Source organism: Micropterus salmoides, unplaced genomic scaffold (genome assembly GCF_014851395.1).
Source record: "Micropterus salmoides isolate LMB-PRFRI ecotype aquatic unplaced genomic scaffold, ASM1485139v1 Ms_hic_scaffold_15, whole genome shotgun sequence".
NCBI classification, from domain to species: Eukaryota; Metazoa; Chordata; class Actinopteri; order Centrarchiformes; family Centrarchidae; genus Micropterus; species Micropterus salmoides.
Window position 1 is genome coordinate 25,199,522 of NW_024040596.1, and position 144,179 is coordinate 25,343,700.

General features: G+C 40.2%; 4 protein-coding genes and 2 long non-coding RNA genes across 43 annotated transcripts; 3 read left to right on the plus strand and 3 right to left on the minus strand.

The window, feature by feature from the left end:
* Positions 1-10,487: 10,487 nt before the first annotated feature.
* Positions 10,488-15,599, minus strand: LOC119903709. The gene is made up of 3 exons (XR_005444552.1): positions 15,364-15,599; positions 15,152-15,276; positions 10,488-10,955 (listed from the first exon to the last, which is right to left on the minus strand). It is a non-coding gene; the product is annotated as an uncharacterized LOC119903709 (long non-coding RNA).
* Positions 15,600-48,930: 33,331 nt separating this feature from the next.
* LOC119904615 lies at positions 48,931-59,956 on the minus strand. Of its 2 annotated transcripts, XM_038721428.1 has the most exons (8): positions 59,811-59,956; positions 57,340-57,377; positions 55,911-55,964; positions 55,751-55,810; positions 55,574-55,663; positions 55,259-55,474; positions 53,479-53,535; positions 48,931-51,279 (listed from the first exon to the last, which is right to left on the minus strand). In XM_038721428.1, exons 3-8 carry the CDS (start codon positions 55,911-55,913, stop codon positions 50,041-50,043), a joined length of 1,665 nt encoding a protein of 554 aa, XP_038577356.1. In that variant the 5' UTR covers positions 55,914-55,964; positions 57,340-57,377; positions 59,811-59,956; the 3' UTR covers positions 48,931-50,040. The 2 variants fall into 2 exon arrangements, with proteins under 2 accessions (XP_038577356.1, XP_038577357.1); XM_038721429.1 differs by lacking the exon at positions 53,479-53,535.
* A 5,057-nt stretch (positions 59,957-65,013) lies between these two features.
* Positions 65,014-77,715, plus strand: LOC119904521 (C-type lectin domain family 4 member E-like). Its single transcript, XM_038721242.1, has 6 exons — positions 65,014-65,143; positions 65,240-65,341; positions 65,690-65,869; positions 74,659-74,801; positions 75,956-76,059; positions 76,270-77,715. The coding sequence occupies exons 1-6, from the start codon at positions 65,074-65,076 to the stop codon at positions 76,424-76,426; spliced, it is 756 nt and encodes a 251-aa protein (XP_038577170.1). The 5' UTR covers positions 65,014-65,073; the 3' UTR covers positions 76,427-77,715.
* LOC119904522 lies at positions 70,343-72,078 on the plus strand. The gene is made up of 3 exons (XR_005444717.1): positions 70,343-70,477; positions 70,878-70,937; positions 71,610-72,078. It is a non-coding gene; the product is annotated as an uncharacterized LOC119904522 (long non-coding RNA).
* Positions 77,716-81,316: 3,601 nt separating the features above from the next.
* LOC119904523 (CD209 antigen-like protein E) lies at positions 81,317-87,384 on the plus strand. The gene is made up of 6 exons (XM_038721243.1): positions 81,317-81,447; positions 81,541-81,642; positions 81,920-82,057; positions 85,944-86,086; positions 86,635-86,738; positions 86,948-87,384. The coding sequence occupies exons 1-6, from the start codon at positions 81,387-81,389 to the stop codon at positions 87,102-87,104; spliced, it is 705 nt and encodes a 234-aa protein (XP_038577171.1). The 5' UTR covers positions 81,317-81,386; the 3' UTR covers positions 87,105-87,384.
* A 4,001-nt stretch (positions 87,385-91,385) lies between these two features.
* Positions 91,386-119,590, minus strand: parp4 (poly (ADP-ribose) polymerase family, member 4). Of its 37 annotated transcripts, none has more exons than XM_038721245.1 (44): positions 119,526-119,590; positions 118,788-118,915; positions 118,319-118,544; positions 116,650-116,758; positions 116,100-116,178; positions 115,900-116,004; positions 115,131-115,283; positions 114,474-114,611; positions 114,131-114,298; positions 113,881-114,032; positions 113,320-113,451; positions 112,109-112,207; positions 111,636-111,819; positions 110,771-110,912; positions 109,265-109,407; positions 108,986-109,117; positions 108,465-108,551; positions 107,827-107,991; positions 106,121-106,167; positions 105,749-105,830; positions 104,884-105,021; positions 104,589-104,778; positions 104,171-104,241; positions 103,215-103,402; positions 102,655-102,754; positions 101,447-101,617; positions 100,962-101,042; positions 100,633-100,713; positions 100,433-100,528; positions 100,131-100,283; positions 99,939-100,019; positions 99,394-99,477; positions 98,849-98,932; positions 98,304-98,387; positions 97,874-97,936; positions 97,683-97,763; positions 97,253-97,315; positions 97,062-97,142; positions 96,502-96,601; positions 95,085-95,961; positions 94,680-94,746; positions 94,173-94,275; positions 93,524-93,656; positions 91,386-92,981 (listed from the first exon to the last, which is right to left on the minus strand). In XM_038721245.1, exons 1-44 carry the CDS (start codon positions 119,545-119,547, stop codon positions 92,774-92,776), a joined length of 5,871 nt encoding a protein of 1,956 aa, XP_038577173.1. In that variant the 5' UTR covers positions 119,548-119,590; the 3' UTR covers positions 91,386-92,773. The 37 variants fall into 37 exon arrangements, with proteins under 37 accessions (XP_038577173.1, XP_038577172.1, XP_038577175.1 ...); XM_038721244.1 differs by having other exon boundaries at positions 95,085-95,959; positions 96,500-96,601; positions 103,215-103,426; XM_038721247.1 differs by having other exon boundaries at positions 103,215-103,426; positions 119,427-119,577.
* Positions 119,591-144,179: the final 24,589 nt, after the last annotated feature.

Genomic DNA, 144,179 nt, shown 5'->3' on the forward strand with positions numbered 1-144,179 from the left:
GTCTTTGTTATGAGTTGTAGTTTTTTCCCTGTGAGTTTGAGTTTTTGCCATTGTTTCATATGTCTATTTGCCTGTTTCTCTCGTTCCTTGTCCTTAGTAGTTTATGTCTCGTCTTTTATCTTAGCTCTTGGTCCTGTATTTTAGTTCTTTGTCTTTGTTCCCAGTCCTGTGCCTCAGTTATGTTTTAGCATTTACTTCTTGTTCTTCGTCTGCATTATTTTAGTTTAGTCTGCTCTGTATTCTGTGTCTTAGCTCCTCGTTCTGTGTCTCGGTTCATGTCTTATTGTTTTGGGTTCTGTCCTGTGTCCAGTATCAGTTATATAGTCTGTTGTGTTTTGGGGTTCACTCATGTCCGTCTCTGTCTGTCACTCATGTCTGTCTTCTTGATGCCTTAGCTCCCAGTTCAGTGTTTTACTTAGCTTTGTTTGTGTTCCTTGTTGGTGTTAGTTCAGTGGGGATGTGTCTGCTTGTGTCTTGATTCGTTTATATTTATTCCTATACTCTGATTTATTCCCGTTCCTCGTCTGCTGACTCCGCCTCCTCTCTTCCCACGTTTGGGAGTCCGTTTCTCGGCCTTCTCCCGCCTGAGGTATGAGTTTGGGGAGGCTGAGGAGCTAGATGTGCTTAGCATCTTGTAGGATGACTTCCGGGAGCCGGGCAGACGTCATCAGACCGCGCCCAGATATGAGAGGCGGGGAGTAACCTCTATGAGCTTTTCTGCAGCCTGAGCGCCACCCCCGCGTTCTCTCCTGATTTGCACAATGAGTTATGTAAATTATGGAACAGACCAAAAAAAAAAAAAAGCTGCTCTGCACGGCTGACTGTGTCCCCTCTGCTGGACTACAGCAGCGTGACAGAAACACGGCTAAAGAGAACGGAACGATGCCTTGGGGGGAGGAAGCGCTCGTGAGCTATCTTTCTCCCACTCTCGCTTCGTTCCTTCAGATGTCGGCACTCCCCACCAAGCTGTGTCAGAAGAAACATCCGCTTTGGTGGGCAAGGCCTACATGGCAGTGGGTCGAGCTGGTGCAAGCCTGCACACCATGGCCATCTTGCAGGCGTACCATGCCGATCTTCTCAAGACTATGACCTAGGGGGAGGTCCCTCTGAGGAGGACCTGACTGAGCTCCGTAGAGCTACAAACTTAAACGGTCTGTGTTACTAAGCTTTGGCTGCTCCATGGCAGCATTGGTGGCTACGGAGCGCCATCTGTGGCTCAACCTCTCGGGCATCCAGGGGAAGGAGAAGGCTTTTCTCCTGGATGTGCCCCTCTCTCCTACTGGCCTGTTTGGTGAGGCGGTGGATGCTGTCATCAGCAGGTTTCAGCACGCTGAAACGCAGGGAGAGGCGTTTGAGCAATATCTCCCCCGCCGGTCTGGATCCAGGACGGCTGAAGAGAGACAAGCTCAGCCCTCGTCTAGCTCCTACCGCCGGAGCCAGAAGCGAAGCGTCGCTTCCCGTAGTCGCCCTCAACAAACCCTGACGCCCCCCGAGAGGCTGACCGAGGTCCCCTCCCTTGTGGCGGCTCAGGCAACAGGCGCTGTTTTCCCGCCGTCTTGGCGCTCGGGATACGCTAACCGCCAGCGAGCTCTCACCAGTCTGCCCGCCTCGAGGGGTTGCAGCTGGAAAACGATCAGGCTCACACACCGTGGGTCGCCGGCGAGTTTTCCCTGGCGGTCTTCCGCTTCAGGGTGCCACTGGGGACCTATGCATAACACCGGCCACCAGCCCCGAGGGGCTACTGGCCTGTTTGGTGAGGCAGTGGATGCTGTCGTCAGCAGGTTTCAGCACGCAGAAACGCAGGGAACAGCCCCCCGGGAGGCTGACCGAGGTCCCCTCCCTCGTGGCGGCTCAGGCAACAGGTGCTGTTTTTCCCGCCGTCTGGGCTCACACACCGTGGGTCGCTGGCGAGTTTTCCCTGGCGGTCCTCCGCTTCAAGGTGCCACCGGGGACCTACGCATAACACCGGCCACCAGCCCCGAGGGGAAGTTCGCTCTCTGCTGGAAAACGGGGCCAGAGAGCTTATTTCCCAGCCAGGGAGTCCGGGTTCTACAGCCGGTACTTCATAGTTCCGAAGAAGGATGGATGGGTTGCGTCCGATTTTGGATCTGCGGTTCCTGAACCAATCTCTGAGGAGATTCAGGTTCAGGATGCTTACCATCCCCGCCATCAGTCACATCCAATTGGTTTGTCATGACAGATCTACGAGAAGCATATTTCCACATCTCCATCCGTCCCTCTCACAGGAAGTTCCTTAGGTTCACCTTCGGGGGCGCGGCGTACCAGTATCGGGTTCTTCCGTTCGGCCTAGCACTCTCTCCTCGCACGTTCACCAAATGCATGGATGCAGCTCTGGCCCCGCTGAGGCTCCGCATATTAAACTACATTGATGACTGGCTCATCTTGGCTCAGTCTCGGCAGTTAGCGGTTCGGCATCGAGATGTCATCCTCGCCCACCTTCAGCGTTTGGGGCTGCGGCTCAATGCGAAGAAGAGCGTGCTGACGCCACCCTGACTAAGGCCCCGGTTTCAGCTGAAGAAACAGCCCCAAAGCATGATGCTGCCACCACCATGCTTCACTGTGAGTATGGTGCTCCTTGGGTGATGTGAAGTGTTGTTTTTGCGCTAAACATACCTTTTGGAATTATAGCCAGAAAGTTCTACCTTGGTTTTATCAGACCATAACACATTTTCCCACATGCTTTTGGAGGACTTAATGTTTGCTTTTGCAAACTTCAGCCGTGCTTGGATGTTTTTCTTTGTAAGAAAAGGCTTCCGTCTTGCCACCCTACCCCATAGCCCATTCATATGAAGAATAAGGGAGATAGTTGTCACATGTACCACACAGCCAGTACTTGCCAGAAATTCCTGCAGTTCCTTTAATGTTGCTGTAGGCCTCTTGGAAGCCTCCTTGAACACTTTTCTTTTCGTCTTTTCATCAATTTTGGAGGGACGTCCAGTTCTTGGTAAAGTCACAGTCACAGTGCCATATTTTCTCCACTTGATGATGACTGTCTTCACTGTGTTCCATGGTATATCTCATGCTTTGGAAATTCTTTTGTACCCGTTTCCCAACTTGTGTCTTTCAACAATGAGGTCACTCTGATGCTTTGAAAGCTCTCTGCGGACCATGGCTTTTGCTCGGAGATGCAACTAAGAAAATATCAGGAAAATCCTACTAGAACAGCTGAACTTTATTTGTGATTAATCAGAGTCACTTCAAATGATGGCATGTGTGTAATGACTTCTAGTTAACCTGAGTTTGAATGTGATTGGTTAATTCTGAACACAGCCACATCCCCAGTTATAAGAGGGTGTGCACACTTATGCAACCAGGTTATTGTAAGGTTTTTATTTTTCATTTTTCCCCCTCGAAGATTTCCCTTTGTTTTTCTTTTGAATTGTTCACATTATCGGTCACATTAAAGGTGGAAAGAGTTCTGACATGATTTATCTTTGTCTCATTATTTTACATCATAAGAACCTGGCATTTTAACAAGGATGTTTAGACTTTTTATATCCACTGTACATATGCACGAGAAGATCAGTAGTAAATAATCCATTCTTTAATTCTAAAAACACACTGCCCCTGTACCTGTCACTGTTTTGTCTGGTTCTGTTTACCTTCTCCTCCTGCTGCTTCTCTTCCCTGTCCTCCTCCTTCTCCTCCTGCCCCTTCTCTCTCTTAATGTCTTCCAATTGTTTTTTGTTGTCTTTTCTGAAATCCCGGTATCTCTCTGAGGATTAGTGTCAGGTTCACTGGGTCTTCATCGCTCTCCATTCTGTCGCTGCCCTGGCCAGCAAGTGTGGAGTTAGCATCCTCTTCTTGCTTCACTTCTTTAGTTTTATCAATATACAGAATCGACTTTTTACTCTTGTTTAGACGTCATTCTCACCCCCTTTCTAAATAAACAAATTGTAGAGAAATATGAAACGTGAGTTATTTCGCCTACAGGGGCATATTCCTTTTACTTTTGTCAGAGCCCTTTTCCTACGCTGCCATCCTTCAGATGAACTGGAAGTCTATAGCAATTTTCTGATGTAAACTATGGCTAGGGTTTTGATGACAATGATTGAAAATGCACAATGCTGCACGTTGTTAATATGGCATATATTCATTTCATCACTACAATTGATATAAACAGTATACATAGCAAGAGACTTCCCAGGGTTCACATTTACGCGTATACTGTATATGCAATGGTGGATGTGTGACAAATGGGAATTGAACACAGGTCTCCCATACCAAAGACATGTACCTTAAATACTGCACCATTGCCACCCCTCAACATTTGCATTTGTAACTTAACAGTTACAAACAGAAAAACACAGTGGATTACCTGCAAAAGCCTGTAACTAAAAATCCTTAATCTCTCAAAAGTAAATATTTAATTCAGTGAACTTGTCAGTGCCATCAGAATGACAAGTCTTTGTGTCATTGTTTATGAACAAGATAGTCAAAATGTTGAGCCATGTTGACATTACAGTGTAGTGTCTGAAGTATTTTCTGATGTATGCTTTGGCTAAGGTTTCTGTGAAATGTACCAAAGTGACTAAGAAAAACTGTAAGATGATATTAGACACCGTGTTTTTTCTGTGTTCAATAAGTAAAAAAACAGTGTCATGATTTACTTGTTTACTGAACTGCTAGGTACTGGGCGATAAATCAGCCTGATAATGGTGGTGGGAGCCCACGGTGGGGTGAAGAGGACTGTGTACAAATCAATGCTGATGACACTCATTGGAACGACCTGTCATGTCAAACTTCTCTGCAATGGATCTGTGAAAAAATTGCATAACTCTGATGGATAACTTTTTTCAAGATCATATATTTGTAAATGCTTTTATGTAAGTGTTATGCAAAGCTTTAGTAATAAGTGCTCTTGTATGTTTGTAAAATATGTATGTCGGTGTTTGTGTTTGATTGTGCTGAAGACTAACACCTTCACCAAATTGTAGCTGTAGCTAAAAACCTGCAACCTTGTTTATGCACCTATAAATGCCAAACCTTTCACTTTTCTACAAAAAGGATCACAATTTTCAGATTAATGATACACAGTTATGTTTTTAATAAATAAATAAAATATGTTCTCCCAAGGAAAGAGTGATTCATTCTCAAAAGTAAATATTCTACAAATACAGTTTCTGTTCTAATGTGGGATCTATTTTTGTTGGGGATAAATAGCCAAAGACATAACAATTAATTGGTGTGAATGGTGGAAGCATCAATTCTTCTTTATTCATACTTTTAGTTTTAAACTACATTCAGACCTTAAAATATTCCACACTGTTCATACAATGTGAGCCCTACTTTTAAACCCCATTAATACTTATGTTACTAAGTGCATTTACTTACAGTATGATATCCCAGCTCTTAAATCGTGTACCTTTAAATCATACAGCATAGGAGAAACACATGAATGTGCCTCGGCAGGCATTTGTGCACATGCACACACACAACAGTTTAATTTCCAATTTTCAAAATGGACTTATCACAACAGGAAAGACAGGATGAGAATGGGTTCTCAAAATAAAATAAAATAATTATTTGTAGAGCACTTTTCAAAAACAGTGCTTCAACAAGTGCAAAGACAACAATTCAATACCCAAAAGACAATACAAGCAAGAAAACATTGAAAAGACCAAACTACACGTTTAAGATAAATATAAAATAAGTAAAATAAAATAAAAGGGATAAAATAAAGTCAAATAAGATCGGGAAAGGCTCTCCTATAAAAGTATGTTTTAAGAAGGGACTTAAGAGTTCACTGACTCAGCTGACCTGATTTCCTCAGGCAGGCTGTTCCAGAGCCTCAGGGCCCTGACAGCAAACGCTCTGTCCCCTTTAGTTTTCAGTCGAGACTCTGGAACAGACAACAGACCTCTGCCCGACGATCTCAAGGTAAGTGCTGGTGCGTATGGGACTAAAAGGTCAGAAATATAACAAGACGAGAGGCCATGAAGAGCTTTAAAAGTGATCAATAGAATTTTAAAGTCAATTCTAAAACATACTGGGAGCCAGTGTAATGAAGCTAAAATAGGAGTAATGTGGTCATATTTCTTTGTTCTGGTTAAAAGCCTGGCAGCTGAGTTCTGGACAGTCTGGAGTTGATCAGTAGATTTTTGGGTTCAACAGGTGAAAAGGCTGTTGCAATAATCCAGGCGTGATGAGATGAAGGCGTGTAAAATGTTCTTGGTGTCCTTAAAAGTTAACATAGATCGAATTTTTGCTATATTTCTAAGTTGATAAAAACATGATTGAACAAGCTTTGCGGTGTGCTGCTCGAAATTTAAATTACTATCCAGACAACAAGGTTCTTTGCCACAGGCTTAATGTGATTTACTAGGGAACCAGCAAATGGCAAAACAAATACTGCCATCTGCTGGACCGGATGACCAGGAGTTCAGCTGGAGGAAATTATTTGACATCCATTTTTTAACTTCACAAAGGCAGTTGTTAAGTGAACTCAGCATTCCAGGGTCTGTGGATCTGACGGGCAAGTATATTTGTGTGTCATCAGCATAAATATGAAAAGAAATGCCATGTTTATGGATAATATGTCCAAGGGGAAGCAGATACAAGGAAAACAAAATGGGTCCTAAGACCGACCCCTTAGGCACACCATATTTAACTGGACAGAACGAAGAGACATAGTTGTTTAGAGACACACAAAACTTCCTATTTGACAGGTAGGATGAAAACCATTTTAGGGCAGTACCAGAGATCCCCACCCAGTGCCTCAGTCTGTCTAACATGATGTTGTGATCAATGGTGTCAAAGGCAGCGCTAAGGTCCAGGAGTACCAGGACTGAGCACATGCCTTCATCTGCAGACATTAAAAGGTCATTGGTGACTTTAAGCAGGGCAGTCTCAGTACTGTGGTACTTCCTGAAACACGATTGAAACTTTTCAAATATTTTGTTATTTTCCAGTACAGTGAGCAGCTGTTTGGACACAATTCTTTCTAGAATCTTTGCAATAAAAGGCAGTTTTGAAATTGGTCTTTGTGTGAGGGAGGGATCTAAACCAGGTTTCTTTAAAAGTGGGTTCACGCAAGCCATTTTAAAATAATCAGGGACACAACCAGTAGATAGGGAGCTGTTGAAAACAGATCAAATGGGGCCCAACAGAATCCATTACTTTCAGTAAAAACTTTGTAGGTATTACATCAAGTGGGCTGGAGGACACTCATTTGTGATACTGTTTTTAAAAGCTCAGACAAGTTGATGAGATAAAACTGATAAAACTCTTTTGTTGCTGGTGAGGGACCTCTGAGTAAAAAATACCCCAATATTCACTGTATATCAACAGAAAAATGAGGCCCATCCTGGTTATGTAAATGTGAAGGGGCTGCATCCGAAGGGGTCAACTTCTTGCCTCTGACTAGGCACTAAATCTACACATCAACAAGCCTTGCTCCCCACACAGTCACAAGAGATGGCTTCCTTTAGTGAACTGAAGTGAATGGCAACTCTATTTGATGACAATTCTACCAGTTATGTCTTCCTTCTTGTTCGTGTGGACGCTCTAACAGCTCTGCACGGACACAAAACTGCGGTAAAGGGAGCTATACTGTAGTGAATAGTGAGCTTTTTTTAAATATTAAAACCGTTTAGATCTGCCCTGTTTAGAATAAACAACTGCCAGATGTAATACATTTTCTATAGGCCTAGTTACATCTGAAACATGTGCAGAAACAATATTAAAGAAGGACTAACAGTACAATCCACATGATTGAGGATGTGTGAACCTGCAACCAGCTCAGCTGCTGCTGACAGTTGAAAACACAAAACAAATACTGCAAACTAAATGTTCATGGGCTGAATACCATTTACTTTGTGGTGTTTTATTCAACACTAACTTATTAAACCATTTTTTATTATACCAAATTAATTAGCGACTGCAGATGTAAATTAGCCTAAGGCTAACTCTGGTGTAATGCATCAAATGTTTACATTTATGTTATTAATTGCACATGGTCCCTTCTAAATAAAAATCAATCAATCAATCAATCAATCAACCATTGTTTTATTAATTTGTCTGTTTGAGTTGGATTTCTTCTCTGTCACAAGATACTGAAAACAAAACTGCTTTAAAGGAAAAAAATGTAAATGGGAAAATTGAGAATCAAACAAACACAGATCATAACAAATCCTGGATAAAAATAGGAAATGGTGATCATCTTTAGAGTAGAATGATGCTCCCAACAGGAAAACACTCTGCAGTACTGGCTACCTTACATGAAATGACTGAACAGACTCTTGTTGGTTTCAATATTGCTCTAATGTCACGATCCTGTCCTGAGTGCTGTGTTTTTGGGTTTTGATTCTGAGGGTTTGGTTTTGTATCTGAATGTTTGTGCTGTCATCTGTTCCGTTTAGTTCTGAGTTTATTCATTTATCAGTTTGGTATGTGTTTTGGTTCCATGTCTTAGTTCCTAGTCCAGTGTTAATGTCTTTGTATTTAGTTATTTTGATCTGTTCAGTATCTGTCTTAGAGATGTTGAGTTTTGTGTTCAGTTCTATCTGTCGTCCTTTGTCCAGTATCTGTTTTGTCTTTTGTGTTTGGGTATTTCCCTTATTTTCTATTCTGTTCCATGTTTATGGTTGTCCTATTCCCAGTTGGTTCCGTCTCTGTTCCCTACTCCAGTCTGTTAGTCTGTTATCATGTTTCCTGTTTTGAGGTTCGGTTCCTGGTCTTGTGTTCTCGGTTAGCTCTGCATCTTAGCTCCTAGTTCTGTCTCAGTTTTTTTGTCTTAGCGTTTACTTTTGGTCTGTGTACCTCTGTGTAATGTTGCCCTTGTCTGCTCTGTGTTCTCTTTAATCTTAGCTTCAGTCTGTTTTTCATTGTTGGTTGTAGTTCTTGGTGATCTGTCTGCTTATGTCTTTATTAGTTTATATTTATTCCTCTGATCTGTTATGTGTTCATTAACCTGTGTCATGTGTGTTCCCTCCAGTATCCCTCTGCCTGGCTGTCTCTCTGTTCTCCCCTCTGTTCTCTCCCTGCCTGCCTGTGTCTCATTAGTCTCATGTCTGTCACCTGTGTTGCTCCCTCCCTGCTTGTTTGTGTGTATATATATATATATATACACACCTGGTGTTTCTGTCTAGTCTTCATTTGGTCATTGCGGTGTTTTGCGGTGTGTTCCAGTGTTCTGCAGTATGTTGTCCTGTTTGCTTGCCTTGCTTGTCTTGTCACCCTGGTGTTTTCGATTTTGGCTTGTTTTGGACTGTCAGCCACTCTGCCCGTAAGTGTGCTTGCCTTCTATTTGTCTGAATAAACATTTGAAACTGTACCTGCACTATCTGTGTCCAGCACTTGGGTCCTCCTACCTGCTTCACCACCACACTTGTGACATCTAATGAACGTCACTTAAGAGAGCAACTTAATGCTTTGTTAAATGATCAAGTACACAATTCTAAAGTCCTTTTCAATCACATAGAAATACATGTACAAATATTATTTATTATGAAATTGTCCAGAATGGACTATGTAATGACACAGTAATTATAGGAACATTCACAAAGAGTTTATACTATTTAGGTGAATTTGTGACTTTGAATTGACCAAAGCACTGAATGTGAGTGTAAATGTCTGTAGGTGAGAACAGCTAGGCTGCAGGGCTGTATAAGGCACCAGTTGTATTTATCACCGCTCTCCACCTGGAGTGTGAACACTACTTAAGGCCAGGACGTACTTCTGGAGTATCAGGACAGGAATTCTTACGGGAATTGAGAGTCGAGATGAAAGGATGGATCAATGTTATTGTTTTCAGGACACAAATGTGTGTGGGTGTGGATTCTGTCAATAAACAAAGAAATCAAAACAATGAGTATCTATTTCACTGTTTGTTACATATACTGCACATCATACAACACTATCATTATCTGAACAGGAATATGCGAGAATATACTAACGTTATATGTACTACTATACTGTCTAATGTACAACAAAAATGAGAGCAATATACCCCAAACCTGTTGAAATGAATTAATGCCCTCATAACAGCATAGCTGACATTTAGCGATCCATTTAACAGTAGCCACCCTACTCTTTAACACAGACATTCCTTTAAACATATCAAACAATGTCTGTTAACTAAATAGAAAGGGTTCTTAGGTCAACTTAATACAAAGGAACACAGTCATTTAACTCTGTAACGGAATTTAACAGCCATAAAATGAAATTAACAATACAAAGTGCATTTACAATTACTTCTGTCATCGACGCACACCTCTTAGCAGTACAACACGTTATGGTAGTAATAACACGACCCACTAACTAGCTTGACACGATGCGGTCCTCTCACCCGAAGTTCCACTACGATGAGGTTACACATTTACCCGACTTGATTGCTCTCTCACTTTCTCAACTAAATACACAGAATGGATATTACACAATGTAAGAGAAGGTTTAGAGTCTTTTGTACAATGTCTTTTTCCAACAAGTCCTCTAAATGAAATGACAAAAACAGTTTGAAGAACCAATTGGAGGAAACAGCTCAAGTCAGATTTATTATCCTACTAAGTAGGCCTACATTTCAGGGTCAAACTGTGGTATAGTACATATTCAGTAGGATGTTAGCTACAACTGCTCTGGTAAATTTTAGGGAGATTTGTTTCACTAAATATGGTAGTCATCAGGACAAGACAGCTTCATTTCCTCAGTAAAAGGTATAGTACATTTAGGCAACAAATCATGCTGAGATCGCAATTCCTGGCGTGAAATCCAAACAATTATATTACGAAAGGTCTTTTGTATAATTGTGAAATCATATCATATCAAAACTCATTAAATTCTAAGCTATTTTTTCACAGATCCATTTCAGAGAGTCATCACACCGCCGATCATTCCAGTTTCCTCCAGTTTTTGTGTCAGCCCGGATATGTGCACAGTCCTCTTCACCCCACTGAGGATCTCCATCACCATTATCAGTCTGGCGTGGGGACCAGTACCTAGGAGGTTAATAAGAAAGGGAATTTTCACAGGATTTTTCATGAGGTGGGTTTAGAGCAGCTATGTCTGTAAGAAATGTTGGAAATTCACTTCAGCTTAATAAATAATATTTAGACATTCATATAAATATAAACCTGGTAATGCACAGCAGTAGTTGTCGCGGGTCGCAATCAACTTGTTCAGGTACATACCGCCACCTACTGTACCGGAGTGTGTAATATCAAGGTTTTAGTACTTCAGAGCCCTGTTTCAGGAAGCGGGTTTTTGTGAAAACCCTGAGTAAGTTGAGCCCGAGATGAGGGAAACCCTGGATTTTCCGTTTCAGAGAGCGAGATCAGATAAACTCTAGGTCTGTAACCCCGGCAACTTACGCTGTGAACCTGACCTGCTCGGGAGGAGGTTTACTTCAAATAACGCTGAGTTTCTCTCTGACTCCTCCTCTCCTGCGAAGCTTGAAATGACTGTCTGACATTTCCTCATTCAGACTGTCGATATCAAAGCACATACTGGAACACAATTACGTCTTTAGAAACATTGAAATTACGGTTAAATAGGCTGTTAGTTTTTTTTTTACCCAAACATGATCTTGAACATGACGCTTTTATGATCAATCTGTCATCGAGACGTATGGACAGAAAGTTATCATTGGACATCGTAAATTTATCCTCAGCACAGAATAAAATCTATAAGCTACACTGTCCTTTATAACACAGTGACTCTGTGGACATTAAGGCAGTCAGGTTGGCAACAGTTGCACAAAAACACTTAGACCTACTGTGCGCTACAGCGCTGCAGTATTCACTGTTTAAAGTAGGTAATCTGTATAAAACTGATCAATGAACAGTAGGCCTAACCTTTCATATTGTAGTCGCACTGATTGGACAATCCTATCGTAGTGATCAACTGGATATGATGTGAATATTTCTGTGTGAGGATGACTGTGGTGCAGCTGAAACAAATAAATGTAGTTTAAAGGTGAGTTTTTCATTATCTGCTGATAGTCTGAATGTGATTTTACAGCATTTCATAAAATACGAAATGAGCAAGATTTTATTAATGTAACAGACGTCTAAAACTTCACAGTCAGTTCACAGGCATTTAGTCCCGTCAGGTTACAGCTGAATAAACAGGCTTATTTAAAATGAATAACAGGCTGTAGGAGAATTCCAGCACTTTATCATTCATTAAGGAAATTCCAGTCTGGTAAATAATGAATGAGCAACGCTGTATAAAATGTAGCCTGATATTGTTAACGTATCGATCCTGCGTTTTAGAGCCTATCATGGTCCGTGTTGGCAGCATTCATATTGCTAACGCCACCCGATTAAAATGGAGGCTCTGGCTTTATTTACCCGTTGCCATGGTGAATCGTAGTATCAGACCTCCCATTGATGATGGCTTTTTTCATTGACATTTGACATTATTATAGTAGTGTCTCCCTTTAGTGTCTGTGTCCCACTTCTTCTGCCATACTCACTCACTGCTTTTCTAATTAATGATTTGGCCTCTCCTTTTCCAAAGGGAACTTTCATTATTTCATCATCTTTTAATTTCAATGCTGTCTTTGCAATCTCGTCTGCTTTCTCATTCCCCTCAACTCCAACATGAGCAGGGACCCAAACAAATTACACATGAACTCCAGCTCTTTGTATTCTCAGTATTATTGTACATATTTCAATCACTAGATCATCTCTTACTGTCCTTTTGGAATTCAGACTATACAGGGCTGCAGTGGAGCCTGAACAAATGACAACTCTCTCTGGCCTCACCTCTTCTATCCACTGTAACCCTAAAATGATAGCAACAATTTCTGCTGTATAAACAGATAATTTATCATTAATTCTTTTACATATAACTACATCAGACTCAGGTATGTATGCTCCTGATCCTACATGTTCACTCCCTGGATCTTTCGATCTGTCAGTAAATAACAGCATATAATTATAATAATTCCTCTTCATATAATCTTGAACCAAATATCCAATATTATCCACATTACTTTCGCTCCATTCTTTCTTCTTCTCTAGAAGCTTCAAGTCCACATTGGGCACAGGAAATATCCATGGAGGAACATTACCCCATACAGTAGTTGGTTCATAGTCTATGCTATTTAATCCGTATTCCTCTGCTACTGCATTAATATTCCAACCAAATCCTTTACCTTTCCATTGTTGTGTATATTCCCACAGTCACACAGAACTTTTGTTGCAGGTTGTTCCTCTCCAGATCCTTTTAACTTGACCCAATATGCTAAAGAGAACTTAGAACGTCTTAAATTTAATGGCAATTCATCAGCTTCTACCAGCAGTGTATTAGTAGGGGTTGTTTTCACTGCACCTATACTGAGTCTTAGAGCTCTGAACTGTATTCTGTCTAGTTTTTCTAAAACTCTATTGACTTTGTAAACAAAGTTCGAGGACAAAAATTGGATCCAGATGAAACCATGGTATTCTATGACGTGACTTCTTTGTTCACCTGCATCCCCACCATAGAGGCAGTAGAAACTGTTAGGAAACGGCTAACACAAGACAACACCCTGGACAACAGAACTAGACTCAGCCCTGACCAAATCTGCAAATTATTCGACCTCTGTCTAAACACCACCTACTTCCAGTACAACGGTGGATTCTACAGACAGAAGCATGGCTGTGCCATGGGCTCACCGGTATCCCCGATTGTGGCAAACATCTACATGGAAGAAGTGGAGAACAAAGCCCTCAACTCCTTCAGAGGAATAGCACCGAGCCACTGGTACAGATATGTGGACGACACCTGGGTCAAAATTAAAAGCCAGGAAGTGCAAGCCTTCACAGAACACATCAACCCTGTGGACAGTAACCTCAAGTTCACACGAGAAGATGTTCACAACAACAGTTTGGCCTTCCTGGACTGCGCTGTACACATTGAAGAGGACAGGAGCCTGCAGATTGGTGTTTACAGAAAACCCACACACACAGACCAATACCTACTCTTCGATTCACACCACCCACTGGAGCACAAGCTAGGGGTCATGAGAACACTGCACCACAGAGTGGAAAACATACCAACAAGCGCCCAAGCCAGAGAGAAGGAACAGAACCACCTGAAGGGGGAACTTATAGTCTGTGGATACCCTAAATGGACCTTTGTGAAAACAGCCACAAGATCCAAGAAGAACAAAACTACAGGGGAGGAGGAAAAGAAGGTCAAACGCAACAACATTGTGATTCCATATGTGTCTGGAGTATCAGAGAAACTCAGGAGGATTTTCAACAAACACAACATCAAGAACACACTACAACAGATGCTGGTACACCCCAAAGACCGCACACCCAAACACAAGAAAAGCAATCTAGTGTATGCGGTCCAATGCAGTGAGGAATGCACAGACCTGTATATTGGGGAGACTAAACAACCACTACACAAACGCATGGCTCAACACAGAAGGGCCAACTCCTCAGGTCAAGACTCTGCAGTCTACTTACATCTGAAGGACAGAGGACACTCGTTTGAGGACCACCAGGTGCACATTTTAGACAGAGAAGATGGATGGTTTGAAAGAGGTGTCAAGGAAGCATCTACACCAGGGTTGAGAAGCCGTCATTGAACAGGGGAGGGGGTCTACGCCACCACTTATCCCCCACTTACAATGCTGTCCTTTCATCACTTCCCAGGAAACTCAACAAACGTAACCTATTGGCCTCAGGTGAAGATACCAACGATGGTCGTTCAGTCTTGGCCACAGGTAGTCTTAACGACTGTAACGACTGTCGTCACAGCAACAAGGAACACTAACAAACCAGCGGTATCGATGACCCGGGATAACGACCCCACTGAGGTTAAATAGCTGAGTTTCCCTGCCAGTCAGTCAGAACTGAAGAAGTCCTTTGGATGAGGGACAAAACATCTTCTAGTATCTTCAACCAAGTCCAGTTGCCCTTGATTTTAACCTTCTTTGGATAACTATGATCTGAATGACTGAGAATCTTCATAGACATAACTAGAAACTATTTGTCAGATAATGTTATGGACTATATTAAGAAATTAGTAAAGTAGTAGTAAAGTAGAAGTAAATGTATATTCAAGCAGCTCAATGACAATGAATCACAATAACTGATGGTTCAGTGAAGGTTGTAGATTTAAAGTCACAAATTTATCTCAGAGGGATTTATAATCTATAAACATAGACAAAAAGGGATAAAGTCGAACACACAACCTGTTCTTCATAACTGTCTATCACCACCAGATCTGCTCCACGGCCTTTGCAGTCTTCTCTGCCTTTTCCCCAAGTTTCAGACTTAGTGGAGAGGAGATAACAGGTACAACTGAACATCCTCCATCCTGTAGGACAAGTTTAATGCTGTAAAATGCATCAAACAAAATACATTAAAGAACCTTCTATTTGAGAGGTTGAAGATTCAAGCATACTCTTTGCATTGATTTTGTTAGGAGTGTGGTTTTTGTGTTCATGTCTTTCCTGTTGAAGTCTGTTTTAGGTTCTGTGTTTCAGTTAGTTCCTAGTCCTGTACGTTAGTTAATATCTTTTGTGTTTACTCCTGGTCTTGTGTTCCCTGTTTAGTCTTGTGTATTCCCTTGTTCTTTTACTGGTTCTGTTTAGCTCTGTCGCATTCTTGGTTATTCACTCTGCCCCATGTCTGCTTGTCTAAGTGCTCTCTCTGTTGTCTCTGCCTGCCTCTCTGTTTTTCTGCTGTCTCTCTGCCTCGTTAGCCTCATGTCTGTCACCTGTGTTGCTCCCGCCCTGCTGGTTATCCCTGGTATATATGTGTTGGTCTTTCTGTTCAGCCCTTGTCCGGTCATTGTTCATGTTACCCCCCCAGTCTGTCGTGTGTATACTCTGCCTTCCTGTAACCAGCCTTGCTTGTCTTGTCACCCTGTACCTCTGGTTTTTGGATTTCTGTTTGAATAACCTGTTTTTGGACTCTGTTGATCAGCCACTCTGCTTGTAAGTGTGCTCGCCTTTAGTTTGTATTAAACTCCATTCAACTGTTCCTTCTCTGCCTTGCGTCCTGCGTTTGGGTCCTCCAACCTGCCTCCACCCCACCCACAGTAACAGATTTATTATACAGTCAGTGGACAATGAATCAACCAATAACAACCCTGACCCAGAATTACAAAACACTATCCTTAAAAAATGGATTATATAATTTTGTTGACTCCCGTCACTCTAAATTAGTTGAAGGAGCTGTGACACTCTAAACCCTGCTGCTTCTTCTAATGACTCCTCACTAGTGGCAGAGGAAGTTTCCTAAAGAAGCAATACTGCAGTATAGAAATATTCTGATTCAAGTCCTGAATTTGAAATTTTACTTAGTAACAATAATTATGGATATCTTAGATGCTCAAAGCGTTTCGGAGTGAAGGTGAGAAACTCCTCCTGCTGACCGAAAACAACAGCCATTCTTGAATAACTATTTCTGAAACCATTAACACTTGTAGCAAAATCATTTACCAAGTGTGCCAAACTGAATGCGTTACACTCACTTTGTAATTTTATTAGGAGAGGACCAGGAAGAGAATAAGAAAGGGGAGTCAGGAACATAATAACCATTGAACATCTTGTCAACCAAGGGATGAGCTTGAGGGAGGCTGGCAACAGGTTCCACCAAATCTCAGCCTCTATATTGTTACAGGTATTATCTGGTTAGTTTCAAATGAGAAGCAGTAATATGCAAGTAATGACAAGGATCTGTAATAACAAGGATCTGTCACCACTGTAAAAAATCCAATAGTTCTCACTGAATTGCAAGAAAACCAGTATCTGGTGGAACAGGTCGACTGCTCCCCCGCTCAAGAGACCCACATTGTAAATATGGTCATTGTAAATAACTGCATCACACTCAAAGAACTACAGGACCGCATACTTGCAGATAGCACAATGTTCCACAAAAAAGTGAGTGTCTCTGCATGGCGTTACATCACAGTTTATTGACTTCCTTAAGTCAATAAACTGGTCCTTGGACTTATTTCACGCCCTACAAAGTACCTTTCAAAATAAACTCAATTTGTGTAAACAAGTGAGGAACACACATCCGTATTTTACACATTTGGGCACCTGTGCGTATGTGAGTTTTACTATACTAATTGCACGGCAAAACTTTATTGCACACTGCTGAGACACATTACACACACTACACATAGAAAACGCAAAAGCCACTAGTGTTTTTCACTATCAGTGCATTGTTGCTGCTTCTTGTTCTTATTAAAAGACATTTGTTTGTACTGTACTGATTTAAAAACACAACTTTTAAAAGAGTTTGAAGGGAGTTTGCAAGAATTGTTTGCTTTTGCAAGAGATGTATAATGTTTTGGGGTTTTTTGGTGTAAGGTTTTGTGGTTAGTGTGTGGAGTTTTGCAAAAATAGCCCATGGTTTCAAAAATTGTGCCTAACCAATCAGAAATAAGTGAAAGTCAGTAAGTGTTAGCATAAAAATATACTCAAAGGACCAAAGCAAAAGTACTTTTAATGTAGAATGACCAATTTGATTATATATATTAGTAAATCTAGCTATGGATGCACTCAAGTGTAAATGTCACTTCAATGTTGCAGCTGCTAAAAATGCTAGAAGGTAATTGTAATTACTTTATATACTGCGGGGTAGCTTAATCTATAATACATGATCACTCATTAGCTGATCGTATATTGTATTAATGTTTAAATCATTAAATGATTAAATGCACTTTCAACACCTGCTCCTGACACGCTAATAAGTCAAATTACTAATATCAAAGGAATGATTACTATTAGAATTATAATAATAATAATAATAATAATAACAAGTTTTATTTATGTCTCACACCAGAAAAGGGCAGGGCAATGTAAAAAAAAAAAAACAGAATCCTTGGAAGCAAAAATAGTAATAAATAATAAAGTAAAGTAAATAAATCACCAAATAAGGAAGTTGTTTGCAATTTTTCAGTTTTTTTATTTGTTAAAAAAGTTTGAAATATCCAATAAATTTCGTTCCACTTCATAATTGTGTCCCACTTGTTGTTGTTTCTTCACAAAAAATTACAGTTTTATATCTTCATGTTTGAAGCCTGAAATGTGGCAAAAGGTCAAAGTTCAAGGGGGCCGAATACTTTCGCAAGGCACTGTATTTCGTGCCTGTGGTCATCAAACCTTGTCAGCATAAGTCCTTGGACTTATTTCACCATTGTCAGCAGCTACAACCAACATTTATTTATAATTTCTATAATATCTATGGCTGACTTAACAGTACAATAATTTTCTGCAATAATTCAACCGTGCAATACTTGTTTCACTCTGGCATTAATGCTGCATTTATACTGTAAATTTAATCTAATATTCTTCTTTCTACTATTTTTGCATTTTAACACTCTTATTTATACACTTTTTATTTATTTAGACTATTATATATTGTAGTAGTACACCACACATGTTTTTCTAATATGTTTTTATGTTCAAACATTTCTGTTTCTGCAATGTATGTTTAAATAGATTGAGAGGTTGAAACTGAGCTAAAAGGATAAAGCAGATCAGAAGATGTTCTATACATGAAGCTGTGGTCGGTCCTGGCCTTCATGTTAAGAGACAGCTGTGCAGAACCCACACAGGCAAGCACTCACTCTGTTTGGACAAACTCTGAAGCCTGTCTAACTCTTTAGTCGTGTTACTGAGGCTGGCATTCAGCCGGTCTCTCTCTTCAGTCACGGAGGACAGCTTGTTTTCACTGTTCTGGAGACGCTTCGTCAGGTTGGCTTTGACAGTGGAGAGTTCTGCAGATGAATCACGTACTGAGTCACAGTCTGGAATAAATCAAGATACATACAAGATACATTTTTGCTGCTCTAGCTGCTTGGATATGAATTTTTACCATGGGTGGATAAAGTAATATTCATAATAAATATATTTACAAAACAAATATTTCATGAGGTCAGTGTTCACTTTTAATTTGTTGTGCAGATGTGAAACGTGCTTAAGGCCAACAAGTAAAGAAAAAGACAAAAGTCAAGAACATTTTGGTGAAACCAAACTTTCAGAGCAGAATAATGCTCCTGAAAATCCCAAGTTCAAACTGATGTTAATGGATGAAAGCGAGACTCACGGTAAACACCGAGGCCGATGAGCCCAGCCAGCAGGAAAACACTCAGCAGCCCCAGACAGAGAACAACAGCTCCATGAAATATCCTCTCTGAGCTCCTAGGACCTGAACAGAGAGAAGACCAGTGAATACAGTCAATGACACAACAACAATATGACAGATAGTTTGCAGAGCTCAGTCTATCAGACTTATTATTCTTACCTGTCTGATTTTGTGATGGTTTGGAGTCAACATGATTGTCATATTCAGTATTTGCATAGATTTCTTCCATCGCTCAATAGGATCCCAATATTTTGTGGAGGGTTGACTCTGTAGCACAAGTTACACATAAAAAAGTTAAACTCCTGTTGGTTGTTTTTTTTTACTTTAGTTAAAGAGGAAGTCATGTCTCACAGATGGTAAAAGTAGTATGATACACGCCTGTAATCTTCCTTGAAACAGGACAGTTAAGAAGCTAGATTAGCTTGATGTTCAATCACAAGAAAAAGAATAAAGAAGTTGTTAAGATTTATTTTTTATTTTTTAACTCCTTTACAGGATCCTAAATATATTTTTTTTATATCTAGGCAGAATCTTATCTTTTACTAGTGCATAACTTAATTTAAAAGTGTTTCACAAAAGCAGAATTCAGAAATACAGGGTAACAGAAAAAGTGAGGCTTGACCTAGTGTGATCAGTGCATCCTGGCTTTATCTGTTTCACAAAGGCCAAACCAGGCTGAGGAGGAGTGACTATGTCAGGTGTAAGTAGTTCAGTTAAATGCGCATCAACAGCTTTCTTCAAGAGACCACATGGTCGATCACAGATTTATTGATGCTGAAATGGAAAAGACGTGTGCAGCATACTTTAAAAACAGTAACAGTAGCTGAAAATGTCACTTCTCTTAACTGAAACTCTCATAACGTTACTATTGAAAGAGTTAGGCTACTTTTTCACAATTTCACAAATTAACAGATGTACACTTTGCCTTCCTTTAAAGTGAGCAGTGGACGTTAATATGTTACTCAGGAAATTATTCATTATTAATAACAACCACCAATCGACATACATTATATAGGCTGTATATGTTATTGGCCCAGGCAGAGGGACAGAGAGAGGCAGGAGGTATGTCAATCTTGTGGAAATAGTCTTATTTATATCGATAATAGATAAGAAGTCAGTGATGTGGTTCTCATAGAAAATACTGTATCATATATTTGTAACAGGACCGTGACGCTGTGCAAGCTGACAGCCAGTCTGCCAATGTAGTATCAGTATTACTTGAAGAACATCCACAGGTGCACAATTCCTGCTGTGCTAATTGATACGTGTTTTACAAACTGTCAGATATCTGTACAGTACACACTTAAAATATCACCCAAAACCCCTGGGAGGACTTGGACCTAGATATGATAAAAAGAGATTCTAAGGAAATTGACTTGGAAATCTAGAAACTAGAAAGAGAAGAAGCTCCACAACAGAAGCTCTCCCAAGCTCCCAGCAGATGAGTGATCCCAGGAAAAAATAAAAGGCCAAAAAACATTGTAGTGTCCTCTCCCTGTTGTTTCATGAATGAACAGTACACTATATACTTGGTCCAGTGAACTGGGACTATAATATGGAAGGATTATACAATTATGAAACCTAATAACCACAAACTTTGTGCCACCAATGCCAAATAAAAAACATACATCAAAAAGTAACAAAAGTAGCTCCTTTATTTTTAAAGAATACTGTACATCAAAAAGCAATAAATCCACCTAAATAATAATGACATATGGCCTCTGACCAGTCATTGATGTTATCAGGAAATATTGGAGCATTGTCCCTCTGCAAAGCCACTCTAGGAGTGCCAGAGAATTTGCTTGAGAACACAAAATGTAGTCTAATTGCTTTTGTAATGTAATCCATGTTAGCTGCAATTTGGTAGAATGATTTGTAACTGATATGTTAAGCAATACTCGAGCGGTGAATGGCAGGCGAGCAGAGCAGAGTTTAGCTGTAATTGTACAGTGTAAGTTTCAGTGCCTAATGAATACATACTGCAGCTCTGCTGCTTCTCACGATTAAAGCGGAGCTACGCTTGGTTCGTTATTGCGGCAGCCACTGGTCAGTTACGGTGGGACTGAAGGTGAAGCTTATATTCTCAGCCTGAAGGCCGTCTGCAGATTTGATAGTTAGAGGGGTGGCTGATAAAAGCCGGAACAGACAACAACAGAAATATGATTCATTGTTAGACTAAATATGATTTATTTTACATTGATAATAGAAATACATAAACACCATCACATTTATTCTTTGGAACAGATTTCTTTAAATTCTTCCCACCTGTAACACGAGTTACTGTTGACAGATAACTGGTTCTTACTGTATACTGACCACTCATTAGGCTGAAGGCTTCAATCTGTTGCATTAATGCGGAACTGATTTCAGTACATGGCTTTGCAAAGAGCCTAGATGAAAAGAGCATAACACCGTTTGGACATTTTCATGTTTAAAATAAAATATGTCAAGCTTTCACTGTATGTTTTATTCTGTGTTCCTGACAAAGTTATCTCTAAACACATTCAGATACAAAAACCTGAAATCCAAACCAGATCAGTGAGTTCCCCTTCGAGGGAACTCGAACTGCGTCAGTGACGACACTATGGGAACGCCCCTGGGCGTGGCAGGGCCTCGCTATGAATGAAACTACTCCAATCCTATTGGTGTTACTAGAACGGTAGTGTGTGACGGCGTAACCGGAGGGGGTATATAAGCACGCCGGCACATAGGACACATTAGCTTCTTTCTATTCAGCACTCTGGCTATGTTTGGAAACTCCATCATCCTACCTGAAGTCGAGACGAAGCAGCAGATCATGTCGAAGCGATTCCGACAGTGTGTCTTTCCATGTGAGCGTTTCATCACAGAAGGTGATACCCATGGGATGTGCGTCTCATGCCTGGGGATGTCGCATGCTCAGGCGGCTCTCGAGGGGGCTACCTGCGACCATTGCGAGGCCCTGCCCCTGAGGGTGCTGAGGTCTCGAGCGGCTCTCTTCCTAGAGGATGGTCGGATGCGCTCCCCTCGTGGCACAGGCCCCGCAGTCGCTGAGGCGTCGCGGCGGCTCTGATCCTGGGGATCACAACGCGAGATCGCTGAGGGTGCCAGAACGGCTGAGGCTTTTTTCCGGTCCTCGTCCACGGAATCCTCCTCCCCTCGTCCCCGATCGGGAGCCCGTTTCACGGTTTCTCCCACTCGAGGGGCGAGTCCGGAAAGGCTGACACGATCTGGCTCTGAGGAGCTAGATGTGCTTAGCATAGAGTAAACGGAATGTCATCAGCCCTCGCCAGGATACGAGGAGTTGTTGGAAGTGGTGACACGGGCCGTGGCCAAGCTGCACATTGATTTGCCACAGGCGGTGCAGCAGCCATCGGCAGGCAGCAAACTAGATGAGCGGTTTCCACCGGGGATTCCCGTGGGACACCGACTACCAGCCCCGAGGGACTGGTCCCCTTGGCGAAGTTCGTGGAAGCTTGGCGAAGCCTCGCAAACATTTCCCCGTTGGTCCTCCGCACAGTAGTAGATGGCTACAGGCTGCAGTTCCGGGTTCGCCCCCCCAGATTCTGCGGGATGGTCGGGACTACAGTACACGCAGAACAGAGCCAGGTGTTGGGACAGGAAGTCCGCTCTCTTCTGAAGAAAGGGGCCATAGAATTAATTTCCCTGCCAGTAAGAGAAGCCGGCTTTTACAGCCGATACTTCCTGGTCCCCAAGAAGGATGGAGGATTGCGTCCGATTTTGGATTTGCGGTCCCTGAACCAATCTCTGAGGAGATTCAGGTTCAGGATGCTTACCATCCCAGCCATCATCAGTCACATCCAATCCGAGGATTGGTTTGTCACGATAGATCTACAAGACGCTTATTTCCACATCTCCATCCGTCCCTCTCACAGGAAGTTCCTGAGGTTCGCCTTCGGGGGCATGGCTTACCAGTATCGGGTTCTTCCGTTCGGCCTAGCACTATCTCCCCGCACGTTCACCAAATGCATGGATGCAGCTCTGGCTCCGTTGAGGCTCCAGGGCATCCGCATACTGAACTACATCGACGACTGGCTCGTCCTGGCCCAGTCTCGAGAGTTAGCGGTTCGGCATCGAGATGTCGTCCTCGCCCACCTTCAGCGTTTGGGGCTGCGGCTCAACGCGAAGAAGAGCGTGCTGACACCCGCCCAACGGACTGCGTTCCTAGGGGTGGAGTGGGACTCAACGACGATGCGGGCCCACCTGTCTCCCGCACAGTCCATTTTATCCTCAGTGACCAAAGTGCAGTTAGGCCGCGCCATCACTGTGAAACACTTTCAGAGGGTGTTGGGTCTTCTGGCAGCAGCGTCCAGTATAATACCTTCCGGACTACTGCACATGAGAGCCCTGCAGTGGTGGCTAAAATCCAAGGGATTCTCCCCGAGGGGAAATCCGCTCCGTCTGATACGGGTTACGAGCGGATGCCTTCGTTCCCTATCCGTATAGAGGAAGCCTTGGTTCCTGTCCCAAGGTCCTGTGTTGGGAGCAATCTGTCGCCGAATAATTATTTCAACAGACGCCTCACTCACGGGATGGGGCGCGGTCATGGACGACCGCTTCGCGAGAGGCTCCTGGGAGGAGCATCATTTCTCTTGGCACATAAATTGCCTGGAAATGTTGGCGGCTTTCAGAGCTCTGAGGAGTTTTCTGCCCGCTCTCCGCAGTCGCCACGTCCTTGTCAGGACCGACAATACGGCGGTGGTGGCCTATTTGAATCACCAGGGGGGTCTGCGCTCGCGCCCATTATGCAACCTGGCACATCGGATCCTCCTGTGGTCCCAGGAGAGACTGCTGTCCCTCAGAGCGATGTACATCCCTGGGACCCAGAATCAAGGAGCAGACCTGCTGTCGAGACAGGGGTTGAGGCCCGGGGAATGGAGACTCCACCCCGAGGTGTTGGAGTTATTATGCGAAGAGTTCGGCCCCATAGACGTGGACTTGTTTGCGTCCCGAGAGACGGCACACTGTCCCCTGTGGTTCTCCCTATCCCGTACCATGGCTCTGCTCCCGGGGGTTCTGGAGCAAGTCCGCCAGGACGGCGTCAGCCTACTACTAGCAGCCCCGTTTTGCCCGGCACGAGTGTGGTTCTCGGATTTAATATCGCTCCTCGAGGGCCCGCCCTGGCAGGTCCCTCTGAGGAAAGACCTGCTGTCCCAGGCGGAGGGCCAGATCCTTCACCCGCACCCCGCCCTGTGGCAGCTATGGGTCTGGCCCCTGAGGGGGCGCAGTTCTTAGAGGCGGGTCTGACGACAGGAGCAGTCGAAACGCTACTCAGCTCCAGAGCCCCATCCACGAGAAGGATGTACGGCCTGAAGTGGAATGTGTTCACCACCTGGTGCAGAGAACGGGCGGTGGACCCAGTTACCTGCTCGGTAATTGTGATACTGGAGTTCCTCCAGCACCGTTTCTCCGCTGGCCTCTCCCCGTCCAGGCTCAAAGTATATGTGGCTGCCATTGCAGCATTCCACGCTCCTCTGAGTGATGGGCCCTTGGGGAGGCTTCCGCTGGTCGTGCGCTTCCTGAGACCCGTCACTCGTTCCAGGGTTCCCACCTAGGACCTGGCAGTGTTTCTCGAAGCGCTGGCTGAGGCCCCCTTCGAACCCCTGGAGTCGGCTGAGGCCAAGCACCTGACCCTTAAAATGACCTTTTTCTTCGCTATCACCTCTCTGAGGAGGGTGGGGGATCTCCAGGCACTGTCGGTGTCTCCCCCATGCCTGGAGTTTGCCCCGGGGAGGGTCAGTGCCATCCTGCACCCTTGTCCAGGTTTTGTCCCTAAGTTTCCGGCCAGACTGGCAGGGTCCACGGTGCTGCAGGCGTTTCATCCCCCACCTCATGTGACGGCGGAGGACGGGAGACTTCATCTGCTCTGCCCTGTCAGAGCACTGAGTATTTACACTCTGAGGTCTTCCCAGTGGAGGAAAGCAGACTAGTTGCTGGTGTGTTTCGGGCCCCCCAAGGCTGGGCTCCCCGCTTCTAAACACACCATCAGCAACTGGATCGTTCAGACTATTTCCCTGGCCTATCAGGTGCGCAGTTTGCCTTCACCTATGGTCGTAAGGGCGCACTCTACTCGGGGCATGGCGGCTTCTAGGGCCCTCCTCGCAGGGGCGTCACTCCAGGATTTGTGTGATGCGGCTGGCTGGGCCACCCCTCACACTTTTATCCGGTTTTACAGTCTGGACCTGCCTTCTGCATCCGGCACCCGTGCGCTCTCCTCCTAGTCGTGCCGTCAGGTTCTGCACACTGGGGGCAGGCGGGGTTTCGGTGCGGCCTAAGTGGGTATCTCGTTCCCATAGTGTCGTCACCGACGCAGTTCGAGTTCCCTCGAAGGGTACGTCTCGGGTTACGTATGTAACCCTTGTTCCCCGAGAAGGGGAACGAGACACTGCGTCGGTCCACCACACCTCACCCCGCCTGGAGTGCCTTGCTTCATAGAAAGGGGCTAATGTGTCCTATGTGCCGGCGTGCTTATATACCCCCTCCGGTTACGCCGTCACACTCTACCGTTCTAGTAACACCAATAGGATTGAACCAAACTTCTCGGGGAACAAGGGTTACATACGTATCCCGAGACGCTTTGCTTCCCAGAGTGAACTGCAGAACGCATGGTAAGGAACGAGGATGGCAGATAAAGAGCCAAACAGCCCAGTAATGAGAGCAGAGGCCAGCAGCAGAGTCCTCATGGTCATGAAGCAGGTTTCTTCCTCCTGTAGAGCAGTACTGGTAAGAGTAGGTGGGTTTGAACTGCTGGTACTGGATGTGAGTCTAGGACAGATACAGGATTGTCATGAGGGTCTGTAAAGATGCTTGAAATTGATTTGGTCAAGGGTATGACTTCTCTGTCTTGTGCTGCTGATCTGTTGGTTTTGTGGTTTGTCTTTACACAATAAAAAGTCTTATTTTAAACTGTGGACAAGAAAATCACCTTTTGCTTCATTGTTAATATCCTCTACAGAATGTCAAAATAAAAATCTGCTTCTGGAAATACATTTGAAGAACCCTTCATCAAACATTTCACAGGACTGAGAAAAACAGCAAATTGTAGAGGTCTAGTTTGCTTTTTTAGGTGTTTCTTTCATATAAATTGAGGTTGCTTCTCTTCTCTCTAGTCTGACCTCCTGAATCTGTGATGTCATGTCAACATCCTCATCAAAAAAAGACTAACTGGCCACCTGAGTTGGAAATCAGCAAATTGATGAACTGATGTGTGAAAGTTATTTCATGCATCAGTTCTGATGACTTCACCATATATGGATCTCTATACAAGACACAGCAGGGGTGCAGTCGCCTAAATATATACTCAGGCTTAGTGGAAGAACAGCAGACTTGCTGTTAGGCCGTTGTGCTGAGCATGTCTCCAGATATATCTGTTTGCATTTCTATAATAAATATTTGGTATTGAACGGACTTCTCAGACTCCTCTCAGTTCTTCCCTCATCAACCAACACGGGGAAGTCGTTGGACTTCAACAGCTGTCAGCTGCCACTGAAGCAAGTGACATCATGTCCTTCGTTTCTTTTTCTAGGGATGTAGGGGGATTTAATAACTTTTTGGGCGATTCAAACTTCAGTAAAAACTTTCGATTGGCTGAACCGACTCAGTTTATTTAAATTTGCTGAAGCTGGTCTGCTTCAGACCAACAAAATCAGTAAAGATTCAAGGGCTTTGAAACTAAACAAACAAAAGAAAAAATAAAACAGTAACCTGTATAGACCTTGGACTATTCTGCTATTTATTATACCTACTTTTAGCATTCAAAAATGACATTATAGGACTTCCCCCAGTGCAATAACTATGACGCTGAAGGGCTTCCCTACTGTGTTACAAACTGATGACAAGGGGTCTTGACCATGCGTTCATACAGTAACTTTGGAGTGAGCATGGGTTAATTTAGTTGTTACTGACTGCCACATTAATGTAGAAGCATCACTACTCAGGTGGATCACAGACTTCCTGACAGACAGGAAGGTTGCATTCTTTCCCCCCTTCTCTTCTCCCTGTACACCAACAGCTGCACCTCCAGTCACCAGTCTGTCAAGCTCCTGAAGTCTGCGGATGACACCACCCTCATTGGGCTCATCTCTGGTGGGGACGAGTCTGCCTACAGGTGGGAGATCGACCATCTGGGGACCTGGTGCAGCCAGAACAGTCTGGAGCTCAACGCTCTGAAGACAGTGGAGATGGTCTTGGATTTTAGAAAGAGCACACAGCCCCACCGTCCCCCATCATCCTGTGTGACTCCCCAGTCACCACTGTGGACTCCATCCGCTTCCCGGGCACCATCATCTCCCATGACCTCAAGTGGGAGCTGAACATCACCTCCCTTACCAAAAAGATCCAGCAGAGGATGTACTTCCTGCGGCAGCTGAAGGAGTCAGCCTGCCAAAGACAATGATGGTGCACTTCTACACCGCCATGATTGAGTCCATCCTCACCTCCTCCATCACCATCTGGTACGCTGCTGCCACTGCCAGGGATAAGGGCAGGCTGCAGCGTATCATTCGCTCTGCAGAGAAGGTGATTGGCTGCAGTCTTCCTTCTCTTCAGGACCTGTACGCCTCCAGGACCCTGAGGTGAGCAGGAAAGATTGCAGCTGACTCCTTCCACCCTGGACACAAACTGTTTCAGACTCTCCCCTCTGGCAGGAGGCTGCGGTCCATCAGGACCAAAACCTCTTGCCACAAAAGCAGCTTGTTCCCATCTGCAGCTAGCCTCATTAACAAGGCCCGAGTCCCCCACTGACACTCCCCCCTTTTAAAATAATACAACTGTCTCTGCCCATGTAAATATTATTTCATATCACGCATAAACCTGGCACACTGCATATATTTGTTGTTAATTGTTAATCTTTGTTGTTGTATATGTTTATATTGTCAATTTACATTTATGTACACAAAACTCTCTTCTGTTGCAACACATCTTTTCTCTGCAAATAGTTGTATTATCTTTCTCTGTTCTTTTAATATTCTTATACAACTTGTATTGTCTAATCTATATTTCTACATTTATTTATGTTAACTACACGTTTGTCTACATGTAGTACCTTATCACCAAAGCAAATTCCTTGTATGTGTAAAACACTACTTGGCAATAAAACTCTTTGATTCTACTCACATAACTGAGTGAGTTGTTTATAATTTAACACATAGTTTTGTTGATCACATTTTGCATTAATCTTAAATGAGCAAAGTTACAAGAGACTAAATCGCCAGATAAATGTAGTGGAGTATAGTAACAAAACAGTATCTCAAAAAGAGCTTAATGATGATGAATCACAATGACTGTTGGTTCAGAGTCACAAGGGGGCTTTAAATTCTATCCAACACCTATACAAAAACAAAAAAGGAATAAATAAATGTTTTTTAGAGCTGTCTATCACCACCAAATCTGCTCCTTGGGCTCTGCAGTCTTCTCCGCCTTTTTCCCAAGATTCATATTTTAGTGGAGAGGAGATAACGCGTAGAACTGAACATACTCCATCCGGTAGGACAAGACTTATCTGTAAATTGCATCAGACAAAAGTGTTGGATTCAAAAGGATTCAAGTGCGGACACAAAATGGTATGAGAGCACAGGCAGAATTTATTAACGTGCACAGGGAAAGCCAAAGGGTGGGGGAGGTAGCGGGGAATTCCAGGCACGGAGAGAATCTGACGACAGTGTTTCTGGACTCTGTCAGGGCAGACAGACAGGCTTGCGGGCTAAGAGCAGACAGGCAGCGACTCCGCACACGGGGTAACTGTGAGACAGAAAAACAAGACGTTAGGTGAGATCGCAGGAAATACTCAACAAGATATGTAGAGTGGCCGGAGAAATATACCACTAGAGGTAAACTGAACTGAGTGGGAGCTGAACCAGAGCTTATAACTGCAGGAGTTGATGATGATGATGAGCCACAGGTGCGGAGCGCTGCAGGTGGAGATGAGCCAGGCCCGGACACGCCCACACACAGATAGGACTAGACAGACACAACTGACAGAGACAGCAGGGAAGGGAAAAACTGAGAACACAAGGAAGGGAGGAGAGGGCGAAGCCAAACCATATCAAAAAGACATTAAAGATCAGATCCATGCCCTAATCTAATACATTATAATTGAAGAGGTGATTGTATACAGTATTAAAAATGTGAATGAGCAAAGTAACTATAACTGATGCGATCAGATTAATGTAGAGTGAAATATATGCCTCATAAAATATTTGCCTCAATGTTGTGGAGTATAAGTAAAAAACAGCTTACATGAGTAAATATTAATGGCAGGCAAGATTTAAATTTTAAATCGTGATTAATCCCATGGGCCCTGCAATGGACTGGGTGTACCCCGCCTTGCCCCCGATGTCAGCTGGGATTGGCTCCAGCCCCCCCCCGCGACCCTGTATGCAGGATAAGCGGTTGACGATGGATGGATGGATTAATCCCATGATTTTCTGAGATTAATCGCATAGTTATGCGCAAAATTTAATTATGAAGTAAAGTAGTGTACTACGCACTTCTAATTTAAATGTACTGCTATATATGTACAAGTGCAATAACATGTGGTTTCAAACACTTCAAACAAATAAGGTGCTTTTTACCAGCAGTATTCCCTTTACACAGTAGCAATAAAATATTTCTTGTAAATCTCAATTTAAACATTAATGTAATCAAATCAATCAAAGCTATTTGCCACTGCCAGGGCATTACCTTTTATAGCATGTTAAAACAAGAGTCCAGAGCCACAATAATAACATCAAAACAGGCAACAGGTTAACATATATGAATCTGTTTTCTTGTTTGTTTTTTTCTGAACAGGTATCAGCAGAAACATTTTTCTTTTATCAGGGTAAACAGTCTATGTTCAGTAGCAATTGTCCCTGTTAGAGTGAGGTGAAGTGGTCAGCTCACGTGCACGCTTGCCAGCTGCTGAAGTTGAATTGTCTTGAAGTTTTTGTACTCAACGTGCAGCACAAATAATTGGAAGAGTGACTGATCCTCGCTGTTTGTGAGTTTCCAGAATATATTACTGTTTACTAATAGAACATCAACAGAAGGGAATTTGCATGGCAGAGCATTCCCACAAAACTAGATGAAGACCTCTCAGGTAAAGTTATGTAGTCTCTAATTTTAACTTAAATTAAATAGGCTACAGCTGTGTTGCGCACAGAAGTCGTTGCCATGGTTACTATCCATAGAGCATATGCCGTTGACTCACGGAGTGCTTGTCTGGTGTCTGGAATCGCTATTGGGTTTATCCTTTCCGCGCGCTTGCGCGACACTGAGAATTTTCATCTACGCCCACATCTTGGGCCTCTCCTACGTCCGCACCTTGTATATATACACAACGGTGAGACCCAGCCATCTGCTCCCACTTTTCTTCAGCACTGAGCAGTCTAAAGAGCAGAAGATTGTCTTCAGAGAAAAAGACTTTGCGGAAAACAAGAAGACATGTGCCCTTCTACCACCCGAAGAGTGGCAGTGCCGGGTGGATAGCTTGTGTGGCGGTCCACCCGCTCTCTGGACAAAGCCCTCGGTCTGCTGTTGATGGAAGAGCGGGAGTTAAATGGCTCAACTCCTCTCATTCATGGGTCTCCGAGTGGCTCTGAGCTTACCCCGTTCCAACCGATGACGCCGGCCTCGGCGCTACTAGGTTCCTGCGGCGAGGTAAGCTAACAGGGAGCTATTGTTGAGCTAATGGATAGCTAACGTGATGCTCACATGCGGTCTGCCTGGATCAGCCGTCACAGGGAGACCCCGTGTGCCCACGTTGCTCCACATTAGCTGTGGATGATGACATTTAGCAACTGGTTTTATTGCTGCTGGCCGTTTCTCGTTGGTGTCCTCTTTTCGTGGAAGTTGCTGAACAAATGCTGTCCAACCAGACACACCAAGCACACATTTCCCACACTGTGTGAGCCAGCTGCCATTAGCCAAGTGGCTAACCTAGAGGATGTGCAAAGCTGCATATCCTCTCTCCCCTTGCCCCTCTCTCTGACATGGTCAGGTGGCTGGCCTGATCCCACATGTACGTTGAGCGCGGCGATGAGCCCCTGCCTCCCTCCCCTCACCAGGGGAGTGGCGTAACATGGACAGGCTGCAGCTGGCTGGATGGCTTTCATGTAGTCTCGCTCCGATGCCAGAAGGGCAGCAGAGTGGCTTTCCTTCAGGGCCACCAGGGCGCCTCATCAGCAGGTTCGACGGCTTTCAGAGACGTTACTCAGAGTGGCTCGCTTCCTGCTCGATGCACAGATGGATGGACAGCCTGATCCGCTGGGATCACAGGCTGCAGTTTGCCTCCCACCCCTTCGCTGGGATTGTGGAGACTGTGATCTCTTCCTCGGTCCAGAACGCTGCCCCATGGGTGGAGCTTCAGGAATAAAGGGGTTCTAGAAGACAGGCGGTGAGAGGCCCATCCTGGACCTGTCACTGTTCAACAGGGCGATTATGGTGAGACCTTTTCGCATGTTAACCCTTGTGTTATCTTCGGGTCAAATTTGACCCGAAGATAACACAAGGGTTAACAGTGAAACAGGTGATGGAGTGTGTGCGCCAGGGAGACTGGCTCTCCTCCATCGACCTGAAGGACGGATAAGTTTCTGCGGTTTTTACTCCAGGGTACCCAGTACAAATACAACTACTCCTGAGAGAGACGCGAGTCCACTTTTCCACCGGTGCAGCTGATCCCGCGCCTTCTGGATCGACCTGCAGTTTTCAAACACGGCGGTGACTCTGGTGGACCCGGAGCGCACCAGCGCGTCCTGGTTTCCCTGTCACCAGCGGTTGCTGGCGGGGCAGCAATGGAAACTCCCCTGGAGGGGGGACGCTCTCTCTCAGGCGGGGGGTGCGATCAGGAGTTACCCGCTCCTCGGCCAGCCTCTCTGGCTCTGGCCGCTGACAGGTGACGCCCGTAGGGCTTAGGTCTCTCCCGTGAGGTGGTTCGCACCATCCAGGGGTCGAGAGGCGCCTCCACTCAGTCCTCCTACTCCTCTAAGTGGTCGGCTTTCCAATGCTGGTGTCTGGACCAGGAGACAGACCCAGTCGCCTGTCCGCTGCCAGAGGTGCTTTCATTCCTCCAGTTGCTCAAGGACAGGGGGCTGGCGTCCAGTACGGTTAAAACCTACACTGTCACCATTTCATTCTGGCACAAGGGCTTGGGGGACAGGACTGTGTTCTCCCATCCCCTGGTGAAACGTTTCCTTAGGGGGATGCAGAGGTGCAGGCCGGTGACGTGGCCTGTAGCCCCACAGTGGGATTTGGCACTGGTTTTCACGCCTTAACCCAAACCCCTTTTGAGCCTTTGGAGACGGCGGACCTGAGATTCCTTTCGGCTAATGTCGCCTTGCTCCTGGCTCTGACATCGGCCAAGAGGGTCAGCGATCTGGCTGCCTTCTCTGTGGCTCCGTTGTGTCTCAAGATTCAGGGCGATGGCCGCACAGCTGTTCTGCACCCTGACCTGGCGTTCAAGCCTAAAAGCATTACGTGCTGCTTTCGGTCGCGGGTCATTACCCTCTCTGGTTTTTTTCTTCCCTCCCAGGACAGTGGACGACATCTGCCCAGCGGCCTCCTGGTCGTCCCCATGCTCTTTCGTCCGTTTCTACCTGCGGGATGTCTCCCTTTTCCCTCTGACTGACTCAGTACTGAGTGTTTTGGCTGAGTGATTCTCCTTGTGAGGGTGCGATGCGCCCTCTCCCACAGGACGGTGCGGGGGGGCGGACCCTGCTTACATGGCCTTGCCTTGTGCACAGCTGATGCAGTTACTGTCGTGACCCCACCTCCCTCTGTACGGCTGCGAGGCCCCCCAACCAGTTTCCCGACTTACGCATGGGTCGGCCCTCAGCCTCCCATGCCGCGCCATCGGTGCTCACGCGCTCGCAGACACCACTGCCGCGGTCAGTGGGCGATTGGGTGGCTCATTATGGCTCTGGGCAGGTGAGTTGCGCTTGGTGGTACCATTTGGGCCAGTGAGGCATTGACTCATCCTGCTTCACCTCTAACCCAATAGCTATAGCCTTAGAGGGCGAAGCCTATACGAAATAAAATGGGGGTTACTTACTGTAACCCGGATTCTATGAGTATAGGCGCAGCCCTCTAAGTTGAAGGCCTCACTGGACCTTGATTGTCAGTGCTGAAGAAAAGGCATTTGGGAGCCGATGGCTGGGTCTCACCGTTGTGTATATATACAAGGTGCGGACGTAGGAGAGGCCCACGCTGTGGGTGGGCGTAGACTAATATTCTCAGTGCCGCGCAGGCGCGCACAAGGGGTAAACCCAATAACGATAGCCTTAGAGTGCTACGCCTATGCTCATAATCTGGGTGACAGTACGTAACCCCCGTTTCACACTGCCCAATTTTCCGGGATTATTACGCCAATACAGCAGCTCGCAGTGCTATGTGAAAGGTACCGCTGGAAAGGAGGGTCCGATTTGATCCGCCTCTGAGCCGGAGTAACAGTCACAGCCGGCATGCTGTTGTGTTACCAGTCGCGGTCTTTGTTATTGGTCTAAATCCACCGACTACCGCTGCGCCACGGCTTTGTTAGGTCCCCAGCCCGGTGTCAGTGTCCACTGGAAGTGTCTCAGCATTGACTTGTTGTTCATTTGTCATTTTTGTGCTTTTACTACATTCTCCACAGCTCTCTCTGCTCCCGTTTTGTTCTGCCAACTTCAGGCTGCATATCCACAGGGAGCATTTCAGAATAAGAGCATTTTGCCTACCCAATATTGCTGACATGTTTAGATTTCATTTATTTGGTAATCAGTGCTTTCTTTTGTGCTTCTACCATGATTAAGTAGGCTATGTAGTTAAATAGTTTCTTTTTTGTCTGTTTTGACAGTGTTTATTGTTGTTTTATGATCGGGAATCTGCACAGGGTATTTTATTTTGAAAATTGACCGGATGAGCTCCAGCAACCGCGGCTCAGTGGAGGTAACCCGAAAAGGCAGAATGCTACATGGAAGCACACATGGTTGCGGGAAAGAGGTGGAAATTAACTTTTTGGCTCACCTGCCAAGGTGGCTGGTAGATAAAAAAATCCACCGACCAAACATTTTTTTACCAGCCAAAATAATAAATTGCCTTTTCTGTCGCATATACATTTGTTTCTGTCCTTTAATTGAGATAATAAGGTATTATGTCAAATACAAACTTAAAAAAGAGGCCAGAGTGAAATTTGAATCAAAAATTAGATTATTGCTATTAAATGTACTTAAAACATAACAAATTGTTTTATAAACTTACAAAATCCTTATTTATCATTCACCTTAAATCTTATCACTGCTTACTCTTGTAAAGCTTTATCACTTTCTACAGTTACCCTCTTCTGGCCTCCTGGATCTGACAGATTCCTGGTGCTGCAGCATCACAGGTTTTTTATACAGCCTATAGATCATTCTCCTTGATCTCTGGGTAGGACAGCAGGATCATTAGACGATCTGACAGTGTTGCAGACACTGACTGGATCGCCAACTACCAGTTAAAAACACTACAACTTTTGTAATTAGCTCCTAACACTAGCAGCTTTCACGCTGCCTTATTTCACGGGAGTATTGCACCACTCTGCCCGCTGCATTTTATGATAGGTATGGAGTAGATTTTATCCGCCTCTGAGCAGGAAAAGTTGGTGACAGACAGACAGAAAGACGGAACAATCCACAAAAGCCACAGCCGACATCCCGCGGCGCGGGGGATCCCATGGTATGTGTAGCTCTCCTGAACATCTTCAATGTTGCCTTCTGGTAGTTCACCCCCCTTGATAATTTTCCCTGTTTTTGAGACCATCTGACTTCCAGTCCAAGCGTTTTGTAGATCATGGTAGTGTGGATAAGTGAGTCGATGTTTCACTCATTCCTGGCTAGCTTCATGTGATCCATCTAGAGGAGGTGACTTATGGTTGCTCCACTTCGGGACCGGTATTTGTAATCACACTTTATGATAAACTGGCTGAGAGGGCTCAGGCCTATGTAGAACAAAAGTTGCACAAACACTGTTGAAATACGTTGTGTTTTTGTCTTTGCTCTCCAAATTGTCAGTGTTATAAGGGATTTTGATGATGTAAATAAGTCACGCAAAAATGTGATATAACATTTTTGTGTCAATGTTGAGGACTGCCATTGTCAGTTTTAATTGTGTTAATAACTGATCTCGGATACACAGAAATTTGATTTGGATACAACACATGATCGACCGACCATAAAACACACTTTTTCACCTACTTATTCATATAAATTTGAAAAAACAAAGATTGATTATCTCAAAGGGTAATGACACATGCTTTAGATATTTTCAAATCTGGGAAAAATTTGTGATTATATGGGTTAGCGTTTGTTATGTTTTCCCCTCCCAGTGTTTCTGTCTTTCTGGTGTCAGTGTGTGGGCGTGGCAGTGCACCTTTCTGCATGGCCAGTCAGTGAAGGTCACGTTACTGACTAACTCTTGCAGATATAAAACCCAGTTCTTCACTTCACTCCTTGCCAGATTGTCTGTTCATTCTCAGTGGTACTTGAGCAATGGCGTCAGAGCTAAGTCTTTTGAAATATTTTGACTCCTGTGTCTTTCTGATCTCTTGTGTTTTGCTTGTGCCTCAGATTTTTGGTCCTCGTGTCTGGAGAGCTCTGCTCATTATTCTGTTTTAGGTTTTGTCCTGTTTCCACCTGCCTGCCTTGCTCACATTGCCTGTCTGCCCACTTACAGAAATTCAATCCCCTTGCAGTTTCCTTTTGCGCATTCAATATTGTTGTAACAATGAAACCACTGTATTCTCCTTCTTTGCAATGGCTTTTGTATCTGTATCTGGGTCTCCTGGTTCAAACCTTAACATATGCATAGGTTTAAATATTTAAAGAGGTGGTATTATGCTTTTTGGCTTTTCTCCTCTTCTTTATTGAGTTATATCTCTTTTTTTGTTCATGTAACAGGTTTGCAAAGTGAAAAAACCCAAAGGGAGTTCCCATCTCCCACAGAAAACTCTGCTCTGAACCACTTGAAAAAAGCTCGTTTGTAGTCCAACCGTTTCCTTTCCTTCACTGTGACGTCACTATGAAAACACATCATAAAGCTTGCCAAGTGGCTAGCGGGGGTCAGGCACGCCCCCTAAAACCAAGCTAGGCTGAGCGGAGGCCCTTTGATTTTAGTTAAGCTCCGCACAGTACCAGTACCATGACTCATGTCATGTATGTAATTTCATCACTAAATCCACTTCTGAGAAGATCTGAGGTGAGAAATCAGCTGTGTACATTTCGAATATATTTTACGAGAAGTGATGGCGTAACAAAAATGTGCTTGAATATTTTCGGAGTTGAGGAGCTCCGTAAGTGGTTGCGGAGAAGCATGCGAGGCCAGCCAGCCGCCCGCTCACAGAGCCCTCTGCTCCCGCCGTTACACAAACCGCTGCAGCAACAACGGCAGAGGAAAACACAACTGGAAGGTTTTCATGCTGCTTATCCGTCTTTTTCATGAAGAGCTTTAAAAGTAATCAATAGAATTTTAAAGTCAATTCTAAAACATACTGGGAGCCAGTGTAATGAAGCTAAAATATGGGTAATGTGGTCATATTTCTTTTTTCTGGTTAAAAGCCTGGCAGCTGAGTTCTGGACAGTCTGGAGTCGATCAATAGATTTTTGGGTTAAACAGGTGAAAAGGCTGTTGCAATAATCCAGGCGCGATGAGAAGGCGTGTAAAATGGTCTCGATGTCCTTAAAAGTTAACATAGATCGAATTTTTGCTATATTTCTAAGTTCATAAAAACATGATTGAACAAGCTTTGTGGTGTGCTGCTCAAAATTTAAATTACTATCAAACCAAACACCAAGGTTCTTTGCCACAGGCTTAATGTGATTTATTAGGGCCATCTGCAGGGACCCAATGACCAGGATTTCTGTTTTGTCTGAGTTCAGTTGGAGGAAATTATTTGACATCCATTTTAACTTCACAAAAGCAGTTGTTAAGTGAACTCAGCATTCCAGGGTCTGTGGATCTGACGGGCAAGTATATTTGTTTGTCATCAGCATAAATATGAAAAGAAATGCCATATTTATGGATAATATGTCCAAGGGGAAGCAGATACAAGGAAAACAAAATAGGTCCTAAGACCGACCCCTTAGGCACACCATATTTAACTGGACAGAACGAAGAGACATGCAAGACACGCAAAACTTCCTATTTGACAGGTAGGATGAAAACCATTCCAGGGCAGTACCAGAGATCCCCACCCAGTGCCTCAGTCTGTCTAACATAATGTTGTGATCGATGGTGTCAAAAGCAGCATTAAGGTCCAGGAGTACCAGGACTGAGCACATGCCATCATCAGCAGACATTAAAAGGTCATTGGTGACTTTAAGCAGGGCAGTCTCAGTGCTGTGGTACTTCCTGAAAACAGATTGAAACTTTTCAAATAATTTGTTATTTTCCAGCACAGTGAGCAGCTGTTTGGACACAATTCTTTCTAGAATCTTTGCAATAAAAGGCAGTTTTGAAATTGGTCTAAAATTATGATGGAGGGAGGGATCTAAACCAGGTTTCTTTAAAAGTGGGTTCACGCAACCCCTTTTAAAATAATCAGGGACACAACCAGTAGATAGGGAGCTGTTGAAAACAGATCAAATGGGGCCCAACAGAATCTATTACTTTCAGTAAAAACTTTGGCCGTGGGGGTAATAGAGGCCCTGACTGACACCACCTTATTGGTAAAATAAGACAAAAACAATTCACAGTCATCATTACTTCCAGCTGAGGCACAAGGAGGGGTTGGGTTTACCAGCTGATCCACAGTCTTAAACAGAAACCTGGGATTGTGTTTATGTGTAGTAATGAGTTCAGAAAAATAGTGTGTTCTCGCATCCTTAACCATGTTATTGTAGTTAATTAATAAATACTTCAGACTGAGGTAATGGACTCGGAGACTGGATTTTTTCCATCTGTGCTCTGCTTTCCTGCATTCCCTTTTTAGGCTGCCAATGCTATTTATCCAGGGTTGCTTACTAGCTTTAGACGTAGGCCTAACCTTTAGAGGAGCAGTAATATTTAGTGACGACAAGCAGATATGATTGAAGTGACCAGATTGTTGGTGTTGGAATCAGACAGGTGTTGGCTTTGGCTCTGAAATAATGCGCAAAACTTTGAAACACTTTGTTGATTAAAGATGCGAAAACACACGGAGCTTGGTGAGTAACAGGCGAATCGCAGCAAAAAACAATACATCTGTGGTCAGATATGGTCATGTCCACTAATTCCACCGAGGAAATGCTGACACCCAGGGTAAAAACCAAGTCCAGTGTATGACCACGGTTATGTGTTTGCCCTTTGACATGTTGTTTGAAGTTAAAAGAAGTGGCCATATTTAAAAAGTCAGTTGCATTAACATTGGTGGGGTCATCAACATGAATATTAAAATCGCCACAAAGAACAATTCTGTCATAATTTAAAACCAGAGTAGATAAAAATAAATAAATTATAACAAATATGATAGGTTGCAGCCCTCCAAGTTTAAGAGTGAGAACTTCAAAGGAGTTAAATTCACCACAGCGTACTTGATGACATTTAAAATATTTCCTATACACGCTCTCTAGCCCACCACCACGACCACTGACCCTCGGTTGACCCACATTTCGGTTTACTTGTCTATGCGTGATGATGACAGGAATAGAAGTCTTTGGAACTACGCTGGGAGCAGATAGTTTTACATGCCAGCAGGTGGAGACAGTTGTTTGTGGCAGTGAGGCAGAGATCTGTTCTGTGAGTGGTGGTGCGTCCAGGTGTGCTGCATGAATGATGAGTCATTCACGTAAGTCATGTGTGGACCGCAACACATGCTGTATGTGAGCAGCTAACATTTCTGAGCCCCGTTTGTTTGGGTGAAGTCCGTCTGTCTTAAAAAGAGACATTCTTTGCCAGAAAATATTAAAATTATCCACATAAAACACACGGTGAGCCCTGCAGGTGGACTGGAGCCAGTCGTGGAGGCCAAGGAGTCTACTGAAGCGGCCAGCACCGCGACCAACTGTGGGAATGGGATCAGAGATAAAAACGGACTTTCCACACTGCTTTAAGTTAAAAAGACGGTTAAAATCTGATTTTGTCAGCTCAGACTGCTGAAAAGCTGTGTCATTTGTTCCGACATGGACTATCACTCTTGTGACACCGGGGAAGCAGTGAATGGTAGCATTAAAGAAACAGATGTTTCTGGTTATGGAGTCACCAATTATTAGTGTGGTTGGGGAGAAAAGAGAACGAGGAGATGCTGGTTGTGGGGTTCCAGAGCAGGACGGAGCAGAATCTGCTTCAAGGGCTACCCGACGGTGCAGGGTAGAGACGGCCTCCGGAGCGTCTGAGCACAGCCTCCTTCAGGATTCTACGTCGGGAAGCGGCGAAAAGAGATAACATCAAAAGAGATCCGTATCAGGGAGACTCGAAGCCCCAGGTGCATCCGCTGGATGGACCGGAGTGTCGTCAGACAGGGCTGCATAGCGGTTGGAAAGGCCGATGTGCGGAGGAGAGGCAGCCCCATCCGAGCCTCTCTTGCAGCCACGGACCACCACTTCAGCCCAGGTTGACTGATGCTTCAGAGTCGAGCAGCAGGAAAACCGGGGAAGGCCAGAGGGGTCCCATAACACGGTGTCCTGGATGTTAGTGGTTGCGCTAAGAGAAACAATCTGTTTGGCTTGTACTGAAGCCACATCCATAAAGCCAGTCAGCAGGGAATCTTTCTCTTTGAGTTCCTCTGAAAGTCGTCGGATGTCTTCCATAAGCGTTGATCGCGTTTTTACGGTCATCTAGCTTAAAATCCATGTCGGATGACTAAAATCCTTAAGCAACGTAAAACTTAAGTTAAAAACTTAAGTTAAATAAAAAGGATATAAAAAACTGGATAAGAGTCCAGTCCAGTTTAAGACGGAGCTTCTGACAGGTAGCTACAGACGCCAACACATGCGCAGAGTGTAGATTATGTTAAACACTAGGTAAGACCAGGTGGAGGACATAAGGTAGTCAGAACGCAAGCAGTTGAAACCAATGAGGGAGAACAGAGGAACAGATTAAAATGCAGAAAGACACAGGAACTGATATCCAAAACACAGAACAGATCAATCAAATCACAATCAAATAAACAACAAAACAGACAGAAACCAGGCATGAATCAAGCACCCGAGAATAACCGAATAAAACAAGATGAAGACAGGCACAGATCAGGATAGTGACAATATTAGGAATAGGCAAACTGACATGAGACGATAGAACAAATCATATAAGCATGTTCTATTCAGCTGTGCAGAAACCATACAGGCAAGCACTCACTCTGTTTGGACTCCGAAGCCTGTCCAACTCTTTAGTTGTGTCACTTTGGCTGGCGTTCAGCCGGTCTCTCTCTTCAGTCACCGAGGACAGCTTGTTTTCACTGTTCAGGAGAGGCTTTGTCAAGTTGGCTTTGACAGTGGAGTTCTGCAGATGAATCACGTACTGAGTCACGGTCTGGAATAAATCAAGATACATGTTTCTATACTTGAGCAACAAGACAAGTGTACATTTTGCTGCTCTAGGTGCTTAAATTTTTACCATGGAAAACTTTAAATCCATCACAAATATATTTACAAAAACAAGTGCTTTATGAATTCAATGTGCTATTTACACCAGCTTTAACTTGAATCTTTACGGTGATTTGTTGAAACTGTCTATATACACCAATGCATATTAAAAAGTTAGGTGCACTGAAAAAGAGAGTATAAAAATCGGCTGTCTGTAGTCCTCTCAGGGCTGCAGTAAACGCAATGCAATGATCGGCTGGGTGACTGTCACTCTCCCTTACTGCCATGGCTACCAGCCCTGCTACTATGAAGTTCTCCTGAGACGTGATTATTGCTGGTTGAAAACTTAACCCTGCTGCTACAGGAGCTGCCCCCGTGCGCGCACCAGCTCGCTCAGACCTGACGAACGAAGCGGTTAGACCGGTGGGTGATATCTGCATGGCTTTTCGACAATAGTGACAACTGAAGAACACCAAGGGGCTAACACACCGTGGTGGCTTTATTTTGCTGCACAGTTAAGGTAATTTCATCGCTAGCAAATGTAGCTAACTACGCATACAGCTAACAGTAGCTACCTACTTTGCATACAGCTAACTGTTGCTACGAGTGCAGGCTGGTGTAACGTTAGGAGCGAGAGTAGAGACGATGAATTATATCGAGCTGTAGGTGAGCTGGAAAACAGCAGTGAGAGCTGTTTTTTACACCTAACTTTACGTTATCTTTACGTTGTATCTAATCTGTTTGTGTGATTATCTTGTGTCTGCAGTTGATGTTTGACTGTATGTTACTTTTTTTTGTATGTAGTTGTGTGTTTGTAGTTATGAGAAAGACATTTCAATGTTGGTATACATAAACAATGCTGGCTAAAGGATAGTTTGACATTGTTCATAGCTAAAACTTTTACTGTAACTGGTGTTATGCCATTACTTATTTTACCAGAAGTAAAAAATCCTGTATGTTTTATTTCTACTGCACCCTCAGGCCACCTGCAGTCTTCCAACACCCTGTGCTTCTCGCCAGTACACTGATTGGACCATGCTGGCTGGCCTGGATTACAACCAGCGTGTCCACAGACCACCAGGAGAAAAGCTGATGACACAGTTCAGTATGTTGCATTATGAGTACTCCTATACATTTTACTCAATACATTTATAAGTGATGAGTCAAAAAGTATTACAAACTTTTCACTAAGTTGAAACTCTTTTCTGTATTATCAGGTACAGCAAGGTGTACAACAAAAAGTCCAGGAAGTGGAGCTTGAACTCAGTGAAGGTGGAGAAGGACTACAGTTACATCACAGACCTCCAGAGTGCCATACTCCTCCTCCAACGATTGTCTACTGAGGAGATGCCTAGAAGCAGAACCAGGAGACCTGATGATCCCCGTCAACATGGGGTTCAGTCAGGTGTCCCTGCCCCAACTGTGTTGCTAGATACAGCAAAATATAAAACAAAAAGTAATATGGTTGGTTTTGAAATGTGGTAATCATGTCAGAGAGGTGACTGTGATATATTTAATCATCTCCACAGCAGCGATATGATGCTACATGCAAAGTCTGAACTGTCTTCATAATCAGTCAGGACACCTCTGGACACACCTTGTCTCTTCCTGTATATACTTATTTTTAATGATGTTTAAAATGATGTATTTCTGGAGTGTGTTATACCACATTTGGATGTGATTATTGAAGACATAAGACATAAATGTATTTGTTCGTTTATGCTGCAAGTGTAAAGAAAAGGCATTTATAATTTTCAATGTTTTATTTAAAGGATGAAAATATTATCCAGATAAGGGAAAAATATACTTTGTATTTTCTCTACCCTCCTGGGAATAAAACTAACAATGTACAGGTATTCATCCACACAGTGGATGGAATTATTTGTGTAGCAGTTGGTGACATTACATCTTACACCCTGCTAGGATTAAACCTCTGTATTGTCCTAGTAGATCAGGATGACAGTTGTATATCTTCCAGAAACAGCAACTCAGTATCACGACTCTGTGTCTAAGTGCTCCACATTGCCACACTACAAACTGTCTGTATGCTGCCTGACTGTACTGTCTGTTACTCTGTCCTGGGTCTGGAAGATCAGCCATGTGTGGTGCATGGAAGCACAGTAGTCTGGATTTTGTCCACAGTCCTCAGATTCTGGTCTGTAGTTGTTAGAACCCCAAATGGGAAAGATCAACATCATCAGATATTTGTATTAAACAGGGCTTTGTTGTCTAACAGGACTTCTGAGTCCACATTACACCAGGTCAATGTACATAACACAGATGAGCCGATGGCTGAAGCAGAGCAGTAGTTAGTTGTTGTAATCAGTAAACAATAATAAAAAAGTAATAACAATAGTGATGGATTACATAGCACTTTATTTTTGACACCCAATGGGCTTAGGGGGAAACACCAGAGAAACTTTGAGACAAGTACACTGGGAGACAATAGACTCATTTAAAATATATAAACCAGTTCATATGCCGTTGTTGGAGTGTGAAGCTCGATGCAGGTATGTGCTGCTCAGCTTGCACCTCGTCCTCCCTGTTCTGCCTCTTCTTCCACGGACACCAGCAGCCCTCCCTCCTCTGCTTCACCTCGACTCCGGGCCTGTCCCGGTCTGTGCTTGGCTCTGGAGTGCAGTCTTCATCAGAGACTATAATGCTGTCACCGTGGAAGCTCTAACATGCAAAACAACGTACAGGTTATGAGTCTAACACGAAATTCACGTTCGTGTAGTGGAAAATGTGTATTTTCTAAATAATTACTAAATGTTTTTAGCTTTGCCCAATGTTACCGCAGCTGTTAGCACAGCTACCTGTTGCCTGTCTTTTTAAACCTATCCAATATTAACATGCAAGCTTGATAGTGAGTACTAACAACCGAGTTGTTTATTTTCATAACGATAAAGTTAAGTGTTTTCTTACCCCTGTAGTGAGCTGCTGCATCGCGCAGCTCTCCGCTAGTCACACTGTGCTCGTTCTCCAGCAGAGTCGGCAACGTGCGTTCACATGTTTTGGGGGCGTGGCTTTGGAAGGAGCCCAGCAGGGAGGGGTGGGAGTTTCTCTGTTGGATACTTTCAAAAATCAAGCAGTTTCTTGCTAGTTTCTCAAACTTACCTACCCTGCCTTTAACGCATTAATTAATTGAGCGCAACAATTATTTTATCGCACATTAACGCAGTTTTTATTATTAGTATTTTGAAAGTCCGTTGCTCACTGGCTCTGAATACACATACAGTCAAATCATGGGTCACAGGAGGGGTGGGATGTTGACCAGCCTGCAAATCACCCACCCAAACAAGCAGTGGAGGGAGGCTTCGGCAGACTACGCTGGATGCAGCATGTGGGAGAATTAGAGAAACAAAAGCAAGACAAGTGATCAAATTCCATAGTGGATAGCTTCACAATGCATGCTGATTAGTTTGGAGAAGATGTCGGTCTTAGGAATGTTCTTAAAATCACAACGTCGTCACTTGGCCCCACGGGGTTGCTCTTGGCTCTGGTGATCAGACACCAGACAAGCGCTCTGTGAGTCAACGGCATGTGCTCTATGGATAGTAACCATGGCAACGACTTCTGTGTGCTACACAGCTGTAGCCTATTTAACTTAAATTAAAATTAGAGACTGCATAACTTTACCTGAGAGGTCTTCATCTAGTTTTGTGGGAATGCTCTGCCATGCAAATTCCCTACTGTTGATGTTCTATTTAGTAAACAGTAATAGATTCTGGAAACTCACAAACTTTGTGCTGCATGTTGAGTACAAAAACTTTGAAGACAATTCAACTTCAGCAGCTGGCGAGTGTGCACGTGAGCCGACCGCTTCACCTCACTCTAACAGGGACACTTGCTACTCAACATAGACTGTTTACGCTGCTCCCTGATGAAAGAAAAATGTTTCTGCTGATACCTGTTCAGAAAAAAACAAACAAGAAAACAGATTCATATATGTTAACCTGTTGCTCAGAAGGTGCCAGTTTAGATGTTATTATTGTGGCTCTGGACTCTTGTTTTAACATGCTATAAAAGGTAATGCCCTGGCAGTGGCAAATAGCTTTGGTTTTATATTTGATTTGATTACATTAATGTTTAAATTGAGATTTACAAGAAATATTTTATTGCTACTGTGTAAAGGGAATACTGCTGGTAAAAAGCACCTTATTTGTTTGAAGTGTTTGAAACCACGTTATTTCACTTGTAAATATATAGCAGTACATTTAAATTAGAAGTTCGTAATACACTACTTTAGAATTCATAATTCAATTTTGTGCATAACTATGCGATTAATTGCAGAAAATCATGGGATTAATCACGATTTAAAATTTTAATCTTGCCCGGCACTAATATTTACTCATGTAAGCTGTTTTTTACTTATAATCCACAACATTGAGGCAAATACTGTATACAATCACCTCTTCAATTATAATGTATTAGATTAAGTTATTCAGCAGTATGAAGTAACTACAGTTAGCTTCAGCTGCAACATTAGAGAAAGAGAGAGAGATCTTTTAAACTATTTAAAAAATCTGATTCTGGTTTTGATGTTTTGAGACTAGACTGTAAATAAGAAATGGACGTAGTCATTGTGACATCACCCATTGGTTTGTGGACTGCTGTTTTGAAGCCTCGAGTTTGGCCAATAGGTCGCCGCCATGTTGAGTTTTTGCAACCAGGAAGTGCCCAGAAGTGACCATATTTGGACGAGACGTTAAAGCTTAGCTGGGTGCATATGTACTCACCAGAGAAAGTGACAAGCCGACTCCTAATAAGCTTTTTCAACAACGCTGGTTAAATTTACAGTGCCGAGGGTATGAATCGCCTCTAGCCTGATTGACAGGTCGCCATGGTAACAACTTGTCAAACATAGATAATCCCGCCCTGAAACATACTCTGCTTTATGGCTATTTGACCATAATTTACTAAATGGACATAATTTGTATTGAAGAAGACATGAAACTAACGACTGAGACCATAAACTCATCAGGAAAGTGTTTACTGAGGTAATGAGAAGTAGGGTCATTTAGCCTTTATTTCTAATGGAGCCGGACTTCTTTTTGCAACCAGAATAGTCGCCCCCTGGTGGCCGTTCAATAGAATGCAGGTTTCAGGTACTTCCGCGTTCGCATCAGATCACTGACAGGAAGCTTCCCGCTTGGTTTTGACATTTTGGGTCAGGATTGTTGCATTGTCCACTGTATTCAGTCTATGTACACAATCATTTTCCTCCACAGAACATACATTGAATCCACAACCTCTCAAATAGGGCATGGATCTGATCTTTAATGTCCAACGAAGGTTAAAGTCAAGGGCAACTGGACTTGGTTGAAGATACTGGAAGATGTTTCGTCCCTCATCCAGAGGACTTATGTAGGGAAACGGCCCGGTTTGAGAAGCCATCATTGAACAGAGGAGGGGGTCTACACCACCACTTATCCCCCACTTGCAATGTGGTCCTTTCATCGCTTCCCAGGAAACTCAACAAACGTAACCCATTGGCCTCAGGTGAAGATACCAACGATGGTCATTCAGTCTTGGCCACGGGTAGTCCTAATGACTGTAACGACTGTCCTTACAGCAACCAGGAGCACTAACGAACCAGCAGTATCGACGATCCTGGCAAACGACCCCACTGAGGTTAAATAGCTGAGTTTTCCTACCAGTCAGTCAGAACTGAAGAAGTCCTTTGTAGAATGAATTTACCATGGTACATACTATAGTACCTCAGATATTACCATGGTACATACTATAGTACCTCAGATATTACCATGGTACATACTATAGTACCTCAGATATTACCATGGTACATTGCATGGTTCTGCAGATGTTACCACGGTACATAATATGGTACCTCAGATATAACCATGGTACATATCATAGAACCTCAGATATAATCATGGTACATACTATAGAACCTCAGATATGACCATGGTATATACTGCAGTACCTTGGATCTTACCACAGTACCTCAAATATAATGATGGAATCATGATAATTACTCCCATGCCCCATGGTACCGATATGTTAGTACCAGTGTAAATCATTTTGACAAACTGGGTGTCTTTTTGAGGGATGTTCCTTCTTTTTTAGTAATATTTTTATTTACCAAGCAGTATGCCGTCATTTTGTCTTTGTTATTCATTTTATTTCTTGTGCTCCATTCAATATGATTATGGTCCTGGGCAAATAAAAAAATAATTTAAAACAAACCACACTGAGTATTGAAAATGAATGTGAAAATTTAAAACTCACACAAGTACTATAGTAACTGGTTGAAGAGGGCTCACGCAACATCTAGCATGACCCACTGTGCTACTTAACAAGTAGTTTTACTTCAGATACTTTAACTATATTATTTTACTAACAAAGTTTATGCTCTTATACCTATGTAATTGTATGTATTGTCTTGTCATCTCATGTTCACCTGTTCCTACAATGGAACTGGTACCGTATCCGAGTAATGCAATAATCATATAAAAAGAACAATATTGCAATTGTAGTAGACCTAAATTTATTAGTTATGCATTTTAATAAATTTATGAGAATTGATACCCAATTATGAATTAAAATTCATAAAATCAAAATTTCCTCGTTAAGGGCACCACCGGAGTTGTTATAATCCTAGAGTCTCCGGACCTCTAGGTAGTTTTGAATAATTATACAATTATTACTAGTGATCAGTTAGTTAATAATCGCTCAATTATCTTAAATCAGTCAGTCAGTCTCATATCTAAAGGGTCAATTCTCTTGGCAGGAACTATAAATAGGCAACACACACAGCTCTTGATTATATTACAGTGAATTTATTCTCTAACTAAGGTGATAAAAAGATGGTTGGATACAGGGAACATAAACATTTGCTGAACAATGAGCCTGGAGGTTCGATTGTGGGAAGCATTTGACTCATACGGCATAGAAGAGCTAATGAAAGTGAACTAATGCTATAATTTAGGAGTTAAAATGGACATCTGATCACAGGATGTGTGTTAAGTCTTACTGCTTGTCGACAGCCTGCTTTTGGCCTGTTGCACGGGTCCCACGCTAGCTGCCCGATCCTGGCTTTCTGCTAGGGATTCTCCAGGGTTCTCCGTGTCTGATTGAAAACGCCTCCTCCGTCTGGCAATTCGGCTGTTTTCAGGTTTCCTTCGCTGTAGCTGGCGACACCACGTGGCTTGGTCTGACCTCTGTGAAGTTGGCTCGACGAAAAAGGCTTAAAATGGAAATTGGTCGTTCCTGAATTAGTCCAGTGTAATTTAACGGACTGATAACTTTAACAAACAAAAGAAATAAAGAAAATAAAACAAACTGAAGGCAGATCGATGTCGCGGCACTTCAGGTGTGTAGCTTCAGGCGAACAAAAGGAGCCTGTTTGTTTCGCTGGCCGAGTCTGGGTGTTGCCTGGCGAGGCACGCAAGCGTCCAGAGGGCCGAGCAGGGTGGAAGAGCCAACAGCGAAGAGAAGAGAGAGCAAGCAGGTCGTGTGTCGCTCTTTTGTTGCCAGGGGCGTGGTTCCCCAGGGGGCGTCTCAGGTTTCCCAAGGGACTGCCTTTCTAAACTTAATGTCTAAAGAAAAGAAATCTATTTGCACGTATTATAATCAAACATTTTCCACAATCAAACCTCAATGGTTGAATGGTTGTACTGTTCTAAGCATTTGGTAACAGGAAACAATTGTCACATTATTGGTCAGGATATTTATACATTTAACGGCATTTCCGACGAGGACATGTAATACTTATTTCGTCCATATGGGGGAGCTCAGGTTACATGAGGACAGCTTGGATTAAATCAAAGATCGTCTCTCCTTAGGAACCGGGGAATTTGTTGATTCATCCTTAAATTCAAGCTGGCGATTAAGAGTATAGTAAAACATTTCTTTGTTAACATAACTACTCAAATAGAGGCAAACGTATTCAGGCAACTAAAGATTTAATTAACTTAATTAAAGTATTTGGAGACTGCAGTCCTCTGTCATCCAAAGTTCAGTGTCTGGACCATGTCACACTTACGTGAGACAGGGGTTTTCCTTTTTGATGTGGTAATAAAACAAAGAATAAGGTCAGTTGCCACGGAAACGTGTGTGGGGGGGCCAGTTTTGATAGGCTGTTCAGGGAGATGCCAATGGCTGGTTCGTGTCCCTTTGTCAGTTTAACAGTCAGGCCCCGCGTTATCAGCTTCGGAATCAAAAAAAGTGCCAGTTTTATGGTCGGGATAGCACTTAGAGAAAGCAACTTTGACCCCTCCCCTTCTTCTCTGGGGAGGAGAAAGGAATTTAGGGTAGCTCCAAATGTATTCAATATAAAATGCACAAATCCACACCATTGTTCACTACACAATAAAGAAGTCCTGCTTATCGATTTATATACACACAAGAGATAGTCGCCAATAAACTGTTTAGCTGAATTTTAGTATAGACACATAAATACACAGACACATTTATATCCTTTATACATTGTCTTCCTCAACCCAACTGTGTGGATGAATTTTAGCCTGCATAAATTTAACTCTGCTCAAACACAGGCATTTTCATCACATATAACTGACCCTCATGTTCAACTGCAATACACTTAGCTACTATGTCCTCACATGTCATTACACACATTTCATTTGACATCCTTACTTTCACAAGAAATTTCGCAATGTTTGTGTTGATATCTGCATCATAGATTGCTGGTTGTCTGTGTTCCCGCTTCAGTTGCTTATAGAAAATACGAAGTTCTCTGCAAGAACAGTTAGACCCTCTTTCACAGTTGCAGTGTTTTGGTACAACAACCATGGATTCTACCATATCAAAGCAATCAGTTGTTTCTATTACAGAATTATTTCTTTTGAAATTGACACTGTAATCTCTGGTGGTGACTAACATACCATTGTACACGCAACGCTTATATACAGTTGAACTGTTCTCATTTTGGTACTCTGTGAGTGTAGAACTGTTTTGCAATGCAGCAATTTCTCTGGCAGTTAACTGTCTGTGAGAGCCACACCCCAAAGTCATTAAATGTTCTCTAATGTAACATGAAGACTTTGTAACAATGTTGCCACTTTTCATAAAAAAGAAAAAATCATGCATTTCTCTGCTTGAATCCTTAAGTACAGCAGTTCCTTTTCTTATAACCTTCTGATGTGAAAAGAAATGCTTAAAGATCTGTGACGAAACTAACTGTGTGCCAGAATACAGCTGCAAGAGTTTGCCATTCATGTCTTCAAAAACAAATGCTGAATTGGTCCATAGAAGACCCCAGTCCCTGGCACTTTGGGTAAGATGCGTCAACAAATGGCAGTTATGTGAACAATGCTCGAGACCATAAAGAGCTGGCACTTTGGCTACAAACTGAATGAGACATAACTCTGCACAATTGAGCTCATCCTGTGTGGCAAACTGGGAGAGGAGGATGTGAAGTGCGTATACAAGAAGCATCCAGTGTGTATAGTACAGCCCCGGTAAAACATTCCTAAGTATTACAGGAGAATAAATGCCCTCCACTCAGAAGCTTTCTAATATATTCGCTCACTTAAGCGCCTAGGATTTCTTCTAATTTCATTTGGTGGCTGAATTTTACACAAACCCTTGTCTAGCTCATTCAGCTGGCGGGGAGTCAAGTGGAAGTTCTTGTTGGCATAATGAGGGTCAAACCAAAGATTGACAAACTGACAGAGTACACCCAGACAAAAACAATGCATGTAATCTGGAATAAACCCCTTGATAATGTCAAATGATGGCAACAGGATCAGCGGACTTGGACCTTTAACAGCCCTTTGAGATTGGTCATTACCATTTTCCACCACTAACTCAGCAAGTTGCACTGTTTCAGCCATATGTCTCAGGTCGCAACCAACTATCTGTTCAGGATAAACTCTGGTAAAACCTCTGCCTTTTTGTACCATCTCCCCTTTGTGGTAGCAAAAACCACATCCAAATTCTCCATTGAACTGTTTAAAGTTCTGCACCATTGCCCTTGCAACTGCATCACAAATACATATTTTAGCTGTTACTTTGGTGTGATGTTCCGACCCAGTTTCATCTTTCCAACGGAATCCTGTGTCCCCTAGTTTTTGAAGTTCACGGATGAATGGGGTGAAGTAACTTTGAACCTGGGGTTTTCCTTTGCCAAACCATAATGTATGCAATAGAACATTTTTACATCGATCCACAAATGGAAGTTCATTGATAGTACACAGAATGGGCCAAATTGAAGTCTTTGAGGAGTTGAACACAGGGGAGCCGTCACCTTTGAAGGTTAGTGTAATACGGTCAGTGTGTACTCCCTGTGTCTCGCGTCTGTATTCTGTTCCAGTGTTGATATCAGAAACACAGGCATCTCTTGTGAAATGTTTCCGTAGCTTTGATTGTACATGGGCCAGGGTATTTCTTAGCTGAACCTTAAGTGGCATGACAAGGAAATAGTATGCCTTCTCAAGTAGACCTTTCTGCTGGCACACTCCACACTTATTAGCTGGTTCAACACCAAGGTAGTTTGAACAGCTGGGACAGTAAAAATGAAGTTCTGTCTTGTCATTGTAATCAAGAAAGTGTTGCTTTAAAAACCAAACTGACTTTGGCACACATCCAGGCACCACAAAGTTTAGGAGCTCCAGGAGGTCTTTGGTCGCTGCTTTTGACAGGCCATGCTTCAGGATGAATGCCAAGAGAAGAAGGAGGAGAGCCCCCATTGTAACTGAAGAACCAGCATAAATCTTCTTTTCATCATTGAAGTTTGGGTCTAAAACATGCTCCTAATAAAGGATTACAAAGGAAAATATATTTATTACAATCCAATCTTAATATATATCGATACCAAACAAAATAAATAATTAAGACAAAGGACTATAATTACTGCTGAATCACATACAGGTGCTCTTTGAACACTTGGTGTACGAATACGAATACGGGGAGCACAGGAAGAACGGGCGTATAGGGATGAAACGATTGCCGGTATGACGATAAACCATGGCAAAAATCCCGACAGTTATTACCATACACATTTTAATTACCAGGATAACTGGGTTCGGTTACTGCACTTTGATAAACTCAAGCAAATATCCAGCAGTCTGGTTGTATTTTGGTTTTTATGAGAGCGCTGAGGGAAACTTGATTGAAGAAAATGAACTTATAGTGAACTTTAAGTTTTGGTTTGTCTGTCTGACTTGCTAACAGCTTCTAAATTGAAGATATCAGTGTTAGCTGCTCTTGTAAAAATGCTACACGTTTTTCTGCAGCTCAGGGCTTAAAGCAAGCTAAAATTTTTCTCTGCCTGAAATGTGTTCAGGGTTTACAACAAAGATGGAGGGTAGGAGGCAAGAACGTAACGTTATGATAAATATCAAATCATTATAATGGCAGATTTTTGCTCCTGAGTGATAGTTGAAGAAACCAGATGGTTAATTGTGGTTTTAAACTATTTTTATGGTCAGAACACTTAATACTACCTTAACAGTGGATCTAGTGTTTCCCGTATATTCATTTATTTGTGGCGGCCCACCACAATATCAACGCCGAGTGCCACATATTGATTTTCATTAGGCCTATTTAAAATCATATCACTGCAACCGACATAGGGCCTACAGTTTGAGCCTTGGATTGTTTTTGAATTTGTATTTTGAGCGCAGATTTTATCCATGCAATGAGCCCTTCACATGATGGAAAAATAAACTGTTTACTTTCAATATTTACACAAAATAAGCTAATACACTCACCTAAAGGATTATTAGGAACACCATACTAATACTGTGTTTGACCCCCTTTCGCCTTCAGAACTGCCTTAATTCTACGTGGCATTGATTCAACAAGGTGCTGAAAGCATTCTTTAGAAATGTTGGCCCATATTGATGGATAGCATCTTGCAGTTGATGGAGATTTGTGGGATGCAAATCCAGGGCACGAAGCTCCAGTTCCACCACATCCCAAAGATGCTCTATTGGGTTGAGATCTGGTGACTGTGGGGGCCATTTTAGTACAGTGAACTCATTGTCATGTTCAAGAAACCAATTTGAAATGATTCGAGCTTTGTGACATGGTGCATTATCCTGCTGGAAGTAGCCATCAGAGGATGGGTACATGGTGGCCATAAAGGGATGGACATGGTCAGAAACAATGCTCAGGTAGGCCATGGCATTTAAATGATGCCCAATTGGCACTAAGGGGCCTAAAGTGTGCCAAGAAAACATCCCCCACACCATTACACCACCACCACCAGCAGCCTGCACAGTGGTAACAAGGCATGATGGATCCATGTTCTTTCTGTTGACGCCAAATTCTGACTCTACCATCTGAATGTCTCAACAGAAATCGAGACTCATCAGACCAGGCAACATTTTTCCAGTCTTCAACTGTCCAATTTTTCCAAATTCCAAAGTGTAGCCTCTTTTTCCTATTTGTAGTGGAGATGAGTGGTACCCGGCGGGGTCTTCTGCTGTTGTAGCCCATCCGCCTCAAGGTTGTGCATGTTGTGGCTTCACAAATGCTTTGCTGCATACCTCGGTTGTAACGAGTGGTTATTTCAGTCAAAGTTGCTCTTCTATCAGCTTGAATCAGTCAGCCCATTCTCCTCTGACCTCCAGCATCAACGAGGCATTTTCGCCCACAGGACTGCCGCATACTGGATGTTTTTCCCTTTTCACACCATTCTTTGTAAACCCTAGAAATGGTTGTGCGTGAAAATCCCAGTAACTGAGCAGATTGTGAAATACTCAGACCGGCCCGTCTGGCACCAACAACGATGCCACGCTCAAAATTGCTTAAATCACCTTTCTTTCCCATTCTGACATTCAGTTTGGAGTTCAGGAGATTGTCTTGACCAGGACCACACCCCTAAATGCATTGAAGCAACTGCCATGTGATTGGTTAATTAGATAATTGCATTAATGAGAAACTGAACAGGTGTTCCTAATAATCCTTTAGGTGAGTGTATATGGTAAAAAGAAAACATAACACACCGTTGGATCTTCTGGAGTATCGTTGTCAGATGGAACTGAGTTAGTCTGTTCTTCGTGCTATAATACAGAAGTTGCCCATGTGATATTTCAGTTTTTCTTTTTTTAATAAATTTGCAAAAATTTCTACATTTCTGTTTTTTTCTGTCAAGATGGGGTGCTGAGTGTACATTACTGAGAAATAAAATGAACTTTTTTGATTTTTGGAAAATGGCTGCAATGAAAAAAAGAGTGAAAAATTTAAAGGGGTCTGAATACTTTCCGTACCCACTGTATATGACTACTGAATCACAAAAACTATTGACCATGAAGCTGAAACATGTGCCTCAAGTGAATACTGATTCTACACTACATCTATTTAATGTCTACTATCTATAATTTAATTTCTACAAAATATGTAGGCAGGCTTTTTTGACAACACATTTATTGATAATTTTACTGTATTATATTTCATGATATTATTTGCAGTTACTGTGTTTTTCAACCAGAAAGAGAAAGCCCCAAAAGCTTGAAGTATAGTTTCAAAACTTTATACAGCTACTGCAGTGTTTCCCACAGGATCTAAAGAAACTATGGTGGGTGGGCCTCGGACCCTCTCTGGGTGTCCAGGGGTGTGGCCCCCCCGTAAGAAATTTTGGACATTTTAAAGTTAAATGCATTAATTTGGTGCGAAATGAAGACGCCCACTATGACAAACTTTGAACTCTTGTAAACAATGTTTTGCTCTAGTAAACTACTTCATCATGAACCCTTAGTATAGCTATAAATGGTGTTGAAACAGCAACAAAAGTCACCAAATTTATTTAATGTTTTTCCAGCCACCCTAAGTCAAAGATTAGAAAATAGAATAAGTAATTTCCTTAACATTTTATTGTTGTTTTTTAATGGACACATGTAATATGTTTTATACTTTCTGTGAATATAATCCAATTAATCTTATTTCCTGTACAGACGCCTTATTTTGAAAGCCGGACGTTGTCACATGTGTTTCCTCCTTGCTCTAAATTCATCCAGTCCGACCCAGTTTGATAAATAATGTTGTATGTGGCTCTCGTACGGCGTAACATGAAGACTTCACAGCCTCTCTTCAGGTAGGACTCTCATACTGCAAAACTTGTCTGACTGACGGGATAAAGTCGCTAACCTGCCTGTCAGCTTGCACTGTGCCGTTTACGCTTGAATATGTGTGCACTCCAAATTTAAGCGCAGCTAGCTTAATCGCCTTCTCACTCTTCTCTTTTGACAGAAACAGACTGTTAAAGTTACCATAGTCAAAAGAAGAGTGGTTGTCTCGAGTCAGATGCCAAAGTGTGTGAGCGTGCGAGCTCATAGCAGCACGGAGCAGCGTCCGCAAAGCAAAACGTTAGAGGTCTGAAATGTGATTATGAGATGTGTAAAAATATTTATGGTTCATACTGAAACTATGGCGGGCCGCCATGTTCTCGTTAATTAATGGGAAACACTGCTACTAAATTTGTGGCCTGTCCCACTCCTTTGACCTACTATGTGTTTTTTGACATTGTCTGTTTTTCTAAATTTGCTTGTTTGATGACAAGTAATTTTGTCCATATATAAACCTTGCCCTTTCTTATATTAACCACTTAGCTGTTGATGACAATGTAGGATCAAAACATCACCTACGTAGTCCTGAAAAAAATATTCTGTAGATATAATTGGTCGTGCAGTAAATTAGAACTATATTAATAACACCACTAGAAACACTACTGGAACTGTTTGACACATACATTTTTGCCAATCTAATAATGGAAGCAATCCTACATACCATTACATCTTCATCTGCACTCTCATCTGAAGCGTCTGTGCCTCCCTCAACATGCTGCAATAGAAGAGCACCAAAAGTCACAGTTAAGCCAAACACCAGTGAGTTCAGTTTGTCTGTCCTAAGTGGAACAATTACTGCATGACCAAAAAAAAAACGGTTCCATTTCATGCAGTGGATCCTCCCCTCATCCGATGGCCCACTTGACAGGTGTTCAGCCTGAGAGACGGGAAAAAGCTGAATGACATATCCTGGTAAGATTATTTTATTATTTGTAACGACTTCTTTGTCTCTGTAATACATGACAGGCTCACACACCATTAGATCTTCATCTGAGGCTTCTTCATCATCAGATGAGTCTGTATTCTCATCATTGTAGGAAATAGTGTTATTGTCCCCCACAGCAACCTGCAGCACATGTCATGGATTTTACAAGGAGAACAATGCAACTCATTTGTTCTATGTGAACAACAACAATCACTGTGCATATTGTACCGTTTCATGGTGTTGATCTATTCCTGTGTGGTCTGCTGGCCTCCCCAGTTGATAATCACCCTGGGAAACAGAAACGGTGGAATGCGATTCAACTTATGCTACAAAGATTTCTGTTTTTAATAATAATAATAATAATAATGATGACAACAATCATACACACCATTACATCTTTGCCTGCACTCTCATTTGAAGAGTTTGTGCCTCCATCAGCATGCTGTAATACAAGAGCAAAGAATTGAAATAAGGACATCTATTGTTTTACTAATGTTAACTAATGATTTATATGTAGGGGGGTGATGAGAACTTGGGCAACGATTAAGATTTAAACATGATGAGATTTCTTGTCCGGTTAAAAACTGCCAAGCGAGTAGGGATGGAGATCGATACCCGGCTTTATAAAAAGGACCCGGTTCCAACATTTCTCAAAACCTGAAAATCAGTAAGGTCCGAGCCTAGACTAGCATTATGTCTCGAGGGTCAAATCATGTGATTTAAATCAAATCTGATTTAACATGTAACGGGATGAATAAGAAAACTAATGTTACTTAATAATGGCACCGAAACGTGGTATAAAATGGGCTGGGGGTTACGGACCGTAGTTTTTACTTTCAGGCTGCATCCTCTGCATACTATCTCTATTGGTTCCTTTGCACACACACAGGCGTGCGCACACATGCAGTGGTGACGGTAATGTGAAGGTAGCATTAACTACAAACTACAAACGGCAGCTACGCTTGTAACTGTATGTGCAATAAAACATTAGCGAGTAAAAAGACAGTATTTTATCAAAGCATCATCAACCATAAACATGTGGAAAAGGTTACTTGAAACTGCTGTCCACAATCTCTCATCCTATATGTTTTATATAAACACAGCTAACGTTAGTTTGGAAATTAGTCAAATTAGCACAATGTTACAAACAAGTTAAATTGAAGGCTGCTGTCTGTAGAATAGACTGGTCTGTAATCTTTAAATTTTATAGGAATTTTGATTTCGATTAAGACTCGGACTGTTAAGCATTCTCAATAATGGTATTATTATCACTTAATAAATTAAATTAACAATCCCAATCCCTAATAATTGAGGTATATGGTGCCACAGTCACATTTAAAGAGGTTACTTCCCCAAACAAGGACACAAAGAGGAGGAAACACTAAATCATGAATCAACAGGGATGATATCAAATAAGCTGATCTACAGGAGGAACAGATCTGATAGCAGCACAGAATAACTGAAAGCTGCACTGCATTATATACTGTTATATTCTGAATCGTCACCTGCCAGTGAAGATTTGTGTTTCTTTTTACAAAAATATTAACATTTCCACCGTAAATTGGTGCAGATTCACCAGAAAGCAGGAAATTAACTGTTTAATCCTCAAAAGTTTCATATAATTTAGCGGTGAAGATTTCTTAAAATAGTGTTAAAATCTCATCTTGATCTTGTGAAACCAATAAACTGTTTCGTCTTGCAACCCAAGTCTCTCATCTCACCCCTATTTATAAGTCAAAATAATTATTTTGGCTACATTCCAAACATAAAATATCATTATACTATAATATTATACTATAAATACTATTTGTTCAAACCTTGAGGCGTCTTTTATCTTCACTGATGCCATACTGATCTGGGGGGAAGTAATCACAGCTGTTAGACATTTAAACAAATTGCTTGATTAATTACTTAATTGATTTTCGTGGACATTAGCAGTTTGGCATCAAAACTAAAGCCAGGTTTCGTTTATATGTGACAGCTTTTTAAGTCAAGCTTGAGTTTTCTTGGAAACAGCAATACATTCCATAACACTAATGTTACATAGGACAATAATAATAATAATAATAATAATAATAATAATAATCCTTATTTGTAGAGCACTTTTCAAAAACAAGTTACAAAGTGCTTTAACAAGTGAATAATACAAAAAAAAAATACAATAAAATAAAAGGGATAAAATAAAGTCAAATAAGATCGGGAAAACTCTCCTATAAAAGTATGTTTTAAGAAGGGACTTAAAAGAGTTCACTGACTCAGCTGACCTGATTTCCTCGGGCAGGCTGTTCCAGAGCCTCGGGGCCCTGACAGCAAACGCTCTGTCCCCTTTAGTTTTCAGTCGAGACTCTGGAACAGACAACAGACCTCTGCCTGAGGATCTCAAGGTACGTGCTGGTGCGTATGGGACTAAAAGGTCAGAAATATAACAAGGCGAGAGGCCATGAAGAGCTTTAAAAGTGATCAATAGAATTTTAAAGTCAATTCTAAAACTGCTCGAAATTTAAATTACTATCAAAACAAACACCAAGGTTGTTTGCCACAGGCTTAATGTGATTTACTAGGGAACCAGCAGATGGCAGTATTTGATTTGCCATCTGCTGGGACCCGATGACCAGGATTTCTGTTTTGTCTGAGTTCAGCTGGAGGAAATTATTTGACATCCATTTTTTAAACTTCACAAAGGCAGTTGGTAAGTGAACTCAGCATTCCAGGGTCTGTGGATCTGACGGGCAAGTACATTTGTGTGTCATCAGCATAAATATGAAAAGAAATGCCATGTTCATGGATAATATGTCCAAGGGGAAGCAGATACAAGGAAAACAAAATGGGTCCTAAGACCGACCCCTGAGGCACACCATATTTAACTGGACAATAAGACGTACCTCTAAAAAACATCTGTCATAAGATACTTGTCAGTTAGCTTCGCATTAGTCTTCTAATAGTCTCGTGTGAAATGACGCCATTCTTTGGACTCATCTTTATTTTTAATTTATCATGTTTACTTCTTTTGTATTATAGATTTTTTTACTGTTTTTTATAAAAATGATAAAACAGTAAAAAGGCAATAGAAAAAATGGATACTGGGATTACTGGTCATGTAGCCTGGACACTGCCTATTAAGCACATGTGAGTGATATTGAAATTTAGAAGCCAGAGGAGAAAAGCGTTACTCACATAGACTGTATTTCTCACAATTACATTATAGTAAAGTCATTTCAGTGTGCAGCAGGGATGGGGATCATTTATTTTTATTGATATCGATACCCTTATTGATACTGCTTAACGATCTGATTCTTTATCGATACTTCACTATTATTTAGTGATGGTTATTTGGTAAGACCAGAACCAACGGGCCTGAGGTAGGCCTGCACGGTATGAGGAAAATATTCAATGTGCGATTAACCTTATATATTGAGATGACATATCACTTGCAATAAATAAACATATATTGAAGTGTACAAGTGCCTGGTTGTTTTTAATTTAATATTTTACAGCTAAATGTTGTTTCTAGAGCAGCAACATTAATGTTTACAACAGCAAAGTAACTCAGTAACTTTATCTGACATCAGTTTAGAAAGAATACCATTAGTCTGGATCAGTCCCTCTTCCTCTTTCCTGGCTGCAGGTAACGTTACCAGGAAGGAGGAGGAGCAGCTGGTTTGTCTCAGCCAGCAGCTGAGTTTTTAAGACTACAGACCAGTCTGTGCTCCAGACAGACAGCTTTCTATTAGCTAGCGTCACCGTTAGCTGTGCTTGTATAGTAGGAGATACTGAGGACAGAGACCATTTCTACATGTTTAACGTTACCTTACAGACAGGTGCATTGATAAAGTATTGTGTTTTTACTTGCGAAGGTTTTATTGCACGTACTTAACAGTAACGAGCGTAGCTGTCATCAACCAACGTTACAGTAGTTTGGAGCTAACTTAAACCTCACCGAATTCCACCGCGACGGCGCCGCTGTCGTGCCAATATTTTGTCCATGTAATCCATATTTCTATGACATGGCCTTTGGATATTGCTGGAAATTCCGTCCGCCTTCACCTGGAACCGGGTCTCGATCCCCATTCCTTTCATCTAAATAAACTTGTCAGCATTGTTTAGCAGTCTCAAATTGCCATCACTTGATAAATAACCTTACAGATATGACACAAGAACGACCAATGAAACCTGGTTTTGAACCAATAGACGCATTCCTATTGTATTAGCTAATGTGAGCTAACATTAACGTTAAATTAGCACATTGTTAATGCTAACTGAAGAGAAAATCAAATAACATTAACGTTACCTGGCGCACGCTGTGCTTCATTATGGGTATTCCGGTATCGTTTTGTGGTCCTTGGAATATCTATATTTAAGTCTGACAAAAATCTTTTGTATATCTTTCTCAAGTTTTATCCCGTTTAGCTACAGTCTACCGCGGAGAACGGAGCGAAGGGCCGTAACTGAAGACGTTAGTGCGCATGTGTGTTGGCAACCTCCGCACTCGCGCTTCCCGCTTCTAGGATACTGGCCGCAGTGGGAATTTTACACAAACGGCCTTTTTGGAAAATTTACGCTCTTTATGAATTTAGTAACCGTTCAGTTGAAGTTGGCCGATTGAACCTTATTGAGGGAGATCATGAACCCGACTGTCAAGATATTGGCAACTGTTTTTTTATTTACTAAAAGCCTGCAAAGCCAAAGACATCTCTATCAGCCCTAGATATACAGACACCAAATGTTTTTTCTAAAGATGGTTAATATCACACTACTGCCAGCAAGGCTGTAAACTCTTTCTCTTGTTTTGTATAAGGAATTGCTAACAGACACTGTAAATCTAGGTCTTCCTGAGATGATTTCATCAATGCAGCAGCTTATCACTCAGCCAAACAAGCAAACTTTCCCAAGGACCATGGTATGCTATATATATATATATATATATATATATATATATATATATATATATATATATTTCATCTGCTACTGTATGTCTTTATGTCTGCTATATGTTACAATGTTTAAAAAATATTGTTTATTGTATAACTCAATTTAAAGGGATAGGTGTTTTACAAACAGTAGATGCTGTCGGCACACAACCAGTTTGGAGAAACAGCTGACTAAGCAATGTACTGCTGTGGACGGGGCCAGCAGCCGTATTTTAGACAGCAAAAATGTTTTATCAGTTTAAGTGTATGTTATATTTAGAATATTTTCACAGCTTCACCTTGCTGTCAGACAACCCTTCACGATGGTGAACTGAAGTCTCCCATCTATGCTCTAGTTAAAACCACCAGACTTTGACAAAAAGTAATTTTTCCTCTTTGTTATTGAGTGACTTTTGCATTTTAAAGGGTTAGGAACTAATAAAACTATCTGATCAAAGCATGCGGAAGACAAGCAACTCTCGTCTTCTGTGAGGTAAAGCTTTTTGTCAATGGAACCAAGTGACTTAAAGAGAGCAGAGAAAACGGTTTCGGAGAAAACAGCCTAAATATAGCATACACTTAAACTGATATTAAATTATCTAAAATACTTTAAGCAGCTGCCTCTGTCCACAGTAGCTCAGCTTCTGTGTTGGTAGTCCTGTTAGCTTTTCCAATCTGGGCCGTGTCATCTAAGTATCTCAATAAAACCCCACTTCTAAATTTCTGAACTGTCGCTTTAATGCATAGATACAGAACGACAACAATGATGTGGCAGAAGCACCATGTATGGCGCATACCTCAACTGCTGGACCCAGTTTTCAGGTACAGTACATGATTTTTATGTTGATGGTTGTTATTTAATGGTTCATTTGAATTGCAGTTTTCATATGTTGTTGGTGTTTTTCTTGGTTATAAATCAAATCTGTTCTGTCTGTCTGTCTTCTCCTTAGTTTCTTGTGAGTAACATACATTCTTCTGTGATTTTTAAATACTGTATGCAGTCTTCCAGAACACAGCTGCCTGTGGATGACTGTTCGATTGCCCCTGTGGCTGTCTGTCTGGTAAGTTTCATATTCATTAATAACAGAAGTATACTATAAAGTGGGACATGGGAACATTTTATAAAAATAAACTTCTGCAAATAGAAATTAAGATAAATAGGAACATTAACTAAATTATTTTAGTTGTCCCCTTATAACCCCAACGCTGCTATTTCTTAACAAGCTTTGGTAATATGACCCAATGTAATAATATTTTATGTTCTTAGGATATTCCACAGGCAATAAGGGACCGCTGCAACAAGGTTACAGCAGCAAAATACACCAATGATCTGATGCATGGTCTGGACACAACTGCATTCATGGCAGCTCATAGTGTGACTGGGCTTGGGTCATCAACCAAGGGGGAGACGTGACCATCACTCCCTCCTGAAGATGTTAAAAAGATTATTTGTAAGTATTTCTTCATCAGTGGCAGTCAGTAATGTGCTGTCCATAAAAGAGTGACACATGACTGCTGCGCTGTGTAGTGCTGTATCATTTCATAACATTAGAAAACACTGGGTGAGCCATATAGTCTTAAGAAATTGTTAAGGTAACCAGGTGTTTTGCAAAGCAGGCGCAGGTGTGAGTTGCCATTACTGTGGCTCTTTCACTCTCAATAGTTTGTCACTGTATTTGTAATATTTGTTTCTGGGTCTCTGTATGTACCTGTTTGTATGTCTATGTTTTTTTTCTGTAACCTGTCTGTTCTTCTTTCCTTTACTTCTTTTCTCTCTTTAGGGGAAGTTAAATCTGTCTTCCCAGAAAAGAATGATGCTGAAATAAAGGGATTCATCCGCCAAAAGTTATCAAATGCGGCCAAGATCGTGAAAAGAAAATCCTGCTAAATTTATGAAATAATAATAAAAAAAATTAAAAATTGTCACTGTGTTTTTATTTGCCTGAGCTAAATATTTTATTTCATGTACCATTGCACATTTGACAGTTGTAGGTATGGTACAAATGCCATGGTACATACATATGTATATATGTATGTTATACCATGGTACACATACCATTGTTATATTATAAATACCATGGTATTTGTACCATGGTATTTATTGACAGTACCATGGTGCATATCATACTGTGTACCATGGTATTCTGACTATGGTACCGTAATACTGTCAGAATACCATGGTACTGTCAAAAATACCGAGGTACTAGTACCATTGTATTACCATGGTACGAATACCATGGTAATACCCTGGTACAAATACCATGGTAAACTTTCTTAAGGGATGAATCATATTTCTGTTGTTGTCTGTTCCGGCTTTTATCAGCCACCCCTCTAACTATCAAATCTGCAGACGGCCATCAGGCTGAGAATATAAGCTTCACCTTCAGTCCCACCGTACTGACCAGTGGCTGCTGCGTGTCTGTAAATATCAGTGATGCTCATTTTATAACATTAAATTTCATTATTTAAGAAGGAAAATTAAAATATAAATTGACAGGTGGCAAGCTTCTTTTGTCCAATTGTGGCTTTAAAATCAAAACGGGTGTGTGGTGTTTGGTCTTTAGGGTGGACCAGTATCTGTCTTGGCGTGTTCTTGAGTTTAAAAAAACACAGGGCTGTGGCGTTTGTTGAAAATCCTTCTGCATTTACTCTTTCTTTCTCTCACCCAAAGTGTTGGTATTCTTCCTAGGTCTTGTGGCTTTTTTCACAAAGGTCAAATGAGGATAGGATTAGTTGGTGTTTAAACTCCTTTGCTTGGGCTTGGGCACCAACCCTACAACTCACAACAGCCAGGAGCAATAATGAACCAAGCTCCGCTTTAATCGTGAGAAGCAGCAGAGCTGCACTATGTATTCATTAGGCACTGTAACTTACACTGTACAATTACAGCTAAACTCTGCTCTGCTCGCCTGCCATTCACCGCTCGAGTATTGCTTAACATATCAGCTACGAATCATTCTACCAAATTGCAGGTAACATGGATTACATATTACAAAAGCAATTAGACTACATTTTGTGTTCTCAAGCAAATTCTCTGGCACTCCTAGAGTGGCTTTGCAGAGGGACAATGCTCCAATATTTCCTGATAACATCAATGACTGGTCAGAGGCCATATGTCATTATTTTTTAGGTGGATTTATTGCTTTTTGATGTACAGTATTCTTTAAAAATAAAGGAGCTACTTTTGTTACTTTTTGATGTGTATGTTTTTTATTTGGCATTGGTGGCACAAAGTTTGTGGTTATTAGGTTTCATAATTGTATAATCCTTCCATATTATAGTCCCAGTTCACTGGACCAAGTATATAGTGTACTGTTCATTCATGAAACAACAGGGAGAGGACACTACAATGTTTTTTGGCCTTTTATTTTTCCCTGGGATCACTCATCTGCTGGGAGCTTGGGAGAGCTTCTGTTGTGGAGCTTCTTCTCTTTCTAGTTTCTAGATTTCCAAGTCAATTTCCTTAGAATCTCTTTTTATCATATCTAGGTCCAAGTCCTCCCAGGGGTTTTGGGTGATATTTTAAGTGTGTACTGTACAGATATCTGACAGTTTGTAAAACACATATCAATTAGCACAGCAGGAATTGTGCACCTGTGGATGTTCTTCAAGTAATACTGATACTACATTGCCAGACTGGCTGTCAGCTTGCATGGCGTCACGGTCCTGTTACAAATATATGATACAGTATTTTCTATGAGAACCACATCACTGACTTCTTATCTATTATCGATATAAATAAGACTATTTCCACAAGATTGACATACCTCCTGCCTCTCTCTGTCCCTCTGCCTGGGCCAATAACATACAGTATACAGCCTATATAATGTATGTCGATTGGTTGTTGTTAATAATGAATAATTTCCTGAGTAACATATTAACGTCCACTGCTCACTTTAAAGGAAGGCAAAGTGTACATCTGTTAATTTGTGAAATTGTGAAAAAGTAGCCTAACTCTTTCAATAGTAACGTTATGACAGTTTCAGTTAAGAGAAGTGACATTTTCAGCTACTGTCACTGTTTTTAATGCATGCTGCACACGTCTTTTCCATTTCAGCATCAATAAATCTGTGATCGACCATGTGGTCTCTTGAAGAAAGCTGTTGATGTGCATTTAACTGAACTACTTACACCTGACATAGTCACTCCTCCTCTGCCTGGTTTGGCCTTTGTGAAACAAATAAAGCCAGGATGCACTGATCACACTAGGTCAAGCCTCACTTTTTCTGTTACCCTGTATTTCTGAATTCTGCTTTTGTGAAACAGCCCTCAGGCCAGTAAAAATGACAGGCGTCTATTTGGGACTATACTTTTAAATTAAGTTATGCACTAGTAAAAGATAAGATTCTGCCTAGATATAAAAAAAATTATTTAGGATCCTGTAAAGGAGTTAAAAAATAAAAAATAAATCTTAACAACTTCTTTATACTTTTTCTTGTGACTGAACATCAAGCTAATCTAGCTTCTTAACTGTCCTGTTTCAAAGAAGATGACAGGTGTGTATCATACTACTTTTACCATCTGTGAGACATGACTTCCTCTTTAACTAAAGTAAAAAAACCAACCAACAGGAGTTTCCACTTTTTATGTGTAACTTGTGCTACAGAGTCAACCCTCCACAAAATATTGGGATCCTATTGAGCGATGGAAGAAATCTATGCAAATATTGAATATGACAATCATGTTGACTCCAAACCATCACAAAATCAGACAGGTAAGAATAATAAGTCTGATAGACTGAGCTCTGCAAACTATCTGTCATATTATTGTTGTGTCATTGACTGTATTCACTGGTCTTCTCTCTGTTCAGGTCCTAGGAGCTCAGAGAGGATATTTCATGGAGCTGTTGTTCTCTGTCTGGGGCTGCTGAGTGTTTTCCTGCTGGCTGGGCTCATCGGCCTCTGTGTTTACCGTGAGTCTCGCTTTCATCCATTAACATCAGTTTGATCTTGGGATTTTCAGGAGCATTATTCTGCTCTGAAAGTTTGGTTTCACCAAAATGTTCTTTGTTGACTTTTGTCTTTTTCTTTACTTGTTGGCCTTAAGCACGTTTTACATCTGCACCACAAATTAAAAGTGAACATTGACCTCATGAAATATTTGTTTTGTAAATATATTTATTATGAATATTACTTTATCCACCCATGGTAAAAATTCATATCCAAGCAGCTAGAGCAGCAAAAATGTTTCCTAAAGCATAGAAACTCAAGTCAGTATCAGCATTTTATGTTTAAGAAACATGTATCTTGATTTATTCCAGACCGTGACTCAGTCCGTGATTCATCTGCAGAACTCTCCACTGTCAAAGCCAACCTGACGAAGCGTCTCCAGAACAGTGAAAACAAGCTGTCCTCCGTGACTGAAGAGAGAGACCGGCTGAATGCCAGCCTCAGTAACACGACTAAAGAGTTAGACAGGCTTCAGAGTTTGTCCAAACAGAGTGAGTGCTTGCCTGTGTGGGTTCTGCACAGCTGTCTCTTAACATGAAGGCCAGGACCGACCACATCTTCTATATCTATATATATATCTGCTACATCCTCTTAGCTCAGTTTCACTTTCAACCTCTCAATCTATTTAAACATACATTGCAGAAACAAAAATGAAACATATTAGAAAAATATGTGTGGTGTACTACTACAATAGTGTTTCTCGACGGGGGCGTTGCACCAAAGATTCAGAACAAAACGAGTTTAAACCTTAAACTTCTTGCAAAAACACGGTGGTCTTAGTCCACTGTGACTGGACGAGAAGGTGCATTTTTTTCTCCTTCAACTTCTTGTGGTGCAGCTCCGTGCTGCCTTCACGGGAACGGGAAGTCAGAGTAGGCTATCATCTGTAAGATTTTACCCACATGGCGTTTACTGTGTAGCCTAAACTCTGGAAGATTGACGCTCTCTTTCTTGGTGGAAAAGTGTTTATTTCTCTGAGGAATACACCGTGAATGTCTTGTTATCGCAGTAGTTACACATTTACAAGAGGGATATTCCGCTGTCGGACTTACCCTGAAAGCAACTTCGCTGCCGACACCAGCAAGTGAGGTGGACCCACCTCGCGCTGTGGGTTGCAAACAGTTTGTGCCAAAGCAGACATACAGGTCATATAATTAGAATAACATCAAAAAGTTGATTTATTTCAGTAATTCCATTCAAAAAGTGAAACTTGTATAATGTATACATTCATTCCACACAGACTGATATGACAGCTAATGAAAACCCCGAAATCAGTATCTCAGAAAATTAGAATATTGTGAAAAGGTTCAATATTGAAGACACCTGGTGCCACACTCTAATCAGCTAATTAACTCAAAACACCTGCAAAGGCCTTTAAATGGTCCCTCAGTCTAGTTCTGTATGCTACACAATCATGGGGAAGACTGCTGACTTGACAGATGTCCAAAAGAAGACCATTGACTCCTTGCACAAGGAGGGCAAGACACAAGAGGTCATTGCTAAAGAGGCTGGCTGTTCACAGAGCTCTGTGTCCAAGCACATTAATAGAGAGGTCAACGGAAGGAAAAGATGTGGTAGAAAAAAGTGTACAAGCAATAGGGATAACCGCACCTTGGAGAGGATTGTGAAACAAAACCCATTCAAAAATGTGGGGGAGATTCACAAAGAGTGGACTGCAGCTGGAGTCAGTGCTTCAAGAACCACCACGCACAGACGTATGCAAGCCATGGGTTTCAGCTGTCGCATTCCTTGTGTCAAGCCACTCTTGAACAAGACACAGCGTCAGAAGCGTCACACCTGGGCTAAAGACAAAAAGGACTGGACTGCTGCTGAGTGGTCCAAAGTTATGTTCTCTGATGAAAGTAAATTTTACATCTCCTTTGGAAATCAAGGTCTGGAGGAGTCTGGAGGAAGAGAGGAGAGGCACAGAATCCACGTTGCTTGAAGTCCAGTGTAAAGTTTCCACAGTCAGTGATGGTTTGGGGTGCCATGTCATCTGCTGGTGTTGGTCCACTGTGTTTTCTGAGGTCCAAGGTCAATGCAGCCATCTACCAGGAAGTTTTAGAGCACTTCATGCTTCCTGCTGCTGACCAACTTTATGGAGATTCAGATTTCATTTTCCAACAGGACTTGGCACCTGCACACAGTGCCAAAGCTACCAGTACCTGGTTTAAGGACCATGGTATCCCTGTTCTTAATTGGCCAGCAAACTCGCCTGACCTTAACCCTATAGAAAATCTATGGGGTGAAGAGGAAGATGCAATACGCCAGACCCAACAATGCAGAAGAGCTGAAGGCCACTATCAGAGCAACCTGGGCCCTCATAACACCTGAGCAGTGCCACAGACTGATCGACTCCGTGCCTCGCCGCATTGCTGCAGTAATTCAGGCAAAAGGAGCCCCAACTAAGTATTGAGTGCTGTGCATGCTCATACTTTTCATGTTCATACTTTTCAGTTGGCCAACATTTCTAAAAATCCTTTTTTTTTATTGGTCTTAAGTAATATTCTAATTTTCGGAGATACTGGATTGGGATTTTCTGGTTGTCAGTTTTAATCATCACAATTAAATGAAATAAACATTTGAAATATATCAGTTTGTGTGTAATGAATGTATACATTATACAAGTTTCATTTTTTGAATGGAATTACTGAAATAAATAAACTTTTTGATGATATTCTAATTATATGACCAGCACCTGTATACAGGAGTTTCAGTAGGCTATAAAAATGTAACGTTAAAAACTGAAGCCCTGACTTGCTCTGCTGGGGATTGTAAGCAGCAATTTATTAGAGGTGCTGAAGTTAACAGGTGTGATTTTGTTCATGAGATTTCTGCCTGATCACAGGTGTTGTCGGCCCTAGTTTCGTTTTCCCCCGGCACGAGCACCTTCTCGTCTCATCCAGTTCTTCCAGTGAATCAGTTAGGCCTGGGTAACGCAGCATGTAGTATAATGTAGTAAAATATTATGAATTCTCTTTAAATAGGCTAATGACATTAGTCTCATTATATTACTTTTTTTCTTTAGCCTACATGTCAGAGAACACAGATAGGCTACGTGGGAGAGATTCTGAATGTGCAGAAAGTTTTGAACATGAGCAGATAAGTTACAGCACAATCCGCCACAATATAAACGCTGACCGCCACATATTGATTAAATCGTATTTGATTGCAGAGTTGCAGGCACCTTCACCAGAATGCAGGAAATTAAGTGTTTAATGTTCAAAATCTTCTGGGGGAGGACCCCCATACCCCCTACTTATTAAGTGCCCCATCCAACAAAACACTCTCTGGCTTCACACAGTTTCTGGGAGGAACATTGACTTATTAGTTAAATATACTTACTTACTTTTTTGTTACCTGGGAAAGTAATTAATATGTTGTTTGTCACTGTGTGTTTTTTCCATGTTTTTAACAGTAACAACAACAATAAAAAAAAAAAATTAACAATATTCAGGGAAAATAACCAACATCTTTTTTGAGGGGGGGCGTTAAGGGACCTGAATAATGGATAGGGGGGCACTGGCCCAAAAATGGTTGAGAACCACTGTACTACAATATATAACAGTCTAAATAAATAATTCAGAAAAACTGTATCAATAAATAAAAGTGTTAAAATGCGAAAATAGTAGAAAGAAGAATATTAGATGAAATTTACAGTATAAATGCAGCATTAATGCCAGAGTGAAGCAAGTTTTGCACGGTTGAATTATTCCAGAAAATGATTGTACTGTTAAACTATTCAGAAAAAACTGTTTTCGGTCAGCAGGAGGAGTTTCTCACCTTCACTCCAAAGTATGAGGTGTTTTTATTTCTACTTATACTAGACAGATCTCAATTCAGCATATACATGTACTTTTCCTCTCACATACACATATGAAACCAAACTCATTCACATACTATACTGAAAAGCTCACACACATACAAGTAAAATGCTTTTACACACACAACTGAAACGCTCTCACACACACAACTGAAAATATTACATTCACACACACAACTGAAAATATTACATTCACACACACAACTGAAAAGCTCACACACATACAAGTGAAACGCTCTCACACACACAAGTGAAACGCTCTCACACACACAACTGAAACGTTCACACACACACAACTGAAACGATCTCACACACACAATTGAAATGCTCACACACACACAACTGAAACGCTCTCACACACACAACTGAAACGCTCTCACACACACAATTGAAACGCTCTCACACACACAAGTGAAACGCTCTCACACACACAACTGAAACGCTCTCACACACACAACTGAAACGCTCTCTCACACACAACTGAAACGCTCTCACACACAACTGAAACGCTCTCACACACACACAACTGAAACGCTCTCACACACACAACTGAAACACTCTCACACACACACAACTGAAATCCTCTCACACACACACAACTGAAACACTCTCACACACACACAACTGAAACGCTCTCGCATACTCAAGTAAAATGTATGTTGTATAAAAGCATTTCAGTACGTTGTATGAGAGGATTTCAGTTGAACAGGAAGTTGTTTAAATAAAAGCACACATCTCACAATACAGGCGAACAACTGTTGATCGTACAACGGCATTATGTTTATTGCCTCTGACAAGCATCGGCGCATAGTTTGATTTCTTCCAAAGTATATGCTCAATTTGAAACTAATTAGATGGGTCGGCTTTAGCCCACTGCTAGTTATCAAATGCAAGCACACCAGCGCTGGGAGGCGCCATAGAGAGGCGCAATCTGACCAGACAGACTCCTGGAAGAGCTACTTGTAAATGATTTTTGTTGTTTTCACAGTAGTATTACTGTATTTCCAACAGTTTCTTACTGTATAAGATTTGACTCAACAATATTTAGTTTAACATCAGATGTCATGAAACTTTTCTTGAAACTTTCACATCAGACTCTTCCGGACTGGACTGGATGCGTTAAGTTGGCGCTTTTGTGTGACGTTTTACACGGACTCTTCGGTTGTAGCTCTCAGTGCGGGGAGTGCAGCTGTACGAGAGAACAATTGCTAGAGCCTCTACTGGGGGATCATCTGTCTGTTTGCTGACCTGGAAGCTGCTTCATCATTAATATCTGGTGAGTGGTGAAAGAAACAAAAAGTGCATAACTTTTACGTTAGTCTAGAAGAACTTACCGTGGCTTTGATGTTCTGTAACGTATCTGGTAGCCACAGCTAACGTTAGCTTGGTGTAGCAAAGCTGTCCTGTTAGCCTGTCAGTAAGTTAGAAGCTGATTAAATTAACGTTAATAGCTTAAACAAAATGCTTGATTTGCACATTTTATTTTATAAAGAAGATAGTATATTTAGGCTGAAGGCCAAAATTACCAGAAGTTTCTATGTTATTTAATAGAGCTGTGAGTCTGACCTTGGGTGTTTGCATGTAACGTTAAGTTAACATTAAAGTGAATTTATGTTTGCAGGCAGTCTTCTTGATTTTTATTTTAACTGGCTTTTCTGTTCTCTTATTTCCACAAGGCCGGAGCTGAGCCATATTGTGGGACCAAGACCAACTTCAGGATTACAACCTGTAAAACTGTAAGTCCATTATTACTAACTAACATAACGTTACCATGGCCCACTAAGATTACTGGATATATTTACGTGCAGCCTTCAAAGGATGCGGTCCCTGAATTGAGACACAGCTTTAGTTAGTGATTTATTGGATTTAAGAGACTGTGAACTTGGATGGTTGCTTGTTGGTAATGCTTGAGTAAAACAGAACTGTATTATGAGTTTAAGTTATGATGGTCTAAGAACGTTTAATTTATTATCCATCTTCAGAAAGTCTTAGAGAATAATGTGCCTTGGTCCTCCTGTCACTAGAAGTGAGAGTAAAAGTGTCCAATTTTTCCATTGACTCCCATAGTAAAATAGGATAGGAAAAAGTCTCTGAAAATACTCCTACAGTATCTGTACTCTAACTTATAGATAGGAGGGTGATGATTACCTTTTTCCTTAAAATAAAAAGACTTGACAACACAGCACTAACAGAAGTCATGTACGTGTCCCATACTGTGTCTGAGTATTCTGATGGAGTCCACCGTCTCATTAAGTCACATTCAAAGGTATTGATTGTCTTGTGTAATCAGAGTGCAGAGCAGCCTTCATAGATTCACTCAAAGGTGTTTAGATAACGTGAGTTCAGCATTTTTGATGAATTTCTGTCCTAGTGATTGATTTGTTGTGTTGTTGTTAATTTTTTTGCAGGACAATCACAACTGCTGTCACCACTGCCACTGCCCACCACCACCCTCCTCACCTGGCTTCCCCCACCACCTCCACCCTTCACCAACATTACTTCTCCAATGCTGACATCCCCACCCAGAACACCTACAGTGAGAAATTGTTTTGAGAAGATTCTTTTGTGTATTGCAATGTGTCTTGACAGGATAACTGTGGCTTGGTTGAATGTTCGGCCAATTTTATGGAGTTTTGATTAGTTGTTACATGTTATTTATTCTGATGATTTTTATGGAGAATGTCATGTTTCAGCATGTGGTCAAGATGGTTAATGACCCATATGTTTTACTAGTTTCAGTATTTTCTTATCTTCAACCTGGCTTTTCTAGTCTCTGTGGCTAGTTATAAGGAAATATTTTCAGAGAACCCCATTTTATACATTGATTACAGACTGCCTATGACATTGTTAGACTATCAGTTTCAAAACAGATCTCTTTATTTATTATATATATATATATATATATATATATATATATATATATATATATATATATATATATAAATGTGTGTTATTATGACTGTTTTGTTCTACTTGTGGAATAAACAATCTTTTTGTGCAGTTAAGTCTTTGAATGTCCTTTTTCTTATTTTACATCAACAGCTAAATAGCCATATTTTATTTGTTATACAGTAGTACTGTAAAAAACAGTATATTACTGTACTTGATTAAACAGTATGCCAAGAAATAACAGCATAATACTGTACTTCATTATACAGTATGCCAAAAAAGTAACAGTATATTACTGTGCTTCAAAAAAACAGTACATATACTGTGCTTTATTTTACGGTATGCTAAACACTACTGTTGTTGGTTTAACAGTAATTTTACCGTAGAATGAAATACAGCAACTACTGGATAATTGTTGCCAGTAAGTTACTGTTAATTCGACAATAAACATCTTATAGTGTAGAGAAGGAGAAATTCTTTAAGAGACAAATGTGACATTTAAGTTACATAAAAAAAAGAATTATCTGTACACTGAATAGTTTTGAAGCTCTATAGATGGTGTCATTTATTGTGACCGTTGAGTAGGTCTTGTGGATATTACATGTTTATTGGCATAGTGTGTAGTGAGGCAAAAGGGTGAAAAACATTAACTGATAGAAAGCACATACTTGCTACAAGTGCATTCGATCAGCTGATTGTTTATTTTTGCTCTGTGTGGACTACTTGCCTGAGAATACCTCAAGAGTTTGCAACATTGCAATTAATGATACATCTAGTGGGGTTCATAATTTCTCAGTCAGCAGGTCATTCTTTGTTTAAGCACTTTACCCAGTTTTGTTTGGATTTGTGCTCATTCTCTTGTCTTTAAACTAGACGTACTGTACATGAGAGCAGCAAACAAGGCTTCTTCAAGTATAAGGTACAATGTTAAAAAAACTGCATAACTATTTCATCTTCGGACCTTTTCCGACCAAGGTCAGTAGACAAAACAGTATTTTCACTTTTCTACTTATACTAGACAGCTCTCCCTTAGCAAAAGAGTTAAGCTTTAATATTCAATGTTTTATCTGTGTTGCATGATGAGCTGGTTCTTTCAATTGACACTCACTGACTGAACATTTTCAGTCAGTAGTAAAGACAAAATAAGTCTAAAGTAAAAATATATTTAGAATTTATTGCAATGGGAACCATAAACCATTTTTTAATGGACTTAAAACACAGATGTTGAAAACCACAGTGGACGATGAGGAGATCCAGTGCTGCTCTTCCTAGCAGGGAGTGGGAATAGAAGTAGAGAAGGCCTTTTAATGCCTTAATAGGCTAAAAAGTGGAAATAATAACTATGGCTACCATTATGCAAGCAAAATAGCTCAGCTTACCATATTTAACTTAACATTAGCTTACCATTGACTTATTACAAGAAACACTATAATCAAGTGACATCCAAATTATTGACTCATAACTAAAGTTATGTGAAAATCTGAATTCAGGTTTAATTGATTTGCTTCAAATAGTTTGTTAGACATTTAACAGTTAGAACTTAGTTTAAAGCTGATTCACGTTTAGACAATTGTGGTGTTGCAAACCACAATTACAGTAAATACTTAGAATCATTTAAAATCTTATGTATAATGTCAATAACATATAAATCATTATTTAAAGTTTTGGTGTATAGCTTTAATGTTAACTTACCTGAAGTGCAAGCTGGGATCATTGGCTGGGACCAACCATAGAATTTCACTTGTACATGTGTCAGGTTTTCATTTGTGTGTGTGTGAGCGTTTCAGTTGTGCGTGTAAAAGCATTTCACTTGTATTTGTGTGAGCGTTTCAGTTGTGTGTGTAAAGGCATTTCAGTTGTGTGTGTGTGAGCATTTCAGTTGTGTGTGTGAGAGCATTTCAGTATTGTATGTAACAGCATTTCACTTGTATGTACGTGAGCGTTTCAGTTGTGTGTGTGAGAGCATTTCAGTTGTGTGTGTGAGCTTTTTAGTTGTGTGTGTGAATGTAATATTTTCAGTTGTGTGTGTGAGAGCGTTTCAGTTGTGTGTGTAAAAGCATTTTACTTGTATGTGTGAGCTTTTCAGTATAGTATGTGAATGAGTTTGGTTTCATATGTGTATGTGAGAGGTAAAGTACATGTATATGCATGGTAATTCTGAATAATGTCCCTAGGGGCACCTCATACCGAAGCGCTTTAAGCATCTAAGATATCAATTATTATTGTTATTAAGTAAAATTTCAAATTCAGGACTTGAATCAGAATATTTCTATACTGCAGTATTGCTACTTTAGGAAATTTCCTCTGCCACTAGTGAGGAGTCATTAGAAGAAGCAGCAGGGTTTAGAGTGTCACAGCTCCTTCAAATAATTTAGAGTGACGGGAGTCAACAAAATTATATATATTATCCATTTTTTAATGATAGTGTTTTGTAATTCTGGTACAGGGTTGTTATTGGTTGATTCATTGTCCACTGACTGTATAATAGAGCAATGCTAAGAGTATGCTTGAATCCACACCTCTCAAATAGAAGGTTCTTTAATGTATTTTGTTTGATGCATTTTACAGAGAAAACTTGTCCTGCAGGATGGAGGATGTTCAGTTGTACCTGTTATCTCCTCTCCACCAAGTCTGAAACTTGGGGAAAAGGCAGAGAAGACTGCAAAGGCCGTGGAGCAGATCTGGTGGTGATAAACAGTTATGAAGAACAGGTTGTGTGTTCGACTTTATCCCTTTTTGTCTATGTTTATAGATTATAAATCCCTCTGAGATAAATTTGTGACTTTAAATCTACAACCTTCACTGAACCATCAGTTATTGTGATTGATTGTCATTGAGCTGCTTGATATTTACTTCTACTTTACTACCACTATACTAATTTCTTAATATAGTCCATAACATTATCTGACAAATAGTTTCTAGTTACGTTTCTGATTATGGTTAAAACATTTAAAAACTGATTAAAAATGTAAAAATCCAATAGCATGTAGTAATTAAAATTAGCCCCACCTGCAGCATTGCAGCGATGCCTATACATTATTCTATAAATTACAATACAATAATATAATATTTTCAGAAGGATATAGAAAGAAGGTCAGGCAGGTATGGATATCAGGGTAAAGGGTTCAGGGTCAGACAAAGGTTCTGATGACTGGAAAGGAATGACATGAAACAACCAAGCAATATTTACAATCTGGCAGAGTTAATACTTGCTAATACTTTTGATGCATTATTTTCACTTGTAACATATTTCTAACTGTGGTATTTCTACTTCTACTGTCTGAGTACTTCTTTCACCACTGACTACACTTCTTTTCATCATACTGCACTTGTGGTCGTTTTATTAGATACAAACTTTCTTACTTTCTTTCTTATCTTAATATATTTTTATGTTTGTCTTAATTTAATCAGTATTTACTGTATATCTTATAATCTGGAATCAGAGTGGGTTGATTCACTTTGGAGCAATGTAATTTCTATAATTTTATAGATGAATAAATTGAATCTTGAACCTTGAAATGAATAGGGAGGGAATATCAGTTTGATATTTTTTTAGTTGTAAAAATGTATAGTAATGGTGGCACAATGGCAAATCAAATACTTCCCCTTTGCCTCATCCACAAATGTTTTTGTTTCTCACATGCATACAAAAACCCCAACAGACTCATGCCCTTCCGTTATAAGTTTTACTTTAGTCTGTATGTACTGTATGTATAGTCAATATAGATGTGGAGAGAAAAATTCTGAAATTTACTGCTATAATGATTAGATTACAATTAAAATATTTAACATACATTTTTGAGCTACTGACATTTTGAAAAATCTAAAATCTAAATACTGGTTTGCATTCCTTTTCCTTGAACAGGAATTCCTCACTAAAGTCATCAATCAAGACACTTGGATTGGTTTGAATGACAAAGAAAATGAGGGCACCTGGAAATGGACTGATGGAACTCCGCTGACTCTGTCGTAAGGCATACAGTAAATGGTCTACACCTTATTTGAATATAGACACATATACAACTATTGCTGTGCATTACTAGGTTTATGCTTATATGAATGTCTAAATAATTTTTCATCAGACTGAACTGAATTTCCAACATTTCTTACAGACGTGGCTGCTCTAAAATCACCTCATGAAAAATACTGTGAAAATTCCCTTTCTTGTTAACCTCCTAGGTACTGGTTCACACGGCAGCCTGATAATGGTGCTGGAGATCCACGGTGGGGTGAAGAGGACTGTGCACATATCCAGGCTAGCACAAAAACTGGAGGAAACTGGAACGATCTGCGGTGTGATAACTCTCTGAAATGGATCTGTGAAAGATTTGCTTAGAATTTAATGAGTTTTGATATGATACATTTAAAAGTACTTTAACAATTATTCAAAAGTCCTTTAATAGTGTAATTGTTTTTCTCAAGATCTCAGTATTTTTTCCCAAAATATACTGTACTTTTTACTGAGAAAATTAACCCCAGGCTTGTCCTAATGACTACCATATGCAGTGAAACAAAGCTCCCTAAAACTTATCAGGACAGTTGTAGCTAACATGCTACTGAATATCTGAAATGTACTTAATAGGATAATAAATCTGACTTAAGCACTTTTCTCTAATTGCTCGCAGGAGCTCGGAGTGAACTGCTTTTATTAAATTAGCTTTTTACTTTAGTTTTTGGGATTACAATGTTGATTTATCTTCATCAAGCTTCTCAGCAGCTAGATTCCGTGCACATCCGGTTCTAGTGTTGTTGCTAGCTCTGTTGGACTACTACTCTTACAAAACTGGACATTGCTGGGAGTTAGCATAGCATAGCCCTGATCGATCCGAACGCCATTCAGGAAACAAGTCTTTTAGAAGTTGTTGTCCTGCTGTCTTGCTGACAGACCTGATAAAGTGGCGCATTTGTAGTAATGGCGAGTTGTGTTTATTCGCATAATCGCGTTGTGTGTGAACACTCAGCAGTTGTCCAGCAATAAAACCCCCGCGAGGAAAGCGTTACGTGGAATTAAATTTGTGTTTGGTCTGAATGTCGCGTAACTGTCTCTTGTTGTTTAGACATTTACACTCACATTCAGTGCTTTGGGCAATTCAGAGTCACCAATTGACCTAAATAGGATAAATCCTTTATAAAATATATATAATTACTATGTCATTACACAGTCCATTACAACTTCATAATAAATAATACTTGTACATGTGTTTCAATGTGATTGAAAAGGACTAGAATTGTTTACTTGATCATTTAACAAAGTATTAAGTTGCTCTCATACTGTTCCTGTCTTAAGTGACATTTATTCGTGACTTGTTTCTTCCTCAATAGTTAAGCTTCAGAGAAACTATTGAAACAAACAAGAGTCTGTTAAGTCATTTCATGTAAGGTATTCTGTGCTGCAGAGTGTTTTCCTGCTGGTAGCATCATTCTATTCTAAAGATGTATGTTTTTTTCTGAAATATGTGTGTCACCATTTTCTCTTTTCGTCCAGGATTTTTTCTGTGTTTGTTTAATTCCCATTTTTCTCATTTACATTTTGTTCCTTTAAAGCAGTCTTTCTTGTATCTTGAATGTACACAGAAAAGAAATCAAACCCAAACAGCCAAATTAATAAAACAATGCCTCATTTCATTTTGTTTCTATATTCAAATTTAATTTGGTGCTGATCGTGGATGGATTTTACTTACTTTATATACTGCTGGGCGGTTGGGGAAGGGAGCGACTGGCCAAGTGACCGTTATGGAGGGAGAGAGGCCTGCTGACGCTACCACAGTCCCCCATCTGGTGTTCAAGACACCATTGTTTTACATGTGCTGCTTGTGTAAAACACAGACAGGCTGGTAAGGCTTTTGAGAATGTGGAAACAGTTTTGAGTAAAACATGTTAATTACATTCCTCAAAGAGCTATGTTAACTTCTCTCATCAAAGACGTTAAACGTGTTAACGTTAATTCCCCACCACCAACCCCATCTCATTGAGCTAGACGTGTTGAACGCGCCGCTGCGCTCACCGACGCAAAGCTAACGGTTTGCCCCGCGGCCCACACCGCTCTCCCGGTCAGAACCGAGTGAGAGGCTGGGTGAGGCCCGGGCGTCCACTTCGCTAGCCTGCCATAATGGTCCACTTCCATGACTTGACAGCCGAGAAACAAGCTGTTCTTATCGTGGAAACTTGCCAATGCAGCAGTCTACTGTAGCGCTGCATTCCCAGCGCGCCCACAAGGACTCGCATGGGCGCGTTGCTAGCTCACTGGCGGTGAAAGCCTGTTACATAAACAGATACGCTGCCCTGCCGACATCTCTTTCTAAGCTGAAAGTATAAAAAACCCCAAAGAAAAACAAAATAAAAAACAAATGCAATTTTGTAGTTTATTTCAGACACTCACCGTTTTTAAGGACAACATAGGTCCAACTCTTTTTTTAGATGGTAGTGGCAACGGTCCGGGGCACGGACGGTAGACCCTCCCGTCTCTTAAGTCAGTGAGGTGGAGGCTGGAACACTTCTTTCTTCCAGGATGATCAGTCGCCGGCCGTCTCAGGTCCCAGACAAACTTTGCCAAACCATCCCACTTCTGACACCAAGTGAAATGGAAATATGTCCTTTAGTGAGTCTTCTGAAATAAAGAGTCCAATCCAGACATATTTTAAGGGTTTTATTTTTTGCAAAGGGTCACACAGACATACAGAGTGCAAACAGTCTGCAGAGTGTAAGACAAAGAGCCAGAAGAAACAGGTGACTTTATACTGTAAGGGTATTATGCAGCTATCCAAGGGAGGAAGGGAGTAGGGACCAACTGTCCTGAGATGAAGGCCTATCAAGGACAGTCAGATAAGAAAACTCTCTAACGAGCATCTTTCCCATTGAAACTTCACATTGCTGGTTCCTTAGTGGGTCATATGATCATGATCATATAAAATCATATAAGATTGAAAGACACTGAGACCATTTTGCATGCCTTTATCTCATCACGCCTGGATTACTGCTACTGCCTTTTTTCTTGCTTGACCCAGAAATCTATTGATCATCAGACTGTCCAGAACTCAGCTGGCAGGTTTTTGACCACAACAAAGAACTATGATCACAAAGAAAGAAATATGATGTTTTAGATTCTTTAAACTGGCTGTTTATGATAAAATGTTTTATATTAGATTTATACAGGCAGGCTAATCAGGGTGGCTGAGTCAGTCAACTCTTTTAAGTCCCTTCTTAAAACATACATTTATAGGAAAGCTTTTATTGATTTTAGTGGATTTTATTTAATAATTTATTTTTCTTTTAACTGTGTTTTAATTTCTTTAGTTTTTTCTTGCTTTAATCTTATATCTTGTTAACTTATTTATATGTTGTTTTGTCTTTGCACTTGTGAAATCACTTTGTAATATATTTTAGAAAAGTGCTTTAAAATTAAAGATTAGGATTATTCTTATATTTTTAAGTTTCACTAAAGCCTGAGGATGAGCATGTTTCTACTGTAACTGAATTCAAATATTCTTCTATTATCAGTTATTTCTGTGAAACTAGATTACTGGAATGAATGAAAACTGCTGGCTTCACAGTAATATTTTGAGAAAAACTGTAATAACTTTCTCGTGGTGATTAATCACTTCCTTTTTCCAAAGATTCCATGGCACCAATCTTGCACATACCACAGCCATGTCTTTAAGCTGACTTAGCTTATTTATACCTCGATCATACTTCTGTTGCCACGTGTTCTTTGTTCAGTTGAAAAATGAATTTTTGCAAATATGTTAAATATGAACATTCTGTTTAGATAAGATTAAGAAAAAATATAAGCAGAATTATATTTCCCCAAAGTAGTTCAATTCAGTTTTATTTATGTATTATTATGTTTGTGCCATTTCACAACAAAAGTTATGTCATTGCACTGTGCATATAGAGCAGGTCTAGACAGTACTCTGTAATATTATTATACAGACACCCAACAATTCACACCATGAGCAAGCACTTGGCGAAACAGGCAAGGAAAAACTTCCTTTTAAGAGGCACATATCTCTTACAAAACCATGACTCTGGGTGAGCGGCCATCTTCCTCGACCGCTTGGGGGTGACAACATCCTTTATCACTGGAGAGTAGGTGCAAGACTTGAATAACCGTAAAACAAGGGCTTAGACTTTAGTAACGGCGTGTCCCTACCAGTATTCAGTGACTAATGAATTGTCCCTAGCAATAATTTTGATAAAAAATTTAAATATAACCATTGTTGAACGCCAGTCAATGTATTTGGCACACAAACCGTTTCCAGCTCTACAAATCCAATGCGATATGAATTTTGAATGAATATGTCCTCCCCCCTCATATACCTCACAGTGGTTTGGTCCGCTGCCTACATTTTTCAGACACACAGAGACTTTATTTCTGAAAAAGCACTGGCAACAGATGTATTTGATCAGGCAAATGTATTCCCATGCATGGTGCTCAGTCAATGTGAAAGTGAGTTACTATAGCAACGTGGATACATTTTTTTTCTTCAATCATTGAACTCACCCTGCCTATTTAACCAGTTTCAATATTATTTGTATGAAAATTACATATCAATTACGAATCATTAACTGGATCTAGCTCCAAGAGACAGCCATCTAGGCCAACCCTTATGGACTAAAGCAATATAAATAATCAAGGAATAGACACATATTCATATTTTTGACAGCTTCAAGGTAGTGAGTCACCAGTCACCACTTAGTCTCTCTTCCATGTCAGTAAATCTGAATGAATTATACTTTGGTGCTCATTGTTTCTGTAAAGTGAACTAAATTATTGAATTGTGGAGAATCTAACCATTTTTATGATGTGTAGCATTTCCATATTGACAAAAGTTTAAACATTTATATTGGTACGTGCGATCTAAGCAGCTTAGAACTCGCTCAAGCAGGTGACCACTTGGGCTTTAATTTTCTACAAAAAAGAGGCTTCTAATTGAGAGATCAGTTTATTTGTTAAAATGTTTAGGCACAACAGGCCAGCAAAAGGGACAGGCTTCTAATTGGGACTATGCTTTTTAATGAAGAAGATAACATTCTGTCTAGAATAATAAATAAAAAAGGATCCTGTAAAGTAAAAAGTCTTCTACTTTTTCTTGTGACTAAACATTAAGATAATCTAGCTTCTAAAATGGAAGAAAGGAAGATGGCAGGCAAGTATCCCACATGTTGTTTTTACCATCTGTGAGACACCACTTCCTGAGAAACTAAAATGAAAAAACCTGAGCTCAACAAAAGTTTCACCATTTACATGTAGAGTAACCTACGCTGCATATTGGGCTTTCTATTGAGCGAAGGGGGAAATGTATGCAAATATTGAATATGACAATCATGTTGACTCCAAACCATCACAAAATGAGACGGGTAAGAATAATAAGTCTGATAGACTGAGCTCTGCAAATTATCTGTCATAATTGTTGTTTTATCATTGACTGTACTAGTCTTCTCTGTGTTCAGGTCCCAGGAACTTAAAAAGGAGATTTCATGGAGCTGTTGTTCTCTGTCTTGGGGTGCTGAGTGTTTTCCTGCTGGCTGGGCTCATCAGCCTCTGTGTTTACCGTGAGTCTGGCTTTTATACATTAACATCAGTTTGAACTTTCAGTAGCATTATTCTGCTCTGATAGATGAATGTCTTTCACCAAAATTTTCTTTATTGACTTTTGTATTTTTTTTCTTAACTTGTTGGTCTTTAAGCACTTTTAACATTTGTTTTAGAAAAACACCACAGAATAGATTATTTATCCACCAATGGTAAAAGGTCAAAATGTTTACTAAAGCATATAAACTTAAGTCAATATCAGCATTTTCTGTTTAAGAAACGTATCTTTATTTACAGACCGTGACTCAGTAACCACTATCAAAGCCAACCTGACGGGACGTCTGTCCTCCGTGACCGAAGAGAGAGACCGGCTGAATGCCAGCCTCAGTAACACGACTAAAGAGTTGGACAGGCTTCGGAGTTTGTCCAAACAGAGTGAGTGCTTGCCTGTGTGGGTTCTGCACAGCTGTCTCTTAACATGAATGTCAGCGTCACATATAGAACATCTTATCTGATCTGTTATCACCTCTTAGCTCAGTTTCAGTTTCAACCTCTCAATCCATTTCAATTTTAATTAGAAAAATTTTATCAATGAATAAGTGTGTTAAAATGTGAAAATAGTATAAATAAGAATATTACATGAAATGTGCAGTATAAATGCAGCATTAATACCAGAGTAACCAAGTACTGCAAAATTGAATTATTGCAGAAAATGACTGTAATGTAGATTGTACCTACTTCAGTTGAAGATATAAATTATAAATAAATGTTGGGGTTGTAACTGCTGACAAGGTTGAAATAAGTCCAAGGACCAGTTCTTGTGAAGGAGGACAGAATTAAAAGGTTTGAAATACTTCCTGTGGCAGGCTGTGGTACATCACGGTGGAATGAGTCTGAATGTACTGAGTGGGTGGGAGACATTTTCCAAGATGACACTTCGTGACGCATCGTCCTCTCTGACACCGCCAGCAGAAAGTTCAGCTCCACCTCAGTTCTACATTTGAAAGAGTTTCACTTCCTTATAAGATTGTGATCTACTTCTTGATTATACAACTTTTTCCACGTTACACTATTACCGTGCCCTTTTCTTATGGAAGGATTATTGGGTCAGAATTAAAACTAAAAGTCTAAAACAAAAATGCATTTGGTATTTAAGATTGGGTATTTGGCCATTTAGGATTGGGTATTTGGGCATTCAGGATTAGGAATTTAGTATTTAGAATTGGGCATTTGGGCATCTGGACATTTAGGATTGGGCATTTAGAATTGGGCATTTAGGCCTTTGGGATTTAGGATTGAGGAGTGTATGCAAAGACTGAAGGCTAGGTTTGAAACAGCAGGTGCGCATTTTTGATTTAGACTTTTAGTTTTAGACTTCTAGTTTTAATTCTGAACCAATAATCTCTCCATATTTTCTGGTGTGCGTTATGGAAGTTAAAATAATACTAATTGTAATTAGTCATTAGTCATATAAGTAATTTGACTTAAAAGAGTTTGAGAAGCAGGGGTAGAAGGTGCATTTAATCATTAACTGATTTAAACTATTAATACAATATATGATCCGCCAAGAAATTATGATTACATTAACATTTATTCATTGATAATGTATTATAGATTAAGTTCCCCAGCAGCATATAAAGTCATTACAATTAGCTTCTAGCATTTTTTTGCAACATTAACACTTACTGACTTTCGTTGTTGGTCAGCCAGTAGGGGGAGTTTCTCACCTTTACTCTAAAGCGCTTTGACTGTCTAAGATAAATGTAATCCATTATTATTGTTATAAAGTAAAGTTTTAAATTCAGAACTTGTATCAGAATATTTCTATATGGTATTGCTACTATTCCTTAAAGAATATTGCCACTGCCACTTGTTGTGAACAAACAGTGTGGATTTGTGCATTTTATATCAAATAAGTTTGGACTACTCCAAATCCTTTTCTCCCCCTGAGAGAAGGAGGAGGGGGTTTGGGATATCAACTCAACAGACGGCTGAAGAGACCCCAAAGGAAAAGGTGAAAGGTTGCTTTCCTTAAGTGCTGTTTCTGGGCAGTTTGATCGTAAAAACTTCCCACCTCTGATGCCGCAGCCAGATAACACGGTGCCTGACTGTTAAAATGACAAAGGAACACTGACCAGAGACTAGCTTTCTCCTGAACTCTTCTCTTCGTAAGAGAGGGCAGGAAACCCTAAGCTGCCCCCCCCCCCCCCCCCCCCCCCCCCACACACACACACACGTAACCATGACCTTCCTCTTTGTTTGATTACCTCACATCAAAGGATATTCTCCTTTTCACAACCAGATGCAAATTTGAGGAACTCCAGGACACCCATGGACAGCCCTAAATTCCTTTGTGTAAACAAAAGAGTACTCTCCTCAAAACTGAAAGCATTACCTTGTTTAATTAAATAATCTTTGTTACTTGATTACGTTTGCCTCCATTTGAGTAGTTATGTTACCATGTTGGTGTATTTGTTGTTGAAAAGAATCTAAATAAGTTATTTTGCAGTGTTCATTCATTTCATGTTGTAACCAATGCTTTGTTCCCAACACTTTATGACACTGCCTTTAGAAATGATGGTAAAAATTGTCATCCTATACCACTCGAGCAATTTTCCAGCACAAATTTAAGGTTAAATAACTAAATTGGACAGCTCCTGAGCAGAAGATTGTTTTAAGGTCAATCAAACCTCATGTAACCTGAGCTCCCCCAAGTGGACAGCAAGTAAGTATTACATGCCATCGTCTGAAATGCCGTTTAAGATTTATCTGTCCATAATCTAATGCCATTCATGTGTCTTGCTTATATTCTCTAAGAACGTGTAACAGCCAATATATCCAGAAAGCTAGTTAAGTTCCTCTCTCATCTGTGATTCCTATGAAATGCCTGTTAAGGTCGAACTACTGACAATTGTTTTCCTTTTATCAAGTGCTTAAACTAAGAACGGTATAACCGTTTGACAATTAAGGTTTGATTGTGGGAAGATATTTGATTACAATACGCGCAAATAGATTTTTGATTTTAATGTCTAAAGAAAACAGTCTCTCGGAAACTGGAAACAAGCCCTCCCTCAGGGGAACAAAGGACTGCCCTCTGGGAACCACGCCCCAACAGACAAAACAGCGACAAACGCACTTGTTCGCTCTCTTGTCCTCTGTTTGTTCCTGGCTCTTCAATGCCTCTCCCAGCAACGCCCTAAGAACTTCAACCCAGCGCAGCAAAGGCTTGTTCGTTTTCAAGCCCCACACGCAAAGTGCTGCGAGCTCAGCTTTCCCTTGTTTAACAGCAACTTCACTTGCGTTTTATTTTCTTTGATTTTATTAGTTAAGTTACACTAGTTTTAATTCAAGAACGACCAAGTTCTTTTTAAGCTTTATCCGTCGAGCTAACTTCCACTGATCCCTCCTCGGACCCTACCATGTGGGCCCGCCAGCAGTAACAAAGGACGACCAAACCTCTGACCCAAACCAGGGTTGGGAAGGCCCCCACTGCGAGTTTCTTCAGTAAGACGACAAAAGACGGAGCAATTCCCTGGCAGAGAAAGCGACTGGCCGACGGCTTTAAGCTAACCGAGAACGCACGGATCTCTGGCAGTGTGAGGCCGTTGACCAGCACCCGGCTGGGAGTCAGTGATGTCCCATAGTTGTTAATAGATATTTAACTCTTAAAACAATAGAACCCACAGTCTCATTGTTTAGCCATTGTTTATTTCTTGAATGTATATTTTAACTGCATTTTTATATTCACCTTAATTAGTTAATAAATTTCACTGTAACCAAAGGAATTGTGTGTGTATTGCCTATCTCCAAGTCCCTGCCACGAGAATTTACCCCTTCGATATGAGACTGACTGAGCGATTATTAACTAACTGATCACTAGTGAATAATTGTATAATTGTTAAAACCATACTCAGAGGTCCGGAGACTCTGGGCGAATCGGATCTCCGGTGGTGCCCTGAAACGAGAGATTTATGGATTAATATTTTCTGAATATTAAAATTCATAATTTGATATTAATTCTCATAAATTTATTAAAACATAGTAGTCATGCTACACACTAGTGAGGAGTCATTAGAAGAAGAAGCAGCAGGGTTTAGAGTGTCACAGCCCCTTCAAATAATTTAGAGTGACAGGAGTCAACAAAATTATATATATATATATCATCCATGTTTTGATGATATTGTTTTGTCATTCTGGGTCAGTGTTGTTACTGGTTGTTTCATTGTCAACTTAATTAATAAATCAATGCAAAGAGTATGCTTGAATCCACACCTCTCAAATAGAAGGTTCTTTAATGTATTTTGTTTGATGCATTTTACAGAGAAAACTTGTCCTACAGGATGGAGGATGTTCAGTTGTACCTGTTATCTCCTCTCCACCAAGTCTGAAACTTGGGAAAAGGGCAGAGAAGACTGCAAAGGCCGTGGAGCAGATCTGGTGGTGATAGACAGTTCTGAAGAACAGGTTGTGTGTTCGACTCTATCCCTTTTTGTGAGATAAATTTGTGACATTGAATCAACAATATTCACCATCGATTATTGTAGTCGGGGGCGGAGCTACAGTCTCAACACAGTGGGGGCGGAGGTTCATCACGGGGCCCATCAGCTACAAAGTCATTTACATGACCCCAGACTCACTCCGAAAGTCCACTGAGTCCGTCTGCATCACGGCTGCCGGAGCTGATCGCTGCCACTCTAGTCAATGCTTGAGCTCACACCAGAAGTGTCTCTCCGCTCCCCTCTGGAGAGAATATGCAGCCATTCTCATCCACATATGTTTTTGTTTCTCACATGCATACAAAAACCCCAATGGAATCATGCCATGCTGTTATTAAATTTTACATTTGTCTATATGTACTGTATGTTGATACAGATGTGGACAAAAAAAAATCTGAAATATATAGCTATAATGATTAGGTTACAATTAAAATATTTAATATCTATTTTTGAGCTACTGACATTTTGAAAAATCTAAAATCTAAATACTGGCTTGCATTCCTTTTCCTTGAACAGGAATTCCTCACTAAAGTCATCAATCAAGACACTTGGATTGGTTTGAATGACAAAGAAAATGAGGGCACCTGGAAATGGACTGATGGAACTCCGCTGACTCTGTCGTAAGGCATACAGTAAATGGTCTACACCTTATTTGAATATAGACACATATACAACTACTGCTGTGCATTACTAGGTTTATGCTTATATGAATGTCTAAATATTATTTATTAGGCTGAAGTGAATTTCCAACATTTCTTACAGACGTGGCTGCTCTAAAATCACCTCATGAAAAATCCTGTGAAAATTCCCTTTCTTGTTAACCTCCTAGGTACTGGTCGCCACGGCAGCCTGATAATGGTGATGGAGATCCTCAGTGGGGTGAAGAGGACTGTGCACATATCCGGGCTAGCACAAAAACTGGAGGAAACTGGAATGATCGGCGGTGTGATGACTCTCTGAAATGGATATGTGAAAAAATAGCTTAGACTTTTGATATGATATATTTAAAAGTACTTTCACAATTATACAAAAGTCCTTTAATAGTGTAATTGTAATTGAAAAAACTGAGATCTTAAATACCGGCATGAAATCAAATGTACCGTACTTTTTACTGAGAAAATTCACCCCAGGCTTGTCCTAATGACTACCATATGCAGTGAAACAAAGCTCCCGAAAACTTATCAGGACAGTTGTAGCTAACATTCTACTGAATATCTGAAATGTACTTAATAGGATAATAAATCTGACTTAAGCTCTTTCCTCTAATTGCTTCCTCTAATTTTCTTTTGTCGTTTAATTTAGAGGAGTTGTTGGATAGACATTTACACTCACATTCAGTGCTTTGGGCAATTCGGAGTCACCAATTTACCTGAATAGTATAAATCCTTGTGTGTCCCTATAATTACTTCATTTAACAAAGCATTAAGTTGCTCTCAAACTATTCTTGTCTTAAGTATATGTATAGGAACAAAATGACTAAAGTCATGAAAGAAGACCATCACAGAAAAGAGATCAATATTTAATTTTATTCTGTGGTGTTTCTCAAATTACATATTACTATTAGTATTATTTCAAGACAATGTAAAAAAAAATCCTGCACAGCAACAATTGTGAAACTTGGAAAACACCGTATAAAGGCGTTATTTTGAGTTGATCAAAATCTTATAAGTGAAAGTCTTTCAAATGTAGAACTGAGGATCCATTCAGTCATAACTGACTGTCAATGACAGAAACTGTAAAAAGTGCTTTAAGGACAACAAGTAAAGAAAAAAGATAACAAAAGTCAAGAATTTTTTGGTAAAACGTGCACGTTTCAGAGCAGAATAATGCTCTCGAAAATCACAAGTTCAAACTAAAGTTATCTTATGAAAACCAGACTCACAGTGGACACCGAGGCTGATGAGCTCAGCCAGCAGGAAGACACTCAGCAGCCCCAGACAGAGAACAACAGCTCCATGAAATCTCCTCTCTGAGCTTCTAGGAGCTGAACAGAGGGAAGACAAGTGTAAACAGTGAATAGTAGAACTGTAATAATGACAGATGACAATATAAATGTATTCATTCACAGCTCAGTCACATTAAAAATTCTTACCCGTTTGATTTATTGAAGGTCTTGGGTCGATAGGTTTGACACGCTCAGCATTGACGTAGATGTCCTCCATCGCTCGTGAAGATGCCAACTATTATTCGAAGGTCAGCTTTGCAGCATGGACTACATGTGAATAATGAACACCCTGTTGCTTCCAATTTATCCTTTTTTCAACTTCTGAGGAAGTGCCACGTTTCAGACGGGAGGAAAATAGGCTGTCCAAAAATAACCAATCCACCACTGTAACTCAATTTTTTAACTTCTGCATCTGTGTAATGTAGTCAGAAGTCCTTTTCAATTTACATTTTTTTTCTACAAAAAACATATTAATAGTCTCATCTTCTCAAAAAAGGCAAACGGGGGTGAGTATCTCTCACACTATCTTCTCTAAATGTTGGCTTGCTCAGCAGACCAGTACAGGTGCAGTGGACCTCTGCAGGTTGAGACTACTTAGAAGTGAGAAATGAGTGAGGCCTATGTAGCGCAGCAGCTAGCATTTAGCATTTTAATTCCTGGCAGGAGAGACGCCTTTGAAAAAGCACGTGTTGGGAAATTGAATAGTAATGCTTTATATCACCAGCCTGTAATTTCAAACTGAACCTGATATTGAGAATTTTAGTTATCGTTTAGGTTATTGTGTTAAATGTATAGTTGTTTCCAGGTCAAGGTCTCTGTGATTAAACCTCAAAATGTTCATTATGAAACCCATATGTTCCAAACCAACAAATAGCCCAAATTTAAAAAAACTAAAATAATGCTGCATGTCTGAGAGATCCTGAACTGAATTCACACCAGTTAATATATTTACTTGATCCAATCTAAAGCTGCCCTTTGCATGAAGATGCTCATATAAGGAACATGGTTAAACAGAAGAATGTTAGAAACAACTCATTTTAGTAAGACTTGGATATAATGTTAATGCATCATGTTACTGATAGAAATACACTGAATACATATAAAACATCATTAATAAACTCATTAGTGAGATCAGAAATACAATGTATTTTCACAGCTGCTCAAAATGTGACCTGCCAGTCAGGAGTTGGTCCAATTAAAAAGACATTATGTGAAAGATTGGAGCACAAAGTAGTGTTGTGATAGCCAAGGGAAATTCATGTACAGTATGAGGTAACAAAGTCTCCGCTTTACTTTGTAATGTCTCAAGCTGAGTCATAAGAAAATCACAAATCTGCAAATGGGTCCACCATGCTTCATTGTTGCCTGCAGACACAAATTGTTGTACCCCCTTTGGCGAATAACCTACCTTCTGCTGCAGGCAAATAATACAATATTTTAGTCGTCAGTCCAGAGCACCTGCTGCCATTTTCCTGTTTGTGTGCATAACTGAGTCACTTGGCCTTGTTTCCATATCAGAGGTATGGCTTTTTTGGCCGCAAGTCTTCCATGACGGCCACTTCTGACCAGACTTCTCCAGACAGTAGATTGATGTACCAGGGACCCACTGTTTTCTGCCACTTCTGAGCTGATGGCACTGCTGGACATCTTCTGATTGCGAAGGAAACTAAGCACGATGTGTCTTTCAACTGCTGTTTCTTTGACCGACCACCTGGAAATCTGGGACTTGTGGGCTTGGTCTGAGAGGGAGAAATTGAAGGCAACAGGATGGCATGCAAATGTTACTGACACAACACAGAGTACCAGAGCGGCATCTACACAGAAACTGTACGCTTAAGTGGTATATTAACTCTTTTTGACAGGTTTAATAAGAGGCCTAACAGCAGAGAGTGTAGTGAAAAGGGGAATAATCTCCAAATGAGTCAAAATGACGACAAACACAAAAAGGGATATGGAGGCACTCAAGGAACATTTTAAGATTTCAATTCTCTTCATGATTACCCACAAACAAAAACAATATCAACTGCCACCATGACTGATTTAACTTTTTAAAGTTACATTTTAAATGTCTCTCATAATATGTATTTCATAGCAAAACCGCTGATCGCCAAAGTAAAGTAGTGGATTATAATAAGGGCATCTATGTGCAGGAAATTTCAGAATGGGCCACCATACAAGACCATCCTCCAGGCCTATGGGTATTACCCTATTAGGTTAAAACTAGGGACTGTTTAAGATGGTGTCGAAGACATTCTCCTTGCTTCTAACTGTCTTTGTCCGGACACCTATCCTGCTTACTCTGAAATAGCACTCAACTTTATAGACCTAGAGACAAGGGCGTCACTTTGTGTTGAAAAGTGGTTGGGGACATAGGGGCTCAGATTAGTGATTGGTATGAAGAGACACGTAGCTCACGAGATATCATGGTACGCGATATTAGGTTCACGAGACGAAAGATCCTCAAACAGTGTTTAAAAGATATCCTCAATGCCAGCATATATAGAGGGGGAGTGGAGGGGGCTAAATTTGAAACATTAAACACTTAATTTCCTGCTTTCTGGTGACAGTTTCTGCACCAATTTATGGTGGAAATGTTTTTATTTACGGAAAAGGAAACAAAATTCAGGTAGCACGTGACATTTCAAAAAAAAAAAAAAAATTTAAAATACAATCTAATGCAGTGCAGCTCTCAGGCATTCTGTGCTGCTTTCAGATCCGTTTCTCCTGTAAATCAACTTTTCTCATGTAATATTATCCCTGCTGAGGCAACATGATTTAGTCTTTCCTCCTCTTTTGTCACGCTCACAGGGAGAAAACGGAAAACCTGGCCAAACAGAAATTGTGTGCAGCAGTTGTTGATTGGTCCATGCACGTTTTTGGGTCATTTTAAAATCAGTAGCTTGTTTGTTTTGGCTTTGTTTGTTACTTTTTTGGACAATGCGCATTTGTTTCTTCTATATTTTAATCTCATTTCATGTTTTCTTAATGTGCAAACCTTTCTAAAGGCATTTTTATTATTTAACTACAAGCTATATTTCAGAATGTTTTGTAACAAATTATGCTTTAAAAAAGTGGTGGGAACATGTCCCCAGCATCCCCAGTGTAAATGACACCTATGCCTAGAGATAAATCCCACCTCAGCCACGCCCATTAACGACAGTTCTCCTCTCACTGATCAGTGCACTTGGTATGGTTGCTAGGATACTATTTAGCGGACAGGGAAATAGGCCCCAACAATAAGAGCTGTTAAAAGTTTTTAAAAGAAACCATACCTAATGAATTACTGCCTTGGTGAAGAAATGAATACAGTGTTTACTACTTGTACTTTGAATGCAGGGATTATAATTTTATTACAAAATGAAGCACAGGCAAGCATACAACTTATACTGATTAAAATTGATCAATAATAACTGATTAAAAATCCAAAACCTGATTAAAAATTGCTGAGTTTGAGTAATTTGGAAGTCTTCTATTTGGAGAGAGAGGGCGAGGAAGGAGTTGTCCTGCAGTGAAATCCTTTCTCCGCTTTAGAACTGCAGCTTTGTTCAAAGCCCGCAAAAATGCCTCTAAAAGTCCTCAGTCCATGCAGTTGAACAAGAGAATGCAATAATTCTTCAGGTAATTTGGACGTGGTAATCCTCTGTCCCTCGATCTCCTGAAATCCACTGAGGGATATTCTGAAGCGTCCTTTTTGTTTGTTGTTCAAATCCCAAACACTTATTTTAGTCTTTTGGTCTGCAGAGGAATAACGTCGATCTGCCTTCTGCTTATCCCTTAAATATTCTCTCTTCATGTTGTCTTTGGGTGTAATTTTTGTGTGTTGGTGTGTCCATGTTTGGTCTTTCCACTTCTCTTTCTTCATCCCTCTCTCTGCTGCTGACTCATAGTGATGATGTCTTCACCCAAACTCAGCAATCCCCTTTGGATCAGCTGGAAAATGCATCGTCACAAAGCTGAAAACAGGGCTGATTTTCTGAGCTCATGAAAAGTTGACTTTTTGGAGATATGTTGTTCTCACAAGACAGCGAAGTTACAAATACATGATGATCTTATAATGCATTGCCAACAGAATATAAAGAAATAAAATCAGCACACCCTCAAACATCTAGCAGTAAATCAGCAGTAAAATGCAACTTACATATTGATCCAAAAACATCAAATAGTAAAACATAATGAGTACTTGAGTACTAAACTTAATCAATTAAAGGACTTAAATACTAAAATGTTTCCATTCTACATTTAGTCCCTGTATGTCTTTCTACTTTTTGAACTTCTATTCTACAATGAAGTAACAAATATGCTGGAAGGAAGTTATTTGTGTAAGGCAAGGCAATTCATTGGTATAGCAACTTCCATACACAGTGCATTCACTGAAACAAGGTTAGACATTTAGTCAAACACTGTGTATACATGCAGCAGGCATAAGATTTATCCTCTACTAAACAAAGTATACATGGTCATGGAATTAGCTTTCTCCAGTACATTACCCTACCCATGAAGGAAACATGTTTCTCATCACGTTACTGCAGAAAGCCAACTGTATCTGGTTATTTCAGTGCATGTAAAATTGCTTTACATAAGGCAAAGAAATGTGCATATCTATGAAAAAATAAATCTAAAAGATAATCGCATCCCTTCAAAAAGGCAAACAGGTTATGAATATCCCTCACACCATCAACTCTTCATGTTCGCTCAGTCATGTTGACATGCTCAGTGCACCAGTACAGGGGTAGCGTTCCTCTGCAGGTTGAGACCACTGAGAGGTGAGAAGGGAGGGAGGCCTTCGTAGCCCAGCAGCTGACGGGTGGAGGACTCCCAGCTCGAACCAAACTCCAGCCGGCTGTAGACACAGGGGTACTGCCGGTCAGCCCAGCGAACCCAGTCCACCGCCTTCTTCACTTCCTCCCACCACTCAGGCCTGGAAGAAAAAGTCAGTCGTTTACAAAACAGGGAGCCACTCAGGGAATAGCAGCAGCACCGTTTACAGAATCATCCAGACACTACAATAAATGAAACCACTTCCAAAACTGAGAACAATAGTATATTATAAGGTATGTTTCATTTTAAGAAGAACTTTATAAAGGTCATATGAAAATCAATTTTTGTATAATGTATAGACTGCTTCCTCTTACACGAGTTCCTCTTCTGACAAAGTAAGCCTTTGTGCTCATCCTGGACTGATTTTATATTTTGTTTTTGAAAGACTTTTTTATATCTAATGTCACTTGTTTCTATATATTAAGGCTGTACGTGCGGGTAAGGAAGAGAATGTTTGCTTCATTAATACAAGACATCACACGTCTTTTTGTCCCTAACATGTCCAGTTTGAACATGTATTTTGATTTGCATTTTGCAATAGGTACCTCTAGGTTCACACTCTGTTCATAATCACAAATACCCCAAAACATCTGACACTTTATTTTACTGTCTTCATGTCAATTTTTCTGGTGTTGGACAGACCTGGGCTGAGAGGAGTCATCCATGCAGAAGAGGGTGCGAAGCAGTTTGCCTTCTTCCAGATTCTCCACCCTCATCAGCTGCAGAACCAGAAGAGTCGCCACCAGCTTCAGGATGTCTGCATGGGCCCTCACACCTACCACACACACATGCATATTTTTAAAAATGGTGGGAACTGGTGAGAACCAAAGCACAAATCCTGGTTTAGATGTGTGGAAAAACTCAGATTTCCAAACTTCACTAGAACGGACGTTCCCAAAGAAAATTGGCCACAATCACAGGACATTGTGGAAAGAGATTTTGCATGATGATATTTTTTAATACAGTTTAGACAGGGATAGAGGTTAAATCTTTTTCTCAACCTGTAGAGCAGCACGCCACCTTTTAATTCATCTTACTTTTCTAAAAACATGAGAATATTCAAAAATAGTTATTATAATTTAATAATGTTTACATGATTATGCAATGTACTTACATTTAACTTGTGATGGAGTGATTTTACATTATGGTACTTTTACTTAACCGAATGATGTAAATATTTCTGTCTCCACTGTATAGCCCCAGTCTTGTCCCAGGAAGATGTTAAAATTGGTCAAAATGATCAGAAATGGCACTGAAACAGAAACAGAAACAGGCTCTGAGAAGTTCTCACCTAGAGAACTGATGCCCTTGCTTTTCAGGAACACGTTGGCGAAGACATCTACATCGACATTTATGAAATCACCCAGGTCTGTGGTTAACTCCCAGTAGCCCTCCTGCAAAGACAAAGACTAATGGTTCAATTTTTATTTCCTACGCAATGTGATAAGAACTTATGCCAGCAAAACATCAATATTCCACTTCCCCAAGGACTGCTAGTATAAGAAAGCATGCAAGGACAGCTAAATGTTAAAAAGTAAGTAAGTACTGCAAGTTGCTTAGCACAAAAGTACAAAATTTATTCAGTGTAATACAGTACATTACATAAAATATAATTGCACTGGAATTGCTTGCTAAGAGATTGTAAGGTACAAGGAATGACATTTAACATTTATATATATATATATATATATATATATATATATATATATATATATATATATACTTTCTACAGGAGAGCAAAGGCATCTGTTCAGTGGCTACATTCAAGTAGACCCAATGAAATGTTTTCATATCTTACTGAATGCTGCATCTGGAAGATCTTTGTCCATCTGAGCTTCAGTGCTTCAGGAACCGCTGACCTTCTCCTGAAACAAAGTGATCACAGCAGGACACTATTAGTGAATAGTGACATTGATGGAACAGCTGTTATATATTATAAACACAAAAACATCCAGAAATGTCAAGATAAAAACACACACATATGATGACTTTCCTTCTTTCCACATGCACAGATGCATACTGAGGACACACACAAATAACTTTCAATCCATTAGTCAGTTAATATACAGATGATTTAGTCTGTTTTAATTTTAAAGTCTTTGCAACATTTAAAATAAGTTTAGCATTTTGGCAACAACAAGAGTTTCACTAGAATCACCATATGGGTTATCTGAAATCAAAAAAAAGTTTTTTTAGGACTCACCCCATGTGATGTAAAGATGTCAAGGACCTTCGTTTTAAACAAAGGGGATATTTTCCCAGGGCCAGTCTTGTCCCAGAAGAAAACACTACTGGACTTACATGAGTTTCTCGTAATTCAAGTGTTCGCAACCTTTTTTCTTGCAACCTCTGTTTTCTCGGTGCATCAACTGGACTTGGAGTGTCAGCATTTAATAGATGACTGGCCAGTTTCAAAACTTGGACTTGACGTTCGGGGGGTGGTGATATACTCCTATAACATGCAATCCCAAAATCTTGTCGTTCTGAGCTCTTGTGTGCCTCCAGTGACTCACTGACTAGAATTGTTTTTTTTGGAGGAGGAGCTGAGCAAGGAAGGTGAAGTGATGAGAACGGATGATCACTGAAAGGTGGTGGAGGGTCTGCAGAGGCAGAAAATGCAGGTTCTGACTGGAACTGCGCAAGTGAAAAGCCAAATGATCTACGACCAATTGAAGGGGGTGGAGGTAGAGTGTCTGCAGAGGCAGAAAATGCAGGTTCTGACTGGAACTGCGCAGGTGAAAAGCCAAATGAGCTACAATCAATTGAACGGGCTGGAGGTAGAGTGTCTGCAGAGGCAGAAAATGTAGGTTCTGACTGGAAGTGCATAAAAGAGCCAAATAAGCTAAAATTGACAGGTTGCGATTGGGATGGCAAAAGTGCTGAGCCACTCAAGCTTTCTTCATTGCGACAGGGTTGTTGAGGGGCTGCAGAGGCACCAGATTTGAGGAGCATGTTGTATGTGGAGTCACACAAGCCAAGAGAAGGAGTATGCTTGAGGTCCATTTGAAATGTTGCTCGCTCAGTTGAAGAAACCAACTTTTCAGGCACCTCTTTTTTGGACCTTCGGTACCGTCTCTTGCGATCACGCTCTAAGACTTGATTGGTGTTCAGATATTTCTGAGGCTGTGCAGTAACTGAACAAGGAGGACTCTACAAACGGAAAAAAAATAAAAACAGGGTTGGAGTCAGAACAAAAGTTTTGCAACAAATTAAAAGTGAACTACTCAAACCTATACTACAAGTTCATTGCAGTTCACACAAAAAAAATCTGCTTTTAGATAAATTCATGTTTGTTATCTGACCCCACTATTTAACAAATCCGAAGGAGGTTTTTTACAATAATGGCCTGCCTCTGCTGTCACATTAAATTGCATCTGTTAAGTGCATGCAGGAAGAATTTAATAAGGATTATCAATAACTTTACACATCAACATACCACAGCAAATTAATGGAGCAGTGTGGATTGCTCTGCTTAAAAAATAATGTGTATGATGCCACACAAGAATATGATGCACATTTAGAGTTAGTTAACCTAACTATTTTTTTATTTTTCACACTACATTAAAAATAGCATCAAATGCATTTGTTGTCCCCCCCAAAAATAGCAAATGTGCAGCAGCAGGTGAAGGAACTAACTGCGGGTGAATAATCTTGAGAGACTTCGGCCTCTTCTGCCAAAATACCTCCCTTATCTTCATCCTCATCAAGATAATTATCTTCCTACAACAGAGAGACAGCTACAGCTTATAAAACAGGACATTTAACAACAATCACAAGTAAATTTGCTCTTTCCTTTCCCCCTGATTAAATTATACACAGTGTGATGTTACCATCATGAAAACATTGAAACAGTCCTCCACTTCTTCTGTCCCTCTGTTCTCTTCACTATTTTTATCAGAACTACAGCCGAGGATTTCAATGAAGCGCTCGTGTTTATTGTGAATCCTAAAACTAGCTAGATGCGTTTGGTTGGGAGCTGCAAAACATGATCTAACAAAACCTTCAAATCCATGGTTAGTGGGTTGGCTGCTCTGGGTAGCTACGAAATATCTGTATAAATGTAAAAATTGTGCTCAAAATTACACAACCTCTTTCCTCTATGGCCACAAAGCTAGTGAACTGAGACTGGAGGGAGGACTGTGCAGGATGGAGAATGCAGTTTGTGGGTGAACGAACTAACCGCGGGTGAATATCTTGCAAAGGCTCTGGCTCCTACAGAAATGTGTCTCTCATCTTCACCCTTCCGAAAACATGCACCTTCCTACAACAGAGAGATAGCTGCAAGTCATAAAACAGGGTAATTAACAACATTCACAAGTAACTTTGCTCTTTTCTTTCCCCCTGATTACATTACACGCAGCGTGATGTTACCATCGGCAAAGTTTCAAAACACTCTTCCTCCCCTTCTGTCCATCCGTTCTTGAAGAATCCACCCTGTAAGCCAAACAGTTTTTGTGTTTGTTGTGACTCCTAAAACAAGGTAGATGAGTTTGGTTCTCTTCACTATTTTTATCAGAACTACAGCCGAGGATTTCAATGAAGCGCTCCTGTGTTTATTCTGAATCCTTAAACTAGGTAGATGCGTTCGGTTGGGAGCTACAAAACATGATCTAACAAAACCTTCAAATCCATGGTTAGTGGTTTGGCTGCGTTGTGCAGCTACCAGATATTAAGTATAAATGTAAAAATTGTGCTCAAAATTACACAACCTCTTTCCTCTATGGCCACAAAGCTAGTGAACTGAGACTGGAGGGAGGACTGTGCAGGATGGAGAATGCAGTTTGTGGGTGAACGAACTAACCGCGGGTGAATATCTTGCAAAGGCTCTGGCTCCTACAGAAATGTGTCTCTCATCTTCACCCTCCCGAAAACATGCACCTTCCTACAACAGAGAGATAGCTGCAAGTCATAAAACAGGGTAATTAACAACATTCACAAGTAACTTTGCTCTTTTCGTTCCCCCTGATTACATTACACACAGAGTGATGTTACCATCGGCAAAGTTTCAAAACACTCTTCCTCCCCTTCTGTCCATCCGTTCTTGAAGAATCCACCCTGTAAGCCAAACAGTTTTTGTGTTTGTTGTGACTCCTAAAACAAGGTAGATGAGTTTGGTTCTCTTCACTATTTTTATCAGAACTACAGCCGAGGATTTCAATGAAGCGCTCCTGTGTTTATTCTGAATCCTTAAACTAGGTAGATGCGTTCGGTTGGGAGCTACAAAACATGATCTAACAAAACCTTCAAATCCATGGTTAGTGGTTTGGCTGCGTTGTGCAGCTACCAGATATTAAGTATAAATGTAAAAATTGTGCTCAAAATTACACAACCTCTTTCCTCTATGGCCACAAAGCTAGTGAACTGAGACTGGAGGGAGGACTGTGCAGGATGGAGAATGCAGTTTGTGGGTGAACGAACTAACCGTGGGTGAATAATCATGAGAGACTTCGGCCTCATCTGCCAAAACATCTCCCTCATCTTCATCCTCATCAAGATAATTATCTTCCTACAACAGAGAGACAGCTACAGCTTATAAAACAGGACAATTAACAACAATCACAAGTAAATTTGCTCTTTCCTTTCCCCCGGATTACATTACACACAGTGTGATGTTACCATCATGAAAACATTGAAACAGTCCTCCACTTCTTCTGTCCCTCTGTTCTCTTCACTATTTTTATCAGAACTACAGCCGAGGATTTCAATGAAGCGCTCGTGTTTATTGTGAATCCTAAAACTAGCTAGATGCGTTTGGTTGGGAGCTGCAAAACATGATCTAACAAAACCTTCAAATCCATGGTTAGTGGTTTGGCTGCGTTGTGCAGCTACCAGATATTAAGTATAAATGTAAAAATTGTGCTCAAAATTACACAACCTCTTTCCTCTATGGCCACAAAGCTAGTGAACTGAGACTGGAGGGAGGACTGTGCAGGATGGAGAATGCAGTTTGTGGGTGAACGAACTAACCGTGGGTGAATAATCATGAGAGACTTCGGCCTCATCTGCCAAAACATCTCCCTCATCTTCATCCTCATCAAGATAATTATCTTCCTACAACAGAGAGACAGCTACAGCTTATAAAACAGGACAATTAACAACAATCACAAGTAAATTTGCTCTTTCCTTTCCCCCGGATTACATTACACACAGTGTGATGTTACCATCATGAAAACATTGAAACAGTCCTCCACTTCTTCTGTCCCTCTGTTCTCTTCACTATTTTTATCAGAACTACAGCCGAGGATTTCAATGAAGCGCTCGTGTTTATTGTGAATCCTAAAACTAGCTAGATGCGTTTGGTTGGGAGCTGCAAAACATGATCTAACAAAACCTTCAAATCCATGGTTAGTGGTTTGGCTGCGTTGTGCAGCTACCAGATATTAAGTATAAATGTAAAAATTGTGCTCAAAATTACACAACCTCTTTCCTCTATGGCCACAAAGCTAGTGAACTGAGACTGGAGGGAGGACTGTGCAGGATGGAGAATGCAGTTTGTGGGTGAACGAACTAACCGTGGGTGAATAATCATGAGAGACTTCGGCCTCATCTGCCAAAACATCTCCCTCATCTTCATCCTCATCAAGATAATTATCTTCCTACAACAGAGAGACAGCTACAGCTTATAAAACAGGACAATTAACAACAATCACAAGTAAATTTGCTCTTTCCTTTCCCCCGGATTACATTACACACAGTGTGATGTTACCATCATGAAAACATTGAAACAGTCCTCCACTTCTTCTGTCCCTCTGTTCTCTTCACAATTTTTATCAGAACTACAGCCGAGGATTTCAATGAAGCGCTCGTGTTTATTGTGAATCCTTAAACTAGCTAGATGCGTTTGGTTGGGAGCTGCAAAACATGATCTAACAAAACCTTCAAATCCATGGTTAGTGGTTTGGCTGCGTTGTGCAGCTACCAGATATTAAGTATAAATGTAAAAATTGTGCTCAAAATTACACAACCTCTTTCCTCTATGGCCACAAAGCTAGTGAACTGAGACTGGAGGGAGGACTGTGCAGGATGGAGAATGCAGTTTGTGGGTGAACGAACTAACCGCGGGTGAATATCTTGCATAGGCTCTGGCTCCTACAGAAATGTCTCTCTCATCTTCACCCTCCTGAAAACATGCACCTTCCTACAACAGAGAGATAGCTGCAAGTCATAAAACAGGGTAATTAACAACATTCACAAGTAACTTTGCTCTTTTCTTTCCCCACTGATTACACTACACACAGAGTGACATTACCGTTATCAAATCACTCAAATCCAACTCTTCCCTCCTTCCTTCCTCATAACTATCCTGAGGAGAAATCCAGCTGATGTAGGGGAGGACATCCACATCTTCCTCTGCGATCAGCTTGGGGATGTCTGTGAAACCCGTCTCTGTTTGTTCTGAGTCCTAAAACAAGGTAGATGAGTTTGGTTTGGTTGGGAGCTACAAAATATGATGTAACAAAACCTTCAAATCCACAGTGAGTGGGTTGGCTGCTCTGGGCAGCTTTCAGATATGAAATATCAGTCTAAATGTAACGTGAAAATTGCACAAACCCTTTCCTCGATGGCCACAAAGCTGGTGAACTGAGACAGGATGGAGAACTCTCTGCTTAACTCGATGATGAAGCGCTTCAACTCTGCTTTCTTCCCCTGGGAAAGTAAAAATCCACGTTAAACCTGTGGAGCTCAGACAAGACAACTCAACCAAGGTGGGTTGCTTTGCGGTCTCATTCAATGACACGCACAAAACACACCTCATGTTCAGCTTCATTGGTGTCCAGGCTTCCGTCTTCATAATCCCTGATGAGGGCCCTTGCTGTGAGCTTGTGCAGAAACTGAAATACACACACACACACACACACACACACACACCAATACACATCATAATCATCGCCTCATCATCCTCAAGATAATGACTATTAACCTGCATCGTATAACTAATGATGTGTGTATTTTGTGGGAGACAGTGTAACAGCATTATTTTTTTTTTGGTAGCTGAGCCTGTCAGTTAACAAACAGATTCATCAACTGATATTAAACATATACAGCAGGTACTGTTGAGTGTGAGTGTGAGAGTTCTTACTGTGCCCCTGGTTTTCTGCAGCTCACTGGTTGACACCATGGTTTTGAGCTCCTGACCACTCAGGTTACCAAGAAGGGTGGCCTGTAGCAAGTCACAATTATTTGAGTAATTTATTAAAGATAAATGCCAAATATTTGCTGACTTATAGCTTCTTAAATATGTGGATTGCTGCTTTAATTTGTTTTGTATCATTGTAAATTTAATATCCATTTGTGTGTTTTTGAGAGTTAAAGAAAACAAGGCATTTGAATATATCAACTTGAGCTCAGCTCAAAATTAAGCATTTTTCACCAGTAATATATACGAAACAGTTGATCAAACTGATTAGATTAAATTTTATTTATATAGCACCAATTCATTAATGGTAAAAAAATTATCTTTAGTTGCACAGAATAATAAACACATTTACAAAAATATCTGCAAGAAACACAAGAAAAAAGGTAATTCTGCAGTAATTCAGTTTGTCTCGTATATAAACAGCGTACCTGAGTGCAGTGCGGCACAAAGCCATAAACCAGGGTATGACAGTCATTGAACAGAGCATGGAGCTGCTTGGGAGCTTGCACGGGAGGGGGCGCTGTTGGATTAAATTGTTGCCACTTCACTGAAACTGAACTGCAACCAGGAGAAGCCATACGCTTCACCTGACGAGCCACCTGCAGCCAAGACACACAAAAAAAGGGTAAACAGATCAAGAGGTTACTTTATTCTTTGTGAAAGTGTATTGTCACATTTTATGACTGTTGGTTGCATTGCAAATGCATTAGGTCGGAAAGATCCTCTTGGGAACTGCCAGGGTATCGCCTGGGATGGTGCTGCATGTCTGCAATGTGGCCACTGGCCACATGTGGAGACTTAGAGAAAGACTAAACAGAACAAAATATTGTAGTTACCATTCAGTGACCTGGGGATATGTGACTAACATGATGTAGACAAGATCTGGAGTATTTGTTATTATACATATTTTGGTTTAATTGATTTATTTTTTCGCTGAAATGCAGCAGGACTAATAACTAAAACATAGAGAATAATGGAAACATACTGATTCAAAACTGAAATAGTACATCGCACTGTGATTTTTGAGAAACATCATTGAATGTGAAGTTGCGGATTGACAGATCTCTCCAAAACTTTTGCTCCCTCTCTGAAATCTAAACAAGTTCAAGAGCCTTTTGAACCTTTCTGTTAATGCTCTGTCAGTAAAGCCTGTTTGTGTTGAACTGACTTGGCCAGTGCAGAAGTCATTTAAACATGAATGATCATGTTGGGTGGTGATGGAATAGTGGATAAGACACAATTGTAAGTTGCTTTGGATAAAAGTGTCAGCTAAATGAATAAATGTAATGATCATGCATTCGGTCTTCTAAAAGGGAATGCTCTGAAATGGTACTGAATGCACTTCATTCGAGGTACAAGAGTGCAACAATACAATACCAGGACTGGGTGGAAACATTTGTAACATTGGTGCAGTAAATTAAGATTAAATAATTTCTTTTCATTTAGGTGCTAAGGAAATGTAGTTATATCCTATTTTTTTTATTTATTACCAAATGAGTGAAAAAAAGATGCAAAAAATGAAAACCACAAAATAGGGACCAGCCGTACAACCTTTACACAATAATTACTAGCAGGAACATAAAATCTGAATATACTGTTTGTTTATCTGTGAATGATTAAAGGTAGTAAGTCTCACCTTCTCTGCCCAGTTGTGTTTGGTTTTTGTGTCGAAGAATTCGAAGGCTCCACCCCCTGCCTGGGCCAGGGCTCTCAGCATGTGCCGATTGGCTGTCGGGCTGCAATGACAAAGAAACAGAAAAACACACCTTTAAAACCTCTTTAATAAAAAAAGCTGCTAATTTTATTTATTTATTGATCATGCAGAGGGATTAAAACACAATAATAGTTTCTATTGTTGTCCCTACAGGACTGTAGACAAAAGCTGTGTGTGACAAATGTATAAATGTGTTTGTCATTAGAGCTCAGAGAGTTCTGACCTGTCTGCATTTTTTCAATCACCTTTCAAAGGTGTGTGTCTGACTGAGACTGTCGTAGACTGCTGCAGATTTTTAACAGTGTCATCGACTGTTGTAGCACAGTATTCATCAACATAAACAATTAGCTAAAAGGATGTTCTTGTAATTTGGGGCTCTGTTAGTCATTTTAGCTAAATCATGAGTGAACCTTTAAATGATAAAAATCAGAAATCCATATCTTTACAGCCCCGTGACCTACTACCCCTCCATCCATTCAGACCTGAGGCCGCATGTGAAGAGGCGGCTGTGCTGAGCGTTGTCTCTGAGCAGCTGCAAGGTGAGCTCTGCGTTCTGGATGTGGCCGTCCGACAGCAGCAGCAGGTTCCTGACGCCTCGGGACGGAGGCAGCAGGCTGAGCGCTCGCAGGGGCCGCCACAGCTCAGTGCTGCCTCCTACTGGAGAGAAGCGCTGATAGGCGGTAGAGGAGCAGAGCTTTCAGGACACACAGGCATATGGTAACGCTCACGTCATAACATGAAACCGTAGTTACAAGCAGCCAATTGGGAAAAGTTGTTCATGTCAAATCTCTGACTTGCTATTCCAAATCAGAGGTATCTGGAATTTCTGACACCGACGTATCTCACTGAAAATAACTACAAACATGTCAACAAACTGTTGCAGAATGGCTACAAATGCACCACCACTGGCAGTTACTTTAAAATAACACACACTGTGAAGTTAGTAAACTGTAAACTGTGAAGTATAAATTTTAAAGAAATGAAAAACACTTCTGTCAATGAACCACTTGTTACTTACTTTAAAAATCTAATACAGAAAATCCTAAATTCACATAAGAAATTCACCTTACATTTACCAGTCCAGCCAAGTGTATCCTGTTTTATTTTCAGACAGCTCAGCACTCAGACAAGTTCAGAAAACATAAAGCACACTTTTTTTTACGGCAGTAAAAATAGCCGTACAGTAACACAGCAGTGATGACTTTGTGTAGTTAAGTTGATATTACAGTATATAAACTCAGGTCTGATAATTTCATAGTTTAAGATGTTATTTATAAAATTGAAATACCACAGATAACATCTAAACAACTCTTTAACTTAAAATATAATATATGCTTGCTTCATGTCAGAGTTCTCTGGCAACATTACTCAATATTCCTTATAACAATGGCTTCCACGTTGAACTACAGCATGAAAGAATCTGCCAGTCATAACTCACCTTGATGAAGCTCTCGGCTGCCTGACGAGATTCAGCAAGAGGTTGTGCTGTCGGGAAAGTTTCTGTGTGATCTGACAGACAAAACCACAGTAAAGGACAAGAAAATGATAACTGACAACTGTAGTCATTAGTTATTTTAGCAAAATATTCAGTAGGATAATGATCAATGAGAAATTGTACCATGTAAAAAGTCTTCACCACAGTTGTATTCCATAACACAATAATGATTTTCCTCATTATTTTTTTATTATTATTTAATGTAGTAAAATAAATCCCTTTCACCGTTTGCCATTTTCAGTTTTACCTTCCTATTTAACAGTGACTTTTAGTTTGTCTCACCTTGCCAACTTGTACCTTCTCTTTTTTAAGTATTATCACTGCATAGGCAACGCAAAAACTTAAAAAGGAAACAACTGACCTGTGCCAAAGAAAATGACATTGAGTCTGAGGTTTCGGTCAAGGGTTTTGAGGACCTGCAGGGCAATTCTCTGGGCCATGCGGAGAGATTCTCCCTTCATGGACTCAGATGTGTCCAGCAACAGGACGACTTCATCGGATGCTGAAATGGAGTTGATGTCAAAGTCTGGATAGAAAACCAACATGCAGGCCTAGAGGAGAGAGTGAGAGATGGTTAAAAAAAACAAACAGGTAACACAGTGGCAGGCAGGCAGGCAGGCAGGCAGGCAGGCAGGCAGGCAGGCAGACAGACAGACCTGGCTGTCCTTGTCAGGGTGTTTCTCAACCCACATCCTAGGCAGGTGCACCTCAGACAGAGTGACTGACAGCTGGAAACCTTCTGGACCCATGACCTCTCCCGGCAGCACGCTCACCACCGCCTTACAGTCTGTTCTCTATGGGATCACATAAGCACACACACAGAAAAGAAAAAAAACAAACATAAAATAGAGGAAAGGAACTAGCTATGCAAGTAATGATTACTTTTATAATGTTGTAATAGATAAAACATCAAGCATAGTTTCGATGATGTGATGACAAATCTGCGTCAATGATGGCATAACTCAAACTAGACCTACAATTATTTTAAAAGAAGAACGTTGAAGAAAAAAATTTAATAAATCAACTTCTAATATAATAAACACAGAAAGGCAAGCATATTCTACTGAAGCTGTAACAAGCTAATCTTTAGTATTTTGACATGTAAAAAAAATCATTAAGAGATTTAGTTAATTATAACAAATAATCTGCTGATAGACTTCTCAATTTATCAAGTCATCCCTTCAGCAAATGTGAGATATACAGTTGAACCCCATTTGTAGAAATACATGAAACAGTAAAAACATTTTATGCAGTATGCAGGTTGTGCAAAGTGACAATGTTCCCATTTCAAAATTAATTTCTAGAACTTAATTCCTTGATCCATATTGAATATTAAGGCATTCAGCATAGTTGGGTAGACTTCTGTCTAAATTTATGTCTACACTTTTTCTATACATTTGTAGAATTTCTTGACTTGTGCAGGAACCCAATCCAACAGAGAAAAACTGACAAACATGTAACAATATCTGTATAGTCAAAATGAAGTTTATCATTATTAAGATGTGAATACATCCAAATGACCTTCATCTTGATTTTGTGAGTGGTGCTCTTTAGGCTGGAGATCTCATAGGGCATCTCGATTGACATGTCCAGGGTGAACTCTCTAAGGGAAAGAAACAACACATTGAACACAGCCTCTAGCTGCACACACTGAAGTGTGCATTCCACACAATAGAACAACGCACACACTTTTCTGTGAAAATGTTTGACTTGTTAAATGACAAACGATTGAACACAATTGTCAGTGATTGATTATTTGTCCACTGTTTCACCACATTACACCACTGGACATTCAGCACTAAAGGTGGAGTCAGGAAACAACTATCTCATGGATTAAACATTTTGTTAAAAGTAAACTGAATTAAAATATTCAACACACATAATTCAGATTACCTCGTACTTGCTTCCTCATCGGTCACACACACCTTCTCCACAGTGACCTGTTGAACGATGGAAAACGCACAAAAACAGAGGAGAACATTTACAGTCATTTTACTTTCAATACCGAGCCCCCCACATACGATGAGACCCAATACCCTCTCTTTTCCTCTGAACTCCATACAAAATTAAAGCAGTAGTTTCCAAATTTAAACCTTTCCCACTCTCCGACGCCCGCAGCTACAAAGTCGACACAGACCTGTTAGAAACTTAGGCTAAATATCCATTCCTTGCCCACTTAAGCACCGCCATACCAACTCCTCAAAACACCACAGTAGCAACAGACATCAAATTTGAATGTTTTCACCAAGGTGAGAGTCATTCCAAGGTTCACACAGCTGGTCAGTCGGTGGGGCATTTCCCTGGTGTGTGCTCACACACCTGGGACTGCTCGGTAGACAGAAACACAGACTGCATACAAGCCTAGCGCTGGTCTTGTGGGAGTGGCCGGCTGTACCAAACTCTGCCAGGAAGGATGGAGAGGTACATGCGCGAGAGTAGTATTGGCATTGGATGTCCTTATCATGCTATATGAAGCCTCACAGCCTCACAGGCAGAAACGCTCCATCCCAGACTTTTCTTCTATTGATCCTAATGTGCACATAGATGCCATCAGGGTGCCCCAAGGGGTCCCAAATGAGTTTAAAGCAAGAAATCAAATTTGATTTGAATCAAGTCTCTGTTGATGTGGTTTTACAATTAACAAAAATGTGGAGATGGTGGATCCTTTATAACAATCAACCGTCAAAGCTTGTGACTGTTAAATATTAAGATATTAACATATGATTGTCTGAAACTAATTAAACTAATTGAATTCATTTTAGGGAATTAATTTACAAATAAAGACCAAACTCTTTATTATCAATTTCTTTCCAGTGACAGGACCATCAGATTGGTGAGTAATGCATACACTTTTATCTGATGGAACCAGTGTGTGTTTTTTTATCCTTAACCTTTTCTCTCCTATACTCCTTATGTTAGTCTGTCCACATTTACTAGAGTTTAGGTCAGAGCTGTGAGGTTGTTTTGGCGATTTCCTCTTGTTGTTCCTCTCCTCTCCTGGAATGTTAATTCAAGGCCGAGAAGATCTCTGTTCCCCAAAACATAGAAACCTAGACTGTGTAAATGATAATGCATCCCTTTGCTCGGGCCTAGACGCCCAATGCCGCCCTAGGCAGCAGGTCTCTGGACCAGCTGTATATGTGTTTTAGTACTTCTGTTTATTCTCTTTTGTTAAATAAATTCTTCAAAGACAACGGTTGGTTGTTACTCAATTCTTTGCTTAACCCCTCACCAGGAATATAATTTCCACGACAGTGAGGACAGTTTAGCACTAGCCAAGATAGAAAGACACAACCCTAATGTGGCAAAAGAAATATGGAAATACAGAAACACTTGGTCTCAATTTAAAATTTCTTCTGTGATGAGTGGTTCATGTAAAAGTGAGACAGCTATCTCATACATTTCATTGCTTTTTAAGAAAATAATAATTTAAAATATCCATCAAAAGAGAAATAAGAAATCACAGTGACACAAATACACTGTCCTCCTATTGTTTTCTTGCCGTTTTAACACTATTGACAGCCTGCAGAAAAGGAACTGCTACTATTAGGTGGGATTTTATTAGGTTTTGTCAGGCATCCCATCCCCTCTTTGCTTACTTGTGTGGTCTGGTTGAGCGCTGCACCCTCCTGCCACGGAGCCACACTCCCAGGGAGGGAGAAGAGGATGCTCCCGTCCCTGACGATCAGCTCAGACACAAAGGTGACTTTAATGAGGACAGTCGCACCCGGGGGCAGATTGCCCACACTGATGGTGAACACATCCTGCAGTGAGCACAAAAATAACATCACAACCAGTGTAACAACAGAGTTTTGAAGTGGGAGGAGCTATTTCAGGCGCCTCTGGATCCGGAAGTAAAATCCCCATACTATCCCCATATTATCTTTCTCTAGCCAATGTTACTTGACTCACAGTTTGAGCTCCTCTACTGCTTGAAACTCTCTCGGTTTAATCATCACCTCTGGGGAGAAGTTAACTACGACTTCCAAGGTGCAGTATTAATGTTTTTATTGCAACTGCAATGACAAAGCCTTTTGAAATTGCCAGGCTCTGATTTGCACTTCTAACTGGATTCTTCTCAGCGATTCCCACTTTATAACTATACAAACTTTTCTGTATCATTTTGATGAGCTGAAGAAGTTAATGGAATGCTGTAAAAAAGGGTGATACATATTGTGGTATACTGATTGTGCGGTCTAATATTTCAGGATTGGTTGAGTGCAGAGGGTGAACATACAGGGGCGTCCTGGTCCATGAGGTAGGCTCCATGGCCTTTCTCAATAGCCTGCTTGTACTCCTTGCGGGCCGTCTCTTTCTCCTTTACCTGAGTTCCAAACAGACACAAAAAACAAGGTTAAATTGGTTTTGCTAATAATCCATAATGTTAGTTTTATCCTTTGTGTGGTACTGGTGGATGGGGTTTACAATACAATGACTACTTGAAAATGTCTCCAATCACTGAGCGGTCAATCAGAAAAGAGCAGCTTGTCAACAGTTGCTCACAATGTGCACAAAAAATCCAATACTGTACAGTACAAGAGTGATACCACACACCTGGTGTGATTAAATGGATGCATACTCTAAATGACAGTTTGGCTTTCATAAGAATATCAAACTGAGCCTTTTCATTTTCCTTTGTGTCATTTACAGAAGGGGAATTTACAATATCATGTCAGTAAATTTAGATAAATAATAAGAAATAACATAGATAACAAGGAAATACAATAAATGAATGTAAATAAAAGAATGTTACGTTACCTGTCCCACCACATGTTTCCCATTGATGAAAGCTTCAAATCCACACACTGCTGCAGAATCATCCAATGGGAAGACATACTTGGCCTCAATTGGCACAGAGCTCAGATTGGTGTACTTTTGGAAAATGACGACCTAAAAGAGGACAGAGACGAGATGAGAGACGTATACTTTCAGTGCTTGATTTGAGATTGAGCCAGTAAACACTGCAATTAGTTTTTTTTAGGAAGCTGAATAAAATCAACCACTCAGCTATCAAAAACCTAACAGAGAAAAAGCCACCTGAGAGAGCAGATCCATCAGTTTGCACTTCACGTGGACGGCCTGCAGAGGGAGCTGCTGACCAGAGCTGTCCAAAAGTCCAGCTGTCACACCCTCCAGTGGGTTTTTAATGCTTTCAACCCCGTCATCCTCCAAACCGAGCTCTACACACACACACACCACATAAAATGCTTGTTTGCTATCAAAACAATACAGGACATCATCAAAAAATATACAAAAAAAAAAAACAAGTAAATTAAAAACGATGTAAAACCAAGAAAGCAACAGTCTGTATTACTTATGAAATTGGCACTGATAAAACATAACGCCTTTCTTTTTTGTGACCCAAGGCTCAAATATTATTCCATTGCTACTTAGTGTCTCAACCCACTTTCATAATAATTACTAATTATGTATGCTGTATTTGGTGCAGTATGTATTTTAAATTTTTCATGCTTTATAGAGTAGAAGCAACGTGGATTCAATAAAGGTTTTCTTATCTTATTCCACATCCTTAAAGACCTCAGGCTTACACAATTTACAACATCATTCTTCAGGATATAAGTTCAGTTACCTCTGCATGGAAATGTGATAAATTATAATAACTTTCTTTGATGTGATAGTTAACAAGGCAAAACACCATCCCTGATGATGATAATTAACTCCAAGGTGTATTTGGAAATATGGGATTGCCCTTAGGCAAATTTTTACTTATTTGCAAATTTCATAGTTTTAAGTGACGCGTCTATGCTGTAGTGGGTTTGACATGCCTCGTCTTTTAAAGGCCAATAATGATATAGATATTCTTAAACAGACGCAACTGCTGGGTTTGCAAAACCACTCTAGTACTGTTGTCTTGCCAAAAACTGGGACCAGGAATGCTGGACTGGGAAGTTTAAAGGACTATTTGAGGGTTAAGACTTGGTTTTAGGGTTAGAATTGGGTCTGGTTCAGGGTTGGGCACTTAGTTGTGAGGGTTAGGGTTAAGGAACGCATTATGTCAATGACCATGTCACCACGAAAAATAGTGACACAAGGCAGTCTGTGTGTGTGTGCGCGCATGCTGTGCGAATGCAGTAGTAGAAATAGGACAGGGTTTATAAAAACTGTATTTTATTTAATTGTGTGTGGGTTGTATTCATGTGGCTGAAAGGTTTTGTATTTATGTGGAGTATTGACATGTTTTTTCTCTCTGTTTAATGTATTCTCTGTTTTATTGAAACAGCTTTTGGATACTACAGTCAAAAACAAAAAATCTGGCATTTTTCTTTTTTACTGTCCTGTTGTCTGAAGTAAACTACTCCACACTTTAGCTGAGTGGAGTCGGTACTATGATGGTGGGGTTCAATGGTATGATAGTAGGGTTGATGGCACAATTTTGAATTTATCAAAGTGGTTGAAAATGAGCTGAAGAAACCAGAAAATTCTCTCAGTCGTGTAAACAAACCTCTACTGTGGTGTGTAACCATCAGATTTTAATGTTTAAACTGCGGACCCTTATGAGAACTATACTTGTCCGGCGCCCACCTTGGTCAGAAGAGGGCAGGCTAGGCTCAGCTGAGGTATTGATGGCAGGACTGAACTCCTTTATTTGGTCTCCCTCTATGCTAAACTGAACCACGTACTTCAGTTTCACCTGTTCAGGACTGTACACCACGTATTCGTCATCCTGGAGCAGAAATATAATTATACATGTTAGAGGCATGGACATTTAGATGCGTTAAGGCTGTGTGATGTTAAATCAAGTTAAATTTTGTTTATTATAATTGATAACACTTGCTGTCTTCAGAGAATACTTTTCACAGTCACCTGTAATTTAAATGTGAAAACTCATCGGTAAAGTCATTCATTGTTCATTTCCCTCAGCTTATTGATGATCTGCAACACAATCTTAAAAATACATATTGTACACACTTGCTTTTATTCCTTTATTTATTTAAAAATGACACCAATATTAATATAAACAATAAATGTAGGCAATAATTAATGTATAAATGTGACATAAATTTCTGCTTTCATTTGCTTCTGTATTTATTTGCCTTTGTATTAATCCCTCTATCTACTAAATAATGATGAATTTATTTTATTTATGTATATATTATTTTCCCTTTCCTTTTGTCCCAAATGTATAAATTTCTGTGTTTTCCTTTAACATTTCTGTTCCATTATGCAAATGAGAGTACTACTTTTCGACTATTGGTTGAGTGACATCAGAGCGCACAAATCTAATTTAAATGCCTTGCTCCTATCAGTTCACAATGTCATGATAAACAACTGATCTGTGTCCCATATTAGGAATGAAAATTCAGATTAGGGACACTTTATTTAGAGGTATATGCATCTGTCTATTTATCTTTCTTTCTAAACTTACTGTAGATGCAAACATTCCTACCTCAAACTCAGAGTGAGTTTTATGGGTGCTGCGGACACCATGCACACTGTGGTGTCCCTCAGGAGCCTGGGTCAGTGTGAGGTCTCTCTTGTGGACATCCTTGCAGCGTCCCAATGCCACATCACAAACCAAAAGCAGCCGAGAGCCGTCTGTCTCACTGGGCTTAGAGTACTTCAAACTGGTGCTGTGGACAGAGGACAAAACACATGCTAACTAAAGATGACTGTGTAGTTAGATGATGTAACTGAGGACCACTGGTGCAATATTATCTTTATTAAAATGTATTTTCAAAGATATGATTTTAAAATTATTATGTTTTTTTTTTATTAAGGCAATACAAGAGTAACTTGTCAATCAAGTTAAGGAAAAGTTAACTAATGTGTCTCTTGTGAGTGGACCCATGTTTGTATGGAAGATGGTGTTATATGTCAAACAAGTTGTTTATGAATTAACATTTCAAAATTTCTACTAACCTCATGGCATCACTAAAGTAGATTCCACTGCCCAGATTACCAACATCTGTTCTCTCTATCCCATGATGCTCCACTCCAACACGGGGCAGCAGCAGACCACTAAAGGAACAAGGAAAATTATGAGTTACATAATCAAAGTCAAAGTCAGATTTCTTAATTGTTCTGGTGAAGATTTAGACCTGCACTATACTGTAGCTGTCAGCATTACTGTAAAATGCATTTATTGTAATTTACACATGAACAAAAAACATCCATACCATGCAGAATTTTAAATAACTGCTTTAAATTGCACAACATGTTACATTACAGTATTTTTGCACAGGCTCAGCTCCAAATAGCACCAGAGGGTTACTGCTTGAAAATGTATTTATTTATTCATAATCCAGAAAACTGCACTCAAAGTTACAGCCAATAGAAGAGGGTAGATTTTTTTTCTTTAATTAACCCAAAATAATTAATGTTCCTCTGGTGGTATATTGCCTTAATGCAGACAGTATGGCTTTTGAAATTCAAAGAGGGAGTTTAAAAAGCAATTTTCATCTCAGATGTTAAAACTACTTCACTTTGACAGATAAGTCGAATCTCAGGACGCTCAATTAGTTAAAATGGGAGGCTCTTCTTTAGTACCATCCCACACTGTAAAAGAACAGGTTAGGGGTTAAGGTTAACAACATACATTTTCCACACGCTATGTAATAGAAATACAGATTTTATTAGATGCATGATAATAAAAATATATTTAATTAATGATACAACATTTGTATTCTAGTGTATTTGTGTGTGTGTGTATTGCAGTGCGTTCTCCTCTCCAGCTGTTGAAAGTGTTGGTATTTGATGCACAAGGTACCCTTCAGTGTCCGTATGAGACGCCCTGGAATTTCAGCTAACTCCAATGTAACCTATCTGTGTCAGGTGACGTAGTATAGTCAAAGTGACTTAATTAAAGTTTTAAGTTTCTTAACATCACATACGTGAGTATTGTCATGTAATATACTTATTTCAACCAAAACCGTGACCTTTTCCTAAACCTAACCAAGTAGTTTTGGGGCATAAACCCTACCAAACTGTGACCATGTCACAATGTTAACCACATCTTAAAAAGGTATTTCATTGGGAAGCTGAAGGGTACCTTGTGCGTCAAAAATAGAGGCTTTGTGAAAGCGTCGGTATTTGCCGCCCTGGGATGAGAACAGGTTGGTGTGTGTGCTCACCGAGACAGGACTCCCACAAAGTTTCTGGGGCTGGAGGAATGGAGGAGGGGCTTAATGTTCCCGAGCTCACTCTTAAACATCTGAAGCTCCACCCCTCTGCTGACACGCAGCACCCGTTGGATCTGTACCTTGCTGCAAAGCATGAATACAAACATGCGCACTAAGATTTATAAGATCCACAAAACACTCATATTGTCGAATTTTATTGTCGCACTAAAAACACCTGGAGGCTACCATTTACAACCAATAGACTGCCTGAATGGCTTGTCCCTGTTCCTGTATATAAAGCCTTTGGTAAACAATATACTATTTGTATTTCATATGTCTTGAGAAGAAGAAAGGCTAATTAACCTTAAACTGCATTCAAACTCTCTTTGGACATCACTGGGCTCTTTATTAGATTGTGTGATGACTCTGGTAACATAATAGGTGGTGTGCATTTGTATCTGCAACACGTTTTGTGAAAAGATGCATGTGTTTTGGGGTTAAGAAGCACTGTATCAGTGCAAATGGGTTCTACTTCCAGAATATCAGACATACAAGTATTTCTGAGTCGGTTACCTGCCCCGCAGCAGAGACGTCACAGCCTGAAACTCCGAGCTGCTGGGGGGAACAGTCTCAATGCTGCATCTCAGAGCGCGGTACTTCCCAAGACAGGAAGGCACTGGGCTTCTCAGTGTCATCTCACTCACGTTTAGAACATCTCTGATTAACTTGAGAAAGAAAAATTATCGTGTTTATGTTAGCCTGGATATGCACAGGGTACAGTGGTGACTTGGGTGTATGGATGTGAGTGTGTATGTCGCGTTACCTGACAGAGGTCCAGTTTCTGAGAGATGAGCTTGGCAGTGGGGGATAGTGGGGGCTCTCTGTGCGGCAGCAGGGTGTAAACCTCATCCAGGAGAGATGCCATCTCAGTTTGATTAGCCTCTCTCAGCTTCCTCTGAGCCTGAAGCAACAAGCCCTCCACCCTGCTCACCTACACACACACAAACAAAACAAACGACATGGAGTGAATACGTTATTCTAATGAGATTCATGATTTGTCTTTCCTGGAAAGTGAAACAAACAGGCTGACGAGACAGCTGATATTGATTTCAGTAGTCTGACAGCATACGGAGATTTCACAAAACAATCCACAGAGAAAATCTCACATCATTGAGGCTGAGCTTGTCGATTGAAACTCTGAGGACGCTGTCAAGACAGCCCAGGGCCTCGGTCCACAGAAGCTCCACAAATACGCCCACTTCCTGGGATAAGCTTCCTGTGTTCAGCTTCTCCTCAAGCAGCAGCTGCCAGTCAAACAAGGCACATGTAAATGAACCGATCAGCTCATTAGATTCAGCGACACAGATGTAAAGCAGCAGGTACTCCTTACACTTCAGATATCATAATAACACAAAGTCTAATCCAAAGTCCTCTTAAGATACTATTGATGTGTGTTAGAAACACACATAAATTGTGTGCAGAAAATACTGTAAGCCTTCTATGAAAGGAGCACCAAATGATTATTTTTTAAGCGACAAATCTAATGATTTTTCCTTAGATTTACATTTATTCAATTAGCTGACGCTTTTATCCAAAGCGACTTACAATAGCTATACTTCAGAGGTCGCACGCCTCGTGAGAAACTAGGGGTTAAGTGTCTTGCTCAGGGACACGTTGGTGGAGAACGACACAGAGAACGACATTCTCAGGTACAGTCATAATACAGTCTCATAATTGCCTGCGGCTTATTTTTTCTTGCTTTGGATAAGACTGTCAGCAAAACACGTAACGTTTTTACGCAACGTGCAGCAAGTGTGTCTTACTTGCTGGAGGGGGTTGGAGCCCAGGTCCAGTGCTTGTGGAGGGATTTTGCTCATCAGCTGCAGACCAGTCGTGTGCAGTTTCTCTCTGAGGGCCTCGTACACATCCACAGCTTCCTCTGATGTGGACGGAAACACCAACATGTCCTTCACTTTCTGTTAGCACAAACATAGGTATACATTTTTTAATGTTTTTTTCCAACGTGCATGTTATTCTTCTATCCAAGTCTGACTTGCGGCCCACATTTTGATTAGTTGTTACTCTGATGGGGGTAAAACTGGAGGACTCTCACTTGAGAACTTGCGTGGTCTTGTTTCATTGGACTTTCTATTGTGTTATGATGGTCTAAATATGCTCTCAGGGGGGTTTTCAAACTGATATAGAGGAAATTCTGAACACTTGTAGTTACACTATTTCGGTATACAAATTCTCCATTGGTTTAACATTACTGCAAATACATTTTAACTTCAGATTACTTCTACAGCATAACACATTACGGATAACATGTTACAGAGCAGTCACAAAGCTATATCAATAAAGGCAATTATCCCTAATAGGTTTTTGAAGCAACATAAGACAAATGACCAAATAACAGAAAGGCAGAATCATTAGTGACGTTAAAGGTATCTCAATTAAACCCCAAAAATGTCTCGGGACACATTTAATTATTACAAACACAGAGAAACAGCACAAACAAAGACAAAGAGCAGGCAATTAAAACTAATTAACGGTGATATGACAATATTATTTCAGTGACTTCATACTTCATACCTTGGCTCCTACATTATCCTTACAGCACCTGACCACACGGTACTGCCGTCCTTTGTCCCCTTTGAAACTCTGCAGCTCCAGCACACAGCAAAAGTTGCTGTTTGTCTTGAGAGAAATATATATTATTAACAATAGTATTTACAGTATAGTAGCAGTAGTAGTAGTAGTAGTGGTAAGCTAAAATTAAACTGCAGTTTTACCTTTTCAAAGATTGAATACTTGGCCACTTCAAAATTATCCGGATACGTTGGAAGATCAGAATCAGTTTCAGTATAAATTCTGTGAAAATTTAACAATTGATGACACAAATGCAAAGATCAGTGACAATTTTATATATGTAATTTAGGAATTATTTTTTTTAAATATTGTTGTGCGTTTTCTCCAGTTGCTTCTACCATGTGACAAAGGTATGTGATAACATGGTTATTCCACCAGAAGTGTGGGGGGCAGAAAAAATGGAAAATTATCACTTTATTCCTAAGGTTTACCCTGATGGTGGGCTGCACTATAAGTTGCACAGGCTGCCAATCAGCTTCATAAAGGCCTCATCTGTTTAGTGTAATAAGCAAACATATCACAACATATTTTCAACGCCCGATATAGGCTTTTAAAAAGACTGAACCTTTGAGCATCTTCACAATGAAAGATTTTATTGTATGTCACTGTCTCCTTCATCACTAATCCCCCAGTGTTAACATAACACACTCCTGTGCATGTCCAGGCTAACATGAGGATGATTGTAGTTCACACCTGAACTTTTCCAGGACGTTTCCGCTCCTCTCCGGAGTCTCTGCCCTCTGAAGCCCGGCTGAGCCTTTGGAAGGCTCTGCAACTGCTTTGTTGGTTTGTACTTTGGACACTACAATGAACAAGACAGGACACTTACACACCCAACCTCATGGCACTTGTTGTGCAATAAATGTATTAGAACTGGTATGCAGTTAAACCTAAATACACATAGGCTAGTTAGCAAGTTGACATATGGATTCCTACAAATAGACTTCACAAAGCGCTCATTACGCAACACTGCACCCGATTTAAGTTGGCTCTAAAGAAAATCTATGTATTGTAAAGTGCAGCAATGCACACACCCTACAAGCAAACACACACTTACCAGACCTTAAGAATCCTAGAGATAATTGAATCAGTGACTACAAGAAAATGTCTGTGCTAAGTGCAAATAAAGGGCAATGACTGGGAGGAATCATGAGTCATTGTGTTGGAACTGGGTGAAGTTCAGGGACATTACAGAAAAAATTTCTCAACTACTTGTCCTAACTTTAAGTTTCAAAGATAGGAAAAAATCCTATCTTCCTATTACAGAAGCACACATCCTAAACTCACGGCTGTATCTCAGACATTGTATCTTATTTTAACTTAGGAAATCCTAACTAGAACTGTCAACTCGATTCTTCAATCAGCACTCATCCTGTCATGGCTGTATCTGTGTTTAGAATGCGCACAAGACTGCCGTTATCCTTGACGGTTGTCTCATTTCACTTGTCACTGGGTATCTAGCCTACTCTAATGAACAAAAAAAAAAAAAAAAAAGACCTCCTGCCTCTTCCCTCCTGCAAATTTGACAGATAATGCTTTTTACACAGTAACTTTAATTGTTTTTGGAGCCAAGGAAGAACGATTTAAAGTTAGAACTCAGATTCAATCTGCAGCCAGGAATCGTCATGGAATTTCAGCTACAAAGTCAGCCTACTATCACCTGAAGAATACATCAAGGATTAAAGGATTTGTGTCTCAGCAGAATGTGGAAAAACTTGTCCATGCATAGACTGTAACAGTGTCTTCACAGGTCGCCTTAAATCAATTGATCAGACTATAGCTGATTCCAGTCCACATTAAGAACAAAAAAGTGGCTCACATCACTCCAATTCTGAGGTCTTGATACTGGCTTCCTGTCTGTCAAAGAACTGACTTTGATATATTGCTGTTGGTTTTATGGTCAAAATACATTTCTGATCTTCTGCTCTGTTATGAACCATCCAGACCTCTCGAGCTGTCTCGGACAGGTCTTCTTTCTGTCCCCAGAGTTAAAACTAAACATGGAGAAGCAGCATTCAGTTTTTATGCACCATATATTTGGAACAAACTGCAGGTCTGCTGCAACTCTCTTTTTTTAAATTAGATCTTTCTGTTTGCCACTGCCTTTAATTAAATCAGATTTGAGTCTTTTGATCAATATCTGTACATTAACTCTCCTGTTATTAATCCTTGTTTTTATTTTCTATTTAACTTTTTAAAATTGTATTTAAATCTATTTTTATATTGCTGTTATATTGTTACTTTTATGTTGTGTGTAATAGCCTTGTTGTTGAAATGTGCTTACTGATACATGGTCTGTAAGATTTAAAGTGTCATCATATGGTCTGAGTAGCCTTACAATTACTGCCCATAAGGATAATACCTTTATGTGAGAGTGGACTTTGTGTCTGTGAGGAGAAAGGAAGAGGAGGTGAAAAAGCGACGGGAGAGGTAGAATCCAGCTTGTATTCATCCACGGGCAGAAGAACTCCTTTCTTCAGACAGCTGTACACATAATCCACCCCGACTACGGGTATTTGGTATTTCTGGATACCACGCAGCCTGCTGGAGCTGAGGTTGGACGGGTCACTGGTCACTATCAGAGAGCACTGTGGGAAATGTAGGCGGAAAGCAAGTTGTGATTTTTGTTACTGTATATACAGTATATATCTTAGATGATATACAGTATAATCATGCAAGCTGAATCTACATTAATCATATATTGGAGAAGGATATTTAGTTTTTAATCGAACACCTTAACCAGCAGTCTGATATCTCTGCTAACAGGGTGATGCCAGTCTAGCCTGCCACTAAGACACCACCTACAGTTGACAATGACCACATCCTCTGACCTGGTTATTGACCACGAAGGAAATGTTGCCTCCATTCTCGGTTACTGCTGATTTGAGCTGCTTCTTCTCCTTGAAAGGCAAGTTCTTCAGCTCGAAAAGCACGGAACAGTTCTTAAACACAGCCATGTCTGTCGGGGAGGGGGGCAAGGAAGATGTTACAGCAAATAATAGGACACACACCTAAAAGTGGATTGAATGTAAACAAATACGGAAGTATATTTTCAACGCTGTTATTATCCCTTTGTACAACGCTGTAAAATGTGACAGCATCTGAATACAATGTTAAACTTATAACGTTACAATCACATCGAGGTGCACTAGTGAAAACAGCATTTTTTGGCCTATGTTTTTCAGATAACGTTAATGTAATGGCAAAAGACAAAAAAAAAAAAAAAAAAAAAGACAATCAGATTTAAACGATTATGAAAGTAAGCAAAGTGAATGTGTCTCAAACTGTCGAATGAAATGACATGTGCATGTTTTCTGTAAAGACATGCTTAAGTTAACAACAAATAACTAATGTTAACGTTAAAAGAAGCAACGTTAATGGCTAACGTTATGTAAGCTAACTTGTTACGTTAGATTCGACGTGGCGTTTTCTAACTTACTGTCTGGTAAAATAACGATACTGAGGTTTACTTTACTGTATCCAGACGATACTTCTGCGGTTGTTGTGAGAAAGTACAAGTTGACGTTTGTTCTTGACTTGAACCAGATGAAGTATTAAAACGTACAGACCTGTCACTTCTGTGTCTAACATCAGGTTAGCATAAAGCTAGCAGCAGAATCGTTTCATCTTCCGGTGTGTTTAAGTTTTCAAAATAAAGGTTGTGACGATAAAGCAGAATTAATCTTTTTTACCAATCTAACATATTCTCACTCTCATAATGAGCAACCAGTGGTGGTAAAAGTAGTACTTAGATATTTTCCTCAATTAAAAATAGCAATGCCAAAAGCTAAAAAAAAAAAAATAGCATTCAAATTTTACTGAAGCAAAAGTACAAAAGTATTAGCATGATGATATAATTCAAGTAGAATGGCCCAGTCCAGGATATTATATTTCTATATTGCATTCATGTGTAAGCATCACTTTAATGGTGCATCTGGTAAAAGTAGAGCTCAAAATGTCAACAACGCCTATCTCCCAGATAACGCATTGATTTGTACTTCTGAGTGATCCATCACTGAATGTCCAAGTTGTTGTTTTAAAATTGCTAAAATGCAGTGTCTTTCTAACTGAAAGGAACATTTTAATGTTTTTGGGGGGGGGGATCTTAATTGCTTTTTAGAGGGGAGTAAGGTATGTAGGTCAATGCCACTCTCAAATCTGTGTGGTAAATACAAAGCAACACACAGGGGACTAACTTGTCTTAAAATAGTATAAAGAGTGGAAACAGTATGGCTCTGTGCGGAGGTGATACAGGAGAAAATTACCCAACTCTGGAACATTTGTACCTTACTGACTCCTTGTTTCAGTTTCTGGGCACATTTTCTATTGTTTCCCATTAAAATGCTCCGATAAACCTAGTGTACATACCTCTCCAGGACAAAATGATAAGTTTAAAACAGAGTCAAAAGGTGTATCTGTCAGCTTGTTAACTGTCCTTTAGTGCCCAAACAAGTATTAATGCAACTTAGTATTGCAAATTTGGGTTTTAATCAGTGGAATTGTCAGTGGTATCTCGTTCATGCTAGATGTGAAGTAATTTCACTTAATGTCTACATGGAATCATTTGATTTAATGCCTACATGGAAAGATTGCTTGATGCAGCTATAAATCTAAACAAAATCAATTAAAAAAATCCCTGGAGCATGTTTACTGATCTGTGTGACATTGCTGAGCAGCCCTCTTTAAATTGTAGTTTTTGTTTTGAAAACAGTTGATGTTCTCTGACTCAGACTTCTTTAGAAATTTATTTAGACTCAGGACACATTTCTGTCTGGCTTTTACATCGAAAAGAAATTCACAAGAGTGGAAGTAGTCTCACTGTCAGTTACTGTGACTTGACAGAGATAGTCAGTGGCTGACTTCCTGGTTTAAAGCAAACATAAATTCCAGTAATCCACAAGGGCTGCTCTATTTACACACAGCCAAAGGGCCATGCTGCCCTCCTCTGGATGAAGTGTTGGACTATAAACGAAAACAGCATGGAACCCTGAATTACCAATTAAATGCATCTGCAGCCCATTCATTTAGACCACACTGCCTCACACTGACGCAGATACACAAACATACTGTATGCGTTACATTGCCCAGAATAATTAGTGGTGGACAATGAGCAGCTGCGGTAAACCGGTTGCATGTGTGTGTGGTCTGGTGGGTAAACTAGAATGTTGTTTCTTGCTAATTTAACTAACAACCTCAGATTTTAAGCCAACACTGTATTACTTATTTATTTGAGTCCAAACGAAATTCCCCATAAAGACGGTTAATGGATAATAAATACGTTATATACTGTATTCTGTTATTATACTGTAAATATAAATATGTGTTATAATGGTGTTCCAAATGTTAGTCAGCGGCTGTTTCACGCACAATGCCACACCACATTTATACACAGCGGAATTTCCCTCTAGCGGGATTAATGAAGTATGTCTTCTTCTTCTTCCCACAGACCAACCCTAAAACAAAAAGATAGGTACATGCAATTAGTTGAAGCACATATTTCCAATTTGAATGTCTCTTCAAAATTAACAATATAATTTATCTTTCTTTCTATAGAGTGGCAAAAGCACTTTCTCTATCAGACACAGGAGACACTAAGAGCATTACCAAAGTTAATCTATGACAGCCTGAACACATGGTTCAGATAACAAGCAGTATGTTGACTCTAGAAGTGGCACACTGAGATTAGTAGAGAGTAGAATAGACTGTTGTTATTGTGTTTATTTCCCTGAAAATGACAGGCAATGACTAAAGATTCAAACTAGCAAATGCAGAACATGGTTTGACGTAAATAGAACAGTGAAGGACCAACACCTCAGACTTGAGACTGATGTTCAAAACTGGAACATTTAAGCACGTGGAACAACTGTGCCTCCACAATTTAAATGGCTCTGTACTGCACCAGAAAACATGTTTAGATGCGTGTTACTTACAAACATCACTGCTTTTTTTTATGAAAAAAGTGAACTAAGAATTTCTCCCACACAGCATCCTTTCTATAAATATAAAGGGGAAATGGTTGTACAAGGATGTGATGGTGGATTTCTGCTTTGAAATGGTGATTTAAATAGTCCTCCTCTTTTTTCTGTTTTTTTTTTTTTTTTCATTTTTTAACTTTTAAGCCAAATCAGTGTTCTGCTTTATGAACACAGAGTAAATTAAAAAGTTGTCACATGCATAAATCAATCACACGGGCTCACGATGATCAACCCAGACTGTATTTTTGGATACGCAGCTAAGCTCTTAACGGACACATGATAGAAATTATGAACATAAGCTGCAAATGAAAATATAACAACTCAAAGGAATCAAACTATGCCAAAGGGTTATGATATTCTTCAGATATGAGTAATCTTCAACAGGCATGAGCTCTCTTCTGTTTTCTTCATAGCATGTGACTTCAATCATGTGGAGTGATCCAGCTATCTCAACAGGTTGAATGAAAATTTTTATGAAGGAAAGCAGGGTCATGGGTCCAATCTCTCTCTCTCTTTCCTGCTTGTGTACAGTATTCTTGACTGTTGTTGCTGTGGCTGCGTTGACATGCATTATATTGGTATTCAGGTTTGCTTTCAGTTATTCTGTTATGTAAAACATTTTAAAAATGGGTGTAAATTATTGGTATTTACTGTTAGATAGGTTTAAGGTTTATCTAAATGAGATAATTAAGTCTTACTCATGACAAAACGTTTTTTTAAATTTTGGGATTTAGTGCAACATTGTTTTGTGGAGAACTGTGTGCTTACTAATGTCTATATGAACATAACATTCCTGCATAAATACTTGAAGTCACACTGATGCCTAGAATAACCCCAGTTGCCCGTTTTAAACATAATTACTGTTCTATCCCAAGTGAATTTGTCTGTTTGAGTCAGCTAATTGCATCGACTCAGCTGTGAAGGACAACATGGCAGCACCAACAACAGAAACTGTATCTAGTGTTAACGTATGCTGATGTGTACATAATTCACATCCTCACACAGTTGGACTGTAGGACATGACTTGGCCGAGAAATTTAACACCACAAGTGTGGCAAATATTGACGGTGTGAGCAACTGAAGGTGTGGGAATAGCTGTGTCCAAGAAAATTGTATGATAACCATATGCATCATGCTGGAGAGGAAATGCAACGATAATGGATTGACAGAGAACAGCAGGAAGCAAGTTCATCCCAGTCGGAGCTTCCTCTCACCCTGTGATTGCTAAAAGTTAAAGAACAAAAGCAAATCGACAATGAATGCCGCACACACACTCACATGTGTACGCACACACACACACACACACACACGCACACACCCCAGTGGGGATTTTCACAACTGCCATTTCTGCCTGCCAGGACTTGCATCATCAGGTACCAAAAACCTCCAAAGCTTCTGAAAAGCTGCAGAGAGATGACAGGATCACTGATAAAACTGGGAATAATCTGATTTGCCCACAAACCCAGGGACAAAAATTTAAGGATAGAGCAGAAGGCTTCGGTGGGGGACATATTCAGGACCTTTACTTAGGTAAAAATATTCAATTAGTATGAGTGAAGTATGCAAGTATAATCAGCAAAATGGAAAGGAAAGTGAAACTGCTCAATGAAGAAAATGGCTCCTGTGAATGTTATACTATTATATTTAATATCATTAGATCGCCTCCCCATGCATTAATGTAAAAGCAGGATGTTCAAAATAATTGCCTATTAATAATCTGTCTACTAACTAATTAATTAACGACTAATCATTTCAGCTGTACTTGCAAAAATTGTTGCATAGTTTATAACAAAAATGCAAAAATCTTCATTTGTAAAGTAATTAGTGACTAAAGCTGTCAAGCTGTTCTACTTAGTTACATGTCGCCACTAAGCAGGAGGAAGTGAAATTATTGTATTCCCAATATTATTTTACTTAGATAAATCTTCCCAAACCATTCCCCCCCCCCCCCCCCCATAAAGCCTGTGGGTATTTTAAATCCACTCTGTCCATGTGTCAGTTGTGCCTTTGCAGATACCCCTCACATCTCCCATGGTAACTTGTGGGAAACCATTTTCTGACTCCAGCAGTTCCAGACAGCACTTTATCTGAGTCACAGAGTGCTGTCACTCTGTGTTTAATTGGAGTATTACTTCAGAGAAAGCTGATTGCAGATTGGCTTTGATATCCTGTCCCCCCTCAACCCCAATCCACCATCTAGACTGTCTTTGAGTAGCCTTGCAGGAGTGCCACATTGCGTGAGTCAGCTTTATCCAGGGCAAGGGCTGAACAGAGGTGTGAGTCAGCTTTCTCATTACTGTGCGCTTACCTTTGAGTCTGTAAAGCAGTTGCGTCGATGTATTTACTGAAGTAACTCAGGTACATTGTCACAAAATTCATTAATTTTTCATTTGTAATATCTTAGCTGAGTAGTGTGTGTAGCATTGAGCTAAAAGTCATGAATCAGTTACAATTGATTCAGAACTCTGCTGCCCGAGTGCTGACCGGTGATTGCCCCTCTCAAATTGTACTTACATTTACATTTATTCATTTGGCAGACGCTTTATCCAAAGTGACATTAAGCATCAACAAAGCACCAATGCAGCGAGAGATCTTCAAGTGACAATACAGATTAGTAAGAACAACAATAAATACTAGTAAGAGCGAATGGCATCAATGGTGTAAATAGGCTAGGGAAAGTAAGACTTTCCCTATCCTATTTACACCAATGATTGCACCATTTAACAAAATAGTGCAATCAATACAAGAGAATTGTAAGTGGATAGTAGAAGAAAAGCACAAGAAGTGCATGTAAGAGGTTAGGGGTTAGAGGTGTTATAAGAGAACACACAAATTGCGGGAAAATGTGGTAGTACTTCAGGTCTCTTTCATGCACATGCATGGGTCACAGATATTGAATTTCTTGTGAACCGTAAAAAGTGTTAACCCTTTCACGCATAGTGGTCACTACAGCGGACAGCCATTCAAAAGCCATTTACTTGAATGGGCAGAGGTTCTGATAGTTCCACATCAGCCATGAAAGTGGACACTAGTGTGTCATGACATACACTGCCACCCTCTGGTAAGCCATTGTAAGTGCAACTTAAATTCGTCAAAACCAGCGCTGTGCAGCTCAGGGAAATTTCTCCAATTATAGGAGACCCTGCAGGTAAATAAAATTTGGTAACATCTAGTAACACCTAAGGAGTAATAAAATTGTTAAACTTTCCAAGTATCGATTTTATGTTGGGAGGAAATTACGATTAATCATCTGTCCACTAAATTGGACATTTTGCATTGCTGGCTATGTTTCAACTGCAATTAACTATCACTGAGACTTTGTTTTTCTTGAAAGTATTTCTTGAAAATACTTCATGTGCACTAACTTTTTTGGATGTAAATCACTGGATTTATGTTATTAGAATGGAAAACTTGCAGGTTTTGTAACAAAAACTATATTTTGTGCAGATTAGTTCCATTGTGTGAGTTACATTTAGTGTCCTGCAGCAAGTAATAGAAAGGCATTCAGGATAGTGGAGCAAATTCCATCAGAATCAAGTGAGGATAATACTAGTGGCAGTGATGATGAATGGCTGGCAGAAATAGAAGAATCGCCAAATGCTAGCAGCAGTGATAGTGGAGCTGAGTAAGAGAGAGGCTGAAGAGTACGAAGTGAGGTTCAACGTTTTTGCACTGCATTAAACAGTATTAGAATATGTTAAAATATGTGACCACATTAGTTTAATAGCATTAAATATATAGTTTCACATACTATATCATTTCATCCATCCATCCATCCATCCATCCATCCATCCATCCATCCTCAACCTCTCATCCTGCGTACAGGGTCGCGGGGGTCTGGAGCCAATCCCAGCTTACATAGGGCGAAAGGCGGGGTACACCCTGGACAGGTCGCCAGTCCATCGCAGGGCATCATTTAATTCATTGGTTTGTTAATTAAATATTTCTTCAGTTAAAACCTTAGGCGCATGCTGTCCACCCAAGTGGACATGTAAAAAACTCCTTAAAAAATGTGTGTTTAATTTTATTTTTCATGCATAAAGAGCAATAAAACACATAGGAAAAAATCCTGACAGAGGCTGACATAATTCATGCACAAAAGGGGGTTTGCATGTTGCAAATTTGGTGAAACGGGACCCCAGGACATTGATGTGCTTCGAGCCATTAGAACAGACTGCCGGAGGATCTATGAGTAGCTGAAAGCCTTGATATCTTAAAAGATAAACTTAGCCTGGCTTTTGCTTATGGCTATTAGTGGATTTTAATATTTTATTATTTACTTTTAACAGCCCCTGAAAACTTGGCTTCAAATAAAATATTTATCTATAACAACGGATAAGCACGGCAACTCAATAAGCAGCAATCACAGTAAAAAAAAAAAGATCTTTAGGGTTTTTTTTTATTGTGAGTTTGACAAAACAACACCTCCACCAACATCAGATAAAGTGTGTTGATGTAGGATCAAGATTGAGAACAATTCATTTTCTTTAAATATTTCTGTTGTCTTTCATCTACTGTCTTTTATTAATTTGGTTTTTATCATTTACATCTTATTCTTACATACACAATAATATGTATACATACATAATGTGCATTAGTCTTAGTATCTCTTAATATTAGCTTGTCAGTAACTTGTATAACACATGTATGAGAGACTGATTGATTGATTAATTGAATGAGCTAATTCTGCTGTTTACTTCACAAGCATCAAGATGGCGGAGCAAATGCTTATTGCTTCATAGAGTACAAAGCACCACAGTGTTTTTGGATCTGACAAGGCTTCCTGGATTCAGCTTTATCCCCTTTCTGGTACATGTAGCAACATGCCCACACTGATGCATGTGTGTTTTCTGACCAGCTGCCTCCTAAGAGAAATATATCATTATTAGCGTTATCATATTATATCCATATATGAGAATATGTGCATTTTCTTTTTCACCTATTTTTGTGGTTATTAATGTATGTTTTTATTTATCAATTTTATTATTATTTATTTACTTATTTATTTCTCTCACTCCTCGTCCTCCTCCTCCTCTTTCCTCTGGTCACAATTATATATGAATAGATACCACAATTACACAACATACTTTCTGTACATGCTTGTTCATACACAATCAGTTACAACACTGACTAACAAAAACTGTATCATATTCAAATCATAACTCTGTTTTGTCTTGTGTTAATATCTGTATATTTTCTAATACCTTTGTTTGTCTTGTCTTTGTCACTCCTTTGTATCATGTCTCACTGAGAAAGTAAAAAGGGAAGCAAACACTTTTCACACAAGTGCCTGCACGTCACAGTGTACTGCAGTGCCCAAACCTGCCAGGAGGAGGAGCTCTGGCTCCTATGGTTGACACCAAAGCTCTGGTAGATGTAGATGGCGGTTAGGTGCTGAGGGTTTTATCTCACATTCCTTCTTTTGGGAGCCACACATGGTCATAATTTCCCTGAATAGCAGTCACCACCTTACACACCAGACATTTGTCCTCCATTCGTGCAAAAAAAGTAAAGCACATTAGTGCTCCTCCTCCCTCATCCATCCTTGCTTCCTCCCTCTGCATCCTTTGTATACCTCCTCTGCTCACTGCCACATGTCTACTCTCTTTCTCTCTCCCACTGATGTTATTTACTCCCCTAACTCTTATTATTGCACAGTATGTCACATCAGCTGGATGTGGATTCCCTCCATCTCACTCTTTCTCAGCTTCTCCTCCTCATCGTCCCCTCTCCTCTTGTGGCTTAGTTAAGCTTGAATGAACAAACGAGAGAGCGGGAGTGTGGTAATACTGTAGCAGCAGTCTGAGGTTAATGTCACACGACTGAAAATCCATGACGCCTGCGGTGGCCTGCATGGTGGTGGATGACAGTGGCTGCCCAAATATCAATATAAGACACACATACAAGTGGGAGTGCAAAATGAAGAAGCAAAGCATGAGAGTGTGAGCTTCAGGAGCGCTGCCCACTTTGTGAGTACACATTTAGGGCATTTAACCTATTTATCTATCTATCGCCAAAGAGAAAAACCTAATACAATTTACAGGAAAAACTCAGGCACTATTGGGCTGGGTTATGTCTTTGCTTTTTAGGCACTATCTAAATCATGTTGCTCAACAGTTGGCAACAAATATTCTCCATCAGATTTTTGTTCTTCATGGTGGTCAAGTATTTCAATTCATTTTATTTTAATTTAAATAATTCTTTAAATAGACTATATCCTGTTTTAAATTTCTTGCACATCAGCTAGCGTCTAAACAATAAGCATAGATGAATTGTTGCTACATACCTTACCAAAACGCATCATGTCAGCACATTAACAACACTAAGAATTTGCAGCCGTGCTAGCGTGGATCTGCAAGGCTATGCTCAGTGGTGCTTAAAGAGGTGGTATTATGCTCATTTTCAGGTTCAAAATCTTATTTAGGGGTTGTACCAGAACAGGTTTACATGGTTTCATTTTCAAAAAACACCATATTTTTTGTCATACTGCACATTGCTGCAGCTCCTCTTTTCACCTTGTGTTGAAGGCTTCTTTTTAGCTATGGAGTGATACATCTTGTCTCTAAATGATCTTTGTTGGGAGTTGCACATGTGCAGTTCCTAGTTCAGGACTACTAGCCAATCAGAAGCAGAGAAGGGCTGATCAGCAAAAAGGGGGTAAAACAGCTTTGATTCAGCTGTAGGCTACATGTTGCCGACCAGGTTGACAACATGGACTGGAGCAAGAGTTTCAGAGTGGTGAGTTATTAATCTGTAACAAAAGAATCTTTCATCCATAAAGTTTTAACTGAGCTCTGTCTCTACATCACATTAACAACTTTATGTCCATTTACCACCTGGAGGGTAGCTAGTGTTGTGAAGGGAGAGGAGGTGTGTACTGCAGCTCAGTGTTTTTCCACCTGTTTTTGAGGGTGTGGGACTAGTCGCTCAGCGAGCATTATGACATGTATTTTCATTGTGACGTCACAAGAAAGGGAAGTAAAGTCTGGACAACAAATGAGCTGTTTTCAGGCAGTTCAGAGCAGTGTTTTCTGTGGGAGATGGGAACTCCCTTTGGGCTGGACTTTGGGCTTTTTCACTTTGCAAACCTATTACATGCACAAAAAAGATATATAACTCAATAAAGGAGAGGGAAAAAGCCAAAAACCATAATACCACCTCTTTAAGCTAATCTAAGCATGCAAACATGCTCACAATGTCAACATGCTGGTAATATAACCATGTTCACCGTCTTACTTCTTGTCTACATAGTGAAAACAACACACTAGCACATCAGCAGCAGCTTCAGTCCTCCATCACTGTCTGCACGGGATGCAGTCAAGCACAGTACTCCTTTGAAGATCACAGTACTCCTTTGAAGATCAGCCACGTTATTGCACGTGTAGTTATGCGCGTAAAAGTGAAGAACTTGAAACGCAAAAGTGTGAGTGAAACAACCCTTTATAATGGCCCATGAAGACCACTGTCTAGGGAAAAATGAAAATGTATTCTTCTTTTGTAAAGTACAATTATTTAGCCAGTTCTTCTGTATGGTGCAATTAGTTTTTTTCTATATGATTACAGCCACTAATATGAATGAACTCTTAAGTCATTCAGCCAGCAAAGTCATTGGTATTCCCACCCTGAACTTATCTGATTGTGTCACCTCATCCTCGATCCGCAAAGCAATTGCAATCACACATAACCCAGACCATCCACTCTCCCAGCACTTTATACCCCTTCCTTCTAGACACAGATACCGACTACTCGTGCACAGAAAGAATCGTTTTAGCAAGAGCTTTGAATAAGTAACTTCCTAAGTAACTTAAGTTGCTTGTTATATATTAGTAAGAAATCCAGTCTGTGCTGTGTAGAGTGCTCGTTCTGTCTATCTATCTGTTATGATGCTTTATGGAAAGTTTATGGATCACTTACAGTAAGTTATCAATCAATCCAATAAATGTTGAGACATTTCATTTAAACCCCATCAACCCAAGAGTGGCACCAGATGAAAAGTCATGGGATCACGAAGTCATTAAAATTCATCCTCTGGGAACCATGAATGTCAAAATTAAAAACCGCCCAATAGTTGTTGAGATATCTCAGTCTGCACCAAAGTGGCCCACCGACAGATCTAGTGATCAACCAATGTCCTTGAGTTAAAGGTCTTGTAGGTTTGTGCTTAAACAATGAAACAATAATGACTAAATGTGAACCACCCCCACTGATTGGGACAAGAAAAAATATAATCAAGAGTGAGAAAGTCATTAGGGAGACTGAGCGAGAGCCATACAACATCTAGAACATGGACAAGCTCTGCATTTTTTCCACTTACTGCTCCCACAAATTCACATATCAAGGGCAAAGTGGGCAACTGCTCTGGCACTCCAGACACCCAGTTGTCCCAAAAGTCCAACATGCAATTAATGTATGTCCGTTGGCTTTGGTAATTTGATTAATTGAAAATGTATTAGAGAATCTGCTCCACAAAATAAACTAAGGCAGGTTTTCCATTAGAGTACAGATCCATGGATTAATTTTGTTGTGTGGGACATTACTATAGAGCCAGGACAGCGACTTGAGATTATGGAATTGAAAATAAAAGTTAGCATGGACAGCAAAACATGACCTGAAAAAACTTGACCTTCGCATTGAAACTAAAGTAGTGTTGGCCCTGAAAAAGTTGCCAGCTTCTAATAAAGAATGAATGTAACATACTATTTCATTTATGTTATTCAGATATTTGGTCTTCTGTGCCTAATTGCGGTAGCAAATTTTAAACCAAGGAAATTTTTGCCCCAGGGCTCCCCAACAGATGTATCCTTTCATGATCCATCCAGACATATATAGAAAGACAAACAGTCCCTCTGTTTATTTTTGCTTTCTCCAGGCCTGCAGCAGATTGCTTTGCACAGTACAATGATCATAACAGTCAGCATTAATATTTTGTGCTTGCTCTGCTCCCAGAGAGAAAGAGACAGAAAAGGTTGTGCAAATAAAACTTTTATGTTTTGAAGTAAGAGGAAGCTGGAAACAAGCTCTGCAGGTTCAGTTTTAAATCTTGACGTCCATTTTGACTTTCCAACACAAGTCCTGAAGTCCTATTTAAAGTCTGGCTAAAGCATGAGAGCGCAGAATCTGAAAAAAAAGAACACACGGCATTTTAAGTGTGTGTTTTTTATATGTATGAACAGTAAGATCCTTATTTGGTGGTGTGAGACCAGTCTAAGGTCTACCTTTTGTGATTTCAATTTCTCCTTGTTTTTTACTTCGTGAGCCCTATCCCATGGGAACTGTAAAAGGAAACAGCTTCACTGTCAATAAAATACTTAATGCTAAGGTTCACTCATGAATAAGCTTTTTTTTTTATGTCCATTGCACAATTTCTTTCTTAATCATCTGTAGAGTAAATATATCTTCGGGAAAAAAATACAGCTGCCATAAGCTGCCTGGCTGTTTTATAATGTACTTTCATTCAGTCAGAAAGTTTTCCATAATTTTCCTCTAGTTGTTAATTTGGCATGTACATCTATTGGTAGTTTGGTATAGCAAGGGAATTTTGAGACTAATGTCACTCACTCACTGAAGCCTCACTTAAAATTCATATTCTTCTGTCTTGACCTGATTCAGTTACTTACTAGCAACTGTAAAGTTCTCATCTTTGAACAAGTGTTGTACATGTGATTAACAATTCAAGACAAAATCACATCAGGCCCATTTTGCTTCTCCAATTCTTTTTGAACAAATTGCTGAGTGGCAGCAATCTAGATATTTTGTGTAGGTGTTACATCCCAGCTCGTGTGGGGGAAAGAGACGTACACATAAACCAGATGTTCTAGTAGGAAATCATTCCTACAAAAGATATGTAAGAATCTGAAATAAATATAATAAGTGAAAAGTGAGCATTCAACTAAAAAATGTCCAAGTAAGTGCTGCTGACAGCTGGAACATTACATTTACTCATTTAGCTGACACTTTTATTCTATCCAAAGCAACTTACAATTGCTATGTATGTAAGAGGTCACACACCTCTGGAGCAACTAGGAGTTTTGTCTTGCTACACATTGTGTGTCACAGTGTCTCTCACACCAAAGGAATGTGTCTTATCCACTGTCCCGTTACCACTCCATGGTGGAAAATTTACATTAAAAAACTTGATCCAATAATAGAGAAAAACTTGACAAAAGGCAGCATGTTTCAGATTATTTCATTAAATGCTGTCATTTAACCAACCTTCCTCCACCTTCAACTCTGCAGAGCTGAATGCGAGGTTGTCTATAACTGAAAAGTGTTTGACTTGGAAGCAAAACATGTTAACGGACAATGAGCTACTTCATAAGAAAAGAGAAAATTATCCACTGCAGTTCTGCATCATGGGGCACTAATGGAAGCACTGTAGATAAAATTAAGGTACAGGTGCAAACACCTCAGAAGAATGAGGTCGAACAAATTCATTTTGGAGATTCCCAAACAGACAAAAGTCCAGTGAGCGGTGAAATCTGACTCCTCCTGCCAAACAGTATTAAATTGGCTCATTTTGTCTTTGCTCTCACTTGCTTGCCAGGTTTCTGATAACATATTCAATATAAAGCTGGCAGCAAATTAATGGCCCCTGACATAATAAACAGAACTCGATACTGTTGCTTAGCCTGTGGGTGTGAAAGCAATTCACATCATAAATGTTGGCAATAGGTGTCCAATTAATTTATTGACTGTCAATATCTGTAGTTATCATGGAACAACAGGAAAGAGATTATATTAGCAGCCACAATAAGTATTTACATATTTCTCATGTTTGAACAAATAAGATAATTTAAATTCAAAGATATGAACCAACAATTCAAAGTATTTTTTTGGGAGACACTAATCTTCGAGTCTTTTTACTACACTACACTGATCTTTAGCAAGAGTTTAGGATAACCTATATCACATAGCTGGTTATGAACTCATCTTTCCTTTTTAATTTCTTTACAGCCTTCTCTCTTTTTTTTTTTTTTTTTTTTAACAATGAGTAGTTTTGCAAAATACTGGGTATACTTACTTTCTTATATTTAAGGTTAATTTTGAATGCAGGACTTTTAGACTTCAGTGGTTTTGTAGATTTCCGTTTCCTTTCAAGACTTACAGCCCATGAAGCAATGCTTCAAAAAATGTCCTATAAAGTGAATGCTCCTCGTATTTTTCTCTTCTGCCAGATATTCTGACTGAAGTCAGTCACTTTCACTGGTGCTGCCTCCATGGAATCTAATTTCATGCTGCTCTCACCGTGCACCATCTTCTGGTTACGCTACTGATCTAATATCTCAGCCGTTAGATTGATTTACATTGCTACAGCTTCTATTTGAAATGCCTCTGTGTTAACGTAGCAGTCTTTTAATGTAATAACTGAACGTACATGGCTTTATATCGGTGTTGTTGGCCATTTGGGCTCAAATTTGATCACGTACCACTGCACTGCAAAAATTAGACTGACCAATACAGTCTAAAGATTTTCTTAAAATTAACATGACAGAAGAGAAAAATCTGACTGGATTCAATTTTAATTGCTTACCATCAATGATTATGTTTGTCTGGAGAATTTCCAGAGACCTACTTAAAAACTGACTTTCTAGGCTTGTTTGTGTAACTTTGTAGTCGGTAGGATGAGCCATTGTAAATAAAGACTGTGTTAAAAGATAACATACATGTGCCACATTTACTTTGTGTTCAGACAAAACATGAGAATTTTAGAGGTGGCCTGATTGACACACAACCTAATGAGCAAACATTGTTACTCAGCAAATCTACCATGTGGCAAAATGTTAATTCTTGACTTATCAGTAGGTAAAGATCATGGTTTTAATATTGAAAAAAATAACAGGAATAATTATAATTTGAAGACCAAGACAGATGTGTTTACTTCATCAATATTTAGCAAAAATCTCTATCTTTACTTGACTTTAACTAAGGTAACATGAGTCAGGCCCTACTTACATTACCCTGCAAAACACACTTGGCAAAAATAAATTAGTAGCATATAAACCCAATTGGGCAAAAATACAACCTCATGAAATCTGGCTGTTCGCCTCTCCATGGATGAATTCAGTTTTGAAAAATTTGACTTAACCACAACTGTAAGCTTCGAAAGCATGGTCCCTTGTATTTCCTGCTTCATGAACTGAAACAGCACTGAGAGTGCAGAAAGGTCAGGAGGAACACAAAGTAGCCTCGTACGGCACAGTATCCTGTGTCTCCCCTTTCTCTCCATTAATGACACACCACTTTTCAAATTTGGTCCATACCATGCCTGAAATAAAAGCATTTCAGGGGATTGATCAATACCCATTGATTGCTACAAGATATTTAGTTCATCTATTGTCTTAACTCGGGCTGAAATAAAATAATCACTCTTGACCAACTTGTTTTGTTTTGTTCTTTTACAGCTCAAGCTGTATAAACAGACTCTAAAGAATAACCCAGTAGTTTGGTGTGAAAACCACCCAGCGTTTCAGTTCAGCCGAATCGATTTAGCCTGGATTTCTGTTAAACACATTAGAGCACTTTGATTTTTTTGCTCTCTTTCAAACCAAAGTCTCTGCAGACACTCACAGGCCTGTCCCTCCTCTTTCATGAAACACATTCTCACTCAGAGCAAATTTAGGAGACAGGTTTAGTTCAGTCTTATGGTGCCCCAAAATATCATGAATTTAAAGTATATTTTGGATGGGTGGATTTTTAAAAGGTAATACTGACTTTTGAACAATTTCCAGACAGTTTCTCCACAGCTGTGATCAAAGGGCCAAAAGCTAAACTAAAAACTTACATGTCATCTTAAATTATTTGTGAAATTGTATGAAATATATAAGAACACAATTACATGATCCACTTAAACCTGAGTGATGACTGCGGAAGGTCTCATTCACACCTGTAGTTTGGTTGTGACAGGTAATTCATTCAACTGTTTTCACATCTGTCATTCTGCATCATCATCTTTATTTTTATTCTACACTTTACTTTGCTGTTTGACTTTATTTATTTTCTCTGGTCGTCCCAAAGAGCTTGCTAAGAAATAATGTATTATCAAGATTGCAACTGGACCTCATATGTCATAAATAATGACAGAGAGGTAAAAGCAGGGAAATAAAAATAGATGTGGGGTGGGGTGGGGGTGGGGGGGTGGGGGGGGGGGGGGGTTGTACATGGAGAAGGACACAACACAAATTGAACACATCTTCGTTTTAACTTTTCTAATGCATTAAGGAATCCCTGCATAAGACCACATGAGCAGCAGATATATTGTATAGTGTAGTTAGTTAATTGGAAATCATGCTAAAAGTCTTGCTGTTGGTATTCTGCTCTATTTTCACACCACAAAATAACCGCACCGGACATCATCGCTCACCGGCGGTTGTTTGGTGTACGATTCGAATCAGACAGACAGCTTTCACACCAGCCAGACTGAATCAAACTATATGTACAAATGCAGTTCAGCTGAAGCTTACCAAACTGTTTAGGTGTGAAGGCACCCTGAAGCTACGGTAAATGAGCTGAAAGATTCTTTATTGGACTCTCCAGTGCATCTCACCACTTATAGGTCAGCCCCGTGAACAGTGGACGCTATTCATCATCAGACAGGGCCCTATTAGGCCCATATAGACAGCACTGATGTGGTGTTAATATCAAATACCAAAGTCAATACTGGCCAAACAGACTGGCAATCCTTTACTGACTTAAATCTACAGTTTATACACATTAATTAGAGCTGCGATGATGGAAAGAAATGCATTACACCAAAGTGTATTATATGGTCAGCAAATTGGAATTAAAATAAACCACATTAAACATTTTATTTTCAGCAACTAAACCTCAAAAGAGAGTCCTGTCCTTTTATAGATATCAGCCTTTTCAGCAAGCAGAACCTCTCAGGCTGATGAGATGCGCAAGAGATACATCGGAGAGTGGTGTTCAGCATTCAGTGATCTTTCCCTCTTCATATGCTTTAAAAAGAATGTGCTAAAAGAAATATTCTGTTCTCGCATTCATGACCCCCCTCACCTACCTAGAGCATACGTCCTTTAAACAGCCCTCCTACATGCTTCCACATAAAAACCCTTTTTATCCTGTGGCGATGGATGTGTATCTACTATGCAACTGCTTTTAGCAGCAAGGCTTACCTAGACAGCTGCAGGCATTTATTGTGTAAGATGACGGTCTTCCTGTCTTAACTTGTATGTCTGAAGTGACGTTAAAAAGTCGTTGATAACATTTCACATCATTCTCTAATAATAGTGAATAACAAATCAGCTCAAGTATGAACTATGATGTTCGACATAGTATATATGGAGCCACTATTAGTCCAGTATGACTGAATACATAAACATACAATACATTTAGCTATGTAATTTAACATTATTTCATTTTACTAACAGAGACACGCCCTATTATCATAAGAAGACTAAGAGTCTAATGAGAATACTATCACACACAGTGTACAGTATGTTTACCATATTCATCATCTTAGATTACCGTGTTAACATGCTAACATTTCCTAAGTAGCACTAAACACAAAGTGCAGCTGAGGCTGATGGGAATGTTTATGCAGGTGTTTGGTCATCAACCAAATTGAAATTTTGATCTGATGCTGGTGCTTTGTGAAAGTCGTTGGATCCCCACAGGGTTTACATTTCATCCATGTCATGTCATGGCAATCTGTCCAATAGTTGTCGAGACATTTCACTATATAAACCACGACCTGACCAAAGTCAGTAAGATACATTGTCTGGGAACCATGAATGCCGGTGTAGGAGCCAGAAGTGTTCGGGTGGTTAGGTCTCCTCGGGGTCCTGCGCCTACCGGTAACGTCTCATAACATGATTGGCTATACGTTTGTATGATGACGATGATGATTGTGATTGGTTGTATGTCGGAGTGTTAACGGACATAGTTTATGCATGTCCTCGGACCAACTATGGAGAACTTAAACAGGGAAATACAGCACAACTTATTAAATGGGACTTACCGCAGCCTGACCATCAGCTATAAGAGCCCTGAGATCAGAAAGGCCATTTGGTTAATTAACGTGACATCGCTAATGTTAGCTGCCGATCAAGTTAAGCTAAAGTGTGTGTGCAGATCTGACCACCCGAGCACATCTGGTACCTAGACCGGGACTACATTTTGTGCCAGTTCATCCAGTAGATGTTTAGATACAGTATTTCATTGGATAAGTGAAAAGTTTGACCTGCTTTTGGCGCTACAGAGAAAGTCAGGAGATCACCACAGTCATTAGGATCCATTCACTGGGCACCATGGAGATTTGTATAATATGTTATGGCAATCCATCCGGTAGATGTCAAGAGATTTCACTTCATTGCTGTTAGTGTGTCTCAACATATACACCAATGAATATTTTCACGAACCATTTAAATAACAAAATAATAAACTGTATTATTTATTTATTTGATTATAATTTTGATTCATTAGTGTCATTTGTTACTCTCAGACACTGTAACATTGCTATCCACATTTTCTCTGCATTATATGTGATAGAAGATGTGTGAGAAGAGATACACACTGTTTGGGTAACATTTCCTTTACGAAATACACAAGACAGATAAAATGCTGTGTTTGTTGTCTCTTCAAAGTGAATATATGAGGATAAATTCCCTGACTAAATACAATGAGTCCGTCTTCCTCCACTGTTATCAAAGTGTAACAAACTGATTTGGGAGCAGTAGATCCCCAAGGCCTCTGTGTGCAGATGCTATTATGACCGTAACTTTGATTTGCCTTTTATAGAAAATTTTACCCACAAATCTCAGGTAAATCTCTCTACAGAGAAATTCCTCCTGCTGATTCCTTTTAATTGTTTTACAAAGGTTTGAGACAAATTGAATAAAGTATGACTAAACCTTAGTTTTCAGTGGGATTTTTACCTCTAAAGCTTCTTTTTAGCAGAAGTAATGTGAGGTAGAATAAAGATGGGGAAAAGCACTTTGGTAGTGTTCTTCCAGGCTCATGAAAGGTAAAGACATTTCAAGCTGCTTCACCTTTGAGACACGAGTTCCCTCGCTGCCTTAAAAACAAGAATAAACTCAACTTAAAGGTAACCCTTTTTTCAACTCAACAAATAAAAAGTTCCATGCACAGTTTACCGTTAGCAGTTTGTTTACTCAGATGCTCTTGGTTTTGATTTTTCTGTCCACCTGAACCTGATCTTATATCTTTTTTTTTTAAGATCAGACTATTTTATGTCTTTCACTTTTCAGATATTCTCCACTGGGGATGATTCATGTGCTGTTTCTTGCTAAACTGTGTGTGTCATAACATCTCTGATTCTGTTTTAAACCATCCTGCTCATTCTGGTTACATCCTTTTGTTCTCATAATTCAGTGACTTCCCAGTATGCAACTGGAAGCAAATGTAGAGCAAATAAGCACAAAGCTCATCTTACTACATGTAGAGTGAGACTGTCACAAGACAAAAATGTATCTGTTTGATCAAAAGCCTATGTGACCAATTTTTATGTTAAACTGAGAGGGACCTATAGCAGCAGCATTAACTATTACTGAATTGATGTCAAGAACAAACGTGTGTTAAAGTAAAGTTGTGTGAAGTTGTTATTCGCACCATAAAACCTTGAAGGGCTGGATCAGCCAAATGCATGACTTAGACATTGGCAACCACATTTTTACAGACAGTGGATGTGTTTTGTTTTTTTAACCTTGACTACAACCTTTCCTGGACCTTGATCAATTGGGCATTTTAGCCGTACTAGTGGAAAGACTAAGCTTTTGGCAAGCTATTGGCAAGGCAAGTTCATTTGTATAGCACATTTCAACAACAAGGCAACTCAAAGTGCTTTACATAAAAGCAACATAGGGCAATATAAAAAATACAGTCAAATAGAAAATAAAAACAAGATAAAACAGGATGGTAAAAGTTACAGTGCAGTGTAAGATATCAATCAAAAGACTTAAATCTGATTTTAAAAAAAGGCTGCGGTAAAAAGACAAGTGTTGCAATGTTGATCTGTCTGTCTGTGATTGGTCTTCCGCTTTGGTGTAGACAAACACTTTAATGGATTGCCATAACAATATTGTCTATCCAGATTGTCTATTCAAATATGTAATTTGATGTATGTAAAAGGATCAATCTTACCAGGTTTGGTGATCCACTGAATTTTAATTGTGTTGTACTACTACCCCATGTACTACTGTCTGTACAGCATTTAGCTCGTAGCATCGCTGTAAATAAGAACAGCCCCAGACTCTTCATAGACTCTTATTCTTATTTTAACCATGACAATTATCAGTTCCAATCCATAACCACATTTTGTACCATAATGTGTCCTTAAGATTTTGAACTACATTAGATATTCATTGATAGTCATGTTTCTGTCCACCTGACAATTGTATGTCCAATATTTGCTCTGCTTTTAGCTCTGTTTGGGTTTCTGCCAAAACATCAGAGGGAAATATCTGTTCTTTAGCCGCTTGATGCTTTGCTATGTTCACCATCTAGTTGCCACCTGTGTCTGTTTGTAGTCTTGGTTCTTAGCTGGCAGTTCACACTGGGTTTTAGAGCTTTTTTGAGGAAAATAGCTGCCAGCTGTGGCCGAAAATTACACTAATGAAAGGGTGAACCAAAATTGTGAAGCTCAGGGCTGAAATTAGCTGAAAAACATTATAAAGCTTTGTGAAGCTAAGGGGAACAATTATAAGTGACCCAAGTCTTCATGTGATAGTTAATATAAAATATTGATTTTAGATGCTTTGACTATAGCAGTGGCACATTGGAAAACATATTATTTCATATTAATCATTTTTGTAATGGCCATAAGTAACAGTACTGATAATGTATTTTTGATTTATGGTGTCTCTAGGCGACAGTTATGTGGACCTTAAAGTATGTGACAACACATACTGTATACAGAGGTAAATCCTAACCTCTATATCTCATAAGTTAATCTGTAATGGCTGGAGAAAGGTGATTTCACTGATTAAAAAATTCACTTTCTCACTGCATGATAAAGATTCTGATTAAAAAAAAAAAATCAGACAGATAAAATGTGCCCAGCTTTCACCCTAATGTGTATTATTAGCAATAAGAGAGACAAGAGCTTAAATACTACTTGCTTTTGATAATTACTTTGGAATACATAATTATTATTATTATTTTATCATTTTAATCATCACTATAGAATTTTGACATAACAGATTTAAAATGACAATTAAACTAAGTTTATTTATTTATATATATATATATATATATATATTTAATAAAAAAAATTCACAGTTTAGCAGTCCTGCTTTAATTTAAAATCCATACAGAACCTCATACCTTTCCCTTTCATCAGTGAAACAGGAACTGTGTGAGATCAGTAAGGCCTTAACAGCAGGGAATCGCAAGTGGGATATTTAGATTTTATGGTCGAAATGGACAGTCTATCTGCAGATTCAAGACCATTAGTGAACCGTTCAGTCATTCTTTCTCTCCATATGATACCTAGGAGGGATATAGAATGTGTGGCCCCCCCACCAGCAACACATGCAGTTATTGAATGAGATGTATAATAAATGGAGGAAAAAACCATAGCAAGCCTACTGAGAAAGAATTAGGAGTTGAACATGTAAGGAATCATGACCAACTAGGCTTCACTGCTCTGTGTAGATGAACACACAAGATTCTCCAAGTCAGATCAATAAACTGAATGGATTACTAAGGATTGTCAAACACAGGAGAAAAAAATACACTTACTGATCTGGCAAAGAACTGAGGATAAGGGGCTGGTATACTGATTGACTAAGAATGAATAAGGGGCCAGGCATGACAAATGGACTGTATGTGTAAAACTTGTAAATCTGAGTTTGCCTATGTGACACTGTTTTTGGAAACTATAATCAGAAAACATTAAATATAAAGGTTACCATAGACTGTTCATGTCGTTTTGAGGTTGTTTGAAACATGCCTTATGGTAGAAATGTTTTTTTCTGTTCTTTTTTTTTAACATATATTGCACTTATGTTTTAAGTTTGCTCGTATGCCCCTCAAGTAAAGGTGGTGTATCATTACTGAGAGGTTACTAGAAATCTTTCATTACTTCGTGATTAAAGCATCAGTCCACCAAACTAAAAAGTAGCACCTGCATTTTTACTGGGAATAAATAATTAGTTCCACAATGAAAAATCAGACCCCAAGATTGCCAAAAAATGCATTTTCATATTCAGACCACATTTAAATGTATTTAATATTCATATCTATATTTCAAATATGGACACACTAGTTGCTAACCAGCTAACTCATAAGCATATGATAAATTACTATTATAATGTTCTAAAGGGAAGAAGAGAGAAGAAGGAAATGAATATCAGAGGGAGGCGTAGCTAGATGGAAAGAGCTGTTGAAGATCTGAGAAGATCAGAAGATAGAAGGGAAGATAAGATGGATAAAGGGATGGAGAGAGATGAGAGAAGGTGCAGAGGAAAAGCGAACAGGTGTGGAGGAGGAATGGAAAGAGAGGGAGGAGCAGATATCTAAGGTGAATACGGTAGGATTATAGTTTGCAACAGTGAAAAGCAGTTCAGCTTCTGCTATTAACTTTAAATGTTAGTTTGCATACATTGTTATAAACCTCATATGCTGCCATGTTCTATTACTATTCTATAATGTATTACTGCTGTTGCTCAACTTCCCTTGATTAAAGGTGGGAATGCGATTCTGGAGAAATCCAATACTAGACAAATACCATGATAAAGTGCACAACGTGACATAACCAGCTCACCATAAAAAGAGCTATATTGATTATTACAACTGATATTTAGTTTTTTCTTTTTTTTTGTTGTGAGTCAGGTGACGTAGTACAAAGAGAGACAAAGTCACTGTAAGGAGGTAGTTTTGCTGCCTAGAGCTTACACAACTACATTCGTTTCATGACATTTACCACGTGTTAAATGTCATGTTACTCATGTCACGTGACTTATGTAGTGTCAGAGATCAGGCTAGAACCCTGATGGACACAGAATGAAAGTTTAAGGTGATTTATTGATTCACAGAAAAAATGTGCAGGGATGGGCTGATCAGGGGAGAGGCAGGCGGTCTGGTGCTGCGGAGATGTAGTCCACTGTTCCGAAACATTGGAGGCAACAGGCAGGTGTAGGAGCAGCTAAGCGGATGTGATTTCCTGAGGCAGAGGGAAAAGTAGAATGAGCGAGGCAACCAAAACAGGCAGGCAGACAGGCGAAAACTAGCAGATAGCCGGTTAGGCTAGAACAGTTTCAGGTTGGGCTGGAGTGTCAAAGACATAGATTACTCAATGATCCGGCGGGGAATGGATGCTGAGCCGCTTAAGTATTGTAGTGTCAGGTGAGTGATTAGAAATGGGTTGCAGGTGAGTCAGTGCTCCAACCCCGGCAGGCAGAGAAACGCCCCCTCCTTCCTCTGCAGGATAGAAACAGACAGAGCGATAGAAGTGAGAGGAGGGAGAGCCAGAAATCAACAAATATAGGCAACACCAAAACGCAACAAGCATCCAGTACTCACAAACAGAATTACAATCATACTACTTTTACCCATATGCACAGGAGTCAAGGCAAGGAGGGGGGGCACTGACACGTCTGTTTTTGTTTGTAAAGAGCCCAGATTTAGGCACAAAAGACACTTGGTTATACTTAGGGAAAGATCATGGTTTGGATTAAAATAAATACTTACTTAAGGGGACCTTTGTTATCACGGTTACAATAAAAAACATGTGGCTAAGATTGGGAAATGGTCACAGTCATGCTTGAATAAACAAAAAGGTTGATTTGCGTTTGGAGAGACAAAACAAACAGCAGTCCCCTGTGTTAAAGTCTGCTGTTTTGTTGACCCACAATGTCCCATGGATGTATTATAGGAACTGAATCCCCTGCTTGGTTAATAGACTTTACATTGGGATGATGTCACATTAATAAAAATAGCTTTTCTAGGCTCTGGGAAAGTTTAACAAACATCAAACCTCTATGGATTAAAATCCATTACACAAAAAGTCTCTTTTATAATGTCTAATGGTCCATGGAGAAAGTGATCTTTGGGCTGCAGGGGATTTTTTTCCACTGCAATACCACTAGTGGCCACTGGGAGAAACAAGACAGTGACCACACTGTTTCCATACCTTAATTTGTCCATGCAACCTCCTCCATTTTGGGGCACTTGATGAAAGGACTGCCGCTGTAATTTTTCTTGGAAGGCAGTCTCAATTACTTTTATCCAACCAAATCTGAAATTTTCAGTGGACTTGGGGTAGAGCATAATGAAACTGACAAATAGATGGAATGACTGGATTATGCAAGCGAACCAAACATGATTAGTAAGTCGGATTTACTTTCACACATTCAAACACGAACCCTGAGCAGGATTTTCTTGTCTCGCTGTGAGCTGTATGGTGGTTTCTGACCACTGGTCGCTTTGCCTTGTCTTGTGCACTAATCCCCACCATGAACCTTGTGCCTGTTGGCCACTAATGCTTTAAGTATTCCTCCTCCTTCTCTCCATGCCAAAGAGTTTAGATGGGGGTCAGACCAGCTTACTGTCTTCCTTTATCCTGTCCCTCTAAACCATTGGATTCTTCTCTCCATAAGAGCCCGGAAACATCAGCATTCTGCACACTCCAAATGAAAAGGTGAAAACTAAAATTTGATTGCATTTAATATATATCATTTCTAGATGGATTTGATTCTTACACATAAAAATAGTTTTCAACCATTTAAAGCATTTTCCATTTGAGTGCTTAATACTTTGCTGGGGACTGTCTGCAAGAAAGCCATTCACACCTGGGTTGAGAAGCCGCGACACCACTTATCCCCCCACTTATAATGCTGTCCTTTCATCACTTCACAGGAAACTAAACAAATGTTCCAGGCCAGCGATGGTCGTTCAGACTTGGTCGTTATCTAAATTGAGCCAACTAAAGCACAAAATCACCATATATTCCACACGCATTGCTTTAACTATCCAATAGGATGAAAGACAATCTTTGTCAGATTTGATAGTTTCAAAACAAAGCAGAGGTCTCGTTTGACTTGATAGCACATAGATCTTTGTTGTTGTTTTTTATCCTTACATGGAGTCCGTGTTGTGCTGGGAGCCAGTCGTGCTGTTTTATGGTGTTAGTAGACTCTTGGTGTAGTCAGAGAGAGGCTTGGGAGCACGCATGCAGAAAACCCAACCTGATTTCTTCACCTCAGAAGCAGAATAGTGGCAACAGCAAAAACAAATGTATGGTTCACTTCTATGTGTGGTTACAGTCCGTTG

Bases quoted from the DNA above. Each gene is read 5' to 3' on its own strand.
- LOC119904615 (XM_038721428.1), bottom strand. The intron at 55,664-55,750 runs GTACAATATGCA...CATGTGCTGCAG, and splicing joins TAGATCAACACCATGAAACG to GTTGCTGTGGGGGACAATAA. The intron at 53,536-55,258 runs GTATGTAGGATT...TCTGTATTATAG, and splicing joins GTGCAGATGAAGATGTAATG to CACGAAGAACAGACTAACTC.
- LOC119904521 (XM_038721242.1), top strand. From the start codon at position 65,074: ATGGAAGAAATCTATGCAAATATTGAATATGACAATCATGTTGACTCC. The intron at 65,342-65,689 runs GTGAGTCTCGCT...GATTTATTCCAG, and splicing joins CATCGGCCTCTGTGTTTACC to ACCGTGACTCAGTCCGTGAT. The intron at 65,870-74,658 runs GTGAGTGCTTGC...TGCATTTTACAG, and splicing joins TCAGAGTTTGTCCAAACAGA to AGAAAACTTGTCCTGCAGGA.
- LOC119904523 (XM_038721243.1), top strand. From the start codon at position 81,387: ATGTATGCAAATATTGAATATGACAATCATGTTGACTCCAAACCATCA. The intron at 86,087-86,634 runs GTTGTGTGTTCG...TTCCTTGAACAG, and splicing joins TAGACAGTTCTGAAGAACAG to GAATTCCTCACTAAAGTCAT. The intron at 86,739-86,947 runs GTAAGGCATACA...TTAACCTCCTAG, and splicing joins GGAACTCCGCTGACTCTGTC to GTACTGGTCGCCACGGCAGC.
- parp4 (XM_038721244.1), bottom strand. From the start codon at position 119,547: ATGTTAGACACAGAAGTGACAG. The intron at 118,545-118,787 runs GTCAGAGGATGT...CATTTCCCACAG, and splicing joins CCTTCGTGGTCAATAACCAG to TGCTCTCTGATAGTGACCAG. The intron at 94,747-95,084 runs GTGAGTCCTAAA...ACTTTGTTTCAG, and splicing joins ACATCTTTACATCACATGGG to GAGAAGGTCAGCGGTTCCTG.